The 121896-nt window shown below is 41.3% G+C and overlaps 5 protein-coding genes and 1 long non-coding RNA gene across 6 annotated transcripts; 5 read left to right on the top strand and 1 right to left on the bottom strand.

Annotated features, from left to right (window-relative positions):
- The first annotated feature begins 8092 nt into the window (after positions 1-8092).
- On the top strand, positions 8093-41316 carry TRPC3 (transient receptor potential cation channel subfamily C member 3). The gene is made up of 12 exons (XM_056489994.1): positions 8093-8724; positions 17718-18489; positions 26188-26373; positions 30844-31008; positions 33048-33264; positions 33781-34014; positions 35036-35300; positions 35834-36029; positions 37122-37331; positions 37843-37926; positions 38424-38499; positions 40755-41316. Exons 1-12 carry the CDS (start codon positions 8501-8503, stop codon positions 40895-40897), a joined length of 2772 nt encoding a protein of 923 aa, XP_056345969.1. The 5' UTR covers positions 8093-8500; the 3' UTR covers positions 40898-41316.
- A 116-nt stretch (positions 41317-41432) lies between these two features.
- BBS7 (Bardet-Biedl syndrome 7) lies at positions 41433-57596 on the top strand. Its single transcript, XM_056489995.1, has 19 exons — positions 41433-41778; positions 41943-42008; positions 42909-42971; positions 43802-43977; positions 44520-44706; positions 45387-45459; positions 46353-46469; positions 47275-47405; positions 47964-48048; positions 49468-49570; positions 50144-50336; positions 51300-51374; positions 52454-52519; positions 53411-53550; positions 54485-54649; positions 54726-54835; positions 54943-55046; positions 56474-56597; positions 56911-57596. The coding sequence occupies exons 1-19, from the start codon at positions 41743-41745 to the stop codon at positions 57042-57044; spliced, it is 2148 nt and encodes a 715-aa protein (XP_056345970.1). The 5' UTR covers positions 41433-41742; the 3' UTR covers positions 57045-57596.
- Positions 57597-58436: 840 nt separating this feature from the next.
- Positions 58437-65898, top strand: CCNA2 (cyclin A2). The gene is made up of 8 exons (XM_056489993.1): positions 58437-58679; positions 58801-59035; positions 59815-59930; positions 60262-60485; positions 61009-61213; positions 61964-62077; positions 62297-62430; positions 62844-65898. The coding sequence occupies exons 1-8, from the start codon at positions 58539-58541 to the stop codon at positions 62893-62895; spliced, it is 1221 nt and encodes a 406-aa protein (XP_056345968.1). The 5' UTR covers positions 58437-58538; the 3' UTR covers positions 62896-65898.
- Positions 65899-66033: 135 nt separating this feature from the next.
- EXOSC9 (exosome component 9) lies at positions 66034-70895 on the bottom strand. Its single transcript, XM_056489991.1, has 12 exons — positions 70736-70895; positions 70458-70552; positions 69738-69857; positions 69549-69651; positions 69015-69152; positions 68833-68915; positions 68556-68688; positions 68016-68104; positions 67687-67833; positions 67190-67380; positions 66811-66889; positions 66034-66314 (listed from the first exon to the last, which is right to left on the bottom strand). Exons 1-12 carry the CDS (start codon positions 70799-70801, stop codon positions 66233-66235), a joined length of 1326 nt encoding a protein of 441 aa, XP_056345966.1. The 5' UTR covers positions 70802-70895; the 3' UTR covers positions 66034-66232.
- A 67-nt stretch (positions 70896-70962) lies between these two features.
- Positions 70963-89680, top strand: LOC130252446 (uncharacterized). Its single transcript, XR_008840360.1, has 4 exons — positions 70963-71281; positions 73543-73773; positions 74727-74893; positions 89600-89680. It is a non-coding gene; the product is annotated as an uncharacterized LOC130252446 (long non-coding RNA).
- Positions 89681-92588: 2908 nt separating this feature from the next.
- Positions 92589-111712, top strand: ANXA5 (annexin A5). The gene is made up of 13 exons (XM_056489990.1): positions 92589-92827; positions 92905-92947; positions 99355-99439; positions 100341-100435; positions 100800-100913; positions 103121-103211; positions 104084-104163; positions 104571-104627; positions 106980-107073; positions 107444-107539; positions 107985-108043; positions 110043-110165; positions 111187-111712. The coding sequence occupies exons 2-13, from the start codon at positions 92939-92941 to the stop codon at positions 111247-111249; spliced, it is 966 nt and encodes a 321-aa protein (XP_056345965.1). The 5' UTR covers positions 92589-92827; positions 92905-92938; the 3' UTR covers positions 111250-111712.
- Positions 111713-121896: the final 10184 nt, after the last annotated feature.

The raw sequence follows: 121896 nt of genomic DNA, 5'->3' as shown, positions 1-121896 counted from the left end.
CTGAAGATGGCAGAAACAAGCTCTTGCCTCCTCCTCAAAATATTTCAGTCATTTCCTATGCATCTCACTGGTTTAGGTCCAAGTCAGTGTATAATTCTTGGCCTTTTTTATAACTTCACAGTAATTTTCACACTCTCCTTTTACCATGCAAATGTCAGAAAGTTTATGAGGCTCTTGAAGTTTTCTTAATCTAATACTGCAGGTTAGTTATTTTTTGTTGATTACATGTGTAAAAGGGATTTTATTCATTTGAGAACCCAATTTTAGCCACAATGCAACTTTTTAAAATGCTTCTCTAAGTCTTTAACATCCTTTCACACACAGGATGTATACTTAATGTATATTTACTCATCTGATTTTAACAAGTCCTTGAATAACCTTTGGAGCTCTTCAAATGAATTCTGTACCCTCATCAAAGTCCACAATGGACCAATTTTCCAAAATCTCTGACTTGCCAGGCACATATTTCTGTCAACAGCTCTTCCATCTGATAAGGAAATGTTTGTATCACTTTTCCCTTATGGACAAATTTTGATGCTTAGGATTTCAATTTTTCAGAGCTTACTCTACCTCTGGTTATTCAGATGAATTTCCTTTGACCTCTCTATTGGTAAGAAATCCCTGTTAGCTGAACCTGGAAGCTAAGGGGGTGGGATTCCTAGACAAAGTCCTCATTGTTGCATGCAGTTTCCACACAGCAGCTCTGATAATGTAATGAAGAATACTGAGGGAGATGGAAATACCTCTATTAGAGGCATATAAATGCTTTCTGCATGAAAGACACATCCTTGTGTCTGTCTGTCATGTTATCACAAAATACTTGGCCTTCTGCTGAAGCTCTTCTGCTGAATAAGCACCTCAGGTCTCATCGTCTGAGTTTTAATGGGAGCTGTAGTTGCAGTTTACTCCTAAAAACCAGGACATGGATGTTTTAAAAATTAATGCAACATGCGAGAGTCTCCTGAGTTCTACCTTTCCTCCTTAATTTGTCAGAGGTACCAGTCCAGCTGGACTTGGCTCTGCTCTGAAACCCTAGGAAAATTTCCCCCAGCTTTTTTCATGGGTTACTGTTTCTACTGAAAGCCAAATATGAATCTCAAACTTCACTGCAAGTGATTGCAATGGCATTGATGGAATTGACCTGAACTCACAAAAAAACCCCAACAAAAAACAGAGACAAGATCCTTAAAGGTTTTTTTGCTTTCCTTAATTTGGAGAGAGAAGTAAGAAATGTGATGCCCATATCTCTGTGTCAGCACCTGGTCACAGATGCTGGGGTACCACGGGGACCAGTGATAAGACAGGAGTATTGAAGTTTTCCTTTTCCTTATTTTTACCTCTACAAACATCTTCTTTCCCAAAACACATATTAATTCAATGGGGCATTACCTGTTATTGACAACAGAAGAATTATTCTAATTTTCACAGCAGAAGATTTTGTATCTTCAATATATTCTAAATTGCCTGCAGGGAATTATAATAATGTCATATCTCCCTTTTCCCACACTTTCTCATCTTCTCTGCTTCGAAGTTGCTTTGAAGATTGTTACCTGCAAGTGTAACAGGGTTTGTCTTTTTCCAAATATCCTGTTTGCTTGGTGTTTTCTTCTTTTTGTTATTGAGCATCTCTCAATTGCTAGCAATGTTGAAATTTCCTCAACTCCTTTTTATGAAAAGTGGCTTTTCTTACATACAAGGCAGGAAAACTCTGACAGAAGTATATATAGGATTTTTGTTTCCATTTCATAACACAGAATATGGGATCCCCAACCTTATAGAACATCTGAGCTTGCCATGAGTTAAACATGTTCTATGCTATGGAAAAGCAGGGTGTTGGCATCTGTGGCTGCTTTAATCAGACTTCAGGCTTCGCCATGCCTCTGATATCAATTGTGATTAATTTCTAATTAATGTCTCTGCATCTTAGTTCAGAGGTGAAATGTGGCCTCTTTTTAAGAAGTTTATTACCAGGAGGTCTAAGACTAACCCACCAGTTGCCAATATAATCTCCTGCTCCCCTGAGAATGATGATACTCAGAGTGCTCAGCCCTGGACAGCATTTCAAGGGTAGGAATTATTTGTTAGAGCTGGAAACATGATTTTTGCTGTGCCAGATAATGAGGCTTTTTTTCTCTTGGCCCCAAATGACTCCGGAGCTGCACAGGAGGATGTGCTCCCACTCCCAGCATAGCTACAGTGCTCAGCAGGATCTTCCTTTGATCTCCTTTCCCTCGTAGCTGTCCATCCCTCTGATGCAGGATTTGGGAATGACCCCCTGAGTTTCTGTCACTCAAACAGAGAGCACCTCTGGTGGAGTGTTATCACCTATTCCACAGCAGCCCGTGGAAGGAGAGATTACATTTTCAATCAACACTGTGCACTGTGGTATTTACTCCTTTCCCAAGCAGAGGAGTTTAATGCTCTGAGGTACAGCAAGTAGTTAGGAGCAGATGGTATTTATCTAATGATGAGATTTAAGGGAAGTAGGCTCTGAACTATGACAGAATCAGGCAATCTTTCAGTCAAAACTGCCAGATATCCTGGACAAGGGAGCTTAGAATGGTGCAAACCTGGATGAAGGATTTTTTCCTCCTCAGGGAGCCACGCTTGTCATTCAGATTTGTCTTTCATACCAGTGAGCTGCTGTTTAAAGTTCTTTCTGCTGAGGAGTCACAAGTGAGAATGCCTCTACAGATTAAAATATATTACAAAACAAAACAGCATGAAAAAGCCACTTGTTTCTGGGTTTAAAAATCACTGTGAACTGTTTTAATTCATCACTTGACCTTTTTGCCTCTTGCTATTATTTTTATTATGTCCTGCTTCCCCTGTTCTCATCCCTATAGTGACTCAAATCCCCCAATTAGAGAAAGATCAAACTGTGTTCAAAAATACTCAGACTTAATTACTTGCACAGGATGGAAATCATTGATAACTTGCTAAAATAAGAGCTACTCTGCACTCCACACACCCATTGCAACCCTCATTAGTTGAAACACTGGAAATATCCATGCAATAACTTTTGCTATCAACCAGCAAGGAGACAGGAGGGCACATTGCACTCACTCACCCATATTTGAATCACTGTCAAAAAGAAAAATTATTTGTTAAAGATTTGGCTTGTGACAATAAATTTATTTACTTCTCCCATGGTTTCCAGCACTCACCTGTAGGCTAAAGTTCATGTTTACATTTTCAAGGAATATTGGCTGACACAGGGACAGAGAAACCAATCTAAGGAAAAAAATCCAGCCTTTATTTATAAACGATAAGCAAATCTTAGGAAAGTAAACTTTATAGAGGTTGTAAGCCACATACAGTCCCCAGGGCAATGCAGAGATAAGGAAATTGATTCTGCAGTCCCTTTCCAAGTGGCACTTCTGCTAACTTCTAATTTCTACCAGTAGGACTGAAAAGAGAGGAATAAAACTTAATTGGCACCGGCTCAGGATCCTGTGGATTTGTTCAAAAGTGGATTGGATTTGTCTAAAGACATACCTTAGGAAAAAAGGAACTAATAGGTGCAAATATGTAAATGTACATATAGTTGCCACTTAATGCCAAAAAAAAGAAAGAGTATTTGTCCATATTCTCTTTGAAAATGTAGCCAGTGTCTATCTAATGGTGCCACTGGCACTTCAGTAGCCTTATATTATTATAAAGTAGACCACATAACACCACTGCAATGCACAGCTCTGAGGGCCTGGTTTGCAGTAGGTGATTTGAGAGCATTTTATACCCACTCAGTTCACATGGGCCTGAATGGCTGCACAGGGTGCCTGAAATTACAGGCTCAAGTCTCAGGAATGTGTCTTTTCATCTCATGTAAAAAGCCTTAAACCATAATATTAGTTCTGAGGCTGAGATCTGCTTACAGATCAGTGACATCACATCACTCCTTCTTTTTCCTTCATGCTGATTTAACCTGTTTAGACTTTCATAGAAGTCCTTGATGTAGGAGCTAAATGTCCTTGAAAACACTGGGTTCTTGGCAAGTAGGCAAATTCCCAGTATGAGGCAAAGAAGGCCAATTTTGCTTTCATTACACTGTTGCTATTCCCACCAACTTTCCCAATTTTTGTGAAAGTAGTACACACACGTTAGAGAAGGGTTCAATGTACTGCACGACCTGGATTCTATTTCTAGCATTACCATGAGTGTCTTTTTGCTTCTCTTCACCCGTCACTTCAAGCAAATAAAACCCAGTTTTGTCTCTTGAGGGAAGGTATTCCTTTTTTTATTTTTTAATAAAGCTGGAAAATAATAATGTGGCATGTAGCATAAAAGTTGTTCCACAAGGGAAATTGTTACTAGAAGTTTCTTGTGTGTTGCTGGTTCTTAAATCTAAATCACTTGGTTTCAACAAGGAAGTCTTATTATCTAGAATACAATTTTCAACAAACAAGTTAAATTTACTTTCAAATTAACAGTGTTAATGTACCTGTCAGATAAGTTCTGGTAAGGTATAAACCCAGGACATAATTCCTTAAATTATCTTTTTCCCCATCACTTTTCCCAATCTTACTTCAGTGCATATCTATCATTTAGGTGCCTCATAGTATTGCTATGGTAGTTTTGTCTAAGAACCTGAATATATTTCCTGATATTTTATTATAATAAATGCTAACTGTGCTACGTTTTCATATTTCAGATCTTTACTTCATTCATTCAGCTCCAAGAAGCTGAAAAGGAATGGGAGAGAGAAATACAGAACTCATGGTTCTGACAATATTTCAAGGAAATGTATTGCTGTGGGTTCTTCAGAGACACTTTGTCTCAATGTAGAAAAACTATTCCTTGATAATTCCCTTCCAGTTGAAGAACACTACTAAGGGAAATTTTGAAATCTGAATTGTGTATATCTCATAATTTTGAGGTGGACACAAAAATTCTGCCAGAGAGTAATTGATCCATATAAACAAAGCCCTATCCCACTCCAGTTCCACCCTGCCTTGATCAAGTCAGTCTGGTGAAAAGAATGAGGGATTGTATTTTGACTGCAATTCTAAATCAAACACGAAACAGCTATGGCATTAAACTCATGTTCTAAAAGAAAATTATGAATAATCTAGCACCTTGAGTAATAAAATACCACACATGTTATACTTCCCTGTTAGCTGTAACTCTTTGGAGTTTTTCTGCTCCTGCTCTGTCCTCAGGGTAGTATTCCTTCCATTATTTCACTCCTGTCTAAGCAACTTCCAGGAAGCATTTTTCTAGATTAAAATGACATCACTTCCAAACCCTGTAAATTCAAGTCAGCACTCACAAAATGTACTGGATTGGCAGCCTTAGACTGTAAAGTCTTTACCCAGCTGAATCTCCAGCCAGCACAAGCTTGCCTGCCTTGCTCTGCCTGGCATTTCAAATGTATTCATCTCTTCTCTCACTCTCTTCAACTTAGCTATGTTGACATCTATTTGATACTATGATAACATATAATATTTTTAAGAGAAAGTATTTAGAACCATGAACAGAAATAAGTTTTCTGTCACATACAGCCCTGACCAGGATTTTTTAGGTCCAATTTCAGGACTCTTAGATTTCTCACTTTTTCTGCTGTTTCAAAAGTGCAGCTTCATGCAATTTATTTGTCTAAATCTGGCACTTCAAAGCCTCAATCATACCACCAAGGCACAGCAATGATTATTAAATTCTTACTGTCAGGTAAGGCAGTGATGGCTGAAGTTTAATCATACGAGGATTCTCACATCCCTGCTCCAATGGTAGCAGCCTGGTACTTCAAACTGTGGTAAATTTTCTATAAACCATTTCACTGTGACCAAGATAATTATCCTGCACATTCCAGTTAAAAATAAATATTCATTATTTCTAATACTATAGCCATACAAAGTACATTTGAGATTTGCAATGGATTCTTTTGTTGCCATGCTGGCTGGTTTAAGGTTGGATCTTATGGAAAGAAACAAAGGGGAATATTACACTTAATCTAAACACATATTAGGATCCATGTATTTCAGCTTGGTGGCTCTGTAAGAGTATAGGGAGAAAGAAAAAAGGATTGGGTAAATTCTTTTTACATTCCCCTTGTCCTTCAGTACTAAGATTACTCGAGGAATTATCATCTTACCCCTTGTAATGGAGAGATGTATCCTGAAGGCTTCTGCAAGGATGACTTCCAAGTCATCCTGCCAAGGATGAATTCCAAGGTATTATCAGTGACCTGGATAACAAAATAGTGGACATTACCTTTCATTACATGAACAGAAAACCAATCTCTATTACACAATACTCAAACTATGAAAAAACATGGCCCACAGAACACAATTCAAATTAGTGAGGTACAATAGAGAAAGCAAGAATAAGACTTTCTTAAAACCAAGAACTCATATTAAAAACATTTTCTATCTATTTCTGAAAAGAAAAAAAACCTAACAAACCTTGGTATGTGAAAGCCTTGCTCTGAGCATACATTTCTGAGGCAAGAGCATTTCTCATTGACTTTCAGCTGTACTTTCATGTTTTGTTCTCAAGGGAAATATTCAAGGCAATTGAAAGTCCATTCCTGTAGCCCCCTGTAATAACAGAGGACTTTTTTTATAAAAGGAACACAATATGGGTGGTACCATTTTTTGAGTCAAAGGATCCCTGCAAGAATACAAGGTTTGATGCAGACAGATTGCTGCATGGCTGTGCTCTAAAATGTATAACACTGATACAGATGTATAATTAGGTTAGATACCTAGACTGACTTAAATTAATAACCCCAAGCACTCCACAGTTACAGTAGCTACACAATATATTAGTTTCTTAGAGAGCAAAATTTGCTCTATTGTGCACATAATTCCAGTGAAGCTCAAAGGGCTTTTGCATGTGATGAAAGACATAAAAAACACACTTCTCTAAACAGTTCAAGATGCAAGTTAATTAAAGTGATGAAAACAAAGCCCAATTCTCCCTTCAAAGCCGTAGCTGAGTAAATTATCTCTGTGAAACTCTTGTTTGGCTTTTCCTGTGCTTCATGAGGACAAACTTGGTACATACGGAAAACAACAAAGACAAAACCAGGGATGGTACTGAAAACAGTGTGAGCTAATAAGGATTTTACACTAAGACTACCTGATGATGCTCACAAATAAGACTTTCATCTTAGTGGTGATATGTGGATTGAAAGTTCACTTTCTCTGAAGTATTTGGAAAGCTTAGATAAATTTCAATTTCAGCAGCACCTGAATGCAGATTTGGAATGCAGCTTCATGGAAATTTATACCGATACTTTTCAAAAAAAGTTTAAAGTAAGAGAAAAATGGCATCTCAGCAGCATGTAGACAAAGTAGTGGCTTTATTACATATAAATTAACACATGTACTGTATATGTACCTACCATTCTGAAAGTTCTGCATACAAAAGCACACAGCCTCTGCCTTGATTTTAAAGGGGTTGCCCTCCAATCACGAAATAATTTTCCCTGTGAAATAACGCACCAAAAAAAAAAAAAAAATTAAAAAAATCTCATAATAATGGAAGTGGTAATGCGTCTCTGTGCGGCAGGAATCTTTGTGGCTGGGCTCTATAGAGCATAATTAGTTCTGATTATATGCCATGGGCGCCTCAGCATCCTCCCACTGTTTTTCAGCTTGGCACCACACAGAACTAAAGCAGTCAAGCCTAAGGCAGAGACATCTGGAACACTTTGGGGAACCTCGGCTCGCTCGGTAAGTCACTCAGAAGCGCCTCTTTTCCACCTGAAAATTTCGACTTCAACTTGTTCCCAACGTGGGGCTGGGTATATCTCTAAGTACCTGCCGAGCTTTGTGCAGGTTTGGCAGGACTTTTGGGCCATTTTAGCGAGAATTACCGTGCTGCTGGCTCACGTTGTTACCGCGGGCCAGCGAGCCCGGGCTCCCTCAGGGCTCGGCGCCGGCTTTGCGGGCGCCTCCCGAGGGCTCCCCTCACGCCCGGCTCGGCGGGAACAGGATTTCCCTCAGGCCGGCGGCACCGGCGGGCGGCTGAGGGACATTTGTAGCGCTCCTGCGGTGGCAGCGCGCCTCCCCCTCACGTCCCCCCCTCTCCCGGGCCGTGAGGGGCGGAGGTGGGACGGGAGCGTCCCCTCCTCTCCGGAGCGCCCGCTGCGGGAGGCGGGTGCGCTGTCCATGGCCCCGCTGCCTCCGTGACGATGCCGTCCTAGCGAGGGATGATGACAGGCAGAGAAGGAGGAGGAGGAGGAGGAGGAGGAGGAGGGGGGCAGAGCCGCTGCCGCCGCCGCCGGGAGCCCTGTCTCTTGCTCGCCTCCTCGGCACTTCCCGGCTCCCGCTGCCGGGCTGCGCATCGCATCGCCTTCCCGACGGGCGGCGGGGTGACCGTGGTTTTGTGGTGAGGGGTTTGTCCTCTCCAGGTGCTCTGTGCCCCGCCGGGCTGGGCTGGTGTCTCCCTCCTCCTCCTCCTGCTGCCTCCTTCCCCGCCGCACACGCTGCCGGACGAGGCCGGCCGGGAGCGGGAGCAGCGGCCGCAGCCGCCGCCGCCTGAGGGGACCCTGACCATGTCGAGCAAGAGCAGGAAGAGCAAGGAGCAGGGGAGAGTGACCTTCCCCCCGCAGCAGGAGGAGGAGGAGGAGGGTGCAGAGGAAGAGGAGCAGCAGCGCCGGCGCCGCGGCTGGAGAGGCGTCAATGGGGGGCCGGAGCCCCCTCCGCCGCCGCAAAGAGCTGTCAAAACCCTCCGGGAGCCCTACGGATACTACCCGCCCCCCCCTTTTGCCAGCACCATGTAAGTGTGGGGGCCGGGGAGGGTGTTCGGAGGGGGCAACTTCCCCGGAGCGGGGATGCGGCTCCCGGCGAGTTTTGGGCCCGGGGGCGCGTCCGGCCCCGTCCAGGCAGCGCGGGCGGGAGCGAGCGCGGCCGCTTCGCGCGGAGCGCTCTGAGGGCACCGGCCGGCCCCTGCCTGCCCTCGGCCCCTGCCTGCCCTCGGCTCCTGCCTGCCCTCGGCCCCTGCCTGCCCTCGGTCCCTGCCTGCCCTCGGTCCCTGCCTGCCCTCGGCTCCTGCCTGCCCTCGGCTCCTGCCTGCCCTCGGCCCCTGCCTGCCCTCGGCTCCTGCCTGCCCTCGGCTCCTGTCTGCCCTCGGTCCCTGCCTGCCCTCGGTCCCTGCCTGCCCTCGGCTCCTGCCTGCCCTCAGTCCCTGCCTGCCCTCGGCTCCTGCCTGCCCTCGGCTCCTGCCTGCCCTCGGTCCCTGCCTGCCCTCGGTCCCTGCCTGCCCTCGGCCCCTGCCTGCCCTCGGCCCCTGCCTGCCCTCGGTCCCTGCCTGCCCTCGGCCCCTGCCTGCCCTCGGCTCCTGCCTGCCCTCGGTCCCTGCCTGCCCTCAGTCCCTGCCTGCCCTCAGTCCCTGCCTGCCCTCGGTCCCTGCCTGCCCTCGGCCCCTGCCTGCCCTCAGTCCCTGCCTGCCCTCGGCCCCTGCCTGCCCTCGGCCCCTGCCTGCCCTCGGCCCCGCTCCCCGCCTTTGCTTCTTCACGCGTGTGCCGGGGCACCGACGATTCCATCCCTTCCTTTTCACCCCCCCACGCCTCTTTTTTTTCCCCTTGGGTACCAGCGTAGCTGCCGAGAAATTGCCCAATTATTGTCTCAGCTAAGGTTTAGAGAGCCCATTGCTAATGCATCAGCTTTATCCTTGTATATTTTTAAATCTATGCTGTGATGAAAGCATATTCTCCACAGAAATCTGAGACACCTGTGCGGAAAAGCCTTAGTTCTGGAGATGCACCTTATCCTGTTTCGATGTGCTCTTCCAAAATTTCTGTCTATTTTCAAAGATGCAATCATAAACATCTGTCTCTGTAGATACATAAAGAGGTGCTGCCCCTGCAACTAGACTTACTGCAAGATAAATGCATTCAGTTTTACTAGTAAGGATGTTAACTTTCTTCTCCCCGACTTGCAAAATGTAGGTTGTCCATGAATTATTCACTAATTTTTATAACACGTTGCAGTTTAGGTAGACTTAACCTCAGAGGATTGCTTGACTATTTTATATTTTCAGAACAACGTTTAGTTCTTTATTAAATATTTTAATTACCAGCTAGCAAACACTGAGTTTTAAGATAAGATATTCAGCATTTGTAGAAGCTGTAATTAAAATCACCCCAGAGACAACTGTAAAATACAGAAATAATTAGGGTAGTGCTTACAATGGGATAAGCACAAATAAAAGTGGGGTTTACCATCCCTGTACAGAAATCCTTCACAAATACCCTGTGCCCAGCAATTTGCACTTTAAATGAATTGGTCATTCACATGTCTTCAGCTGTCAGAAAGTTAGTTGTGCTTGAGTTACTTGTCTAGACTCCCATGTAGATGATGGAATGGGAGAGGAAATAGCAGTGGGAAAGGCAGCATAGTCATTTATCTTCTTTTTCGAGGTGCCTGTCTTTATCTGCCATAAAAAGAGACTTGGACACATTATTTTTAGATAGTTCGTGCTGGCTCAGATGAATTATAAGCTATGAGTTCTCAGTTTCTGGGTCCCAAGTGTCCTTCCAGAAAGGTTGGCATATTCCCATGTTTAAGAAATGGCTACACCATGGGGGGATCAAACTGGAGTTCAGTTTGCACACATATCAGTGTTTGAGCCTGGAGTGAGCTCTGCCTCCTGGAATTGCTCCCTGGTAGATAATTCTTAATATCCTGGGAATCTGTGAGCCCAGTGGACTGACAGAAGGGCTGACATGGATTAATATAGTAGAAGTGTATTGAACTATTGGGGCATGGAGGCAAAGACACAGAACTATATTTTTTCTGTTATATTCCTGTGGTCATCCTTGGCATAGCAGTAGGATTTTTCTCCTGGAGTAAAACTCTGTGTTTGGTGCTAATGCCTAAAATCATTGTGCATGTTAACAAGATGAGCATCAGCTTACTCCTGATGTGCTCAGATTGACACATGTCAGGTTTTAGCAGGCACAGAGTGAGAATCCTTGGCTGGAAGGATTTGTAGTCTGAATATTCAGCACAAGGTGTGACGGGAAAGAGGCAGGAAAATGTGAAGTAGGCAAGAAGATTTTGAAATCTCTGAAAGCAGAAGCCTGTGCAAGGTGCCTGTCAGTGTACAGCTGTCTCCCTCCTGTGCCAAATATTGCTGGAAAATAAAGTAATTAACCTCAGATTCCAACTAAGGTTGCAGACTGGATATAATACTTGTTTCAGTACTAGCCCCAGTGGGAAAAAGGTGGACAAACCCTGTAAATTAAATGTAGTAGGCATCAGATACCTGGCTTCTCTGAAAATCACAGTGTGGTTTTCTGACTGAGGAGACAGAACACAAAGAAAGGACTAAATTTCAAAGGAGCTTTAAAATTCTTTGTTGGTACAGCCCTGTTAACTTGGTTCTTTCCTGGTGAGATGTTGGCCTTGTTCTGTGTGTGTATGGATGCCCTCCTGCCATCAATATATAGTTCTTTTTTTTCCCACAGGAATTCAGATGGTTGGTATTTTCCTTTGAGGAGTTAGTGAAGAGTAACGGTGAGAAAAATCTCTGCATAGTTTTATGGGGCAGGAGTTTGTTCCATCCTCTAAGTGCATGTACACCTCCTCCTGATATCTCTCTGTAATTTTTTTTCCATTTTTTTTGGACTAAATCTTTCCAGTTTGGAGCCAGAACTTCTGTGAGATGACATGAGGGCATTTTGGATGATGGATTATGTCGTTTCAGACCAGTGGGAGAGTATAGACCTCAGTCAGATCTTGCAGCTGCCCTGATTTATGTTCTGCTGTTCAGCTGAATTAGCCTCCCTCTTCTGGAAAGCCCAGGCAGTAGCTCACAGAAGGGAAAAGGAAGCTCTCATTTAATGCATTTTGGATTTGGTGCAGGGACTCCCAATTTTTTTGGAACAAGAGCGAACATGCATGAAGGAGACGCTGGTTTTAGTGGTGAAGAAACAAATTTACCACTGGCCCATTCTGACACATGGCTTGGAGAGATGGGAAAGCCTTCCTTTGGGAGAGGCAGTAAGGATGGGGGATTGCCCCTCCAGCACTGCTTGAGGCTGTGCTCAGAGCCAGGAGCAGCTTCCTCACATGGAAGAGCTGTTTTTTTCTGTGACAGGAACAAATAAAACACTTGAGGTCACTTAGTTTGAGAGGTCTCAGGAGTCATTAGCTACAACATTGTGCTGTTATGTGTGTGCATGTTTGAGCACTTCTGTGAGGCAATTACCAGTCTTTAATTTTAAAACTGGGACCTCAGAGGTGACTTTTGGCAGAACAAGAGGCACAATCTGCATCTCCTGCTCAGATGTCTCCGGTGTTGTTGCTTTTAAATGCTGTGGGCATGATGTACTTATCAGATCTGTCTGTTACCACTAGACTGCATTTCCTTTTCAGGGCTAGAATGGAATCAGGATCACTAATGTATTGTAGTTCAGCAGAGGGGTAAACTGCTTGTAAATTGTTGATGCCATCTTTTATTGCATGTGATAATTCAGGGAGAGCAACAGCCTGTTCTTCAGCACAAATTGCTCTATGGATCTGGGAAGGCCCACGATGGAATCTCTGTTTCTCCAGCTACTCTCCTTTCTTTTAAAATTACTTCTGCTGCTTGCAGTGTTAAAAAGTAGACTCAGAAACAAGACTATAAATCCTTTGGATTACTGTAGATAATGAGCGGGATAAGGAAAAAGGAATTCTCAGGTCAACTCTTCATCCTACATTTCTTTTCTGCTGCAGTTCCAGATTGAGCATGAACAGGTATAGGTAGAGTAACAGAGTAGAAATCTGTAATTGAAACAGCCCGTGGTAGAAGCAGAGGGATTGTTGTACTTTTTCCAGCCCTTTGCAGTTGCTGTGCTGCTCAAATGTCTTGCCTTGTACATTCCTTGTAGGAATAACTCTGACCAGGCAAGGATATGATGCAATGTAAGGTCATAGTAAATGCGATGTGTGCAGAAAACAGGAGACAAGTGGGCATTGATTGTTTGATAGAAAATAATTTTTTAAACAATTTTTTTATTTCTCATATGAAGGTCCTACATTTTAGATGAAAATATTTGAGGTAAGCACAAGCATGTTGTAATGTAGGATAGGTTTTTGTGTCTTATTTACCAGGTCTGTAATGAACCAATTAATTGTTCAGAGTGCACATAACATTGCTTTGTCTGAGAGCTTGTGATACTTAATATTAGGTAAAGGTCTTGAAAGGTGATGTGCTCCTTTAGGAGCCTTGGCCTCCCTCGTGTGGGAGTTCTGCTGCAAGGCAGAGCTGATGAGTGAGTGATTCTGAAGGTTGGTGTGCAGTTCCTGAAGTTCTTCCTTCTTTCCAGTGAAGTTTTTCAGTTCCTCAAAACAGCTGCTGCAGGCTCAGGGCCAAGTGAAATGTATCCAGATGTGGTGGGACAGATGTGCTTCAGTTAACATGGCTGATCTCCAATTCCATCCTTCTTTATCTCTACTGACTAGTTAATACAGAATAATTGGGCATTTTTATTGCTTGGTTCTGTTGCAGGTTTTTTGTCAAGCATTCTACAGATATTTTTATATTTTTTTGTGTGTGTTCTTTCAACTATTTGGAACAGTTGGGAAGAGGACCATTATGATTCCCATCTCTCCTTCCCTCTTTTTTAAATGTAGGTTGTCAGCACCCTACAGAGACAAGGCTGAGTATCTGAACTTTAAAGGCTTTGGAAATAGAACACAAGTAATTAATGCACATTTAGTTCTATTTTAATCATATTTTTAAGCCAGTCTAATGATGTTGAGAGATGCAACTTGAGATTTTTCTGGTTTGGTTATTTCACATGGCAAATAATACATATAAAGTACGTATTATTTGAAAATGGTCAAACACTAAAACTAAAATTCTAACTCTTTTATTCATACTTTGGGATAGCTAAAAATGTTAGATGTAAGAAAAGGAAAGCAGAAAATGGAATAGGAGACCTTGTACCTGATTCTTGCAGGCATTACTCTGACCAGAGCTATGCTGGCTTCAAGGTCTTTGTATTTGCTGAGGGAAAAGTGGAAGAGAGGAGAAGTGTGAATGAACACAACAGCCTCACGGCCCTGTGGTGCTGCACAAGGTTTTTTGCTACTCATTTTTTTGGAGCATGCCTTGACAATATTTTAGTCATTAAAATACCAAGCATTGTGCATCTTTATTTTGAGAAGGTATTGCAGTCACTTCAGATCCATCATTTCTGTCACAAGTTTTACAGTTAAGGATATCTTCCTTATTAGGAAACCTCTCTTGAAAGACAATTTTGAGAGGATATGTGCCTCTCTGCAGAAGTCAGATGAATCACCTCAGTGATCACCCAGATAGTGGGGTTTGAAAGGAAGGCAGATAAAATGAAAATAAATGTCGTATTTCAAAATATGCTGAAAAATTAAATGGAATGTATAAGGACAAATGTATTGTGTATTTCACATAAGATAAATGAGATTCAAAGTGCCAGTTCAGAGTCTTTTTAAAGCAAGAAGTCAGCATTAGTCAATTTGTTTTGTCTTTGTTACATGTTTAATAGCTATAATTTTTTTTCTTCATAACATTACAATAAACACTGCATTTCTATACCTGTGTGATTTTGGACGTGGAGGAAGAGTGGAAGTGTAACAGCATAAAAGACAATAGGGTCTTGTTTAAAAAGAAACCATGAGAAGACAATGTATCTGGTTTTACTTCTGATTTTGTTGGGGAGTAAGATAGCAGCACACTGTGGCTGTTCACAATGTGCACTCTGGGCTCAAGTCTTTACTTCTGAGTACTCTTAAGTGGGAAATATTAAGTGGGAAAAATTAAATTCTGTGTTTAACAGAGTTACAAATCCTCTCTGTTATGCAGCCTTTTTTATAGATTTAAAGAAAGTGGTGCAGAAGAAAAAAAAAAAAATTAGAAAGAATGGATCATGTCATGTTTGCCAGAGCAGTTTTGCTACACCTTTCAAAAAGTAAATAGTAGTTATAGCATTGCTTGTACTGCAGTGCCACTCAGGCTGTTTCAGATAGTCCAGAAATGCCAGCCACAGATAAAAAGATCAAATGCTTCATCCCAGGAGAGACCTGCCCTTGCTAATGAGTTTCACAGGCTCTTTGCTTGATGTGCAACTGAGCTGCCCATTTGTGTTCACTGAAATGCTCCGGGCTTGGACTGTTTTTTTTTTAGGATGTTTGTAGCTGCTATAAAGTGATTAAGATTTTACATTTTCATGTAGATAGCTGGAAGGGCAGGCCTATCCTTACAGCCTGAATGGAATTAGTTATGCCCAATGAAAACTCCAGTGCTGCATCCAGTGATGGCAGCGGGTGTATTTTGTGCAGTGTCAACAGAGCAAAGCTCATCTTTGAAAGATCACAGCCACAAAAAACAGCCCCTCAGCAGCACTTAGGAGGCTGTTTCTCTGTTTGTGGATTTGAGCCTGTATCAGTTTGGATATTTACCTTTCAAAGCTGCCCATGCAGGTGCTGCTGTGTCCACTTTAATGCAGAGCCCTTGCGTGCCCAAAGGTGTGTGTGGCATTTTTCCCTTTGTTTTGTCCTTTTTGCAGACTGGCAGGGTTTGCTTAAAAAAGGCTGTTTCATATTTTGGTTTGCCCTTGGCATTCATTACATGAACTCTTTTAATGCACTGAAGGTTGATGTTGCATACAGATAGAGATATTATAAAAGAAAGACCTTAGAAAATGTGGTTTAGGTTTAGGTTAAAGTTAAGAGTTAGCTTGTAACTTTCCATGTGAAAAATCATAATAATGAAAGCAGTTAGCACAGCAAACTGTTCTGCTAAGAGAACCGTTTGCACCTGTAATAAACAAGAAATCTGTCCCATGGGAATCAGTGAACAAAATATGTAAACTAACCAAAAATAGAGAAATTTGACAGACATACACCGTGGCCATTTACAGACCAATAAACTGGGTGTTAGTGTATTGTTAACCAATTAGGTGCCTTCTGATATTTCCTATAAATATGAGCTTTATGAATAAAGAATTGGCTTTTTCTGCATGATGAAACTGAGTCCTGTCTGCTTATTACTGCAACATGTAGGATTAATTTCCTTTTCAGTTTTTCTGTCTGGCCTTTTACTCCTGTGTCTGAGTTTTTCAGGAAAGTGAAAAAAATTAATTTTCACAATGCTCCCGTAAGATGGGAGCCAACTGTTCTTTTTCTAATGATGAAGAACAGAGGCATGTAGGACCTAAGAAACAGATTTGGAACTTAAAAGATTTCTTATCCCTATGTAGTGTGTGTATATATATATATATAACACTATATATATATATAGTGTGTTATATGTATTCAAAGCACACCCTCCATTAAGTCATATTGTTTATCAGCAGCTCTTGCTGTCGCTATGCCCATCAAATCATCTCAAGTGATCTCTATCCCTTGAGCTACTGGATTAACTGATAGCAGCTGGAGGCTGCCTTTCTCACTACTGAGCTGGAAAAGGCAAGGGAGATTGCTGACTGGTTTCATATTTATGTGCAGATGGTGGTGAAGGAAGGTTGGGGTATTCTGAGTACATTTGCAGGCCTTTGTCCTCTGCTCTAGCAGGCACAAATGCTTCTGTTCTTCTCCCAGCTGTGACCACTTCAGCCTGATCCTGTCCATTCTGTTGTTTCAGACCTTGCCAGGCAGTTGTCTCCTGCTTCTGTTTTCTCCAGCTAGTCAGTGTCTGCACCTCAGCCTCTCATTCCTTTTCTTTGCAATTTCTATCCAGTCTCACTGCTCTGAACCTCCCTACCCCTCTCATTTCCTTGCCTTGCTAGATGCAGCTCAGACCCAATATGCCTGTTCTCTCAGCCAGTACCTTCACTGGTTCATGATTCCAGTTTCTGTGTTTGCCAAATTAGCTTGCTCATCCATTCTTTTCACCTGTTACCCTTCTCTTTCCTCACTTTTTCTTTTGGTTTCTGTGGAGAGTTCATGGGTTCCCTGGTTATCATTTTCCTTTAGAACATCTCACTTTCCTACACCCAGGTTTCCTCTTTCTAGTGCAGCAGTTATCCCAATTTTCATTCATTAACTCTGACTTTCCCATTTTTTTGATTATGGTACAAGAACGTACACACAGACCCTCTCAGCTCCTAAAATGGGTGATGTAGAAACAGGCCAAACACAATCCACAGCACTGCAGGAGTCCAGTGGAGTGAGAGCTGATCCCAGTCTGTACAGGAAGACTCAGACAGGTGTCTGCAACCTGTGAGCAATTTAGTTGCAGAAAGTCTGCTGAATGTGTATGCACTATTGCTTTCCAAAAAATTGTAATTTGGCCAAAGTGACTTGTGAGGAGAAGCTTCCAGGTTAAACATTTCTAGTAGTAGCACAAGAAGCTGTGATCAGGCTTTATCATGTGTTGCTTGGCAAGACATCTTGAAGAAAATGTATTTTCACCTCACTTTTATGTGATCTACAACATGGTAAGCTTTAAGTATTGCCTTATATACCATCAGCTTGAAAGGCTGTGACGGATAATATTAATTACTACTGAAAGCAGTATAGTAGGTCTGTTTTCATTCTATGTATGGGAGGGATTTCTGAAGAGGAGCGACGTCTTTAAAGAGATGAAAAATGTTGACAAATCTTGACCATGCTAAGAGAACAGCAATGACCCAAGGCACTGAGTGCCTTTAGATTGCAGACAAGCAAGAGCTGTCTCAATAGAGGATACTGCTTGTCAGCAAATGGGCAAAGGACAAAATAAGTTGTTTTAGCCACAGGATTGGAAGTTACAAATTGCCACCGTAGTGAAAATTTGTTACTTTTTCCTTGTTTTCTGCTTAGGTACATCGAAGAGAGCCCATCCCTGAGGCGTATGACCATGATGAGGGAGAAGGGAAGGCGACAGGCCATCAGGGGCCCAGCCTTCATGTTCAACAACAGGGGCACGAGCCTGACGGCCGAGGAGGAGCGCTTCCTGGACGCCGCCGAGTACGGGAACATCCCCGTGGTGCGCAAAATGCTGGAGGAGTCAAAGACACTGAATGTCAACTGCGTCGACTACATGGGCCAAAACGCCTTGCAGCTCGCTGTGGGGAACGAGCATTTGGAAGTGACAGAACTCCTGTTAAAAAAAGAGAACTTGGCACGGATTGGAGATGCCCTGCTGCTCGCAATCAGCAAGGGTTACATTAGGATAGTGGAAGCAATTTTGAATCATCCTGGGTTTTCAGTAAATAAGCGACTGACTCTGAGCCCTTGTGAGCAGGAGCTCCAGGATGATGATTTTTATTCCTACGATGAAGACGGTACCCGCTTTTCTCCAGACATCACTCCCATAATTTTAGCTGCCCACTGCCAAAAATACGAAGTCGTGCACATGTTGTTGATGAAGGGAGCGAGGATAGAAAGACCTCATGATTATTTCTGCAAATGTAATGACTGTACAGAGAAGCAAAAACATGATTCTTTCAGTCACTCTAGGTCAAGAATAAATGCGTACAAAGGACTGGCAAGTCCGGCTTATCTGTCCCTGTCCAGTGAAGATCCAGTGCTCACTGCTCTAGAACTCAGCAATGAACTTGCCAAGTTGGCCAACATTGAAAAAGAATTCAAGGTAAAGGTGTTTTTGTGTTTCTCTGTCTTTGTTATTGTTTTAAAGTTGCTGCTACTTCATGTTGTCCTTAGATGCTGAAATGATTCCCTGTGCTTTTTATTTTTCAATTATAAACACTCTCATCCCATTGTCTCTTTTATTCTTCATACATAAGCCTCTAAAAGGATTTTTTAATGAAATGAAATTGCTTTTGCACCTGCTGTGTTTGGAGAAAATCGGTAAAATTGGAAACTGGAAAAAGTGCGTGTTCTGATAACCTTGCAGCAGATGGAAAACAATTCTGGTTGCTGCAGCACACAAGGATTGTTCTCAGTTACAAATGCTGAGTAATATAAGGGCAAAAAGCAGAAACATTTTGCTTTCCTTGAGGGTACTGCAGCACTGACCTTATTCCCTCTTTGTAAATTGTACTGATTTTAACTGATCTCTCCAAATTGTTAAAAATACCCAAAGTGGATTTTTTTGAATGCACCTTTTAGGAATGTCACGAGTTCCAAACCAGCTGTTAGACAGCTTACAGATGTTGGTCCTCTTACCTGGTTTTCAGCTGTATCTGGTTTTGTAGGTCAGTGCTCTGACTTCTTTATCTGTTTCAGCTTCTCCCTCAGGCAATTAATGGCTTAGTTAACTGTTGCCCAGTGCTTTTTTAAACAATTTTTCAGTTCAGTTTGATACCTTGAAAAAGGACCATAACAGCCACCTTTCCTCTTGTCCCCCATTCTTCCCCTGCAGCCAAACCCCACAAGAAATCAGACCCCAGTAGACTGCTTGTAATGAGAAAAGCTTGGCTTAGGGAATAACAGATTGCTCTCAGTGAGTAAAGATATCCACAGCATTGTCTCTGGGTTTAACAGCAAATTTATTTTTATTTTAATTATTCATTTTATTTATTGGGGTTCTACAAGGGCAATGTTGGATACCACTTGCTTGTTTAATATCTTCAAAAATGATCTGAGAGAGACAAAAGATGCATTAACCTCTCCAAACAGCAGCAAGCACTGCTTACCCTGTGGAGTACACACAAGGATTATACAACAACCTGGAGAAAGACAGGCAGAAATTGATAAAGTGAAATTTAACAGAAGAAGAAGAAAACTCCTGAAGAAGAATAAGTCCATATTCAGCTGAGTGAGTTAAAATAGAATTTAAAAATAGATTTTAAGTAGTGAGAAGGATTAATGTATTATAACACACACTGATGAAGTGTAAAATTCATCTTAAACCCTTTTTCCCCTTTCTCTGCTGAAGGAACTCATTCATACTGTGCTGTGTATTGTGTAACCTGGCAAATTAATTGAATACTTCCTCAATGTATTTATTCAGGAAAAAATGTCAGATTTTTCTTTTTCCTCAGAAGAAAAGGTACTCTGCCATCAAAAGCTAAATTAGGGCAAGCTGCATTGTGTTTTTGTTAGGCAAGGATGTAGATGATTAGAACTGCATAGAAAAATTACAGTGGAAATAGAAATTCATGGGAGACTCCCATCTTACAGATGCTAATACCATGCATACAAATTTCATCAGAAAAAAAAGTAGCTTGAAATTTTGGAGGAGAAAAGGTGAAGTTTTTTGATTGAGCTTCTCATTTCAAACCAGAACTTAAAAAAATTATTTCAGTTTTCAAAATGGTAATTCCCTGCTAGTTTGGGATGCCTAAGACCCCAAGAAATTATATTTTCTACTATTTTCACAGATTTCAGCATTTTTGGATAGCACTTACATGGCTACTAACCTTGCCAGGTGTATCAGTTTTGGCACCTACAGTAAAAATTGTTCCTGACTCCTTGCTGGCATGGAAATTCCAGCTTCTCATCAACAAAACATTCCAGTGAAATAATTACTCTCCTCATTGGCATCACATCTCTTTTCTTCCTTCTGTTTCCATCAAGCCTGATAGAGCTGAGTGTTTTCCTGGGGTCCCTCCCATCTGTAACTGCCTTTTCAGTGCTTTCTTCCCTATAGATGTGTCATCTGAATCTGTTTGGCTAATAACTTTGTGTGCTTTGTCACATCCCAGAGGAGAAAGCTTCTAATCCAGCATTTGCATTCCTGCAGACTTCTGATGCACTCTTGTCTAGGATCATCACTGGAAATGCTCAAGTATTCCACTCAAATTCAGTCTGTAGCACAGTACTGAGCAGAATTGTTTCAGGGTGGAAAAAAATGGGCAAAACACTTCATCTCTCTCGCAACAAAATAGTGGACAACTCAGTTTAAATCATGATTTATTCTCAGTACCTATGGAATATTGAGAGCCCACAACGTTTCCTCTGCATGCTCCTCTTCCAGGATACAGAGCACTCCTACAGAAAATACTGTTGTGGGTGGTTTTCCCACAGAGAAAGAACATAGGTTGAACCTGTTTGAAAACACTTGAGGGCCAGGTTTCCTGGTAAATGCTTGTTCAATTGAACCTAATACCATTGCATATGCAAAATCCAGTCTGCCTTTCTTGCTTATCATTTACACTAAGAAATTCTAATGCACAAACAGGGTTTGCACAAGTGAATTAGAAATGTGGGAAGGTGACTTAGGCCATTCATTCATGGCAGTCAGTTCCTCAAGAAAACCTGATTAATTACACTGATTTTTAGGATTTTGTTTTATTTTCCTTTTGGATGTAAGAAGAAAGGATTCAAAGAAACATGGAGCCCTGATTTTTCTTGGAAGATGCAAGACACATAGCCAAAAAAAAAAGTACTGAAAATTACTAAAAATAGATGAGGAAACTGGAGTCCTAAAGACTATTTCATTCTACTTTCATCTCCAAGCTTCCTTAATTCCATTTGTAAAATCCTTGTTTCAACCTGCTGTTTGTCCTTTTGCTCTTCTTCGCCTATTGTATTTATTTCTTCTTGACACTTTTACTCTTTTTTGATATTTGCATGCACTTGTCTTCTTCTCATGTATTCTTCTATTCAATTCTCTCATGGCCAGGGCAGGGAGTACAATATTTCTCTGACTTTACTTTGTATTTCTAGTCCCCCTAGTATCCTAATTCCAGGGATTGACTGCAGGATTTCAGATGACATCAGGAATTTCAGTTTGATCTCAGTCAAGAATGTTACCAAATCATAAAAACTGTAACTATATCTTGTCTTAATGTAAATAAGTGACCATTAACAGAGCTGGAGAATTATCTTTTCCTGCCCACAAAATACTCTGCAATACAAATATTCCAAATTTTTGAGTTTTCCTGTTCTCCTATTTTTAGCAGACCATGGCCAACCACGGCTTGGCTTGGGGAATGGCAGGGCTGGGTTACTAAAGTTAATTGACATTAACCCTCCTGCCTGAGAACTTTAAAGCTGTTACTGCCCAGGGAAGGGAGGATTTCTGACAGTCAGAAGAGCTGATTTAACTTTCCTTTGGAGTCACCATAGGAAGAGAGGACAAGGTGGCTAAAAAGCCCCGTGGATATCTCTTTATACCAGCTTTCAACTAAATGCTGTCCTGTGTAAGCAAGCTCTGTTCTCCCAGCTGAAATTGCTCTGGCAAGGATCCAAAAGGTTGTAGTCCTGCTTTCTATAGGATAAATCCCTGTTCCCAGTTTTGCTAAAAGCTCCTACTGAACCAACGGAAGATGTGGACGTGCATCTAAAAGCAGAATCTGTCAGAGTTCCAAGTAAATTTACATAGTGTTATCTCAGCTGAACTAACAAAGAGTGTTCAAGCTTGATCTAGGTTTAGGCCCAGCTTTTGAAAAGACAGGGCCCAGATCCATAGCCATTAGTGCAATTATATGCTTGATTTGCATATACAGTTACATGTGCAAACTCACCATATATGTGATTTCAATCTGGCCATTTACCAGATAATAACATAAATTTATGATTCAGTAAAATGACTGCAAATTAGTTATGCATTACTTGTGAACCTTGGTGCTTGTGAACCTTGGGCTCCTGTAACAGAACACAGATCCCTTCATTTTGTTTGACTGCATGTGGTAGCTCAGTATAAATTTCCTTTGCAGTGGTTACAAATCTTGTGTGAAATCAGCTGAAGGTTTTCTGTTCATGTGCTTCATTCTGTGCACAGACTGATCGATCCGTTCTTTGTCAGGACTCCAGATGAATTCACAGGGCAGTGCTCGATGTTATGAGTGAGAACAGAACATAGATTTGGGCAGGCTGAGATGCAGCTTTTGATGTGTGTCAGAGTCCTCTGAAACTGCTTATGAGACACAGCTTTGCCATTCCAGTTGCCATCAGTTGTCCTGTATGTGCTGGAGTCACCTGCGGAACCTGGGAAATGCAGCGTGTACGCTGATATTTTTTAGTGCTACAAAGGTGTTTGTGCAACTGTTAGTGTTGATCTTGTGGCTTCATTTGTATGTTCTCAGGAGTGAGCAGAGGTGATTTGGATAACTGGGACCATAGATTAGAATTTGATATTCACACAACACCCTAGAGGTAGAAAGTTGTTTGAGAATCAGGTACTGTTTGTCTATTTAATTCTGTAAAGCAATCAGATAGAGTGGGACAAATTTGATTTGCTAATACATAGGTAAATAAAGACCTGGAGAGGGAAATCTGACAAATTTTCCTGCTATAAGATTCGAAGCAAGAGTGAGATATTAAGAATGCACATACTGGTTTTCAGTTCTCATAACAGCATTTTTGAGTAATGTAGGCTGTATTTAATCCTTAAATTTGACAGAATAAAACCTCCTCCATTGTATTGTTAATCTTATCTGGCAATAAGCATAACTGTTATAAGCAACTGGTGTATCTACTAATGAAGAAACATGTAATTCATGTTTTTACTGTTACTCTACTGCTACTAGAAGAAATGTGGGTAAATCTCAGGGTAAGCAAACGTGCATAGCATGGAAATAACACTTGTTACTTCCTAACTATTAGAAATCCACTATTTCTTCTTCTATTTCTTCACAATTAGCAAATGAATGAGAAAACACTTTGTAATTGAAACCTTTCCCTGCAACTGGACAGGCCATGTTTATTCATACAAGGAAAAATTTGGGTTGTGTTATGTCATAAAGCACTTAAATAATACAAAAGCATCTTAACTAAACTTTATTAAACCTTAATAAGATGCCACTTTAGACTGTAGGTTAGATACAAATAATAGTAAAACAAATACTTATTTTTGAAAGTTAAAAGTGTCTGCAAATTCAGGTGAAAAAGAATGTAGTTTCTCTTTTAGTTATGATGTATTATTACTGAAGTCACTGCAGGAAGTGTATTGTCCCATGCACTTTGAAAGCAGATTTGCAGCTATTTTAAAGTGTTAGAAAAAGGTTGATTATCAGTCTTATTGCTCTTGAATTCATGTTAAGCTGTGTCTGATGATTTTCATGGTTTTTGCTCTGCTACCTCCTTTAGTGAATACTTCCTTTAGCTGTAGTGAAATCTGTAAGCAGCCCTTACTTGAAATTAAATGCTTAAGGAAGAGTGTTCAAGTTCTCACTGATATTTAGGAATTCTTTTGTGGAAACAATATAAACAACATAGGACTTCAATAAACTGAAGGCATGGTATTGGTTTTAGCTTTATTAGATTGTTTTTAGTCACTCCTTTTTCTTCAGTGAATAAAATCCCCATCTTCTTTTTACATTGTGTCTCCTCCTGGTGCTTTGCCTAATATTCTCCATAACCTGAATTCTAGCAGTTTATACTTAGAGGTTTGGCCTCTGTGATGAAGCTTTTTCTTGACTAGGCTGTCGTGAAAAACTGTTCCTCTTTGTTGGTTTGTTTTTTGTTTGGTTTTGTTTTTTTTTTACTGCTGCTATTTTCTAGCCACCATCCTGGAGTCTTCTTTTGCAAGGATTTTATCTTTGTAGTGTCTGAAATCTAACCACATTTCATGTAAAAGCTCTAGCTGCATGCAGTCTTCCATGCTAGCAAATATATTTCACTCCCTTGATTAATATGAGACTTTGCCTTTTTCAAAGTCCTAATTCTTGTTCATACATAAGCTTGCTTATCCCTTCACTGAATTTAATCACACATCCCAGTATTATTTTTATAATTGGCTCTTCTGTCCTGTTCTCCTTGGTTACCAAAAACAAATCTAAAATAACCTTACATCCTGTTGTTTCAGTGACAACTGAATTAATTTGTCCTCTATGACCAAAGGAAATAACAGGATCCTGTTTAAGGTCTGTGATTAGGACTGGTTGTTTCCAAGTCTGTATCGGGGATGTCAGTCTTGTGTAATAACACAACTTCTAGGAGTATCTGTTTGTCTCCAGTAATGTTTCATTTTGATTCATATCTGAATCTGACCTATGGGACTGATGGCTGATTCTTGCTCTTAGCCTATGCAGTCTTTTCCCATCATTTCCCAAAATAATTTGAAGCTGCTGAGAGCACATTAGTTTCTCTGTCCCATTAGATGCTAAGTTGAAAATCTAGCAAAACTACCAGTGCAAGGAGGTAAAATTACTTAGGAAAGGAGGAAAAAGTGAGGGTTTCAGAAAAAAAGAAATATATATATATATTAAGTGAGAAGATTGTGAGGGCAGAAGCAGTAAGGAAATGTTTTTGAGAAGACAGGCACCTCTAAGGAAAAATCTGCACTCTCAAAAAGTGATTTTGAAAAGGCAGTGTCTGGAAATGAACAGTAAAACACAACAAATGGAGAGGCAGAGGGCTCAAATTAGTATTTTGGTGGCCTGGTGAGGAAAAAAAAACTGAAGAAAAGCTATGTATTAATTGAAAAAGTTGGTTGTGCTGTTTCTCCTGCAGGTAAATTACTACAGGTAAAACTGGCAGATTCAGTCAAGTTTCCTCCTCCAGCTGTAGCCTCATCTGAAAAAATCAGAGGCCACATCTCAGATGTGGAATTTTTAGAAATCTGTCTGACAGGACATGGACACAAAAATGAAGACTGAGGTTTCTGCTGAAGCAGAGACCAAGATAAGAGTTTATGGGTAATGTCACAGAGGTGGTAGGAGACATTTACAAATATGAACAAAAGTACAAGCAAAATTTCAGATGTGCAAAGTTACAAAGTTATCTAAAAATCCTGAAATGCAGCCACAAATATTTTGTCAGAGGAAGAAGGAGATTAGAGAGAGGCAAATATTTGATGTTGATATGATAGTCCTTGGAAAGACTGAACAGGTATGGAAGATGAATTCTCTTGTTCTTTCCAGAGCACTCTTACAGGAAATTTGGGATCTTTTGCCCTGAATGTTGGTGTCCAAGTTTGTCCTGCAGTTACTCTATGCAGTTACTTTGTAACCCACTGTGACAGTTGTTGAGTGCGAGAAGTTCCAAGGAAGGGAGAGGGCGGAAAAGGAAAAAAGGGGAGATGTACCTGGTGTACATCAGAGTAATGAGTAATCAGCCACTTCAGCAGTGTAGAAAGAGCTAAAAGATATTTGTAACCTCAGAGGCAATTACTTCATTAGTTGTCAGCAAAGTTTTTGCAAGAGTGAGGGTACTTCTTCAATAGTCCTGATCCTGCTTTGTTTGTGTAATGCTTATATTTTCAGCTGCCCCTTGTTGCCCATCCAGGTTATTTTCATCACACTCCTATGTCGGTGTTTACCTCGTTTCAGAGAACAAATTCTGCTGTACAAAAATTCTGCAATATCTGACACACTCCAAACTCGACACAGTAAAAATCAAACCCTTCATTTTTAGCAGCTCGTGCAGGTCCTTTTTTCCTCGCCATTGCCTCTTCAAGCACGTTTGTCACAGGCCGTCTTCTGTCCCCCTCCTGTTGCAGAACGACTACCGCAAGCTGTCCATGCAGTGCAAGGACTTCGTGGTGGGTGTCCTGGATCTGTGCCGGGACTCGGAGGAGGTGGAGGCCATTCTGAACGGGGACCTGAGCGCCGAGCCCGTGGAAGCGCAGCGGCACCGCGCGTCCCTGAGCCGCGTCAAGCTGGCCATCAAGTACGAGGTCAAAAAGGTAACTCCTCCCAGCTCTCAGGAGGGCAGGGCCACCTCCTCCTGCTGCAGGGGATGTGAACCCGTGGTCAGATGTGCAACTGAGACGTGGTGTGAGTAATCAAGGCTCTCACAAGGCAGGAGGGGGCTGTAATGAAGGAGTTTCGTTTAATCTACTTCCCACTGCTGAGAAGTGGCAGGAGACTGTGATGACATAAATGAGGTGTGCAACAAGGCTTTGCACAGTTGGTCAGATCCTTCTCCTGATTAACTCAAAAGGTGTTTCAGTACAGCCAGATTTTCACTCAGTGACACTCAGGCTGTCTTCCTGTCAGTCAATGCAATAATACCTAATCCAAAGAGAAGGCTGTGTTGGTGAAAGTGTTGGTTTCAACCCGTAAACAGCTCATCTGCAACTGTTGTAAGAAATTCCACATGATTTACCATGTTTGTTCCTTCAAAAAGTATTTTAAAACTCAGCCCTGGAAATGCATGGAATATGTCTATGTCTTCTTGATCACTTAATTCCTGTTCTTCACCTTTGTACCTATGTTTATTGGTGTTATGGTGAGCATTTTCAGTAGATGCCTCTATCAAAATAGTTTGTATTTTGTGAATGAATGTTATGTGTTGAAAAACGGAGCTGTGCAGCACATATTTGACATAAATACATATCCTTTCATTGTAGTTTTTATTGTATTGCTATGTTGTTCTCCTCAAGATCCCACATTAGGCTAGCACAGAAAATAGCTACAACTGTGTCCTGTTGTGAGAGGAGCAGGAAATACAGCAGTGCCTATGTATTATTTACAGCTACCTATTTATGTGATTAGCATCACTTCCATTCCTTACAGCCATTATAGTTTCATCATCTCCACAAGAAGCCTTGTGTCTCTCAGAATAAATAACTCTCTGTTCTGTGGCCACCTCTTGAGCCAATCTGCCATATAAAATGAATTGTAAGGACCCTGCCGGAACAACTGGGGATTGCTGGTGTTTATGAAGGCCCCAAAAGATTGATAACAGAAATTGTAAGCACAGATCCCAAGCAGCAAATCATCATTTCCAGTATAGGATTGGTCTACAGCAAATAAATGCATATTAATTACCAAAAATCAAGGTAAATATATACAAGCATTAAATTAATTTAAGTCTGGAATGGGGGAAAAAAAATCAAAGTGCATAAGCATGTAGTAGTGTCTAAATATATACATTCTTTATGGTATTGCAGCTTAATGTGTACCAAAACTTTGTTGAGACTCATGTCTCAGCTTTCACACTGAAGGCTGTGGTTTTCTTTTATGAGTTTGTTGTCATGGATAAAATTCACTGCTGAGCAAAGGGCCACACAGATCTGTTAAGAATAACAGATATCTAAATAGTGAAAAAAAAAAGAGGAGAGAATTCCTCATAGCAAACTAGTTCTCTTGCAAGAGAGAAACTCGGAGTGCTGGCTGCAGTTCATGACAAATACAGTTCAGAACTTACAAGAGGAATGATCTTGGTGGGAGGAAATAGATGGTGCAGAGTTGTTACCATATTCATACATGTGCAGTTCCCTGTAAGTGGCCATTACACAGGGCATGGGAAGGATGGAAAGGTGGTCATTTGATGCTGGGATTTGCTCCATCAGAGCTGTGACAGATTCTAGTGATATCCTGATTGGAAGAGATTTAGATGTGGGAACTCCACATGGGATTATTTCAACCCTCTCACCATAGGAAGGAGACAAGGACGTGGCCTATTTCCTTAGCTTTCCATATTTCTAGATGTGCTTCCAGGTCAGGTCCATCAAGGTCAGTAACCTGTTGCCAGCAGTGCAGGCAAACAGAGCAGCAGGTCCATGAAATAGTTAATAAGCCTAGGCCCTGTCCAGAGGGAGGAGAGGCAGGAAAAAACATATGACAAGTAGCAAATGTGCTCAGAACTTCACTGCTAGGGAAAAGTAGTTTTTAATTCTATTAGTAATGAAACTCTTGCACTTAATGCCCTAGGTACTGCACCAAAGTGGAGCCCATCTTTTAAACATGATGTGGGTTTGAAGCAAAGGTTCAGACTGAAACTGCAGCCCCGATAGAGAAGGACTAAGGGAATTAGGGGAGGGCGAAAAAAAATCCGAAAACAAATTAGTCTTGCTCTGTATGCTGAATTACTGCTGTAGTAGTGCTTTTAGTTTTGTGTCTCAACTCTGTCTTTAGATTGCAAACAAAATTCCAGAGAAGAGCTGACACAGGCCCAACTAATCTGCAGTTCTTGCCAAGACAAAAGTCAAGATGGAATTTCTAAGTGAAATCAATAAGAGCTGGAATAAAATCACAGGAGTTAATTTTCAAACCCTGAAGTGTTCAACTGATGGATAAGAAGAAAGAAGATGCAAAATTCTCTTTGTATTTTGTGTGTTAATGTGTCAGAGAGTGCCAGGATTTGTTCTTGCTCTAAGCCCAGCCATTATGATGGTAGAAATAAATAACATAATCACTCTGAGTCATACAGAAAAATATTTACATACTGATGACTTGGTTCATGGTCGTGAAACTGAAAACATCAGAAGTGTTACTGTCAATTATGCTTGGAAAAGCAGCTGCATTAAAATTTGGATATTTTTTCTTTTAGTGACCAGATACTGTTCTCATGAATCATTTTTGTTCACTGGGGTTCTGCTTGGAGCTGAAAGTATTAGATACATGTGATAATGAGTTCAACATATGTAATGAAAAGTGAGAAACTGCATGGAAAATAGAATGAGAGGAGAAATGCAGGAAGAACAAGGTTTTAGGATGATGTGAGCAGTAGGTAAAACGTGATGTCAGCCTACTGTCCTTGGAGGAGATGAAGCTGCAGGCAAATACAGGTAATACAGACACACATGCAGCAGAGATGGGCACAGTTTAAAGCTGCTGAAAATAAACCAAACACAATCATAAGTTGAAGTATTTCAGTAAAGACTGAGAGAGGAGGGATGAATTTCAGAGCTTTTATGGATGAGAAGTGACACAACTCGCTCCGAGGGCTTGGAAGTGGTGCACAGTGTGCAGCTGCCAGCAGTTAAATAAGTTGCTAAGATCTTCTCAAGAGCCTTTAGACTCACTGCCAGAGAAGAACTTGCCCATAACCCTTGGCATCTTATTCACTAAATCTTCCTTTTTTTTTTTTTTTCTGAAAATTATAGCAGATCTCCTTTTAGTGTCAGATCAAAATGTTGATAGATCAGGAGAACAAACCAGCACAGAGCTCTGGATGAGGTGCCACAGGGCCCATGGGCTGATTCCCAGCCCAGAGTAAACTTCCTTAAAGCTCCTTTACTGTTTCTTCCCATTCCCTGTGGTAACAGAAGGAATGATGTGCGTGTTTCTTCCCTCCTCTTCCCCACAGTTTTAAGCCTGATTTTAAAAATGTCTTTGTAATTTGAAATAATTATTTACTTTCCTGCCTTTGTCCACAGTTAATCTGCTGTGGGATTTGTCCCTTTGATGTCCTGAGTTGACAATGAAATTTATCTTAGCAAAAGAAGAGGCTGGGGGCATATGTCAGAATGCACAAACACACAAAAACCCAATCTCTTCTTCTCAAATGGGCCAGGCTGGCAGTTTTTATGGTGCATAAGCTTCAAAGGTGACAGCCTAATAAAAAGAACAGAATCAGTTTGAGTTGACATTAATTTCTTAAAGGACTTTTTTACAATCTCTTTATTTATTTCTCTTGGCCACTCCACTTTATGTACAAACTGCATTAATATGTGAAGTAACTGCTTAATGCATCACACACCAAAATGCTTAGGGACTTTAATTTTACAGCAAAGTAGATTAAAGTATGAAGATTGCCTTCCTTTTTAAGGTTCATGCAGCAGTTGCAGAAATACTCTTCCTGAGAGGTTTAAGGTTCCCTGTTTCCATTGCCAATGATTTAATTTGATTTTCTTTAAGAAGTCTGTCCTGCTGTACTACTCTATGCACTTTTTAATGAGATTTGGAATATTAATAGAGTTTTGCAAGCAAGACCTGGCAAACAACAGTGTATGTAGTACATAATGATCTCTGCAGAGTACAAGGGATAATAAAATGGGTATCCAAGGTTTACAGTATTTTAATTTTTCTAGAGTATATGACATGAAATCTCAGTCTTAGCCCAACACAAATTATCAGTTATCAGATTTATTTTCAAACTCTTTTTTGTGATACACCTCACCTTCTTTATTCTGACTCACCAGTTTTTGATAAGTATATTACCAGATTTCTTCAAACTGCTGTGAAAACCAGGCTGCCCTTGTGCTTAACTCTGGTGTCCCACATGCTCTTGTGATCTGGCAGTTGCTTCTTTATTTATTAACCTTTGTTTTAAAGGAAATGAGAAAAGAAAAAAAGCCATGGTTCTGAAATGTCTAGTATTAATTTAGACCTTAAGGTGATCACAATTGTGCTTGTAGCAGTTATGTAACTCTTCTTATTAATGACAGCATGTCTTGGTGTTTCTTTCCTTTTCTTTTTCTTTGCAGTTTGTGGCCCATCCAAACTGTCAGCAACAGCTACTGACAATCTGGTATGAAAACCTCTCAGGATTACGGGAGCAGACCATAGCTATCAAGTGTCTGGTGGTGCTGGTTGTGGCATTGGGCCTTCCCTTTCTAGCCATTGGTTACTGGATTGCACCATGTAGCAGGGTACTGAATTTTATAAATTATGTGTCTTGTGCTGTTCTCAGAGCTGCTTTTCCTTTTCTGGCAGTCAACATGCAATTCTGCTGCTTCCAAATTTTAACTAATTAATTATATTTTTAGCAATTTTTCTCTAACCTTGAGCCAAAAGATGTTTAGGGGTTTTATTGTTACTTGCACTGTAAAGAGGGGACCACAATGATGGAGTATGAATATAAATTAGTATTAAGCTGAAGGAAAGAAGAATAACCTTCTCTGCGAGCTTTTTTCTTTTTTAAATTTCCCTAGGTTGTGCTCACCTCACAGTCTCTGCTGTGTAATTTCTTTGTATTAGTGACATGGATTTTTTGAAAGTCACCACTCAGATTCTTTATTAAGTCTCCTCTGGTGGCATCCTGAGGTCTCATGCTGTTTCCATATAAACCATTAGCAGAACATCTGTTGACTTTACTGATGCAGAACTTAATCTTAAGTAAAATATTTGTTATCCCAGCGCTAGGAGGTCTGTTTGCCAGCTGAACCATAGAGCAGAAATTAAATTAAATGCATCATTCTGACCATGTAGTGCGGTTTATTCATAAAAGAGTTTAGCTGTAAACTCTTACCTTTCTAAAAATATGTGAAAGTGTCAGGGTGCTCCCACCTTTCCTGCTGATCTCACAAAGAAAGAAACAGCAGTTTCTTTGAAATGGTTTGTAACACATGAATTGTTTACAAATCTGATGTATTGTTAGATTTTTGGTAAATCAGATGAAGATTTCTCTAGTGCATTAACATTTTTAAAAAATTTAAGTACATTTACTCCAGTGCTGAATGTGGCCTTTCAATTCTATTTCCTTAGCAAGTGTAAAGCAAAGAAATGTGAGTTTCTTTTCTATTTCATTCTTTTAGTTCATCTCACAGAGGATAAGGTTTTTCTCATCCACATATTTGAAAGGAACCTGATTTTTTCTCTGGGTTAAATATTTATTAACTTTAAAGATAAACTTTTATGAAAATAGTGTAATTGTTACTCTCCATTAATATCTTTAGTAAGTATATTCCTCACAGCTCCATATAATAGGAACATATTAATATATTTTTAGCTGGTCTGTAATATGGAAGAGTGACATTTGTCCTTGAGCTCTAATTCCCAGTAGCAGAAACATCTGATGTTTTTCCTCAGTGCTCATGTCAAATAAAAGTGCTATACATTCAGGTCAGTTGTTTGATATTGCAATTACAAAATGCTTTCTGAAGGTCAAGAGCAGGAAGTGAACCTGAGATTGTTTGCCCAGGTAGTGAATGCAGTTTAATGTGCTCTGGTTTGCTTAGTTCATAGTAGCTGGCCCAAATTTCAAGGAAAACAATTCATTGAAATAAGAAAGCTCATGTGGTCTTCTGGAAGCAGCTGGTTCCCTCTTCAGGTGCAGACAGACTGCCCCTACTGCTGCTGTTTTGTTCTTTTACCAGGTGCAGATGTGAATTAAACCTGACGAATTTCTTTTAAAAATCACTAATATTTCTGATCTTATTTTTCTTAGTCTATTTTGTGGAACAGTTGTTAGTTTTAATAGACACAGGTACTTATTTGGCACTTAGAGCTCTGAACATGGATGGAATACAGTAACCAGAGATAAGCAAACAACTAATTTTTCCTAGAGCTGTAGTTGTAGAAAAGCTAATAGTACACTTGTTATTAAGGAAAATATTTTGTGGAATTGGAGATTTTAATAATTTATCTTCCCCTGGTCTTGCTTTATAAACTCTTCCTGGTCACTGCCATTGTGCATTTGCAATTCCTTGGAGTGTTTCCACTAAACATTGCCATCTAGAGTTTATGGAATAACATGAGCACTCACTAACAGGACAGCATACTCTGTGAGGCTCCCTGTGGGAGCATTTTGTCTGAAATGGCAAGGCATCACAGCTGAGTGCTCTTGGAGCAATATCTTTTAAGAATGAGGTCTCTGGCTGTCTTGAGCTCTGAGTGCCCATTTATGCTTCTGTAATGCCTGGTGTTTCTTTGAGAAAACTGAGTGACTGCTTTCATTCTGCCTTTGCAGCTTGGAAGAATTCTTCGAAGCCCATTTATGAAATTTGTGGCACATGCAGCATCCTTCATTATTTTCTTAGGCCTGCTGGTGTTCAATGCTTCAGACAGATTTGAGGGCATAACAACGCTGCCGAATGTCACTGTTACTGATTACCCCAAGCAGATCTTTAGGGTGAAGACCACCCAGTTCACCTGGACAGAAATGCTGATCATGGTGTGGGTTCTTGGTAGGTATATTGCCCCTTCATCTTCCTGTTTTCTTGCAAATAGAAAGTCTAAAAGGGAGGAGAGAAGCCCAGGTCCTAAACCTTTGATCCAGCTGCTGTGTGCTCTTGTGGAAAAATTAAACCCTCTGATTCAGAAGTGGCTTGGGAATGTAAATGGTAAGAAAATAAGGGGACATTTTTTTTCTCCACACTTTATTTTTTCTCCTTTGGAGTTATAGAGGTTTTGTTGTTAGGCCACAATACTTTCACTGAAAAGTCAAGGCTCTACTCTCTGTGGGGTGATGTCTGAACTATATTTCCATTAATTAATTTCAATTAACACCTTGCTATTTGATCAACCCTGTTGAAACCAAGAGAAAATAACCTTAGTGAAGGGGGTGAGGATGCTGTGATATTGCAAATAAGTAAATCTCTACTCCACTGGTATCACTCACTTCCATGAAATAGGAGAATGCAAGGAATTTAAATGACAGCAATTTGGCAAACATTGCTGTGCTTTTTCATTTCTTGTTGCAGGTATGATGTGGTCAGAATGCAAGGAGCTGTGGCTGGAAGGACCCAGGGAATACATCTTGCAGTTATGGAATGTTCTGGATTTTGGGATGCTGTCCATTTTCATTGCCGCTTTCACAGCCAGGCTCCTGGCATTCCTTCAGGCCACAAAAGCACAACAGTATGTGGACAACTACATTGAGGAGAACGACCTCTCAGAGGTCACACTTCCTCCAGAAATTGAATATTTTACTTATGGTGAGCTTAGTTTTTCTGCCAAACACATCTGAACATAGGAAAGCTTCAAGGATGCATTTAGAAGCCTCTCTTTACCCTACAGCTAAATTTGACCCCCTTGATTTTAAACATTTGGTGGTTATATTTTACTCTTGGCTAATTGCACAACAGATAAAATGTTGGTGTGATTCCCTTTTCTTTTTTTTTTGGTTCAGTTTTTTGATAGTTATTCATGCTTACAAACATCTATCACCATTTGTCAATAAAAGTGTGATTAATCTGTATTTGCAACACAAGAAAATGCTGCTGACTGTATTTTAGGATGGACTTCAATATATTGTAACAGCAGACTTAGTTTTGTTACTTACCTTAATTGCAATATAACCAATCTAAACTTGTGCCTATGTAAATACACATTTAGAAACATGAGGTATTTTGATATGACACACATTTTAATTCAGTGTTGCTCTGCTAAGATGGTGCATGAATTCACATAGTAATTTATGAATTAATGTATAACTCAATTGTTTCTGTGCACATTGTGTGTAAAACCCACAATCCTATTTCTTTTGAGGTAATTGGCAAAACTCTTTATGGTCACTATGGGAACTAGGTTATATCATGCAAAAAGCAAAAGCTCAGTGTGACTAATAAACGAAATTGTTCATCAGGCAACACTTAACTTCCCATCAATAAAACACCAAATAGGAATAAATTTCCCAGCTTTAGCATAGTGCCTGTTAAGATAGCTAATACAGACATGTTAAAAAAGGCAGTAAGGAATTAGTTATTAGTTATAGGTTAAAATGGAAACTGCAGAAGAAAATGTCATGTTTCTTCAAGTCACTTTTCTTCTAACAGAAGGTAATGTAATTCATATTCATAATTTGTGACTTAAATGAAATAGGAATAGAGCAACAACTATTAGACTCTTCAAATATTTGTCTCAACTAAATTCAGACATGGTAATGGAAAAGTCTTATCAGGGTTTATTCCTCAAGATTGTGATAAATGAGTAACCCCTGTATTTCGTATCTTCCAGCTAGAGATAAATGGCTCCCATCTGATCCTCAGATAATATCTGAAGGCCTTTATGCAATTGCTGTTGTTCTCAGCTTTTCTCGGATCGCATATATCCTACCTGCAAATGAGAGTTTTGGGCCCTTGCAGATCTCACTTGGAAGGACTGTTAAGGACATCTTCAAGTTTATGGTCCTTTTTATTATGGTATTTCTTGCATTTATGATTGGAATGTTCATACTGTACTCCTACTACCTTGGAGCTAAACTAAACCCGGCCTTTACAACGTAAGTATGAGGTTTGATTGTAAGTATAAAGCCAATCAAAACTTTCAGGTTTTTCTCTAAGATAACAAAGTCTGTGAGATACTGTGTGCTCTCTCTTAGCCTTAAAATAAAACTGCAGACCTCAGAAAGCAGAACACAAAAGACCAGTTGTTCCCTGTTTGTATAATGGAAGCTTTCATTTCAGCCTGAAATAATTTCACCTGCATATATTTCAATCACGCAGACTTATGGACAACCAATTGGAAGAGAATATTACTTGGTATAAAATACCTTTCTAGTTCTTGTTGTTCTGCATCTATTGTTACAGCTCTATTAGCTGTGATGGATAGGTGGAGCACAGAGGAAAAATGGAAAGTGCTGTGAAAAATGTTTCCTTGCATGTTTGTTGTTTTGATCAGTGCTCTGATTCACAGACAAATTAATTGAGTTTGTTTATCAGTCATTGTAAACACAACTTACATATTTCTTCATGCAGTTACTACAGTTACTAATAATGCCTTCCTTTTTTTTTTTTTTTTTTTTTTCCCCTACAGAGTGGAAGAAAGTTTCAAGACCTTATTTTGGTCAATATTTGGCTTGTCTGAAGTAACCTCTGTTGTCCTCAAATACGATCACAAGTTCATTGAGAACATTGGTTATGTTCTTTATGGCATATACAATGTCACAATGGTGGTGGTTCTGCTCAACATGCTGATTGCTATGATCAACAGTTCATATCAAGAAATTGAGGTGGGCTCTGTTCTCAAGTTGTTCTCTTCTGTTATGCTGAAAAAAGGGCAGAGTTAACAGGAATTATTTCAGTGATATGCAAAAAGTATAAAGAAGAGATTACCATAGGAAAGGGTAACACAAAATGTATAAAATAAAGCTGGCTTTATCTAACAGCTCAGCCAAGCTGCAGAAACTCACAGGATCTAAACAAGTTTATCTTGTGCCATGTACAGACTATATTTGGCATCCAACTCCAATTCTAAAAAAAATCAGAAAATAAAGAGTATTGGGTTTCAAAAATAAATCTCAGGTTGATGAAACGAAAGTAAAAGTATATTTATAGTGCCAGCTTTCCAGACCATGAGTTCAAAGTGTACTACATTCACACAGATGCAGGCACACACCCACACAAACAGAAGGAAGGATTATCTAAGGCATAGTGTACAAATGGATATGTCACTCCCTATCTTTTCAATGAGTTCTGGGAAACGTTAGGCAATTCAGCAGGAGAAAACTAGTTATAATCCAACCTTGGAATAATTCATAAAGAATATATTAAGACAAAATAAGTTTGTCAGTATTTAACACAATTTCTTGAGGACCACAAAATTTGTATTTTCTATACTCCATTATAAATCAGAGTTGCTTATCCTGGTTATGTAAAAAGCTGTGAGCCACTACCATTTTAAGCCTTGAGTCTAATACTTCAACACTTGTGCAAGTACATAGGAAACAAACTCATTTGACCACTTTAAAGAGAAAAACAAGACTTGTAAAACCCCTGAAAGCTCCACTTTAAATAGCAGGGAGTTTATATGTTGGCTTTCACTTGATGCAAAAATTATCCTTGTTTAAATGCTTCATGTGCTTGACCTAAGTATTCTCAATGAAATGTTGCCATTAAGAGACAACTGAAATTTGGTTAAAATAGACTAATAAAGTGGTTGCATATTTGCAGAACTGCTGGAAGTCTTACTAGCAAGAAAATAACATTTTATCTAAAGATATTTCAAAGCAGTTTCAATTGAAAGAAGCTTTATTTTTTATTTGGAAGCTCTTTGGTTTTTCCATAAAAACCAAGAGCATCATCTGTTTTATTTCCTAACACAGGATGACAGTGACGTAGAGTGGAAGTTTGCTCGTTCTAAACTTTGGCTGTCATATTTTGATGATGGAAAAACATTACCTCCACCCTTCAGTCTTGTACCAAGCCCCAAATCTTTTTTCTATTTCATCATGAGGATCATTAACTTTTCTAAGTGCAGGAGGAGACGGCTACAGAAGGACATTGAAATGGGAATGGGCAACTCCAAATCAAGGGTAGGTTCTGAGATCTTTTCATTGCAGTGAAGAATTTTGTGTCCATTTCAACAGTCTTCTTTTCTTTTTAGTTTTAGCCTATAATCCATGCTTCTGATGATAGTAATTAATAATTTATATAGATAAATCTCTATTTCAGACTGCCTATACTGCATAAAAAAAAAAATAGACATAAATTTTGTTAGAACAACCAAATCTGGGGAAACACAATTAAAACAAAAATTGATGAGTGTTCGAAGACGCAAATAATTCCCACAAGGAGTTATTAGAATATTAATTAAAGATACTTTAAGCCTATTTCCTCAGAACAGGATGGCTAAAATTATCAGCATTAAAAAAAAACCAAAATAACAAAATCAACATATAATTCAAGGCAATCTCATATTTTGGAAAAATAATACTCTGATATAGTAAAAGATGGAAAGGTCCCCAATATGTCTAAAGAAAAAGAATAATGGAGCTGAATCCTAACTGTGAATTCCATAATTTATTTTGTCTTATTTCTTCCTAGTTAAACCTTTTCACTCAGTCAAACTCCAGAGTTTTTGAATCCCACAGTTTTAACAGCATTCTCAATCAGCCAACACGCTATCAGGTAAGTACATCCATGTTCACTGTCCTGAGTAATAGAACTGTGAGAAGGTTCTAGCAGAGTTTTGTGTTTCAAATAAATTTTGTCTTCACCAGATAAAGAAAACCTCCTGTAGAAATTAAACTCTAGGATGCTCCTTGAAAAAAAAAAAGACAGTTGTTGTCTAAGCCCATTATTTGAAGCGTTTCAAAACTAGCAGGTGCAGTACTTAAAATTGGTGTTTGATGTCCCAGTTGGGAAAGTGTGATGAGTAAACATCTGAAACTGGGGAAGGAATATCTAGAATGAGTTTCTGGGTAAGGGATGTGAAAGATGACTCAAATGGCTGTTCCCTTCCTTTCTCAGCATGCCCCTAGAAAAGCCCATTTGAGACAAGTGTTTCATCTGGGGCTGTTCATTCTTTCTCTTAGGCAGATGTGACAGAGAGAGCTAAGAAAGAAAAATGAACAATGCTTAATTATATAATCTCACTTTATTATATAACTGTTTTAATCTGGCAGCAAATAATGAAGAGACTGATAAAACGTTATGTTCTGAAAGCACAAGTGGACAAAGAAAATGATGAAGTCAATGAAGGTAAGAAAGAGACTGCAATATTCAGAAGCAAATTGTTTCATGTTGTATTAGGAACCAGTATTACAGTGATGCATGGGGGTTTTGAGTGAAAAGAGGGATTATTTCTATTTCTCATGCACTGAGGCTCAGATAGTAATGGAAGTATGCCCATGTCATCCAAAAAATGGAAAAGTAGGACTAAAGAAGTAGAACTGAGAAATATTATGGGTCCCATTTTACTGATAGAAAACGAGAGCACAGACATAATGCACAGAGAAAATCTGTGAAGAAGCCATTAACTGTATTCACACTTCCAGAGTCCTAATCAAAGCTTCAGGATCTTCCTCTCTGTTTCATTTAACTGAACACACAATTACACACAATCTGCCACTTTGCACCATGAGCTACTTTGTCCTTCCTTCCTTCATAAAGCTGTGAGGGATAATCACCTGTGAAGCTGCCCATCATTAAACAAAGATCCACAGTCAGCTGCCTGGTGATAAAAAATGACAAATGTAACCTCTGTTTTAGTGGGAGACCTTTTGAGAAACAGTGGATCTGAGTTCCTTGGCTGATGTGAGAGGTGCATGCTCCAGGTGCACACCCTAACTCACCACTGAGATGAGATTATGGCAAAGCTTGTCGTCTTTCCCCCAACTTTCCAGGAAGGAAACACAGGCTGCAGTCCAACAAGCAAACTCTTGTGCTCTGGACAGATCTCCAAACAAAAACTCAGGCTAGAATGTTATCAAGCAATAGAGTGATGGACAGCCTGGGGTCAGAAGATGCTTTACTGGCATGGCAGCATCAGGCAGCTGTGTGCATGTGTGATGAGGGGCCTGACAGGGCTGCTCAGCTCTCAGCTAAGGCAGCAAAGCTTCTGTTTTGCTCCTTAGTTGCTGTCTGCTTACCTGTAACTCTGCAGCAAGAAGCAGGGAGCAAAAAAAGATTAAATTGAATCCCTCTCAGTGCCTTCAAAAGGCAGCATCTTGCACTGTTATCCTGACAGTTCCTCATCCTGTGTGGCTGTACAGACCTGTGACTGTCAGTGACAACAGCAGAAAGGCTCCTAAAAGTGAATCCTCTGAGTGTGCTGCTCTCCTGAATTCCCACTGTTTTCCTCCTGTTCCTGCTTTGTGATGTAGGAAAATCATCTATCTAGTGAGTGATGAAAAGCCCTCTCCAGGTCCCTGATGCTACTTTGACATTGGCAGACGTGGGTTTAAATTAGCAAGACAGTGCAGAAGAATCAGGGTTTCCTGACATCATGGTTCTGGCTTTGTTTTACTGGGTAGAGGAAATCCACTTTGGGCAGGGCAAGTAACCTTTGAGTTTCACTCTTCAGCTGCACAGCCAAGTGCTCTGTGTCCTGAGCATCTTGTTGGTACCCAAAGCACAGACCCAGCCTCTGAAGACACAATTCTTGACGTCTGCTATACCCTAAACAGAAAAGATTGGCATTTCTATGTACTACAACTACTTTAACAAAAGTCTAGAGATTTTCCCTATTCTGCATCACTAGAGAATTTAGGTGTCTCTTCATACTCTTTGATTTCCTATGTGACAAATCATTTCCAGAGGCAGATACTCTGTAAGAATTTACATCGCTCACACTTGCTGGAAGAACAGTATTTGAAGATTTTTAAAAGCTTTTGCTCTTGAATTGAATATCCTACAAGGGAAAACATGCTGCTGCTTATTACAAGCCTGGCCTTCACATCTGTCTTTGTTTAAATTATTACTTAAATTTTAATTATTATTTAAATTTTTTATATTTGTGTCAAATTATAATATCATGTTAAATGGGTTGACTTTTTCTAATTCCAAGGGTATTGGTAAAGAAGAGGAGAAAGGCTCAGAAGCTGTGAGTTTTACTGCCAGCTCTGCCACACTTTTCCTTTGTGATTTTGGCACATCCCTTCAGAAAAAAACTCTTTTCCTTTTCTCTCTAAAAAGGGGATACTAATATTTACCAGCTGTTCAGCAGTGTTGGTGTGATTAATTCATTAACCTTTGTCCAGCCCTTTGGGAATCTTTGGTGTTCTGTGTACACGTGGAGCACAATGGACTGATAAAATTCCTTCAGTATTATTTAGAGATGGAGACACATCTCTCTGAGAATGAAGGAGAGGTAAATCCTCCTGACCCATCCTGTACCTGCTCTCATGAACATTTTAGGATGATAAATGGAAATAGACACTGATGTGACTTAACAGAAGAGTATTGACTGAATGTTAAATTTTGCTAACAAGTTTTTCTTTCCATTATTAATGCAGGTGAATTAAAGGAAATCAAACAGGACATCTCCAGTCTTCGCTATGAACTGTTGGAGGACAAATCCCAAGCAACAGAAGAGTTGGCAATTTTAATACATAAACTCAGTGAGAAACTAAATCCTAATATGCTGAGATGTGAATAATTGGACAAGGAACCGTGGCTTCGTCTACAGCACAACTATTTATTGGCAATAATATTTCAGTATCTTATACTTGAAAAAAATGTATTGTAGATTTTTAGCACTAAATAACTTTATGTACAGCTTCTCTGGAATTTAGTCTTAGAAACTTTTATTAACTCACCACAAAAAGATTGCTCTCTTCATTTTAATTGTCTAAAAGCAAGAACTATCATAACATTTTTTTTTTGCATTTATGCATTAAAAAGGTATAATGGTATCGATTGCTGATATTTTAACAGGTTTATGATTACATACGGAGAATTCTTTGCACTAAATTTGCAAGACAAAAAAAGTAACAGATACAGCGTAATACTCTGTTCCTTGCAGTGTCCAGGTACAAAATAGGATTTTTCATACTACAATAAACCAACTAGAGATGAGTGGAGGATTACTTGAAATCTTGTTCTTTATTAGTGGTGCTAGTAACGCGTGTAAACCCATGACTCATGGTTATGACTACAAGGAGTTGCTGAGAACCAGCAGGTAAGTGGTAGTGGATTTTTTTTAAACTCAGATTCTGTGCAGGGCTGGTATTTTTGGCTTCGTTGTTAAATAAACCACTCCTCCCGTACGGTTCGGCACCCATCCCGGGATTCCTGTAGGAGCCGCCCCGGGGCGCTCCCGGCTCTGCCCGCCTCTGGCCCCGCCCCCGCGAGCATTCCGACCAATCGCAGCGCCCGCCTGGCCGAGGCCCCGCCCCCGCCCTCCTGCCCAGCCAATGGGAGGCGGGCTCGGCGCCGAGGTTGCCGCGGTGACGGCGGCGGGCGCGCCGTGCCCGCGGGAGGGACGCGGGTCCCGCGGCAGCGATGGAGCCGAGCCTGGCACGCGTGGATTACCTGCAGGTGGGCACGGCAGCGCCCCGGCAGCGCCCCGGCAGCGGGACGAGACGTCCCGGCGGCACGGCCCGCCTGGCGCCGAGGGGCGGCCGCGCGGCGGGGCCTGCGAGCGGCCCGAGGCGCGTCCCGGCGCTCCGGGCCCCTCTCAGCAGCGACTTTTCCATCCCCAGGTGGGAGTCACGGCGCAGAAGACGATGAGGCTGCTGCCCGCCTCCGGGAAGAAGGCCACGCAGAAGGTACCGACCGCCCGCTGCTTCGCTGCCTCTCCTGTCCTATGCCTCATCCAATCGTTAATCATCTCCAGAGTTTCCTTGGATATAGGACGTCACAGGGTTACCCCCATTCTGGGGGTTTGGAAGAGCTTTTTTGGGAAAAAAAAAAAAATAGAAAAAAAATTGAATTTGGGATTGGAAAACTTAAGAAAATTCAGGAAAGGAATTTATGTAGTTTGCAGCGTTGCTGAAATCGCAAGGGAGTTCCTCCATATTTCTCTATTTTGGTTTTACTAACACTTAGGACTAGAGGAAATGGCCCGAAGCTGAGACAAGGGACATTCAGATTAGATATTAAAAAATATGTTTTACTATTAGAATGGTCAAGCATTGGAATAGGCTGCCCGGGGAGCTGGTGGAGTCTCCATCCCTGGAGGTGTTGAAGAAGTTCTGGATGTGGCACTGGGTGCCATGGTTTACGGGTTACAGTAATACTGACAACTTGATATTTGGACTTGATGACCTTAAAGGCCTTTTCCAACCTTGATGATTCTATGAAATACTTCTTTTTAAGTTTTTCTTAATGTAAGTTTTAATTAAGGAAACCTTGTTAGGGAAACTCAATAAAAATAGCTGCTTTTTTTTTCCTTCTTTCAATAATAAAGTCTTAGTGTGAAAACATAACTCTTCCCAAATGCACCAGTGTTTACAAGTAGAAACAAGAAAAAGATTATAAATGCCTGTACTTGAACTGCTGTTCAATGTCCTATCTATAGCATTTTATATAGATCTTTAAAGTGTACTCCTATATATTACTCCTGTAATTAAGTACTCTAGAATTTTGAGTATCAATACAGGAAGAGCATTATTTAAAATCACAGCTGTGTGTGTAATAAAAAATAACAATGTATTATACTTTTGAAGGTGGTTGTTGGAGATCAGGATGGGGTCGTTACATGTTTTGGCATAAAAAAGGGGGAAGCTGTGGTAAGTGGAAATGTTCCATTTAAAATTTTGTTTTTAAAATGTTCTTCCCAGTGAACTTTGAAGGTCCATTTTTTATTGAGATGGCAAATCAGATGCCTATGGAAGGTGTCTAGGTAGAGCTGTGGACTGATGCCTTACTGTGGTGATGGCATGCTGATCTCATACTGGTCAGGCACAGGATCCTCCACAGTTATAGAGTCAAAAACTAATGTGGATCATCACCAAAAAAAGTAATGTCCACACATTTTGCACTTCAGTTAAGTTGGGCTTAAGCCTGGGCACATACACAGTTATTGTAATGGGACAAAAACCTGCAGAGATTCATTAAATCACCTTAGAGGTTTGGACAAACTGATTGCTTTTTATGCCCAGCTCAATAAAAAATTTCTTTCTTTCATGGGTTTTCTTCTCCAGGAAGTTCATGGTTAGATCATAAGTATTCTATAGCAATACAAATAAATCAATGTAGACTTCTGGAATAAGAATGTAACGTGAGAGGGAGGGAGTGTGTGTGTTGTTCTTTAAAATAAAAAACTAACCACAAACAAAACTGTTGATAGTAGTGCTGAATTTTCCCCATTAATTAATAAATAACACTGAAGTAATGAAGTCTTAATTTATAATGTTTTAAAGCTTTTTTGTATTTATTTACGGATAAAATGCTTGGTTGCTCTGTGATTCTGAAGATAAGTATACAGATTTTTTTTTGTCTGTGTACAACATACTGCATCTTAGTTTGCTAGAAATTGTAAAGAAATTTCTTATCTTTTTGTTAAAAGATTACCATAAATATCATATTGTGGGGATGAAAATTGCTTTTCTGTTGACAGCCAGTGTTCAAGACACTGCCAGGACAAAAGATCTCCAGACTGGAGCTGGGAGGAGCTCTTAATACACCACAGGAGAAAATTTTTGTGGCTACTGGATCCGATGTCAGAGGTTTCACAAAAAGAGGGAAGCAGTTTCTTTCCTTTGAAACTAACCTTGCTGAAAGTATCAAAGCTATGTATGTATGATATTTTGCATTTTTTTGAGAGCTGTAGCAGATTGTTAGTGTATGGCTTTATGCAATGATTCTGAGCAAATTGTGTAGGTGACACCAGGTGCCAGTCTTGCTGCAACCTGTAGGAGGAATTTGGAATATCATGGAGAAGTCTTGGAAGTGTAGGGGGAATTGGGAGTGGTCTGGAGGCACTCACAGTGGTACAAAATCTGTGTGAGCAGAGCTGGGGTTATTGCCACAAGGTGTCCTGCCCACAGAGCTCCTGGAGCAAAATCTGTTTTGGATTGTGTTGTGAGATGCTGCCATTGACAAATCAGCATAAAAAATATAGTAATGAAATTTCTATAAAGATATTCTTAGATATTTACCTGAAGACAAAGTAGAGATATGAGAGCTATAGAAACCACATGGGTTTAATATTTATACAGAACTCTAAAAGCTGGAACAGCTTTCAAGGCCCGTAATACCTTGGAGCTGCAAGCATAGTAAGGCATAAAAACTCTTGCTGCAGCAAGGTGCTACAGGAAGTGTTTTCTTTTCCTCAGGTACATTTCAGGAGCAGATCTCTTTCTCTGTGCAAGCTACATCTATAACCATTACTGTGACTGCAAGGACCAGCACTACTTCCTATCAGGAGATAAAATCAATGATGTTCTCTGCCTTCCTGTAGACAAAGTGAACTGCATCACACCGGTGCTTGCGTGTCAGGACAGAATCCTCAGGGTGCTACAGGTTAAAATGCTTCCTTCTTTATGTTTTATGTATGGATGCTATGGAATTGGGCTAATTATTAAGGGAATGTATATCAGCATGACTTAAACATCCTAAGGATCAGTGTACTGTGGCTTACTTGGCAGCATTGGTGCTGGTGCACTCCCTTTCTGTTGTTTTTCTTAAAGGAAAATCGTTACCGTAAACTTGCAAAAAATGAGGATTAATGAAACCACTATAAACAGGCTTTGGAATTCATAGGTGGAAGTCAATGACAGATTGGTCCCTTCTAACTAAAAGTGCTCAGATACACACTTAATTTCCTGAAGTCTTTATCACTTTGGGAATTCTTGCTCTCATAAATTACTGTTGCGACAAGTCTTGAGTGATACTAAGCGGTTTAACATATTAATTTTCCAGATGAGTTCCTGGATCATTTTTAATGATAACAACATATTTCAAGAGTCCTGTGTTTTATTTCTACAGACTTCACCCTGTTTTTGGCTTAGAAATGGTTCTCCCATAGGAGTTTGAATAAGTAAATCTTACCTTTTAGTATGATCCATAATAATTTTGTCATTGTGGGGCTTTGGTTTAGTATATAGCTGGTGGTTTGGGGTTGTTCCTTTTTTTGTTGTTTTGGTTGTGGGATTTTTGTTTTTTTTAACAAAGTCATTTAAGATTGTTCTCTTTGTCTTTAGGGATCTGATTTGCTGTATGAAGTAGAACTTCCTGGACCACCTACTGTTCTTGCTCTGAGCAATGGCAATGGGGGTAACAAGATTTTGAATATACATATAATTAATAATACTATTTTACTATATTTTTAAGATTTTGTAGCTCATCTTTGTTAATTATTTTGTCTTGATTTTTAAGCTGATGCTAAAAATACAGTAGGAAAGTGAGGTAAATTTTTTTACATATAAATAGACAGAAAGATGTGACAGTTTTAGACAGTTCTAAATTATATTCACATTTAATTGAAGGCCTCTTATAACACTAGGGGTCTCATTATGTAAAAACAACCCGGACTTTTGGGGACCATGTCCAGGTTTTGGGTTTGTGTTTCTCTTACACATGGATTTCCATAACTGTAATGCATGGATGGACGAGAGTATTGAGTAGAGCTAATATAAGCTAAGACTGGAAGGTTCAAACTTAAAATAGTTTGATCATCCTTCTTGCTAATCTGCTCTCACCTCATAGAAATCGCTTTAGGATGTTAATCTGGTGCTTAATTTAGTTTCAGTTCGTTCGTGTGACAAACATCCAGAGCTGGTTTGGAAAAGTAGTTCTTAATTGCTGAAATTTTGGCGCAACATTCACTGCTGGGTGTGTGTTCTGGAAGGATTTCTCCTTTTTTCTTCTGTAAAGTCCATTGAATCACCTTTATACCTCAGCCTAGCTTTGCTGAAATATGTAGTAGTAGATTTTGACTGGTTTTTAGGCAGAACTCCAGTGCAGGGGTGCAGCCAAACACAGAATTGCTATAGCCACAAGGAAATGATCAGGATGGGTGCAGTTTTTGTGGATTTGGTTTTGGTTTTGAAGCCTGACAGTTCTGTTGCACATCACCCTTTTCCCATGGGCTGCAGGGTATAACTACACAACATTTTGAAGCTGGTGTGCTTGATTTTATCAATTCTAAATTCAGTTTCTGTGTTTAGGTGATTCTGGGGAAGAGATTGTGTACGGGACTTCTGATGGGAAATTGGGTCTCACCCAGATTACTGGTACCAAGGCAATACCAAGGTGGGAAATTGGAAATGAAAAGAAGAGAGGAGGTATGTGTTTCAATTTGTCACTCTTTAGCTTCACAGCATACCTGAGGCTTTGTTAAGAGTAGGGTAATCAGGAAATCTTATTCATAGATAACTTTGGAGGCATATTGTGATTATGTCAGTATGTGATATCAATACGACTAATGTCTCTTTAATTCTTCTGATTTTCTGACAAATAATTTTAATCAGTTTGTCTAGTTTTGGATTTTGAGTTCATATTATTTCCAGTATTTTAGCAAGATGTTGTTTTTACACTATTTTTAAAGTGGTGTTTGTAAAACAGTGTTGATTTAAATACGATTGATTGAGATATTTATAATTTTTCTATTTCTAAGTGTGCATATATTTGGTAAATACACCTGCCAAACTTATAAAATGTTCAGTGGTTTTATAATCTCTAAAGAGTAGTAAAGGGTTTTGTCTGAAGGTGGAATATGTCTCCCAAATAACTGATCAAAACTTTCCCAGTTTTAGCCTTGGTGTGCTGCTTCTGGAACATCTATTTGCCCATACTGCTTTGTAAAGGACATCAGGAATGGGATGTATAAATACATTTTTATTTAATTATAAGAATTATCACCACATTATTTTCTTAAAATGCTTCCTAGTATTAGTCTTTCTATTAAATATGGAGCCATAAAAGTTAACCTTGAACCTGAAGCACAGAACCTCAAGGACTTATCGAGAAATCTCATTATTATCTTAAAAGCTGGCCAGGAGTCTCCTTCTGTGTAACTGAGTGTGGCCTGTGTATTATTGTATTATAAGCTAATAAAGATGAAGCAAATGGCTTTGTTTTCTTCACTAGGTATTCTGTGTATTGATAGTTTTGACATCCTGGGAGATGGAGTTAAGGAATTACTTGTTGGACGAGATGATGGAATGATAGAGATTTATAATTTTGAGAGTGCTGATGATCCTGTCCTTCGACATGATTATGTAAGTCCTCATTCTTCATACTCTGCTGGAAAAAAAATTAAAAATAAAAATCTGCATTTCAAAACTTATATGATCATTACTGCTAAAATATGTGGTTTGAAGGTTCGTAACCTTGACAATATGAACTTAAATCAGTATGGATTAATATAAATAAATAAATAAACACATAAGAACCAGAACTAGTTGTGTGTTGAACAAAAATCAAAACAATGTAGAAAGTGTGTTAAACTTTTGGCTTAGTTGACTGCTGGGTGAAATCTAATACAGAGTAGCTCTCAGTGGAAGAACTAAAGGTGTTGTGTGTAGTCTGTGATTTACAGGTTAATAAATGGAAACTGCCAGGGCTTCACTGAGCATAATTACTTTGGTTGCCAATTGATTAAAATAGTAATTGGATCCAGAGGGATCATTTCACTTCAGTCAGATTGCTAATTTCTGCTGGAAAAACACTGTCTATCAGTGTTCTACTTTCAACTTTTCAGTGTGTTTGCTATGTGGAGTAGAATCTTCTAAAATCTTCTAAAATGAGTGCAGTGATTTTTTCCTTCTGCTTTGAAGGCTTTATCAGAGAGCATTGCATCAATCCAGGGCGGCTGTGTGGGAAAAGATGGCTATGATGAAATTTTAGCAGCAACATACTCAGGTAAGCTTCATATAATTGGCACAATAAATGCCATGTGTGGTGAGGTAATAAAATGAAGCAGGTTGTGTTTGTAGTGCAACTCAGATCTCTTAAAATTTTGTGTTGAAAAGATCTCTTCTGGTTTAATATTTACACTTTAAAAAAAAGTTTTCTCCACTTAAACTGTGGGGATTTTATATTTTAAGATATTCATCATGTGTAACACAGTGACTGGCTATATTTTGGTGTAAACTGCTGCCTTATTGTGGTGAATTAATGAGTATGTCTGAAGGAATTATGTCTGAAGTTTTGATTTTTTAATATATATGAAAAATGCTGATATACAAGCATGTTTTTCTTTTATTTTTCTGTCTTTTACATAATTTCTTTCCTTTTCAGTGTCACAATGATTTAAATGGGGTTGATTTTGATTTTAGTAGAAAAGTTCCCCCATGAGAGGCATCTCAGCAGCTCCTCTATAAGTCTTGAGCTATTGGCCTGTCTGTGACAGAGGCCATGATAAACACGCTGCATATGTCAGCTGCTGGGAGCTAAAATATTGCTAATTCTCTCTCTTTAGTTACCTTCAGTGCTAAAATTTAACCTGTTGAAACTTCTTGTGATGAAAATCATGTCATTTGGCAAGATACAATCCTCAGTCAGTTACTGAGAAACAGTGGTGTTCCAAGTAACTCCTTTAAACATTTCTGAGTGATCAAAAGACTCTTACACCTGACCTCATATGAATTGTTTTGGTATGATTTGCCATGGTACTGTTGCATGGTACTGTGGCTTCTTTTAGTGGGAATGTTGTAAAGATCCATGGATCATAGAAGAAGGGGAAAAAGTGAAAGCCTGTGTTCCCCTGTGAGCTTTTCAAAGGTGAATTCTGCTAGGATGTGCACTAACTGATTTTGGCAGGGAACCAGAGCTATAAACACCCATTCATGTCTGCAGATCATGCCTGAGGTATCAATATAATCAGTTAGTATTTGCTTTTATAAATAAATGTAATTTTGCAAGCAAAAGTATATTTTTTTTCAAGCAGCATCATCCAACCTCTTAAGTCCACTGAGCAGCATCTGGTTTGCTATGAACACATTGCGCAGCTTTTCTTTTGTTTTCAGTACTGCCAGTAATTCAAGGTTTTGTCAGAAAAAGAGGTGAGAAGAAATCAAACTGCTCAATTAAAAACTGTTAAAGAGGAATTTATTGCTCAAATTACTTGATAGAAAGAAAAAAAAAAAGTAATGTTTTCCAATTTAAGAATTAAACCCATAAAAATGATGCTCAGTGTCTAGGATTAATCCTACAAAAAAGGATTAAATTGGGCTCAATTCTCTCAGTGTGTGGAGCAAACATCACTCCATACATAAAATAGCTGAGTGTAGAATTTTCTTTTTAGCTTATAAGGAATATAAACTTCATATATTGGTTTAGGCTGGCTGACAGGACTGACTACAGAACCTGTCCATAGAGAAGGTGGATCAGGTGAAGAACTAAAATTAAGCCAAGAAATGCAGAGCAAGATTTCATCCTTAAGGTAATTGCGCTAGAAAGAAATTTAAATGGAAGAATGGAAATGTTAAAAGCTGAAATGTCATCTCTCCTTCCTATCTCACTGGATTTTCTTTATCATTAATATATGTAGAAGTGGAATCAAACCTTTTCAAAGTAGAAATGAATAGCAGGGTCATTTCACAGTCTTTTTATGTCTTGCCTTCACATGATGATGTCCTCTTTGCTTTCTGCCTCAATATCAGCAAGATAAGATTCCTTTCTTCCTTGCTGCTCTTTAGCTTCTAAATGATGGCAGGAAAGAAGTCACTGCCATATCATTCAAAATGCATTGTACTCTTGAAGGAAAAAGAGTGTCCATTCCTGTGTCTCAAATACCTCTTTTGGCAAGGAATACATAAAATCCATGTGTCCATGTGACAGAGTTTCTATTTTATCTTTGCTAAGTACATCGAAGGGGAATCATCAGCCACTTCTGGCTGGAAAATTAAGCACAGGAGATAAATAGGATTACTTTGCAAGTTTAAACTAATTAATTTCCAGGGTAGCTCTATACATGCCTTTTTTAAAGACATGATGAGTGGTTTCACTTTTTTAGGAATGAATTGGAACAATTGCAGATAAAAGTACTTCACGAACGGGAGAAATACCAGCAGTCCTCTCAATCCAGCACTGCAGTTTCCTCAGTACCTGCCTTCAGTGTGAATGACAAGTTCACACTGAACAAGGATGATGCCAGCTACAGCCTCATCTTGGAGGTGCAGACAGCCATAGATAATGTCCTGGTGCAGGTCAGTGGGGCTTGTTCTTGTTGGCTGTCTTGATGCATCAATAAAACACTCAGAGACTTTCTCATTCAAAAAACCAAATTACAGCATCTTAAGGACATGCTTGTTAGGGAACAAATTTGTATTGAGCAGAGCAATATTACATTACCAAAATAGACCAAAATACCAGCTGTAACAGGTGATTTTTTTGTAACTTTGTGTTTGCTTTTGCATGTCCTTATTTAAACACCAGTTAAATGAGGTGCACATCCTCACTCATCAGTTAAGTGCCCTCTGTAGCGGAAAATTAATTTCAGAATGTTATGGGCCACCTGTTCACTTTCAGTGTGGAACAGCGTCTGATTTGTGTGCAGTTGGGGAGAAATACTCCTGCCCATCACAGCAGCCTTAATTAATTATTCCTCCTACTTTATCAGCTGAAATGAATACCATCTTTGGTAGCCAGAAAGAGTAACAGTACTGAATTACCTTCCTTTGGGAAATGCATGTGACAAGGAGGAATTTATGAGGCGAGTTTTCTATAATAAATGGGAAGAAGTATTGTAGGATTTTATTTCTCACTTCTTAATAAAAATCCTGTTTTTATTAAGGATGTTACAGAACAATGCTAAGCTACAGCTAATTTGCCACTGTATACTATCAGGTGTTTCCATAGGTAAATGAGAAATAATGAAATTGTTTAATCTACCTTTCCTGTCTGAAAGACAGTTACAGATTTTACACTGAGGTTGTGGTAAGCCATCCCCCCCAGGAGTTCAGGACACTGTAAGGGAATGAGAAAAAGACCATCATGTTACTCCAGGATTAAGTAGTAAGCTGCATGTCTATTAGGCTTTTGCCTCTGAGATGAAGCAATCTGCTTGCCTCTCCCTTATTACCAAGATTGATGACAGTCAGAGGATAAATGCACTTGGAGCTACTCAGGAACATAAGCTCTTTATTTTTCCTTCCTCCTGTGTTCTGCAGAGTGATGTCCCACTAGACCTGCTGGATGTGGATAAAAATTCTGCTGTTGTCAGTTTTAGCAGCTGTGATTCTGAGGTGAGTGAAGCAGGGGATGTCTGTAGAGATGGCACGATGGAAACTCTTAACATTGTGTAGTTAAAATAGAACTTGGATTTATATATCCCTGATTTAAAATACATTCAGTTAAAGTACTCATTTGGTAATTGTGGAGAGCACAGCTTCATTAGAGATGCTGCAGAATTAGCAGTTAAATGCAGGTCCTGATATAAGGCAAACCTAAATATGTACAAAAATACCTGCTCTCTTCCTTTATTTTCATTCCTGAGGAGGATTATGAGAGTATTCAGTATTGCTTCTTCTTTGGATTTCATAGACTCATGTACATTTGCTTTCAGTTAGTTTAGGTGAAGAGTGTTATATTTCTTACATAGTTAATTTCTAAGCAATATCTTTAGAATGTGACAATTCTGCTGTGTGGGGAGTCAAATGCTTGCATGGCCTTTTTTTATGTATAATAACTACAGACTTAAATAGTTACAGAATGACTATTGACACTGAGGGCCGGGGAGAAAATCCAGAAACTACCTTAGGATTTATGAAAATCTTCTGTAAAATATTTTCCCTTCTAACAGTCCTTTATTTTTGTTTTAAGAACTGAATTTGCATTTGTTCTGCCCTGGAGCTCCCAGAAATCAGCTTTTTATTTTAGGTTTTGTGCCATTTATGATGATTAACTTAGCACTCTTTGGGATGTATTTTCTTACTGATCCTCTTTTAGTTTTTGAATGTTGAACTAATTTTGCAGATTAGTGGGGCAGGCTGATATACATTTTTCAGATGAAAAGTAGGTATCTATGTAATCTTCATAGAGATATTAAAGAGTATAAGAAGCTTTGGTTGTATTCTCCTTATAGAGAGATTTTTTTTTTTTAATTCTATCATAATTAAAATTAATTGGAACATTCAGAAGAACCAAGGATTGCTTTTTTGTATTTAAATTTTGTAAATTAATGTACATGCATAGCAAAAACTTCACTGTAACACACCTATAGTTAAAACAGACCTGTAGAAATTTTGTGAATCCACAGACCTATTTAGTATTATTTTCCTGTTGAAGTTTGTTTTGGTTTTGGTTTGTTTTGTTTTTTTTTCAGCCAAATAGCAACTTTCTTCTTGCAACTTACAGATGCCAAGCAAATACTACAAGACTTGAACTTAAGGTAAAATGCTCAAAAATATGTTCCATAAAATTAATGGTTAGTCCTGCTTTGGAATGCAAAGTTCTTTATGTGGATCAGTCCAGTTTCTACTCCTGTTTTTTTCCTGAAACCTTCCAATCTGGGGTTTGTGTTCCTTTTTATTTGTCTTTAGGATTTCTAAGGGCTTCTAAAAATATACTTGAGGAGAGCCTGGGGTGTTTTTGAGTGTCCCTGAGATGAAAGCAGTGGAAGACATCACAGATTGGGAAAATACAGGATTCTGAGGGCACTTGAAGCTGAGGGGAGGTGTGGGAAAGAAAGTTCTGGCACTGTTTATCCTGTGAACTGTTTGAAGGAAGTTACATTGGGAACTAACAAGGGAACAGAGACTCAATTTGTATTTTGGAGAAGAAGAAAATCCTGATATCCCATGCTTATTATACTTAAAGGCATGTGGGTATTTTGGAGTTTATTTTTAAGGATCCACCAAATTCACACATTTTATGGTAACCACCACAGGAAATAATGAAGGAAATCCTGATTAGAAAAATGCTCAGCATGCACACAGGCATGAGGTTTTCTTTTTTCCTGCAGCCTCCTAATGTGATACATGTTTACATAAAACTTTCAATTTTGAGGCTTTTTAACAGATCAGAAATGTAGTTAGAGGGTGTTATTTTATTAATATTTAATTCATCTAATACAGCAGCACTTCACTGGACTATGTTCCATTTCGTTTTAAACCTCACCTTCTTTATTTATAGTGGTACTATCAAGTAAATATAGTACTATAAATGTTCTTGAAATACTAGAGGCTTTCTTTAACATACTCTGAATATTCACTAGATTTCCCAAGAGTGGTAAAATAATTTTTTCCCTTTTTCTCTGTGGGTCCTTCTTTCCTCTGTGCAGGTTCGCTCGATTGAAGGACAGTACGGGACACTCCAGGCATATGTAACTCCCAGAATTCAACCAAAAACCTGTCAAGTTCATCAATATCAAATTAAGCCACTTTCACTTCACCAAAGAACTCATTCTATTGATGAGGACAGGTATGTGCAAAGAAAAATCAATGCTTTTTCACTTGGAAAAAGTGACACAAGCCAGCTGAAACATTTGCTCTGTAAAGTTAAGCGTGGAATTTCTAACCCCTGACCTACACTTTTGAGCCTGTAGTTCCATTTCATGGATTTCTTAATAAAAGTTATGGATTAAAAGGGTTGCCATTCTTGTTTTGGGGCTATTTTTCATTTTACTGCCCTGGGTTATAGCTCAGCCCCATGTGTTAGTAGAGCTGAGGGTGTGGTAGAGAGAGGGAACCTTCCTCTGTAGGTAATTGTGTCTTTTCGGTTTCAGCCTCATTCTCTGCTCCACCCTTTTCCCCAGTTTTTTTTCTCACAGCTAACTTAGCCTCAAAACTGAGCCAAGACTTTCTTTACCTTTATCTCTCTGTTACTGGAGTTTAGCATTTTACACAATTTCTGTTGGATTTTGTCTACCTTCAGCTAACATCTTGTATTTCCTCCAAGGATCTGCTTGTTCAAACCAAAACTGAAAGACTGAAGGGAGGATATCAAAGGCTTCAGAGTGCAAATGAGCTCCACTATGCCTTGTTCTTGATAAAAATGCTACATCTGGGCTTTACAGCACTGTCTTAGTCATATTTGCTCTTGTCAGTTATTTACCTTTGTCCTAAATTTCAGGTTTAACAACTTGAAGTGGGACATCAAAAACTTCCAACTTGTTTTTGTCTAGATTTGACATGCCTAGTGGGAGGTAAAATTTGAATGTGCATGTAGCTTTGCATTTTAAAGTACAGGAAACTAGCTGTAATCTGCAATATGTATCTGTACTTAGGGAGAGCCCTGATTTTTTACAGGGTGCTGATTAAATGAAACCACCTCGTGGAACTGGTGGTAATTTGTTTTTTTACAGTATCCTTCCTTCTTAAGTATTAACTGTTCTTTTTCTCTTCTAATGTCACAGGCCCATGAATACACTGATACTCAAAGGCCAGTTCAGTTTTGCTGAAATTCACTCCTGGGTTGTGTTTTGCTTGCCTGAGGTGCCTGAAAAGACTCCTGCTGGAGAGTGCATCACCTTCTATTTTCAGAACACTTTCCTGGGAACACAGCTTGAAAGTACCTACAGGTAAAATACAATTACTAAACCTAATGCATGCATGTGTGTTCAAGGTTATTTATTTAAAATTGTTCTTCTTTTATAGAAAAGGTGAGGGATATTTTAAATCTGACAACATCTCTACAATATCCATCCTCAAAGATGTGCTTTCCAAAGAGGCTACTAAAAGGAAGATTAATCTCAACATATCATATGGTAAAAATTCTTCTCTCTTTTGTTGTCCTTGAGTTCATTCGCTATTCCCATAAATGAAATATGTAGTACTCATTTGATTGTTGGGGTTCTTTTTAACTCCCTTCTAGATGTAAATGAAGAATCTGTGAGGCACACATTAAAGCTTATCCACCCTAAATTAGAGTATCAGCAGCTTCTGGCCAAGAAGGTTCACTTAATAGATGCTTTGAGAGTAAGTATTTGAACTCCTGGGGTTTGATTTTTCATGGGGGCATAAAAACTGACAGCATAAAATACCAGACCATGGCTCAAGTGAGGTGTGTGTCGTGTGGGATCTGTTCCCCTTCTGTTCCCTTAAATTAAATTAAATGTATTTGAAGAGTCTAGGAGACAAACTTCTTCAAGGAAAATTCTCTTTTTTGCTATATAACTAGTGAACAACATGTGGGATTACTGATGCTTTAATTGGATGGTAGAAGGGCAGCCAGCTTTATCATCTAACATTCTCTCCTAGCCTGCTGTTATTTTCCAGCTCCTTCTGTCCCTCTTTCCACTAACATTTATGGTTTTTTAGGTCATCTAGGCCACATGCAACTTCTTTGCTTTGGAACTTCATCCCAGTGTCTCTTAATTTCTGAATAATGTCCTTTTGAATATTTTGCTTAATACCCTCCTCAGTAGCCTTGGGAGGTACCAGTTAGGCAGCTTGTCTCAGTTCTTGGATTTTTTTTCCAACAACCAGGATTTTTCTGTCAAAAGCTCACCATCATCAAGTTGGTATTTTTTATTTAATGGGAGGGGAGGTGCAAACATTGAACCAGTTCTCTCTTGTGCTTTTGGGAGAATCAAATATTTGTTAGAGCTCTTTAGATAGTGGAAAAGCTGGATACCAGTGAGAATCTATTATCACTTAAAGGTTTTTACTTGGGCTTGATTTGGCAAACCAGGGGTGTAAACAATAATAGAGAATTTATTCTTAATGCATATTGTGTTTGTGCAATAATAGTGGTGTTGTACATCTTGCTTGTTTTAGATGGGAAATCTTGGACAAATTTTTTTTCACTCAGTTTTTGGATGATAACTTACTGACAGGCAGTAAAATAATCTAATGTTTGATGAAAGCTGTTATCCCAGCAGACTCACAGTGCACAACATAATTACCTCTTGTCTAGAACAGAAGTGCCTTTCTCTGGAAGATAAAAAGATCTATATTATCAACCATCCCAAACTGGTCTGCTGATAGACTGAGGCTTTTTAGAAGAGGCCTTCAAAACTTTTTGCTGTCACAAATTGAGTCATACTTTCAGAGTTTTACTTTTACCTTTGGACTTTACTGTGTGCTACACTTTTTTAGGAATTCCCTTATTCTAAAAATGAAGGTGTGGTCAAGCCTTGAGTCTGTATGGTGTGATCCTGTTCTGGCTCAGTGCTGGAAGCAGTAATATACAGGATTTTGAGAATCCAGTCTGTGAAGTGACATCTGGCATTTCATTAGAAGACTAGAAAATGAGGCACTCTGAAAATAACACTTGCTAGTTTAGAAGAGGATTGTCTTCCCTCTGAAGTACTTCCTTCTGACATAGCTAAGCTTATTTCATTTTACTTGCTCTTATGATACTTACCTGCTGTTAGCTCTGACCATTCTAAACTGTCTTTGAGGAATTACAAGTTCATGAAGGCAACGTGGACTTCCTGCTCCCAAAATACCGCAGCATTTTGGAAGAGGCAGATCAGCTGCTCGAGGAATACAAGAGACAGCCTGCACATCTCGAGAGACTTTATGGTTTGTTGAGAATTCAGCTTTATTTAAATGGGGCTTCTTGTCCAGAGACATGGCTCAAATAGCTGCTTGTATTTAGATGATTCTTGTCTTTATGGACATGGTTCAAATTCAAATTATGGACTGTGTTCAAATTCAGGATGGCATTTAAGAATGTATAAAAGTTAAGTGTCTTGGACTTGTTCACAATTAAAGCACTGTTTAAAATGTGAAGTTAAAAAAATCTTCTAACAACTGGAATACGTAATAATGAGTTAAAAGTAGAGATACCTCCTATTGAAAATAAATAGTAATTCCTGGAATTTTACCTTTACAGGTATGATCACAGATCTCTTCATAGATAAATTTAAATTTAAAGGCACCAATGTGAAAACCAAAGTTCCTCTCCTTCTGGAAATTCTGGATGGCTGTGATCAAGATGGATTGATTGCTTTTTTTGATGCTGCCTGACAAGGAAAAAGATATTTTTCTGGTTTTAACCAGGGCATTTCAGTATCAAGTTAAAAACACTTACTCTTTCGTTGTATTGTCAGCTCTTAGGTTTCATTCATATTTATTATCATATTGGATACAGTAGTAAACTTTATATAAACTGTTGTGTATATTAACTCTTCAGAGGTTTTATGTACAGTGTTAATAGCTCAAGAAAAATCAGATGTAAATACCAAATATCCTTTTGGCAAAAATGTTTTCACTGCTCTTAAAGATGACAGTAGCCTGTCCCCAAGCTGCAAGAATGGATGAAGATATTTCCTAGGGACTTGGATGGATTTGGAAGAAATCAGTGTGTTTAAGCTGTACCTAACTTAGTTTATCCTGTTGTGTTGAGAATGTGGTGTGAGAATCTCACCAGACTTGATGTAGCTGGTGTGTGCAGAGGGGGAAGAACTCTCAGTTTTAGACTGACAGCTCCATTTAAAGCCACGTTTATTTAGGAATGGATGGCATTAAACTTCCTCAGTGCTTCTTCAGCCTCCCTGTGCTTCATTTCAAAACTCCATCTACTTTCTCACTTGGTTTTATTTAAAATTTAGAAGAGATGAAGCAGCCAGTGGAGACAGAGATCTGTTTGCAAGTGAAAAAAGATCACCTCTGTTGAAGTGACATAGAATCATCAAGGGTGGAAGAGACCATTGAGATCATCAAGTTCAACCACCAACTTGTCATTAGCACTGCAACCCCTAAACCACATCCCCCAGCGCCATATCCAGACACTTCTTAAAACACCTCCAGGGATGGTGTGATAATTAACAGTGGTAGTTTTTTTTTTTTCTAATTGTCTCTTCGGAGGGTGGGGGGCCCTGGCACAGGTTGCCGGGAGAAGCTGTGGATGCCCTAAGACAGGTTGGATGGGGCTCTGAGCAGCCTGGGATAGTGAAAGGTGTCCCTGCCCACAGCGGGATGGTTGGAACAAGAGCGCCTTTGTGGTCTGCGATTCTTTGATACTCGGAATCTGCCCTGTCTCAGCCTGAAGCCATTTCCTCTTGTCCCCTCGCTGCGGCACCTCACTACCGCTCCTTTCAGAGCGCTGTACAGTGATGAGTTCTCCCCGCACCCCGAGCCTCCATTTCTCCCAGTTAACCCCCCATTTCTTGGGACACGTTTACGAGCCCGCCTGGGCGAGCCGCAGCACCTTTCCCACACTCATTTCCCGGCGGGAACGCCCGGGGCTCTCCTCTCTCCTTTCCCTCCCTCGGGCGGGCGCGGGGCCGGCTCTCCCCGGCAGCTGCACCCCGCCCTCGGTGTCCGCCCGTGTCTGTCTGTCCGTCCGTGCCTCTGTCCGCCCCATCCGGCGCGGCCGTGACGCCGCGCTCGCCCATTGGGCGGTTCAAGAGTCGCGGGCTACTTGAACGGCGCGGGCGGCTCCAGGCGCGCCCGTCCCCGGCCCCGCCGCTCCGGGCCCGCCGTCGCCTCGGCCGTGCCCTCGCCGCTCCTGCCGCGGCCATGCTGGCGGAGCAGGAGAACCAGGAGAACGTGCCCCCGCCGGCGGGCGGCAAAGCCGCGGCCGTGCCGCCCGCCGCCGGCACCCGCGTGGCGCTGGGGCTGCTGCGGGGAGCGCAGCAGCGCGCCGGGGTCCCGCTGCAGGTGAGGGGGAGCGGCGGGGCTGTGGGAGCTGTGGAAGGGGTGGAAGGTGTGGAAAGGGCAGCGCGGCTCCGGCGCGGCGGGAGCTGTCAGGGCCGGGCGCTGACGGCCGCTCTCCCCACAGGCGGCGCGGGGCGGCTGCGAGGGCCATGGAGCGGCGGCGGGGCTGCAGCAGCAGCAACACCAGCCCTTCTCCATCCATGTGGACGAGCCCGATGGCGAGCGGGAGCCGCGGCGGCAGCGGGGAGTCCCGGCGGGGCAGAAGGAGGAGGCGGCGCTGGCGCTGCGTGCGGCCGTGTGTGCCCTGGGCGAGCGGCGGCCCCTGGCCCCGCTGGGCAACGCCATGGAGCTGAGCGTCGGTACGTGACACCCCGGCCATGCCGGCCGCGCAGGCCGCGTCCCGCCTGCTGCCCTCCTCAGGGCAGGGCCTGCCCCCGAGCGATCCCCAGGGACAGCTGTGCCTGGGGACTGGGCTGGCCGCTGTGAGCCGGCCACCAGCATGCAGCAGCTGCTCAATGCAGCTGAGCCTCTGTTCTTACCCTCTGCTATTGTAGGCCGTTTTATACTTTATAACTTTAACTTTCAGTGCCTCATGAGAGAAGCCAGGTTACAGACAAGATCAACCCATAAAGCCTCGCCCTTTGCCACCATTATAGGGTTAGCAGGGGACTTTACCCAGGCAGATCCCAAGATGTAAAAGGTTTTTCTCCCAGGTGCAAGTGTTTTGAGCTCTTCCCAGTATGTGAAAAATGGGACCTGCCAGATCCATCTTCTGTAGCACATGCCTGAATGTCTGAAGGCTGATTTTCCTGTGATCCACTCCTGCAGGCCACAAAAAGATCTGGCACTCCTGCCCTGTTTTAAACCACAATCTAAGCTCGCAGGATCCACATCCATGTAACAAGGTAACACAAGGTGCACTAAGCACTACATAATTGCCAGAGAGTTCTCCATTTCTCCATCTTTAGCGGGAAGAGGAGAAAGGGGAAGGGGAAATTTCACTGTTGCCGTAACATTTGACTTCCACAGAGCCTCCTCAACTGCTAGTCCTGCTGAGTGAGCCTGCACAAGGCTCCCTGTACTGTGAGAGAGTGATGTGATGGTGCCCATTTTAACATGGCTGTCATCCTCTGCTTAGATTCTCCAAGTATTATGGATATTTCAATAACCTCAGAACCAGAAGAGAACGCACCAAACGTTAATAACGTGCCAGACTATATCGACGAAATCCATACATACCTGAGGGAAATGGAGGTGAGCTGCTGTCCCTTTTCTTATTTGCATACAGCCCCTGAGGGAAGAGTTTGGGGTGGAGAAATGTATCTGAACACGAGTTAGCAAGATAGTGACTAAATTAGAACTTGCTAGAAAGGGAGAAATGAGAGCACGGGACTCTTTTATTGTGATAAAGCTGATTGTGCCGTGCACAAGCTGGAAAGCAAGATTACAGAAATAGAACTCACTGATCCTAAGCTCACCACTGTTTACTTCTGATTTGCTAAACTGTGATAAATGGAGTTTAAACAGTTGCTTCCCTACCAGCACGTGGTCTAGCCTCAACTTTATCTGTCATCTAAACCTACAGGTGAAATGCAAGCCCAAAATAGGTTACATGAAGAAGCAGCCTGATATCACAAACAACATGCGGGCTATTCTTGTGGACTGGCTGGTGGAAGTTGGAGAAGAATACAAATTACAGAACGAAACCCTGCACTTAGCTGTAAATTACATTGATAGGTTTCTTTCTTCCATGTCTGTTTTGAGAGGAAAACTTCAGCTTGTGGGTACTGCAGCTATGCTGCTCGCATCGTAAGTGAAATTGCTTCATTTCAAGTTCCACCTCCTGGTTTCATACAGATGAAAATCTTGTGGCTGTTCTGTTGTCTAGAGCAGGACTGACTTGGGAGGGCTTCACACTAGGATAAAAGTCAGGAGTTATCCACCTAAAAGCTTGGCAGTTACCTTTGAAGTTTGCCTCTAAAGTGAGGATCCGTTATTTCCAGCTGCAGCAGCTGGCATCTAAACAGTATTTGAAGGAATATGCATAAGACATGTGAAAAGCAAGTTGTGCTTTCCCCAATTACTAATTTAGTGGGTTATTCTGGAGTTTCAGTGACTCCAAGTCCCAAATTCCTTAGTCCTAAATTATCATGCTGTTGTAGCTCTCCACTTTTAAATCGTGCTGATTCAAGAGCTACTGAACCAACTGCAGCAAACTTGTTTGGCACCAATGCCCAGCTCCTTCCCAAGTCAGGATTTAAATGAGCATTTCATTAAGTGTTGGTGGTTTCCTGGTACTCAGTTATTTACTCATAAACCTTTCTCCTGGCAGGAAGTTTGAAGAGATCTACCCTCCTGAAGTGGCTGAGTTCGTCTACATCACAGATGACACCTACACCAAGAAGCAGGTCCTAAGGATGGAGCACTTAATTCTGAAGGTTTTGTCATTTGACTTGGCGGCTCCAACGATCAACCAGTTCCTCACCCAGTACTTCCTACACCAGCAGACAGATGCTAAAGTGGAGAGCCTGTCAATGGTAAGTAAGAATTACTAGCTCAGCCTATATAATTAGGGAGTTTTATTGCTGATATTTACTGCATATATATGTATAACATATATGCACCTTATGAATTGTGCTCCTCCAGAAGTGGTGCCCCACTGCTGGAAACTAATACTCCTATTGCCACTTTCTGTTTAGGATACTCTATTCTTATCAGAGGCTGGCACTTGGCCTGGCTCAGGCATGCACCCTCACTCAGAGCAGGCAGAGATTAATGAACTTTAAATTGAGGCTTGTTGCACTGCTAGATAGATGTTTCCCTCTCTTATCTACAGCTGCCACACCTACTCCCACACACCCTTTGGCAAAAAAAGGACTTTTTGGTTTTGTTTTCTCCTCAACCAGCAGCAAGCTCTAAATCCAGAGGTTAATTTCTAGAGCAGAGCACAGATAACACTTCAGATGAAGTTATAGTAAATCCTAGCTGTATGGTTGGTACCAGAGGTCCTAAACACAAGCCTTTGTCTCACTGTGCAAAGGTCAGACCTTACTGCACTTTTCGCTCTAGTTCTTTTATATCCCTAAATATAAAATGTCCTGGGAAAGCATATGTTTGGAATGCTGTTTGACAGTAGCTAGCAGGAGATGGTTAAAGAGAAAGTAAGTGGAAACTAATAAAAGATGTCCTTCCAACTGATGGCAGAATTGGAAGCTCAGGTTAGGGCTGAGCTAAAGCAACTGCTAACTCTTGGAAGCAGATGATTCCCTTTTTTGTTTCCCTTGCAGTACCTGGGAGAGCTGAGTCTAATTGATGCTGATCCTTACCTGAAATACTTGCCATCAGTTATTGCTGCTGCAGCATTTCATCTGGCAGACTACACCCTCACTGGACAAACCTGGGTACGTAGCACTCCAACATGAGCCTTCATGGGCTTGGTGTGTGTGTTCAGTGCCTTTGCACACAGTTCTGAGTGCTGGGCCTGGGCTGCAGGAATTGCACCCCTCTGTGCTTCTAGGCTGTTAATTAGGGATTGCTCCCTGTGGCATGTGAAAAAATGGGAGCAGCATAAGTGAACAGCAACATTCAAATGTCCCTCTCCCTTTCTTTTTCCCCCTCAGCCTGAATCCCTGTGCAAAGTAACTGGTTACACCCTTGAAGACATCAAGCCTTGCCTCATAGACCTACACAACACCTACCTCAAAGCAGCCCAGCACACACAACAGTCCATAAGGGAAAAGTACAAGAGTACCAAGTGAGTATCTGTGGAGGTGTTAACATCTGAGTTGACTGAACATTTAACTGCCTAGCAGAGTGTGGGTGTGGGATGTATCTTTTGAGTCTTCAGGCAGACTCAACTAGCCCAATTCACCTCTTCAGTGAGATGGTGACAAGACTCATTGGGGTTTTTGCATGGTGGTTTGTCAAGCAGTACTTGGTGTTCTGTTGCTGCCTGGACTGTCAGGTAGAAACTGGAGGAATTTTGTTGACATTCCTACAGTTAGTGATACCTAATGCTCCTAAAAATTTGTATGGGGCATGGCAGCCAACAAAGCCTCAGAATGTTTCCTGCTTGGTGGGAAATGTGCTTTGCTGCAATTATGCTGCTCTTTGTGGCAAAGAGCACTTGAGCAAGATGACATCCTGCCTCTTTTGTTCCCTCTCTAGGTACCATGGAGTATCGCTCATTGACCCACCAGACACACTAAACTTATTGTAATAATCAAGAGACTGATCTTTTTAAGAAATGTATATTGCTAGGAAATGATGTACAGTTTTAAACATGGTTCAAGATTCTAGATATGATCACTCAGAATATGAACACAACCTTTGACTTCAGTTATGAAGTTTAGTTTCATGTGGTTTTAATGTAAATCTTTTGTACATGCAATCTTGTTAAGAGTTTTAGCTGTGTTTTTATAAAAATGTTCTCTTCAGGCACAGAATTAACCATGCAGGCCACGTGAAATCTGAGACTGCTTATCTAATTAGAGACTAAATGTTAATATTAGCAGTGCATTATTTTAGTAGGACTTTTTCTCCTTCTGGGTAAGAAAGACTTGATCTCCACAGAGTATTGGTAGCATTTTTATACTGTCTAGTTTAAACTGAGACTTAGCATAGATCCAAAACATGCCTAATGGCTACAAAACTGGAAGAAACTCTATGCCCACAAGGAGAATTCCTTGCTGGAACCAACTCATGAGGCTCTTTAGGACGTGCCCCAGTTGCTGTATAATGTAGTGCCAGATCTTCATCAGGGGAGAGGCTGAATGCTCTGCTGCAGGGGCTGCACAGTTAAAACTCCTGCACCAGTTCATACCTCACACTTCTGCTACGCAGAAAATGATCTTGCTCTCAGTATTTGCTAGTCCAAGTGTAAAACTGATATTCTAAACCCATGGAGTTCCCACTGATATGTTGGCTGTCCTAAAAGCCCATTGAGGCCTACTGAGAAAATTAGTCCTCAGTCTGCTTGCCTTGTACCTCTTCAGGGGTGGTGGAGGCATTAAACTGCAGTGAGTGAACTGCTGCTCTGTGCCCTCGAGGACAGGCAATGTCTTCTGGCAAGAGTTGTGTACGCCCCTCAGGCTTGGGAGGAGCTCCTTTGTGGCACACAGCAAAAATGTGCTGTATTTTACCTCACTTCAGGAGCTGTTACATGAGCAAACTGGCATTCAATCAGCATTAGATCAAGTGGATGTTTACCTTCAGCCTGTGTAAATGGAGTGGTGCTGCCCTGTCCCTGCTGTTGTTTGCATGTAAAGCAGCAAGTGCTCGGAAATGGGCTGAATTGAGCCATTTCCAGGTTGGCTAATAAACAGTTTTTGTATCTGATGTTAGTGGTCTTGCCAATAGCTTAAAATCACTGAGGGGTAGTCATCTTAAACTGGCATTCATTTCTAAATCCTCTTGGCAAGGGCTGCCCTGTGAAACCTGTGCCTCTTTGACTTGAAGTTGAGTTAGCACTGTCTCTCTGGTTATCTGGGCACCCAGCAGCATAAACTCCTCCTCTCACACATGTCCAACAGCTGTAAGGGTGTGGCATATTTGAAATATATATATATTTTTTTTTTACATCATCCTATCTCTGTCAGGCTGAGCAGCAAGTATTAATGAGGAAGAACTCTGTCTCTCACCTCAGCAACTACCAAGTTAGTACTCTGCCCCCACCCTTGTGCTCCTGCCTGAGCCTTCCCTGAACCACCTCAATTACAAAACCAATGGAGTCGAGTGTTGGTCAAAAAAGTAGAAATAGGCAGTGGGAGTGGCCTTTTTGGCCAGTGTGAGCTTCTTAAGATGCACTTGGACTCTTATGCATGTTAATGGTTAATGAAGAACCGTATTTCATTAGCCAACATCCTTTCTTTAAATTAATTTCAGTGGGCTGCTATTGAAATGCTAGAACGACTTGGGGACAGCCTGTGCAGTGTATCATGTCTGGTGCTTGGGGCTGGAAACACTTTAACCTTGCAGGAGAGGAGTTTATATAGGCAGGAATGTGTTTTTCACTGTTTGACCTTGGAAGGGTAACTGGCAAGGCTGACTGCAAGCAATTGCTTGAAGGTAACAGGCCACAGTGCTCTTCCTGGGAAACTGTTCTGCCTTCCCCTTCCTTTCTGTGGTGTATTCTAAGACCACTGAGAAATATGAACACTGGAGGGGTAATTTAAAGGAAGCTCATTAGTTATTTTCTCCAGAAAAAGAGCAAGTAGCATTACCTAAGTGAAAAGACTTCAGTTGGTTGTAGTATTATTTTAGTGCTTAATCAAAGAGCTGTGCTTGAGTTTCAATGGAACTTGTTCCGTTGCTGTTCCCATAGCACAGAGAAAAATTCTTCCATGTTCCCTGAGCTTTATCTTCACCATTATCAACATGACTTCCACTGCAGCCTAAGAAAAAATCTCTGGTCAGGGGCTGGCATTTCTGCCCAGCATGACAAATGTTACTCCTTCCTCAGGGCAGCTCTTGCTTTTGCTGTTAAGTGCTATCTTTTTTCACCTTCTCATTTTCTGAAGTTAATATGGGATAATTCCTAATTTGCTTTCAAGCTTTGAAAAAAATATCCCAGGTTGTATTGTACTACTGTTAAGCCTATCCAGGTTAACTTCTAATCCTTTCCAGCTGAAGGCTCTAAGGAATATAGGGATGTTATGTGTGGAGAAGAGAGAAACAGCAGTGCAAAAAATACTGTTCTTCTTTCTGAAGAAGTTTACAGTCTTGTGGTACTGCAGAACTAAGAAGGAGCTGCATCTTCACCCATTTTTGTATTCAGGACAGTAACTTTGGCTTGGAAGAACTGACACTAAGAAAATGCACTGGTTTAGCTCCTGGAGAAAAGAAGTTTTGTGTGTTGGTCCCTTCCTGAAAGAGCACAACTTGATTCAAGCTTTGCCTGGCTGGGAGGAATTTTATATATATATGGCTTTTGGTTTTTTACATAAGTTCTGAACCTGATTTGGGGAACATAAGATCTGCAACAGCAACTTCTCTTGTTCACAGCCCATGTAACACTGAGGTCACCTGTAAAATAGCTCTGTAAATATGTGTGTGTTTCCAGTGTCACTTGTTTGCAAACAAAGCGCCCAGATCAGGTATTTTGGAATCCTCGTCTCTTTGTTTTGCCTGATCCAAAATTCAGAGCATAACTCTTTGCCTATAGTTCAAGAAGCATTCCTGTCTGTTGCATGTAATATTTAATTAAACTTTTTAAAAAACTCCACTGCTGAAGTTGTGTGCTAGTTTGTTAAGTCCATGGATTTCTGGTGATTTTCACACAAAGCAGTCTGAGTACAAGGTAAGGTGTGGGGTAACAGGGGCAAAAAGGTTTTAATCACAGCACACTGATTTTCCTAGGTGAGTTTTGCAGCAGCTGGATGCCAAAGAGGATTTCAGTTACAGGCACCTTTTTTTTTATTTAAATCTGTGTACAATAGTTTTAACGTATACATAAGAGCAGAATCAGATATTGGGAGGGGAAGAAATAAAATTATCTACAAAAATAAGCTCAGTAATAATCCATATTATACAGCATTCCTGCAGGAGGGATGAGAGCTTTAACGAGAAGTTCTCTTCTTTCTTCTCCTTTTGTTAAATGCTTTCTTACTTGGATTTTCTTGTTTGGAGCTGGTCTGTGTTCTGTGAGCAAACAGCAGTTGTATCAGAGAAACAGACTGAATAGTTTTTCCAAATAACACAGGCATGATTATCCATAACTTGGCAACTACTCAGCATGCCTGGGGCCAACTGGTAAGTTGGTAACTGGTAAGTTAATCTTTTGCAAGTGCAAAAGGGGTTTCCATGGATACAGCAGCAAATCTCACTTCTTGGAGGTAAAACTCAACATCAGCTCCAGTGCAGAATCTCTGCAGCAGCTCTTAAGGAGCCACTGACTGAGATCCACTTTTATGCTCTCATGGCCTCGGGCAGGACTAAAATGAGTCAAATAGCCAAAACCATCTCATACAGCTGCAGGCCAGCCAAGCACTAGGCTAGATTGAAATTCCTTACACTCAGCTATATCTGTATTCCCTTTGATCAACTGAAACCTTTCTTGGCCTTGGCCGAAATCCTATCCTTCCTACACATACTCCTTACAACTTCCTTTCCCCTCCTAATTCCACATGCGGGATACCTTGTTTTCCTTGGCAGTTCCTGTGGCTCCAGAATGACAACTTCTTCCTCCTCACTGTCAGACAGTACAATGGGTTCATCTAAAAAACACACGAATCCCACCAACCCCAAAATGCTGATCAGTTTTGTACAAACAACCCCTGTAAATAATAACCACAGGATTTTTAAATAAACATTCAAAGGGGCTACTGATTCATTTAGAGCCCTCCCTATACTACAGAAATCAAGTTTCGAAAAGAACCTGACCAGGTCAATGGAATTAGCAAATGTGCAAAGTGGCTACAGTGGTTCTTTTTTTCTAAGGACCTTTCACATTTTAATTCTGAACTGTTGATAAAGTGATATAATAAGATCTGATATTAAGAAAAATAAATACTTACCACTCTTAGTTTTCCTCACTGTACTTGTATCCTCAGTTTCCACTTTCTCACATTCAAATGCAGCTGCCTCACTTTCACCTTCCTCTTCCACTGCTTCTTCCTTCTCAGACTCTTCAAGGTCTCCCCAGGAGCTCTCAATCCCTTCCCCAATTTGGGCTGTCCCAGGAGTGTGCAATACTGGATTGGCAATACTGCAGAAGTTAAGAAAAACCTTGGTGTTTGCTGGTAAAATTCTCTGTATTCTGAGAGCAAACCCAGGTGGGGAGAACAGCCCTGAAGGGGAGTTCAGAGTAAAGGGGACTTCTCCAGTCACTGTAATAATCACAGCTCTGAGCTCAGTTTGCACTTTGGGCAAGGAATTAAAAGCCGACTGAACTAAAACCAGGATCATCATGATGATGCTTCCTCTCAAGCTTCTATGGCAACCTAAGCTATGAGGAATCTTAGATGTTTGTTTAACCTGGTTTCCCCCTTTTCCAATACCCTGGAAAAGATACACTTCTGAAGGAGGGTCAGCTTTAGCAATGATTTCTCCAGCCTGTTCTTCCACGTCGTTGGTGTCCACAGTAGCACTCTCCATTTTGAAGGCAGTGATCCTTTGGTTGGGGATGGATTCCGCAAAGCCGAACTTCCCACCTTCTTTCCTGGGCATTCAGTGACAGACATTATTTCAGGGTAACCAAAACACTGCTTCTCTTTCCAAGTTCAAATATACAAATGCTTGCTATTTAAAACAAGTACAAGTGCTGCTGAAACCACAAGATGATATTAATTTTTGCTACATTTCTTAAAAATCCCCATTTCTGTCCCTTCCCAAAACGCTCACCTGGCTTTTTGGTCATTTTCCAAGGCTTTCTGAATCAGTTCTGTTATTTCTGCAACCTTAACAGCTGCTATTTTACTGCATCTCAGAATCTGTTACACATACAAAAAAATAGCTTACAATCAGGAAAGCAGGAAGTTTTTAACTGAAACTATAGAGAATCACAAGAATCAAAAACATTTAAATCACAGGAATTACAAACACCTAAAATGTGGCACCTTAGCATGAGGGACTGGATTCACTGAGACATGCAAAAAGTTAACAGTCTCCAGAGTGCAACTGGAAATAATTTGCAGGCTTTTTCAGCCAAATCACAGGGAAAATAAAATTATGTATATCTGACCAAAACTTATGCATTTTCTATATCCCTTCTGCAGCATGGTACACAGTACTGTGCTCTTCCACTAACACAAAAGATATTATTTTCCAATAAAATCAGACACTTAATTGATTTCTTAGGTCCCATGGATATTTCCACTTTAAGACTGCAGCACAGGAACCAGTTTATACACCCCAGAAGGACTGGTCAAGGCAAAGGTTTACCTGATCCTGCAGCAGCATGACCACTCCACTGGACTGGATGGTACAAATTTCATGGTGTTTATTCATGGCAATTACAAGGAGCCCATCCATCACCCGCTCCTCACGTTCAGTTGGATCCACCAACAAATAGGTCCTAGAATCAAGGTTTGAAATATGAGGAAACAGTAGAAATTCTCACTAGGATAGTAGAGGCATCTTACTACCCTTAAAGGCAATTAAATAAAGGAGCAGGTTTGCATATTAATAACTATGGGTACATAAGATCTCAAAATCTTACCCTTGATGGAAGAAGGCAAAACTGACACAAATGGGCATGTGGTGGATACTCAAGGGGACAGGATCACGTTCCTCAGGAGTGTACTTTGAAAGGAATTGGCCCAGAACACAGTTATTTATGAAACTAGTTTGAATTCAAATGACAGAAATTTAAGGAAATTTTTAAAAACCCCCAAAACTTACCACAGTTACTTCCTCTCCTTGCACAGACACATCTGGCCTGCAAAAATGACACAGAGCTACAATCCCTGCTATGCTGGCAGCATCAGTGATGTTGCCATCATGGTTCAACAGGTGCATGTCCAGCCGAATCTGCCAAACCTGAGAAAAATACAAAACGGCATGATTTACAGAAGTTAATTTTTTTTCAGAACTAGTTCATTTTTTTTTTTTTTTAACCAGAAAAAGAACCAGCATATATTCCTCAAGTCTTTGATTAAGAAGATGAGAGATATTGGTATATTTTAAGATAACCACTGTGCCAGATTTAATTATGACAAAATATGTAGCACTACAGCACAATTTTAACATCATTCTGTAGGGTTCCAGCTACTTCAGAAAGCCTATGTAAACAAGCAAGTTAAAGATACATCTCAAATCAGATGAATGGAGCTTTACATTAACCTAAAATCAGTACTTCTACTATCCAACACAAGACAGAGAACAGCTTAAAACTGGACTTTATGTCTTTTAGCAGGAATGAGGAGGTTTTCCTACCTTTTCACCAGCAACAACGCAGAGAGATTCAGTGTCAATGCATTTGGAATCCCTGAGGCATCGCTCCAGTAGTCTGTTCAGTGACACCAGTAACTCGGATTGTCTGTTGGAACAAAATTAACCCAAACCCATTATGATTACAGAGGCTTCCATGCCACCCCAGCTCAGTCCTTTTAAGACATTCCCTACCTGCCAGGCTCCAGCCCAGGTGCAGCCATGGGTGAGAGCTCCAGATTAAAGAAGAGCACGCCTTCCGTGGGCCGACTGGGCTTAGGGGGCACGAGCTCACACGAGACCTGGGCAAGAACCCTGCCAAGGCAAACAAAGCACCGAGTCACAGAACATACCAGGGAAAATCTATAAACAAAACACACACTTGGGGAAAAAAGCACGTGGTTAGGGTTTGAGTTTGGAATTCTCGCTTCCTGACAGTTTCTTGTTCAATGCCTGTCATACATATTTAAACTGTGGTCACCAAATAAAAGAATGAAATATAAGAACTAAAACATACTCCTGTCTCTCAAGACATAGAACATACTTCTGTCTTTTAAGACTAAAAATTGACTCGAAATTGACACATGAGAAACTGTAATGAAATATTTATATAAGTGCAGGTATTTCGCTTTTACACAGGCAGAAAAGGGTCATTTGGTTTGGGGAAGGATGCAAAATGTGAAACCAGCGAATAAAGGAATGAAGACTTGGGAACAATTTTGCATTTTATGCATCACTTGCAACTATAATCACCATGGAAACCCCATCCCTTTCCCGCTACCTTCCTTTCCACCTTCCCCTCTTTGCTCCTACCCCTGAAACAGTACGACTTTAAGGCTTGAAAGGCAAAAATCTGTTCACAGAGATCTCTGCGGGCCTGCGTTCCTCGGGCTCTCTTTAAGCCCCGGCGCCCACCTGGTCCTGCCCAGCTCCACGATGCAGCAGCCGCGGTCGGCGCCGAAGGAGACGCGGATGTTCCGGTAGTCGTAGCATTGCCTCCCGTCCAGGCGCTGCGAGTGGGAACACACGGACACACGGACACGCACATGGAGAGAGAGAGGGTTAGTGCGCCATGCCCGGCACGCGGCGGGACCGCAGAGAGAGCGGATCCCGAGTACAGCCGGCGGGGAAGGGGATGGGGAAAGGCACGGGGAGAAGGGGCAGGGAGAGGGGGACGGATGCCGGCGCCGCACCTTCTTCTCCTGGACGGCGCGCAGGAGGAAGCGGCGCTCGCAGTTGGAGAGCGGCGTCGCCTTCATGGCCGCGCCGTGAGGGGGCGGCGCGCGCGGGCCGCGGGGTGGGGGCGGTCGGGGGGCGCGCGCGTCATCGCCGCGCGCCGCGCGTGCCCAGCCCGCGCGCGCCGCCGTCCCGCCCTCGAGCGCGTCCCCTCACGGAGGGCGCTGCCCTCAGCGTCCTGCCCCTCTGCCCAAACGCGCTCTGTTCGGAGAGACTTTTCCTGCTATCCCAGCTGAACCTGCCCCGGCTCAGCTTCGTGCTGTTGGCTGGAGTCCTCAGGTCTCTCCTGGGGTCTCCCCTCACCTCCTCCAGCTGGACAGACCGAGTGCCCTCAGCCGGCCCGCACGCGCGTTCCCCTCCAGGCCCCTCAGTGCCCTCCAAAGCTCAGTGTTTTTTCCGTTCTGTGGTGCCCAAAACCGAGCACAGCACCCGAGGAGAAACTGCACCAGGGACGGGTGTGCACCTCAGCGGTGAGGCGAACAAAAGGGACAAAGGCAGCGTGAGTGAGTGTCGGGAAAGCCATCTGGAATTTGAAACAGAAACTCCACAGAACATGCATGCCGGACATTTCGAGTGGTTAAGGCTATTGTGGTGCCCAGCCCTGAAGGTGCGGATGCCCCGCAGCCCTCACGGCGGTCAGGGCTGCAGGCAAAAATGCAGCCAAGACATCCATTCTGCCAGGACATCCTTTCCTGCTGCTCTGAAGTGCTGCCCATGAGTAAAAAGGCCTTTACATGCTTAGTTTGAGCTAAAACACAGTAGGCGATTATCTTCTCATCAGCATTAAACCCAGACAGTGGCATTTTCCGCACAGAAGTGTTGAAATATCCCAGTTCCGCTGTCTTTTCAAGCCTTGGTAACACACTACCGCTCTAGCAGAAACCAAAATGTAAGTCGTGTTTCTGAAACTCATAAGTTTGTGTTAGTGAGGACACGTGCTGCTTGATTTTCCCATGTTGGTTTTTATATTTTCAGTTTAGGATAAATTAATATCGTCACAAATATTAGTTGTAAAGCAATATTGAAAGAAAGACACCCTCCCAAGGATAAAAATAAGCAAATAGCCCTTGGCGTTTTACTGGCAATCTTTATGTGGAAATTCTGTCTGATTTTACTTTTTTATTATGTGAATTTGGTGACAATATTCATTAGTGAAGGCCTGGGGTTAAATTTTCACATTTCAAGTTTACTAGCAGAAATTTGGAAGGGTTTTTATTGTTTGTGGGAGTCGTCAAAATTTTGTTACTCTTCATCAATGACAAAAAAAAAGTTAACTTCAGCATATGTTGAGATTTCTGCTTGAGGTGGAGTGGGAATAATTCCTACTCTCTCAGTGAACTATTAGACACCTCGATCGATCAGGCTGGTGGCAAAGCACCCTTTTCCAAACAGAGAAGATGGTGCTGATGGTGAACTTCAGGGGGAGTTGGATGTAATTCCAGGGGAAATAAGTCATGTACTGGGACTGTGTCCCCTTATGCCATCTTCTTCACACAAAGGCTACTTTGCAGCTTTTGTGCTAGGAAGGGTAAAGAACTTCGTGAACAAATTAAGGAGGCATAAAACCACAGCACTGGAAATTTGTAGGAGAAGAGTACACAGAAAATAAGGTCAGTAGTAAATGGTTAATGAAATAGATGCTGAGTAATTTTTTCTGTTTCTGAACAGTGAAGGGACAGAGTTACAATGGTAATGAAATAATGGAAATACTCTGGGTGTTCAGAAGGAGTGAGTGTCACACCCTGCAGAGTGAATAAATGAGTGAATAAATCACAGGCACTTAGGCTAAAGCAGGAGTTTTTAGAAGGAAGATCCTGATGATCTCCTGTGCCCACATGGAAGCATTTCTTCATTTGAGCTGAATGCTCGGTGGGCTGCAATGCTTGATTTGGTTTATTTTACTGAACCGAGCCTGGAGGAAAAATCACATTTGAGGACTGGAGAGGAAAACCAAGCTGCATCAGAATCTCAGCATCTTGACTGATGCAAGCAAGCTGCCAGCAATTTTTATGGCCTAATCAAAACAAATAAGAAATTGACCTTCTCTTCCCATGGCAGCTTTAACTGGCAATGTGGTTTCGGTGCTTGGCTGCAAGTCCTGCTCATTTACACATCCATGCACGACATGATGTATGCAGTATTCCAGCTGATAAGGTTATTTGGGAAGAAAGGCTCTGCCTAAATGTAATAATGTAATTTGTAATTTGGTTTTATGATGAACAGTTCCACGGGGGGTGGGAGGATGGGCAATCCTTGCAAGCAGCGCTGCTGGCAGAACTGAGGCATGAACAGCACCTCCTGCTGAGCTGAGGAACAGGATATTCTGGCCAGGATCCAGGGAAGCACTCAAACAAGCTCTTTATCTGAAGCACAGATTAGCACTTTTTGTCCCTTAGGTATTAGAAGGAATGTGTCACAGCTTCCAAGACTAACATTTGGGAAAGGAGTTGCTTGGTATACATGCTCAAATAATTTTGTTTTTTAATAAATAAATAAGTAAATAAATAAATAAATAAATAAATAAATAAATAAATAAATAAATAAATAAATAAACCCAGAACTGCCAGGAAATCATCCAAACACCAACTTAAGGCAAGTTAGTAATAACATCTTCATCTGCTTTGCTGGATGCTTGCTTGATCATCTTTCATAGGCTCGATTTCAGAGTAAACTCCAAAATATTCTTGCTGTTTCCACCTGTACTTACCCTTCACATCATCTCTTGGGGTTTACTGCTCTTGTGGAAGTTTTTTTTGTTCCAAAGGGTCTTGCCAGAAATTCTGATCCTGTAGACAATGCTGCACTGAACACTTCCCAGCTCTCAGCAATCCCTTTGGGAAAAGTGGGAAGTGTTCCCAAGGCTGGATGCCAGGTAAGCAATAAAGTCAGAGGAAAAGAAGTTACACCCCTCCTTTTTCATCTCCATACCCTATGATTTCCCTGTCACCAGGCAAACTATTTCCATGATTTCTATGGATTCAAGTGAAACCAGTTGGTGAGTTAAGTTCTTCTGCTAAGCCAGAATTGTTACATCTTGAGTTGAAGGCTCTGGACATACAAAACCAATATCTGAGTTCAGATTTTAGTGTGGTTTAAGATTTTCAAATGTTTAGAAGCATCTTCAACTTCTCTTAAGAAGCAACAAATATCTGTATTCCAGTAGAAACTGTAATTTCTTTTCATGGGGAATAGGCAAAAATAAACCAGAATTGTTGCCAGGCAAAAATAAACCAGAATTGTTGCCAGAAAAAAAGCACTTTGTCATATCCTAATCTTAAATATTACTTGACAGATAGGTTAAATACTGGCTTGATGCCAGAACTTAGGAGTGTGAAAATGAAGTGAATATCTATTTGGAAACTGGGGGGTTTTTCTATTGGGAAAGGTGTCAGAAAATGTTTGCTGATACCACATATTGATAGTCCTACAATACATTGGAAATCCAGAGTACTGACAAGCTCATGAGTCACATCTGCTCCCTAAGAGATGATAGCACATTTAATAAAATTGGGGAATAATCAGATAATCAGGTTAAACCATTAAATCAAAATGGCTTTTTTTTATCAATTATTTCTCCTGCTTATTCAGCTTCCAAATATCTGTTACAGACCAGAAATTAATCTTAACTGCCTTGAAATGCTGAAAGTCATAATCTTTCTCAATCAAGTATTTTTGTTGTTCTGCATGGACAACCTCTCTTAAAATCTTGATACTAAAATGCTCCTTTCAAAAGAGGGGATGCATATTTTTGTTGATTCAGCTGATTTTAAATGAAATTTCACTTTTACAGTTTTATCTTAGAATGCAGGTGTTGTTAAAAGATAGAAGTGTGGTTGAGAATGCCTCTTGTTGTGTAGAACAACTGCTCACCAGTGTCTCATGCACAAGAGCAGGCTGTCACACATGAAGTATTCTGTGTACCACATCTAAGTGTGTTTATCTCCCCAGATTTTCCAAAGATCCCAATTCTTCATTCCCTGCCAAGAAATGCTTACAAGGAAACAGCCGTGAGTAGTTGAATTCCTCGTAGCAGCACAAGCAAAATGGGAAAGTGCCAATTATTGTGTCAGAGACCCTGGAGAATGATGGATGCTGGCCTTGCCTTTTTCCACCAGGTAATGTTTTTTACAGTATGGATGAAGTTGTCCCAATGACGTTTTGTTACTTCAGGAAAAGGTAAATGATCATTTTCCCAAATTGCCTCAAATTGTTATATTGAGCTTTATTGTGAAGTATTATTCGGAGGTCCAACAAAGATAGAAGATTTAAAGATGGTGTAAAATCAAAACTCATTACGTATTTTTCTCCTTAACTCAGAATTGGGGTGATGCTATACCTATGTTAAGAATTTGGGAGGCTTGATGAAGTAGAATTTATGAGCTTCTTTCAAATATATATTTTTTTCAGAAAACAACACACTTTCTCTGTCCCTCACAAAATTTGCAGTATATGCTGCAGTTCTCTCTGTGAAATTCCACTTCCCTGGCTTATGAATCGATGGAAGGTTTGGGAATATGACTTGAGTCAAGACAAAGTGGAAAAACAGAACTCATGGTGGGTCCATCACAATCGTATCATTCACCAAAATCTGAGTCAAGCGGCCAAAACTCAGAATAACTTCCCTACTGCCACGGCAATCCCTGGCGAGTGTTTGTGCTTCGGGCCAAGGGCAGGGTTCTCGGATGTCTTCAAGGAGAGAGACGTTTTCTGGTACTGCTGGAGCTGGGACCTGTTTGGCATGTGCTGCTGTACGGTGACACGGGCTGGGGAGGCAGGCAGGATGGGTGCACATGTGGCCATTTTAGACCGGATGGGAGGCTCCGACTCCAAGTGAGCCACCCCAGGAGCTTCTCCTGCCGGTGACAGGTGCTCTGGGAGCATCGTGTCTGTGCCAGGGGAGCTGTGCCCAAGGAGCAGGAACAACCCCCTGTCCCGGGGCTGCCCCGGCGGGAGGTGCCGCAGCGGCGGGGGGTGAAGGCAGGACGGGCTCTGCGGCCCCTCCGCCCGGTGCCCCTCTCCTGCCGCAGGGGCGAGGCTCGGCCGCCTCCGGCACCGGCACCGAGCGGTCCGCGGGGAGCCGAGCCGCGCCGCGCCGCGAGCGGCATGGACTGGGAGCTCAACCTGCTCCTCTACCTGGCGCTGTTCGTGCTGCTGCTGCTCCTGCTGCTGCTCCTACTGTGCCTGCTCCTCCGGCAGCTGCGGGGCTCGGCGGGAGCAGCCCCGCGCCGCCTCCCGCCGCCCCGGCAGCCCTGGGCTGAGTGCCGGGAGCCGGGAGCTGGGAGCCGCCCGCCGCCGCCTCCGCCTCGGGCCGCCCCCAGGTGAGTCCGCGACACGCTGGGAGGGCTGGGGGCCGTCCCCGGGGCCGCCCCCGCCTCTCCGCGTCCCCCGGGGTGGCACGGGCTGGGTGCTGCTCCGCCAGCATCCCCTGTCCGCGACCGCCCTCCGGTCCGCTCTCGCTAGGGTACCTACGTTTGCCATGTAAAATTCAGGGGAAATTTGAAGGTACGCTCACCCTGCAGCTTTTAATCTGTAAGAAAGTATTATAAAACTCCCCTCAGGCTCTCTTTGTGGAGGAGGTTATCTTGGCTTTCTTTTGGCATATAGAGATCCGAATTTGACCCGATATTAGAGAATTTTTAAATGTAGCATTTTCCGGTGCAGAAGAGCTTTTGAAAGAACTTCCCCCACACCCCCTCAACTTTAACCACATCTAACTGAGTTTTCCTCCTTTTACTCCACAGGAGCTATTCCGTCATATAGCTCAAATACCAGTGCCAAGTAGGCTTCTCTCCCTGTAGGGTGGGAACAGACCGGGCAACAGCCCATGGCTGACCCTACCCCGTCTCTGGTCCCAGCACAGCAGCTGGGCTGGTGTCAATGTAGTGTGGCTGAGCAGCCACCTCCTGCTGGCTGCCCCCATCCTGTGCAGGGCATCAGGGGTGGCATGGACAAAGCAACTCGGCCACGGGGCCTTGAGGAAATTCCTGCTTGAGGCCTTTAGGAAATCTGTGCAGACCTTTGGCTGAAGACCTTTCACAGCATGGTTTTGGATAGCTCTCTGGAACTAGGGTGTCTTCAGAAACAGTGAGCTTAAGTGAACCTGAGTTCTGACCTGTGCTCACTCTGCTGAGTTTCTGCACCAAGGCAAAAGATGGACAGACACCAATTTGTCCCTACAGGAAGGATCTGTGGAGAAGCTAAGATCAGGTGCTAACAGCTCTGCAGTGAGCTTGGCAAAAATAAATTATTTTAGTGCTACAGAGCTGGTGTTCTTGTTTAAAAGCATGGTATTTAGGGATTCTTCTTTAGGCCACATTTAGATGGCAGGTGTTGGAGCAGTGTGGCTGCAGGCAGCCAGGTCTCCAACATTCCTGTGGGGTGTATTTTTACAGGGCAGGTTGCTGCTAATTCAACAAGTGCCTCTCAGTACACGATTTGCCTTTTTCACTCCTGCTGTGCATTGCTTTGTTACAATGCAGCCTGCTGCTAGCACAAGGACACTGTTAGAGGGAACATGGGATATTCCAGCTCTCCAGCCCTTGCTGCAGTGATCTGAGCTCTCTTCTCCTGCTTGCTGCTGGGTAACTTGGCATGGGGGAAGAATTTGTTAATGGTAATGGAGTAGTTAAAATCAAGTAGGAGAAGCTCTCCTCCAGACCGTGTTGGCACTGCTCTGGTCCTTCTTCCATCTGGCTCACTATGGGTTTTTACTTCAAGCTTTTGAAATTGTTGCGCACTCTGTGATTTAGGTCAGGTCTTTGAGTTGCATCATTACAGATCCATCATCTCTTACACAGACTGTCCCCATGTGCAATCCCACTTGGCAGGGGCTTTGCAAGACATAGGACATTCTGCTTGGGGTACTAGTCCTGGAGCTGGTGCCATGCTGCCTCGCACACCTCGGGCCATGAGGATTTGCCATCTGTAGCCCCTCCTAGTGCAGCCCCTGCTGCCCTTCTCCACTCTTGGCTGGTTTTTTCAGTCATGGGAAAATGATGAGAGAGCAATCCGGTGTAGGTTTCCCTGCCAATGACCCATCAGCCTCTTATCTCTATGGTTTTCTTGTTCTTCCTCTGTGAAAGTGGTGGGAATGATTTTGGCCTCACATCAGTGATTAGAAAGAAGATGACTAATGATTTTGCTCAATTAATATGAGTAGCCCATAAAACTGCGACACACATTCTGCATGAGCACCAAGAGATTATCTTCAGAAGGTGACTTCACAGATAAGTAGCCCTGGAGTGTTTAAAATATTGGGAATTGTTGGGGCACTTCTAACAACTTGTGTTGCAGAAGTCCTTCGTACTTATTGTATTGCATGGAGCAGAGAGAATCTGATTTTTTTGATAACTCTTTACAAGCATGACTGACAGGGCACAGTCACCTTTCTCGGGAAAATGAAAACTAGTACATGATTTTCTCTAACATATAACCATTTTATAGCAACAGTGAAGGAGAAAAATTTGCTACTCAGTGAAACATCTCCAGGTCAGAGGATTATAATCTCTCTGCTTTGTCTTGTTTTGGTACTAGTACTGCATCTCAAATGTTGTCATTTCACAAATACATGCAGTGTAGGAATAAATACCCCAAATTCACAAGATGAGTACTCCTTTTAAGTAAGTTCCATGTTTCAGCACTGTCATCTGCAGTGTAATTTGGAAGGACAAGCAGGGGAGTTGTTTGGCATCACACATTCAAGTGGCATCAAACATCTGCTCCATTCAAATGATTTCCCATTTCTTGATGCATGTTTTAGGGCACAGCTGTGGAGGCAGCACCTTCCCCTCTGCTGGTATGGTCACAGGGCAAGAAGGTGGGTGGATATTCAGCTCTTCTGGGCTGTAATTATAGGTGCTTTGTGTTCCCAAAGATTGATGTTGCCAATCCTTTGATTGATCCTTTTGCTCAGGAGGGAGGGCAGGCTACCTCTTGTGCAAAGAGCTATCCCAGTGTCCAGAGATCTTCTAGGAAGTTTCTAAATTGTCCAGTGTCCAACTTCTGGACAGAAGGTGTACACCCTTTTGTTTAGTCAGTTATGAGAGGCAGAAGTAAGCCAAAGGCTCTAAAAGATTAGCCAGATGAATCATCGCGGGGAGATGTAAACAAGCTGCAGGGTGAGTGAAATACAAGATGGAATCATTAGTAGGGAAATGACTCCTGAGCCCTGCGTGTTGCTGAAGTGCACAGGCACAGGTATCCTGTCTTGGGAGGGGGCTAGGTCTCCCTTCTGTTCAGCACTGAGGTTTTGGGACACCTCATTACTGTGCCATTGAGGGCAACACCAGAGGCAAGTCAGATAAGAGCCCTGAAAAGCCTTTGGGGAATCCAGAAGGAAAGAATAAAAGAGTTAAATATGTATGCTTTTGTTAGCTGGCAGTTACAGGGTAATGAAATCATCTGCAAATATTTGAAAGATACACACTCTGAGGAAGATTTATTTAGCATGGTCTGTAACTGGGCATAAGAGAGTACAGACAGGGACCAGTAACACTAAAGGCAGGAGAAAGTACTTAACAGCAAGGTATGTTAACTCAAGAAATGTCCCAGGGAAGACACACAAAGCTCGATGTTTGCCCGTGTAAAATTAGACTGTCACTAGAGGGAACAATGCTGTGCTCTTATGAGGAGCTCAGTACCTTTAATTTTTTTGCATTCCTGAGAACCTCTCTACTGTGTTGCTTCCCTTCAAACGTTGTTACATCTTTCAATTTCCTCTTTGAAAATCCACCTCTGTGAAGGGCTGTCAAAATTCTGGCAGTCACTTAAGATATATTTTGAGATGCCTTGGAGGGACTTCATCCAAAGCAGGTTTTCTGTTCAGGTGTATGGACACATCTGAGCTGAGAAAGCTTTCAGTACAGAATATGATGGTTCATCTTATTTGGACTTATAGAATAAATTTATTATTATTATTATTATTATTATTATTATTATTATTATTATTATTATTATTATTATTATTATTATTATTATTATTATTATTATTATTCCTACTACTGCTACTTTGATATTTTACCACATCGTAATGACTGCAAGTTTACAGAATGGGGAATATAATGCTTCATGTAGTTACAAAAATTTATGTATTAATACTCGAGGAAATTTATGGAAAGCCTCACAAATCTGAATGTTACATGTCTTCAGTGTGACTTTCAGTGAAATTCAGCAGCATGTGCTTCAGGTGACTTCTCTCTGAAAATGCATATCCTATTTTTGATTTCAGAAAAATGGACATCTTCAGAACTGATCTTGTCAATAGCAATTATCTTAAAGTGGTATTTGCATTTCCTGGATCATTTATTTTTATAATTAGGGATAAAATGTACATTCTCAGTCTGCTTAGTTTATTATTTCTGTCTTTATGGGTGTTTTTTTTTTTAGAATTTAATTTTGTACTTTTACTGGATCTGTGTTAACAGAAACAGCACTCTGCAAAAATGGTTAAAAGACAAGTCTCTGCTTGCTGAAGAAAGCAGTTGATAGAGAAAAACAAATTAATTTTCATTCCAGCCTTTGTGCACAAGGCTTTATTTAATCTCTGTGTTAACAAATGGTCTTTCTGCTTCTTCAGTAAGATTTAATATCTTTAAAAGCTAAGTTCACTGGGAGTCTGCTGTGATCACCCGGGCACGCTCGCACCTATTTAACACCTGGGAAGTGCTGTGTGCTGATTTATTAAAATTTATGCCGCATTAAGGAGCCTGTCAAGAGGCAACTCTCTGTCTTCACGCATGGTAATGAAGTTTTCAGAGGAATCTGTTCTTTCGCAAAAGATCCCTTGACTTTGGTAGAACAGGTTTTGCTGGAGCCTTGATTGATTGCTGCAGACAAGTTTAACTGCTGTGCTTGGAGAAAGGATCGCTGGTGTATACTTTGTATACTTTCCCTGCATTTTCTCTTAGTTTGGGCTGATGGATGTATTCTAACCAGTCCTTTCTACACGACGTGAATGCCAGGTAACATCAGACGTGGCATGAAAACTTGATGTTTCCATCCTGAAAATGAGAGAAGCCTCCCAAAACCTCTCAGATCTTCACGTTATGACAGTGTCGCTGACTCTGGGATAGCCTAGGGCTGTGTCTGTGAGCCCTGGGGGATTCTGCTGGCCAGGGGGAGCCATGGGGGGAGTGAGGATTGGCAGAAGGTGGAGGAGGAACAGAGCAAAACACAAGTGCGGCCGATAGAGAGGGCATCAGGCTGGTTTACTCGCAGGTGAGAGTGGAAACAGAGGGGTTAAAGCACTGGGACAGGGACCTGTGGGTTTTCTGGAGGGAGGAGTGATGGATGTGATGTCCCAGGTCTTGCCTTCTGGCCTGGGCAGAGTGATGCCCTCTGGGGCAGCTTGGTGGGTGTCTGTCAAGAGAAGCTGGTGAGGATGGAGGGGCCCAGGGCAGAGGAGATCCAGGAACAGCAGGCGATGCATTTATGTGTTTTGCTATACTTGGGTTATTGTGTGGGAAAGAGCAGAGCATGGCCCTCCTTAGAGGGTGAAGGGAAATGTGTATGTCGGGCCTTTTTTGTCTTCTTCAGCCAAATAGCTCTCAGGAAAACAGTGAGGTCAAACAAAGCAGGAGGTGATGAGATCTCTCCTGCTTTGTCAAGTCTCCCCAGCAATTCCATCGGAGTTTTGGTGTCTGCAGAGAGGTTTTTCTGTCTGTCCTGTGAACACAGCTTAGCACCCTGTTCCTAGACAGAGGGCTACCATGTCTTGGGTTGATGTGCCCTCCTTTACTTCAAAATTGTGGAAATTAGACAGTATATCTTCATGGTCTTCTCATAAGCTCCTGATGAAATAATTTTGTTAAGAGTGCCAGTAGTTGAAGTGATGTAAACCACTTCTTTGTTAAAATGCACAGTTTGGTTAAAGTATAAGTCTATGGTTTGGTTGTAGTAGAAGTCTATAAATTTTATAACTCTGCTTTAGTGAAGTCTGCTTTAATAGACTTGTCTGTCTGTTGCCTTGATTCACATATGAACCCCCAGAGACTTGTCAGCTGTCAGAAAATTATGGATGCTTAGCAGAGGAATTAGAGGTCTGCAATATGTTGTGCAAAGAGTAAGCATGGAGGAAAAGATGATTCACTGCTGCTTTGCCCCAGCTTTGTATTCACACCTCATTCAAATCTGACTGAATTCAATCACCTTATCCATGGCTCAAAAAGACTAGGGGGTAAATGTGCTGCACCTGGCCTGTGTGCGCTGTTTGTCCTCTCATGGCTATTGTTTTTTGGCAGAGCCCTGTTACCCTGATTCCTCAGGAGCGGAAACAGGGGCATAAAGTGGTTCTGAGCAGGGATACAATGCAAGCCTCTGGTGGGGATCACCTGTGGGGAGTTTGTGTGCCTCTCAAAACCTGAGTGTGGGCAGTGACCCACCTGCCTCAGAGCCCCTGGTGGCTGAAGCCAAAATTTTGTGTTGCTGGAGCTGAATACAAATGAGCTCAGAGCTACTCCTGCACGCACTGTTACCTGCCACTTCAGTGCAGGTCAGAAACCCAAAACACTGCTGAAAGTGTGTTGTAATGCCAGCTAATAAAGCTTCCAATTTGGCCTTCAGGGAAAACAGCACATTTCCCTTGGTTGTTTTGTGGTATGGAAGGCAGGTGAATCTGCTTATGGAAGAAGAGCTTGTTTTGCCCCGTGGGTGGCTGTTTACTGGGAGTGCATTGAGGAAACTTGTTTAATGAACCCACAGAGGTCTCCTCCACTCTGTGATAGCAACTTGGTGGCCTTTACTTGTGGCCCTAAGCCCCCAAACAAATTTCCTTTTCAACCTCCTGTTTCTCCCACCAGTTCTGTAAGTAACTGCATGGAAAACACCAAGGTTGACAACACTTTAGGAATAAAAGACCTCAAGCATCAGCAAATGCTCGTGACAGGGCAGAGCTGTGAGATGTGTAGCAAACTCATTTGTCTGTTTGTCTCAGCCTGCAGCTCTGAGAAACCAAGTATCACCTGGGAGCTTCTCTAGAAATAATTTAACTTTTAAAGGAAATGCATAGTCATGGAACTGTGCAATATTAATTTAAACAGAAATTTAATTTAAAAGTAATTTTTTTTTCTTGTTTTTCCACTTTAGTCTGGTCCTTTGAGCATAGTCAAGGCATGGCTGGATTTCTCATTCACCATTTGAAAGCTGTTTGCTTGATGTAATTTATGAGTATCAAGTTAAAAAAAAAAAAGTAGTTTGCTTGTCTGCAATCTGCCTTGACTGTAGAGACATCTCACTGTTGTAAAATCTTTCCCCTTCAGCTTTCCTTTGAGGGAAATTATTTGAATGCTAGAAAGAATTGAAATGCTATTCCGTGCTAGTACAGAGGAAGGCATGAAATGCTTTTATGAATTGTGATGGTTTGCAGTCTCCACTGAAGTAGCCTGACTAATCAAGAGGTTTTACTGTTTTCTCCTTCGTTCATCACAGCTGTAGGGTTAGTATGCTGTCTTTTGGGCATGAACTATTTCCTCAATGTGTAACATATAATCCAAAAATAAATGCAAAGTCTTAATAAGGATTGATGACAAAAAATTTTTAAAAACCCAAACCAGGACCTTTTTTTTTTCCTCCTATTGATCCTACTGCATCTGCACTGGATTCATTTCCAGCTGATCACTGACCTTTCCTGTGTTAAAGACAAACTCTTGGCATGAGATTATCTATTTTTATAGAAAATTTGGCTTACAGAAGCCTTCTCACAGTTTGATATTGCAGAGAGCAGAGCTGGTGGGGGACCTGCCTAGAGCTGGTGGGAATGCTTAGTAAGCAAAAATATTATGGGATCAAATATTAGGCTGTGTAGGTAAAGAAAGCCTTCCTTTTTTTTCTCCAGTAGTGGAGCTCTCCTCTTTAACTTATTACAAAGAATGGCAAACCCATGTTTTTTCCAACTTTGAATCCGTAATTGAGATGCAGCAGAATGCATAATGTAAACTTTTTGACTACTTTTGAGAGAGAAAGGGAAGCAAAGGGCAAGAGTGTTATAAAAGAAAATCCCCATCAAGTGGAACACCTGTCTTATCACTTGGTAGTATTGTACTTTTAGTTATGTAGAGAGGGAAATCGTTGAATGTTATCCCGTGTCAGGATTTTGGAGGACTCGTACAGTTACTTGTTATTCCTCTAATTTGTCCCGGTCCTCACGGGGGAGTGTCTGGGGAGCCGCAATTCCCGAGCGTGCCACTGGATGGAGCACTTTCTGTAAGGTTCATCCCTCTTTCAGAACCCCTGGGGCTGTTGGAACTGTAGGAAGGGATTTCAGCGAGTCAGCCTTTACATTACTCATTTTTTCACTTCCGCTTTGACTAGTACCGTACCTACTTTTGAAAAATTTGCTACTGAGCGTGGTTTAACTGAAGTTCCTACAGTGACTGAGACGGGGAGCCTGACAAAATGCAGGCATCCATGCTCTCTACCACTGTGTTCAGCAGAATAATTGTGGTCAGTTGGTATTAAGCTGCTGTATAGCAATTGCATATATCCCCACTATATTGGGATATAGATCCTGGTGCAGATGGAGGCTGGGGTTGCTGGGAAGTCTGGGTGTTTCCTAGTTTCTCCCTCTGCTTAGAGACACGGCAGCTGTTCACTGTTCCTGGGACCTATGGCATTGCCTCTTGTTCAGCAGGTGAATGCTCCCAGTGCTGACAGGAAAGTCTTAATTAGCCATAAATATTTGTTTGTTTTGGCTGAAAGCAAAAAGGTAATTTATGTTCACAGCTGTCTTAAGCAAATAATAGAACACCAGGAAGGAAATAAGTTAGCCATTAAAATAATAAAATGCGTCTGTTCCTGCTTGGTAGTTTGGATGCAAAGTTTAAATGTGACCGGGTGCCATGGCACAGATGGGATTGCACCACCTTTTCTGCAGCTCACGGCCTTATGCTGCAAGTCTTGCTCTGTTGTGCCTAAGGGCTTTGAAGGTGTTGGAAGGATCAGGGCAGGAATTTCTCCCCTTTTCTTCCCTCTTACCAGTCCACAGCTAGGAGTTGTGCATTGAGAGAGAAGCGAGATTTGCTGTGGTTGGAAAAGTTGGTGACAAAACTTTAATGTTGTCTAACCTCAACTTCACCCATGCCAGAGGATAGTGAGCTCTGGAGATTTCTTTTCTCCATCTGGGAAGGTTATTTGACTGCCTCAGTTGTGACATCTCATTCCTTCTTAACTCCACTCTTGGATCTGGGCATTGGCTTTTTTGAGCAACAGCCTTCAGACCTGGAATGGGACAGCAATTTTATTTTTGGGGTTTTGTTTACCTGGGGTATGGTCAAGCAGGTGATGTTGCAGACAGCTCATGAGAAGTCAGCCAAACCACTGACTTGAAATAGATACAACAAAATGAGGAGCTCAGGGCATAGGAGGAGGAGGCAGGGAATGACATTTAACATCAGGCAGTCTGTGGTTCCTCTTGCAAATGGGATTATCCTGTAGCATCTGAATGCCAAAAATCACTCTGGTTTTCAGTCTGGTGAGGGGTCGGAATACGTGGCAGGAGTTACACAAACACAGCAAAACCAATTCTAATCTATAGTTTAAGGTTTAGTGCTTGTTAGTAGTTCTTGGGTAGGGATTTGCATCAAGGTGCTTTTATTAAAAATAAACACTGTTTTAACAGTGTTTTATCACTTCTGGAAAAGAGGCTTGAGCTTTTATAGTAGCCTAACAGTGGATCTTGAAAGGACTTGCAGCCCTTGACTTTGAATTCATCCTCTAATCTGAAGAAAAATAGCATTAAAAATGCTATCAATAGAGTAAAGAAAACCAGGTTTTGCTTTGTGAATACCTGAATAATAACTACATAAAAGTTGTTGCTGGGAATGGGAGGGGGAACCCCTTTCAGTAAGCAGAAGTGCAGTTTGCATCAGGATGTCACTGTTCCTGTGTTCCTGTACTTTAACCTGGCTCTGGTTTATCTACAGCTCTGCTGTCATTAACAGTACTGGAAGTTGTTGGTTTGCTATATTAATTGTTTTAAGCTTGAAAATGTGAATTAAAGTAACAAAAAAATCCAAAAAGGACCAAAAGAGGATATGCAGAGGCACTGAGGTTTTTTTAGAGGTACAATACCACAGACATTTCTACTGAACTTATAGTTTATTCCCAGCCAAACAGCTAGTTCAGGTGAAAAAAAAAAATTCTGTCATACAGCCAACTCTTCAAAAATATGATGGAGGTGAGAAATTTAAGCTACCAGCAGTGTGGCATTTCTTGACTGTAGGGCTAGTAATCCAATGAGGAAACCCCCCACTTTGTGCCTGGAAATAATTAGGGTGGGATTAGTAGAATGCTAAGAAATGCTCTTTTAAAATGTCTTTGAATATTTTCTTGAGGTAAAGGTTAGGGTTTAGACAGTGGCAGACCCTTCAACCTTGGTCTTTGTGGGTCCCTTCCAATTCAGAGTATTGTATTTGATTGATTGTGCATGACAGCGAGCAAGAGAAGGTTTATGGAATTATGTGTCCTATCCACAGTTGTGCCCAAAGCCTCATGTTTGAATGGCTTTGTTCAGGCATAAACATTTGAGTGGGCTGCTCACCCTTTAAAGCTTAAAAATTAAGAAACGGAGCATTTGACTCTAGAGTGTCTGTCTGGATGTGTGTTGGCAATGAGCAATTAAAATACACATGCAGTTTAGGTAGGTTTGTCTTAATTCAGGTATCAAAATATATTGTGGAAACCAGGAAAGTGGCTTTAGAGGTCTTGAACCAAGTGGTAAAAATATTTATTGTGTTTTAGAGTAGTAAACATCCAGTGTTGATGGTTTATGGAAAGTTATAGACAGAAAGAATGGAATTAAGTTCCAAAGAAATCATTAAAGCTCTGTAGGACACAAGTACCTCCTCATAAAACTGTTGGGTTATCTGGGTTTGATGTGGGCTCCATGCAGTTTGAAATCAAATCAGACTGTTAGTCAGGGTTTTGATGAATAGTCACTTGGAAGGTTAAGACCAGCATGAAATGAAAGGCTGAAGAGAGAAGAAGTTGATGTAGGCTGCTTTTGTCTCCAGGCTTGCTTCCTCATAATCAAAGCAGAATTTTGTGCGCCTGGTTCTGCTCTTCCTTATGAGAGCCAAGGCTTTTGCTGTGTCAGGTGAGAGCAGCTGCAGGAGGTGGGAGGGTGCTGCTTATCCTGGCACCTTCAGAATAATTGATGGATACTTTTCTTCTTCATGAGTCAATAGGTAAACCAAGGAGACAGTTCTCAGTGACACTGAGGGCCTCTGGCAAGGTAGAGAGAGGAAGAACAAAGCAGTGCAAAGTCAGTAACTTGTGACTTGAAACCTGGGCTCCGTTATCAGTCCCTCAGCTTGCCTTTATTCTCCATTTGAAAATGAAGATAATGCTGTTCCTGTATCCCAGGACTCCTGTGTGGCTTCTAATGAGAGGCCCCTTGCTGAGAAAAAGGTCTTGTTACAGGACCTCATTTAGAAGTGTTCTAGGGAATAGTATATGCAAAGCCCACACTTGTTTAGTGACCTTATGCCAGGTCATTTCAGCTAACCTATTTCTCTTCTCTGCAGAGAGGGAAACAGCCGCTCATGGGTGATTTTTATTTTTGTGCCTCAGATTTTTTGAATTTCCATTAAGCTTACAGAACTTGATCCTTTTTCTCTCTGCTACTCTCCTCTAAGTAGAACTAATGGCCTTTATGGTTAAGGGAAACTTCTTTCTGAAGATTTCTTGATTTTTTCTTGATTTTGTTGCTATGGCTAGTGATTTAGGGCTATCCCGAAGGTTTGAAGTGGCTCTTAAGTTCTTCACACAGTGCTTCAAGTTCCTGGATGAGGGTCAAGACAAGTATTTGCTGTTATAGATGAGCTGTGCCCTCATACACCATCCCTGTGTGTAAGTGTAGAGCACAAAACCCAAGTGGTCTGCTCAAGGTACACTGTAGTTTGGAACAGCTGGAAATGCAGGAATACATCCTGAGCACCTGGCTCCTTTTCTCTCCTTTCCTCAGAGGAGTCCATATCATTGGTCATAAGGGATATTAATTATATTTCTCAGGAGGAATTAGATAGCCTGGAGCTCAAGCTGTGCCTTAGCAGAGTGCTGCAGGGCTGTCCTAGTAACCAAGAGTAGCATCAAGGATTAGAATTTGGCTCAAGTAATTTGTCTTTGCTTAAATTGAGATTATTGCATTGGTGGCATCCTTGTGATATATCTTACTCTAAAGACAATTTCAAAGAAACCTGCACCTCCTGTGTGTAAATGAAAATAACATAGTTTTCCAGTAAGAGGAATTGAGCTGCCTGCTGCTGTAATTGGTATGAATGCCTGTACCTCCCATTAACCTTTTCACTTTGTGCTGGTGTCCCCAGAGAAATCAAGAATCTGACAGAGTGCTGCTCTATAATGGGTTGCGGATTAGAAGTAATGAATCACTTACAGGAAGTTGTCTTTGCTGGAAGACAACATTTTGTCTCCAAAACAACTCTCAAAGTGCTTTAAGAAACAACACAACCTTCTGCTTCGTACTCTTAGCCTGTCCTTCAGCAGCCCCCTGATGCCAGCATGTGCAGCAGGGAAAGATTTTTATAAACTTTCTGTTCATGTTAAACTCTGAAGTTTCTTCCCTACCTGTAAGCCAGTAAAACTCTCCTCTCTCATCTGTTATTTTAATAGTGTCACTGCTTAGTGTTTGCCTCACACCTTCCACCCACAAAGTGCTGGAGTGCAGCACAAAGCTCTCTCCATTTGTGCTGAGCTGTCCTCGAGTAGCAGCTCAAGGCACTGAGAAATTTCTATCCTCTGGCACTAAGTCTGGAACAAAAAAGATTCTTCTCTGTCAGTGTTAATCAAACCATGCACTTTAAACTGCTCTATCTTTCCCACCTTCACCTTTGCTTCTGACTGTGGCTCATCAAGGAGTCTGGACTGTTTCACTTCCAAAGAGACTTTAACGTGTGGAAAAGCATTAAGGTCTTATCTTCAGTTATAATTCCATAAGGAAAAGGTCTGCTCCATGAAATTTCCCAATTCTTCAGTTATAATTCCATAAGGAAAAGGTCTGCTCCATGAAATTTCCCAAGCCTGAAAATCTCTCTTGGTAAGCCTAGTGCCCTTCAGTGCCTCTACAATAGGCTTTTAAATTATCTTGAAATGGGATTTTACTTTTAGAAGGAAATATTTTAACTAGGACAATAACAGGCCTTGGCCTTTCTATCTTGTGTGAGAAGTGCTTTAACGTGATTCCTGTGCTCCAACTCTGATAAATTGAAGGACCTTTCCATTTTCAGCAGCTTCTGGGTACATAGCAGAGCAAACTTGGCTTTGAGGAGGGCCTTCTCTTCTGTGATGCATTTAAAGGTAGTTCTGTAGGGTCACATAACAGCTCATAAATAGCACTGGCAGCAAAATGAGGCACGATGCTTTTGGGCAGGAGGTGAGGACCTGCCTTAATACAGCAAACCATCCATCTTCCTTATTTATTTTTTACAAACTCCTCAAAGCAACTGCAAGGGGCTGTGCTTCTGAAATTAATTGCTTTTGTGTCAACTTTTCATCCCCCTAGACTTCTCCACTGTTCCCAGAAAAACACACAGGTGTTTTAGTGCTGCAACCAGACTCTGAAAACATTTTCAAGACCCTTATTAGAAACCCCATATCAATTTAATTATTTCACTTATCTGATGATTCCTGCATGCACTCTTTGCCTTTCTGTGCAGCTACAACCTGAGGATTTCAGTCTGTATGGACAAGTCTTGTGCCTGGAAGTGGATTGGGAACTGACAGGGCTCTGCTTGCAAAGTTTCCAGAGCTAAATATACTATTAAGGCAATGCCACTCCTTTTCTGATATTTTTCTGCTGTTTTTCATTACAGGTGTTTGCAACTCTGTGTTAAGGAAGAATTGGAAGTGCACTGTGCCAGCAGCAGCCCTGGGAAGCAGACTGTTACATCCTGGTATGATTTTACTAGGGATTGAAGATGCAAAGAACAGGGAGGGACTTGGAAGGTGAAATGACTGCTATGACCTCATGTGGATTTTTAACTTGTGTGAAAATTCATCTTCATTTTTAAAAAATGAGAAAAAGAAGTATACTAAATCTAGAAGGCTTATTTGTGACTTGTGGGTGGGCAGTATTGACTGTTAGAAATGCTGTCAGGTGAACTACCTGCCCTCTGTGACCATGAAAGTCCTGCAGCTGGTGCTCGTGAGTCACCATCTCCCAACTGTTTTAGCCTGACTTGAATTGTGTCTGCTGAAGGCAATCAGTGCAAAATGCATTTCTCTCCAGGAACTTGTTCATGTCTTCAGGTTCATCCTGGATTTGCTCATAGAGCTATTCCTCCTTATTCCTTTTGTGTTCAAATTGATGCAAAGGCTGAAATTCTCTGATAATCAGATTTATTTTCTTTTCCAACACTTGCTCTTGCCAAATGCCCTGGTGAGTCTTTCCCATGGCTTTACTCTAACATTTCTCCCAGCTTCCCCCAGGCCTCTTTGCTTGATGAAGTTATGTAAATATTCCCTTGCTTAAACACACATTGATAACATTTTAGTTTGACTGGAGTGGGTTTTACTCCCAACGTCACCTCTTGGCAAGAAGGTCCTTCTTGTCTCTGTTTAACCTTTTCCTACCATTGCAATTCATCTTGGATCATGCATTTCAGACCCCTTTCAGAGCAGAAAAATATTATGTTCTCACTCCCAAGATTCTTGTTCTTGACTGATTAGAAATCCAGAGGTAGCCTCCCAGTGACTGAATGTTACCTCATGTTTGTTCACAAATAATAGAATAATAAGCTGGTTGAAGGTAGTAGAGTGAAAAGCCATTTAAAATAATACCATTTTGAATAAAATAGACTTCTGCCACTGGAAATGAGAAGCAAAGTGTACACAGAGACACTTACTGCAGAACTAAAGACATGTGTTAATTTGATCCCCAGCACAAAGTTTGAAGGGCAAAATGGAATTCAATACATCTGTTGGATCATTTACTTGAATCTGAGAGTTGCTATAAAGTAGCAAGGATACCAAATAAGGCATAAGAAACAAAAATCCTATAATTCAGAAAAATCCATTCTCCTAAATTGAAAGATAAAAAGCCAAGATGTTCCCCCTTGCCTCTTAATGTGCTCTTTTCCCCTCAGAACAGATTCTTTAGGATTGCAGGAATTGTGTGTCACTGGGATAAGCTATACCCAGCATTTCAGGCAGCCAAGGATTCAGACCTTGGATTTCTGGGATGCCTGGGTTAAGCTATATCCAGCATTTCTGGAAGCTGGGGTGGGCTTGCTGCAGCAAGGAGATGGAGGTAGAGCAGATGCATTCCAGGTGGTCCCATGCTAACTGCTAAATAATTTATCAGACAGACACCTTTTTCCAAATTATGCAAGGCTGTGTTTTATTTGTGAAGTTTAATAGATATTTTTGTGTCAAGGAAAGTGTCTTACTGACCCTTGTGTGATGTTTACTGTAGTAGAGATTCTATTAATGTATTTCCAAGTGATGATTATTACATATTTTTTAATTCCTAGAGCTTAATGAATTGTTCATGTGATATTGATACAGCTTTTTAAAAATCTCCACATCACCCAATAATTTTATCACACATCTGATTCACTAATGAGGTTTGACTTCCATGTGGCACTTAAGGAGCCTTTACTGCAGTGTTCGTGTGCCTCATTTTAATTGACAGAATTTTGGAGCGTGTTAAACAGAGTGGATTTGGCTCCCACTTCATTTATTTACTTATGTCTGCACTCTCTAGATGGTACAGCCTCAAACATGATCCAGTGTGGCCTGTTTCTCCTCTGGGTATGATGTGTAAAGAGAAAAAGACTTTATTTTGCAGAAGGGAGTGGATGTCTAAGCAAGATTGTGCTTAAATTGAAAGTAACCAATTTGAATATCAACTGCTCTTTTTTTAAACTATAATCTATAATGTTCTCTTTAATATTGTGATTCTATATCTAATTCATATGTGCATTTCCACATGCATGCTATGAGCAGCTCTCTATTCTCTTCATGCATCTTTGGGCTTATGTGGAATGCAACTTCAATGGATTAGATTCAAATCAGAGTTTAATAAGTAAATCAGGATATTTTAGCAAACAGTTTGTTCCTCGGTCCTGCAGAGGAAGCCAGATGGGTGGATCCCATGTTTTTGCTGAACTACATGTGCATTGCTGGGGCAACAAGAAATGCTGGACAAAATATTTAAATTTACATCCTGATCTGTGTATTTCTTGCTGTTTGTAAGGCAAATGCAACTGCTTTCAGACAGCAGTGACTGTTACATGTTAAAACGCTCACACAGCGGGATTATGTTCATGTTTTATTTTTGGCAGAGACACTGAATTCCATTCGCATTGCAGTCACTTTCCCCCCTTCCATCTGACTCAAGGCTGTGTGGCTGGTGGAGTGAGTCTGTCTGCAGCTTGGATGGAGCAGCTCCTTGAGTAGCCATGCAGGCTCCATCCTCCTTGCTCTCCCAAAGTGGATCTATCTTCCTTATTCCTGGGGCAGCAAAAAAGCAGTCCTGCTGGAAGACATGAAGTAAAAAGTGTCAAAATTGAAAAAGTGTTGAAATTTCTGATAGTCAAAAATTACAGCCTTGGCATTGCATTCAACACTGTGCTGGTTGTGCTAACCTGGCTTACTTGGAAGCCATCCTAGGCCAGCTAATGAAACGTCTGCTTTTTACCGAATTCAGTTCAGTCTTGCCCTACATGTAGTGCTGGGACAGGATCCCTTCAGATTCGTGGGAACCGATTTTACTACAGACCTGTGCTATTGAGCACCTGTCTGTCGGCAAATGCAACTTTTCTTTTAAAAACTCACGACCGCTAAGAAACCAAGCGCTAATGCCGCCCTTCAGCGCATCCCAGGAATGGAGGAGGAGAAAGCCGGGAGGCAGCGGGCGGTGCCCGGCCTGCAGGCGGCCCCGGGAGGCGGCCGAGGCTCGCTGCCCGCCCGGGGTGGGGCTGGCCCGGCCTCCGACTGAGGCAAGAGCGGCGGGGCAAGCGGGATCTCCTCCCTGTCGGATCTCTTCCCTGTGCGCTCCTCCCTGTCCGCTCCTGCCTCGCTCGGCGCTCCCGCTGGAGGTGAGGGGTGGGCGCTGTCACTCGCTGTCCGCTCCTGCCTCCCTCGCTGTCCCTCACTGTCGCATCTCTCTTTGCAGACTCGGACTCGGCCCCACCCGGAGGATCCCCGAGATGGCGAAGGTGAGGAAGGCGGCGGCTCCGGGAGGACACGGCCCGTGCCCGGCCACTCCCGGGGACATCCTCGTATTCTCGCTTTCCTGCTCACTTTGGCTCCTCACCGATTTCTTTTCGGGCTCCTTTAAACCGGCGGACGGGAGGGGAACGGGGATCATGTGAGGGACGAGTCAGGCGCAACTTTTTTCTTTTTTTTTTTTTTCCCACCAGTTTCCACTAATTTGGCCAAGTTTTCGGTACCCTGTGTTTATATTGCGCATGGGTGGAGGCTCCTTCCACTGAAAGGAAGCAGAAAAAAAAATATCGGCGTGGCAGTGCCTAGTGGGGGCTCGGAGCTCGGTATTTCCATTCCCAGTTTTCTCATAGCTAACATGATTTTTTCTGGGAGCCTTGGAGCTATCGTGCAGTTCTTGGTTTGGGGACTTTTTCTTTTCAGCCCTTTGGTTGCTGTGGTTTGAGCCGGGATGAAGGCGTGGAAAATGGGGCGGACTCCAGCATTTGTTTCTATAGTTGCATCAAATGCATACACTCTGAAAAGTAAAATAGGCGTTTAATGGCTCATTAGTAGGGTTTGTAATGGCTTTATGGGGTTTGTACTGCTGTAGGAAGGGAAAGCAATCAAGGTCTATTAGGGCTTTCACAAAGGTCAGAGTAATTGCACTTAATGAGTGATTAGTAGTGTTTTAATACCCTTGTGAATATTTACTCATATTATGTCTGGATTTCGTTTTGAAAGAAAGAAAGAGAACTTCTTTTAAAGAAAAGTTTTTAATACTATTTTTCTAAATTCTTGAAGTTGTGTTTTGTTTTGGGGTTTCTTTTGAGTGACAAAGAAGGGATTTTTCTTTCTCTAAACATCAGGCCTGGATTGTGGGATGCATGTTAGGAGAACAGGAGCCCTTAGCCATGTCAATGCAGGGCACCTGGCCAGAGAGATATACTTGGACAGTAAGACTTCTGCTATAGTATATGTAGCTTTATTTATAGGCTTAAGGGTAACTTTCTTTTAGTAAAAGCATGGAGATTTACAATACTCTTGTCTGTTCCACAGAGACAAACTTTAATTCATCTTCTTAGCAGGAATATTCCATTCTTCACTAGGGCAAACCAGTTACTCTTGGCTTCAGATAGTAAATTTTCTACTGCCTGTGGTGACACTTGGGGATGTTTTTTTATCTATGGTGAGTGGAGGTAGATTGGAACAATGAGGGTTTTTATTAGAGAGGCCTTGTTCTCAAATTTCCACATTCAGAGGACTGCTTTCCATGTAAGCAGTATTCTTTGCCTGTGCAGTTAGGCAGCAACAAAACACTGTGAGTGTTAAAGTATTGTAACCTGTAAGTCCTTTTATGAAAATAAAAAAGCAAATTGAAGAAGAAACTCTACTTCTCATGACAGCTGTCTGTTCTATATGTTGCATTATGAAATGGAGGTAAGAGTGAAAATCCCCATGAAATGCTGACAGAAACTCCTTGTGTACAACTAAAGCTTCACAGTTCACAAAGGCTGCACAGCAGAGTGTACTGGAGTCCAATTTAGTCTGGCTATATCACTGAAGAATAAAATCTTTGAAGAAGGTAAGTTATATTTGGAGTCTTGGTCACTGAAGTACCTGTCCTTGCCTAGCTGGGAAAATTTTTTTTTCTTTGCCCAAAGGCTTGAGGAAATGTGTGTGTTCACTGTCCAGAACAGAGGTTCATTCATTTTGTAGGAAAACTACAGCATGCTGTGATGTGCTGCACAGGCTGGTCCCTCCCTGCCCATGTTTATCTGCTTTCTTTGAGGGAGCCCTGCTGCCCTGACAAGCTGCTCTTTCTCTCCCAGCTGTGTGTGCAGTGGTCTTTGTTACTGCAGCGATCCACAGGGCACCATCTCCTGCTCAGTGAACAGGCTGGGAACTCCTGCCCTGTGCTTGCTGGCTCAGAAATCTGGTAAGAAAGCAGCAAGTGCCAGGGACTGATCTGGTTTGGTCTGCTACTCCCAATTTTTTTTCCTGAGTAAAACTTTGGGAGTATTTGAGTCCATTTTTAAACTGCCAGGAAAGGATCACTTGCTGCTGGTTAAGGTGTGGCCGCTCTGTGCTATATCTGGAGTTCCTGTTCTGCCATTGTGCACCTGTGACTTGGAGCACAGGGATAGCATTGCCAGCTCCATAGTGCTCCAGAGGATTGTCTCACATTCCAAAGTACAAACACTTCTTCAGAGCTGGGTTCTGGGCGGCCCCCCTCTGCCTCTGTTGAGGTTATTCGTGAGGATGGGTTTCTCAAATGTCTCTGTGTTGGTTCCTATGTGGCTGCTGCTTGCTCTTCTCCTTCTCTCCCACCCCCTCTCTTCCTTTTTTTTTCCATCCGTCCTCTCTGTCTTTGATATCTCCATGGTCTACTGACTCAGAGTTCACCACAGATATTGTGTAATTGTTTTTTCTCAAGAGTTTAAATTTAGTGGGGCAGATGTGAGAGAGCCTGCTGACCTGAGCTCACGCCTGCTGTTTAAGCAGACGGTCTGAAGTCCTGTTAAACTTGGAGAAGTGTTTTGCAGACATGTCTTTATAGTTCTGCATTTTCATCAGCTCTGCACCTGTATCCATCCAATCACATTTGCACTTTACTGCCCTTGAAATGTCAGGAAGTAATTGCTTATTTCTTGTGTCATGTTGGTTTTAGAGCACAGTTTGAACTGGCATCTCTGTGTGGGCTTCGATGACTGTGAAGTCTTTCAGGTCAGCAGTGAACACTGTTGTGTTTATCTGCAAGATGGTTCTTGTGTAAGACATCTTACAGCGGTCTATCATTTATTCTAGCACATGACCTGAGCTCTCTTCTATATGCTGGAAATAGCATACCTTCTCTCTTTGCTGGTAAATATTCTCTGTTTCCATTTCCAATCTTACCACTCCACAGTTTTCCTGTGTCATATTGTAAACAAATGGCTGCTTAAAAAAAGTCTCAGCACCTTGTCTGCACTAAATACAGAGTTTTCCAGCAGCAAATTTTTGAGACACTGCTTCAGTTGCTGCAGAGAAAGGAGGTGGCTCTTCATCTGTGGAACTCTGAGAAGAAGTTGCTGTAAGTGCTGCAGAGCCATGGTAGTGGGGAAGGAGCCTCAATCAGTTCAATCAGTTCAAAACAGTGGTCTGTTGTTTGCTGATACCACTGCTCTGTATTTAACAGTGGCTAAACACGGGCTTTGGGGCAGGAAATATTTTGTGTCTCGGTGAGGAAAATGAAAAGGAACCTTGCTAAGTGGCTATTGTTACTGTTGCCAGGATATGTTGTGGTGTTAATTTGTGATGCTAAATTATCTCTTGGGAGATACTCACTTTGAGGTGCTGGCTAGAAACATTTCACCTGATGAGGTTTTATCTTCTACTTCTGGAAACCTTTGCTAGCATAGAATTGGACAAAAGTACCAGGGAATGTCAATTTCCTCATTTGGAGAGGCATAAATTCTAAAGCAGTATTATCTCTTGCTTTGTAGTATTTTTTTTTTCCACCTCTGCCTTTTCATGCTGATTTTGTGTTTCTAGGAGCTTCATTGGTCTCATTGGAAAGTGTCTGGAGAAAATGAAAGGCACTGTTTATTTCTAGTGGGTAATCATAAATTTCCCTTGCACTACACATGACTCCTTAACAACAATCACTGTATTGGGAATGTGGACAGAAAAGAATGTGTGTAGGTTTGGGGTGTTGTAATCTTATAATACACTTTGTGTTGAGGTTTTTGTGTTGTGCTTCTCTTTATTATTTTACTGCCTGGTGTAAGGTGTGGTGATTGAGTAAAGGATAACTCCAGATTACCAAACGATTTATAGCAAAGACTATTTGTCTTTTTCATTGATGTGCTTTGGGTGCTACTGGGTGGGAAGTTCACTATCCAAAGAAAAAAGGACCTATGGGACTTTAGTGTTATTGTGTATCTGCTTACTTAAACGGCAAGGAATGTTTGTAGTGATACTAAAGATAAGTTATCTTTCATAGAGGTAAATAAATAATGAAGTTTGTCGGGTTCATAGCTCCTGTTTCAGATTTGCTGTGACAGCAAGTGTGGTTCAAGCTGTGATGGTGGTTCAGAAGAGGTGTTACTCTCTCTTTGTATGGCCAAACTGTTCCATGCTTAGGAAGGAGGAGACAGCTCTTCCCTCCATGGACCGAGGGTCTTACTGCTGCAGAGTTTTCTGCTCTTGTCTTTGTATTTCAAATGACAAATCTGAACTAGAGTAACTGGAAGGGCACTTGTGAATAGTAGGGTGTTTTAGATGGATTTGTGGGTGTTGAACAGTGTGCCTGAGAATTCCTTGCTGTACCCCCGTTGTCAGGCCACACTGCAGTGCTCTAAAAAGCACTAGGTTGAGTAGGGCTCTGATGTGGAAGTCAGGGATGGCTTCACCCTTTCCCAGTACTGGGCCAACTATTGGGAGTGTCACATCTGCCCACATGTGGCTCCTAAAGGCAGGTGCAGCTCAGGTTCTGATGCAGGGTGCTTGTGGCAGGTGGGGAGCCAAAATCCACTGGGTGCTGTGTCCCACAAGGGAATGCCTGGAAATGCAAACGGTGCTCAGTCATCAAGAAAAGTCTTTTAAGCTCCAGCTGAACCAGGAGACTTTCAGAAATTGTTCATCAAGCTTAGTGCATGTTCAGGCTTTCTATGCAGTGCTTTGGAATAGAGAGTTTTGAAGGATTCTTGCCAGTTAACAAAAATGAGGAGGGCGATGCAGAGATTTCATCTGGCATTTAGTGTTCCCACATGCTTTGTCTAGAATGGCCACATAGGAATGTTGGGCTGTTGTCACAAGACTTAGGAATTGTGAAGGGGAATTCCTCTTGCTTATAACAAGATAAGCAAAAGAAAGCAGAAGATCAATATCTGCTTCCTCTGAGATTTGTTGGCATTGGTCATTTCCAAAGGAAAAGTACTTCTGTAATATTATGTTGAGATGATATGGAACAAAAATAAAATAACCTTACTCTGGGTGGAGTGGTAGTAAGGGAGGAGGAGGAGGGAAAGGCTTTTCAGTCTTTATCTGTCTTACCAAATTAAATTCAGTTTGTAAAAGTGAGTCCCAAATCCTTGAGGTTTTTTTCATGGTAACCTTTGAAATACATTTGAAGTACTACCCAAAAAAACTGCATATAATGGGGCAAGCAGAGTGTTCCAGTGGGATTGTCATGCCTCTGAGTTATTCTGGCTATTGGAAACCATCTCCCAAAAAGAAATTTGTTGTTGCCATTAAACCCTGTGATGCTTTTGTTCTGCTCTGTCAGAATATGTGAGAAATGAACCTGACTCCTGGCTGCTGCTGCTGTGGGAGCCTGGGGAGTGTCTGCTGGCAGGAGCACACGGGAGCCCTGGGGCAGTTTCTGGTTACTGCTCTTTTCTCCCTGCCCTTCTGGCTGACCTGTCTCTGATGAGGGCATTGACTGGAGACCAAGGCATGGACTGGCTGGAATTCCTAACTCCAGGGAAGGCCAGATGGCTGTGCTGCCTCTGGAGTAATCTGCTGCCAGTCTCAGTAGGTGTCTTGGTACTTGCTGTCATGCTCTTTCTTGAGAGTGGAAAAATGTTCTGATTGCTACTTTTTACAATAGTACTTACAGGAAATTTCCCCTCTTCAGCTATTGGAAACTTCTTCCTGTTCCCCAAACCCAGCGTTTCCCCTTTTGGCCACTTCCATAGTTAATAAATTAACTACTGTGCTAAACACATATAGGTTCTTGAACTATCCTGTTTAAATAAAGGCAAAACTTTTCCACAAGGATGATGAATGTCCTTTTGTGTTTAATCCAAAGAGAAATTCCCTCAAGAGCCATGTTCCATGGAAACCTAGCAGAATTATTTTTGTGTTTGGACAAGGTGATCTCTTATCCTTATGTTTGAACTGTTTGTTTTTTTTTTTTTTTTTAGCTGCAAACTAATGTAGCTGAATCACTTTTTAAGAGGTTGCTCATGTCAAAAGCACTATGATAAAAATTGAAAAGTTCAGAGGGTCTCATTTGCAGGGTGGTGGAAAAAATTGGTGTGATACTGCTTGAGAGGTCCAGTAGGGTTTTCTTGAGGAGAAGTTCCTATTTCCATATGTGTCTTTGTGCCATTTGCCTAGCATACATGATTTGTGCAATTAATTTTTCAAATTACTTTAGCAAATGATAAATTCTTAGTCATTTCCCTGCATTCAGGAGATAACAGTAGTTTGCAGAATTGGTATGTAAATATACCCAAATTTAGCTAGTGCTCTGCTAAGGAAAACCATAGTAGTGCCTCTGGAGTGAGCTGTGTTTAAACACCCACAGACTGCTCTTGCAGACACTTGCAAGAAAAATACAGTCAGCTTTTGAACTGTGAGTTCAAATGTAGCCTGAGCTCCTGTATGAACTGGAAGATGCAATATTCTATTCCATGTCTTTTTCCCCCCTCAGTACACGAGAGGTACCGTGACAGCCTTTGTTCCTTTTGATGCCAGAGCTGATGCAGAAGCCCTTCGTAAGGCCATGAAGGGAATAGGTAAGGATAATTTTTATTTTCTTCCTCCTTTGCAGATATCCTTTTTGACCTACTTTGTCTCAGTAGATGAGAGTAGGGCGTGTGTCTACAAGCCAAGGAATGACAGCCCCAGGCCCGCACCAGTCTGGGTGTGTCCTGGTTGTGACTGTGCAGCTCTCAAGGATGTTTATTTTTGGATTAGCATGAAGGAAAAAAAGAAGAAATTAAGAAATGGATGCTCCACACTCTCTTCTGGGAGCACAAAATTTTACAGTGCCTGGAAATGTGTGAGCACAGTACAGTTACTGGGACAAGGAATGTGGGCACACAGTGTGAATGCAGACTAAGAAGTGCTCTGTAAACCCACACTGTAGCTTTCTGCCCCAAAACTCCCCTGGGAGAACAAACCACGGGTTACTGCTTTCTCTGAAGCCACCTGTGGAAGGAAGCAGAAGGAAGGGAAGGAGGGATGTGTGATACACCTGAGCGTACAGGCAAACTCAGTGGGGCTGGGAAGATGCTGTGCTGGGAGGACCTACCTTGCAAACTTTGCCTATTAGATGGATAACAGCTCCATGCTGCTGTCCTCTGGGGTGTTTGGAATTGTTGGACTGAGTTTTGCTGGGAGTTGGCAGTTTGTTGATGAGCCCAACTGACTAAATGTTACCGCTGATGCTTGGAGAGCAGAGTCTGGGTCACCGGAACACTGATGGACAACAAACAACATGTTAAGCCCTCCAGTCATGTTTTTGCACCAAACTTGGTGGCTCAGCTTGGGGTTTGGTGACATTTGTTATTTTAAATGCTCCTGCTGTTTGCCAGTAGGCTGTTGTTGTCAAAGCATCTTTCACTGCCTTTTGAATTTGTGCCAATGCAGTTTGTTTTTTAGAGTGTGTTTGTAACTTGTTCTTTCTAACTTCAGGGACTGATGAAGAAACTGTGCTGACTATCCTCGCCACCAGAAACAATGCTCAGCGTCAAGAAATAGCTTCTGCCTTTAAAACCTTATTTGGCAGGGTAAGAAGAAGAAACACCTCTGGAAACGAGCTGATTCTGTCTTACAATGATGACTTTAAAATATGAGACACATTCACCATATTCCCTGAAAAACATTCCTTGCAGGGAAATCTACCTTTGCTTTTTTCTCTCCCTCTCCTCCACTCTGCCTTATCCAAAAAAAGATCAGTGTGTTTAAGGTTTTCCAAATGCCTGTTTATCCTTTTCTCCTGCCTTGTTTCAGTTGAGGACCAATTAAAACAAAAAGAGAGGTGGCCTTTGTGTTTTTTGCTGTGTCTTCAGAGTCAGTCAGCTTGCAGACTTGTGTGCCTCCTTTTGAAATGCTTAGTCCTTGCTCATTGCAGCTCTGTTTGTCCTGCACTAGGATCTCGTGGATGACCTGAAATCAGAACTTACTGGCAAGTTTGAAACCTTGATGGTATCTCTGATGAGACCAGCGTATATTTTTGATGCTCATGCATTGAAGCATGCCATCAAGGTAAGAGGAATTCATGTGTTACATGAAATGATTGGTGCTTTTGGTTGATTTAAAAGAAAAAAAAAAATCAGCAAAGTTGTGCTAACCCCTGCCAATGTCATAGTTTTGCATTTTTTAAAAAATCATAATGATTCAGAGGTAGTTTAGAAATCCACACAGCATAAGAATTGTTCCTTCTGGTTTAAATACAATGAGTATATATGCAGTTGCTTTCACATTCCTTTTGCTGTCCAAGTGCAGTGCTGAAGTCCAGAGGGGCTTTGGATTTTTCTGCTTGAGCAGCTAAAGTTTTATAGCTATACAGCTGTATGAAAATTAGTTGAGAGCATTTAATGGAAGTGTGGTGCTCTTTGTTTCTTCTTGACTGTTATTTAAGCTACAGAGTGTGTTACCCATGATGGACTGCAGTTCAAGTCCAAAACTGATGAGCTTGTGTAAACTGGTCTCCACCGAAATGATGAGCACGTATTGTCTGTAGTATTAAATGTGCTCTAAAAACTGCCTTCAGTAACACAGAGGAAATAATAGATGGCCCTGTCAGTGTTACCTTTCTATATTTTCTCTTTAGTGAGTGCATTTAGTGCCTTTCTGGGCAGGCCAGGTAAATAAACAATTTACAATGTGGATGTGTAGAAATTTCTCTTCCATGTGCTCTTTTTTTCCACCCGTCACACCCATGGAATTTCAGGAATTCAATGTCCCCAAACTATTTACAGTATTGATCAAATAGAGGACATTGAACTTGACTCAAGTGTGAGGTAGTGCTTTGTGGAATGACACTTCCATGTAAATTTCCAAGATCCTGGATGAGCAGCTGGTTAATACGTAGGCTTTAGCCAACTGTGTAAGCAAGTGCTCATGCACCTGTGACCCAGCAAATAGTCCCTCAGATAGAAATTTCATTCCTGGAGGTTTTCTGTAACGCCTTTATGTGCATTGGGGGAAGGGGAGATGATACCTGACTGAGAAACTGATAAAGGCCTTGTTGATTAATAAAAAAATTGTATTTGTAAACTCCTTTTATTGATTTAGGAGTCAAAGACTGACAGGGAAATGACAGAATAAACAGGTGTAGGAGGGAATGTAGAGATAGTGAAACAAGAGTGGTTTTGTTTTTGTCACTTACAAAAAAAATGTATTAAACCCAAAAGCCTAGAATTTCAGAGAATATCTGCATGGGAAAAGATGTCAGTACTGGCTGCAGTTCAACCAAGGGGGGTAACAATAAAGCAGATGTGATGGCAGAGACTTGAGTGCAAGATAACTCAGCTAAGAGCACTAACTCTGTGCTAAAGGCTGTCCCATCCATTTTCACTGCTGCTGCTTGGATTAGAGTGAGTGTAGTTCTACCTGCCTCCCTTGTTGAGTGGGCATGTTCATGAAACAATCTGCATTTTGGAAATGATTGCCTGTAACCTGGCAGATTTGTGTTCTGAATACTTTTGTGTGCAGTTGCATATCTTGGTATGCATTTAGTATTCAGTGTTTCCCTCACAGGAAAGGTTGTAAATAACATGCTGAAGCAAAAACTGCTCAGTATTGCATTTCAGTGTTGCTTTTGTGAAATGACTCCTTTTTTTGTGTGAAGAGAGTGGATTATTCTTGCAAACAAAGTAGGCTTAGATTTGTGGATACAAGATATTGGCCTGGCTTTTGTAGGTTTTATCCTTGTAAAAGTGAAAGAGTGGCTGTTGCTTCTGGTGTCACTGGGAACTGCAGAATTGCTGAATCTATCTGGGTTAACAATTCTCTTGTCAAGTGTGTTTGCAGCAGAAGAAGGAGTTTGTTTAACAGCACAGTTGACAGCAGGGTGCAGATCTGTGCTGAGTGGCTCTGTGCTTATCTGTGTCCTGACTGGTGACAGACACCATATGTATTAAAGCTAAGATGCAAACTCTGTTCACTGCTCTTGATGTCCTAGATTGTCACAGCAAAGAACTGAGGAACACCTGGCTGTGCTTGGGCATGGAAGGGCCCGTCTGAATCCTGCAGCACTGGGCTTTTATAAATTTTTGGGTTGGTTTTGGAAACAATTAAGACAGAACTGGGAGAAATTATCTTCAAAACCTCCAGAGTATACCAGAAAGAAGAAAATATTTTTTTGTTTGGTCCAAATGTATAAGTTTATGCTTGGTTTTGATTGTCGAAGGGAATTCTTGTTTTGCTTTTGTTATTCCATCAACTGATTCATACTTGCACCCCTGCAGGGAGCAGGAACCAATGAGAAAGTGTTGACTGAAATTCTTGCCTCCAGAACACCTGCAGAAGTGCAGAATATTAAACAAGTTTATCAGCAAGGTAATTTTCTGTATAAAAGAAGAGTCTCTGTTCAGTTCCCTTCATATGATTTTAACTCATCTTTCAGATAAGGTCTATCTTGCATCTGATGGATGTGTCCAATAAGAGAGCTCTTTCTGCTGTGTTGCAGAACTTCCTATTGAAAGGACCAAGAATTTGAATTGTAAATTGGAATAGTTTTTATTTCAAGGCTGTGACTGCAACTTATGGTTCTTTGTGCCGTACTAGTTAGAATTCTTTCAAAAGCATTTCTTTCCTCCACCCATTATTTTCATCCCTTTGACTAAAAGGCAATTTTCAGTAATTGGAAACAAGAAAACTGATATCACATAAAACAGAAGTGATTTTTTCCCCCTGCTTTTTGTTCTATGCTGTATTCAAGTGCACTTATGCTAAAGCAGGTGCAGGTTTTGGCTGGCCACAGGAGTAGATTTCTTTTAACTCTATGCAGATTCCTGCCCCACAAGAAATTCTCATGTTTTAACAAATTTTGAGCCCAAACACAGAGTCTTCAGGGGCAAAATTTACTAGTAGCAGACTTTTCTGGGCTCATGGTTTTTGTACAGTGAGACTGCCATATTTTAGCATTACTTCATGTCTGTATCCCCTTTAGTTCCTTAAGGAGCTGAATCCAGGCATGTCACCTGTACTTCAAAATAATTGTGAGTAATCAGTTCCTGACATGAGGTGTGAGGTGCTGTATTTTTTTAAAATAGTGTTATGTTGTAAGTGAAAGCAGAATATGTCCTGAGTGTTAAAGATGTTTCTGAGAGATGATTTTACAAATTGTGAGTCTTTTTGCCTTTCCTTGCCTTCCCCTCAAAATAGCGAGGGAACCTGTAAGGTGGTGAGTGGATGTTGCTCTTTTGCAGAGTATGAAGCCAGCCTAGAGGATAAGATCACAGGGGAAACATCAGGCCATTTCCAGAGGCTGCTGGTGGTGCTGCTGCAGGTCTGTGTCCTGTTGTGGGATGACTTTGACTTCTAGGTGCACTCATCACTTTCTGCTTGCTAAGCTGGGTTCTGGATGGGCCCAGTGCTAGGCAGGGTTGGCTCTGGAGCTGAGTCACTTCCTCTGACATGCAGGGTCAGCCTTGGGATCTCTTCTGAGTCATTGCCATATCACTGAAGCAGAAAACTTCTGTGATAGCCATGGGTGTAGCAGGTGCTGCTGTGTAGGATTTTGAGGGCAAAATGGGAAGAGGATACTTATTTCATACTGGCACATGCAATGAAAAAGGAAAAACAGGGTGGTTTTGGAGAAGATGCATTAGGGGTGACTTCTTAACTTACAGTTAAGAGATAAATGTTTTTTGACTTCTGATTCTTCAGTTTATCAGCTTGTGAATTTCTGTTTAGGCCAACAGAGATCCTGACGTTGGAGTTGATGAGGCTCTTGTTGAGCAGGATGCTCAGGTGGGTGACTGACTTAGGGTTATCTCATGAAGATGGTGTACAGCTAGAACTCAAATCTGAAAGAATGATAATTAAGGTTCTGTGTGTTTTTAAATATGTTTTCATGTACTTTTGTATGTTCTGGACAAAATAACTGTCAAAACCTGAAATAATGGGATCAAAGTATTTGGCATTTTCACATCTCAGTTTTGCTTATTACTGAATGTGGGGCCTGAATGAAACAGTGAGTAGATCATCAGAAGAGAGGCTGAAACTTGATGATACTGAGAGACTCACTGCTGGAAAACTCAGATGTTAATAGTTCATTCCTTAATACCTGACTTGGACTTCTCTCTGAATTTAATCCCTTATCCATAACTGCTCCCTAACCCTGTGCTCTGGATGGAAAGGAATGGCAGCAGTTAATTCATGTCCTTGCCAGCCTTTTGCTGGGTGCTATTCACTTTGTTGGACTGATGGTCAATATTTCAGCAATTGGATTACAACTCATTTAACACATGTTTCTTCTCAGTTATTTCAGACAACTCTGCATGAGACATTATTCTTTCATAAATTGTCTGTTGAGATGAAAGAAATACAGGGATTTTTCAACATGACATAGAGTAGAAATAGAATATCAGATCAATAAAACGTTTCTGACAGCAAGATGGAGAGACAGACTGGCAAAATATATTTAGCTGGCACAGGCTTATCCTTTGTCCTTTCAATTCAGTTGTTCTGCTGTTAAAGTTAATTTCCTGTGAAAATTACAGCTGGAAAATTAGAGGGGCAAGCTTTTTTATTGTGAACTAGATTGTTCCATGGAATTTTCAGTTATGCTTTTAGCTGGGCCTGTGTAATTGAGGTAATACATGAAGCACTGGCCCTGGTAGGTAGATAGATTCCTTTTGGTCCCTTTAATTGGGAAGCAGCTAAATATAGGAGGCACCAAACCCAGCTGTTGAAGAGGTCCTGCTTTCCCAACTGTCCCTGTGGTTTGCTGCATACATTTAGCTTGAGCTGGGACTTCGAGTCAATGGACTTTCCATTCACCACCCAACACAGCTGGAACAGATTCAGTCATTTTCTAATTGCTATTGCCAGGTACAGATGGTCAGAACTGAGGTACATGACTGTGCAAATGTAGGAGTATTTTTGGCTTCCCAATGTTCTTCTCAAGTCGTATATTCTGGAAAGAACTTGATACATTAGAAGGTAAACTTTTTGCTCAGAGATTTGTAAATTTTTTGGGCCTACGATTACTACATATTCAAAGCAATTGTGAGATTTTTATGAGAATGCCTGACAGAGAAAGTGTAACTTTCTGGAAAAGATTTTGTGAATATCACTTCTTTAAAGTTGTGTAGTTGAGGTCATTTTGTGTATTGCCCAGTGGCAAGGCAGGTAAGAACTTCAAGCTGACAAAAAGTGCTGTTAACAACTTCTCATGTTCTAAACAAATCTTTTGCTGGTGTTTCTAAATGCTGTACTGGGACTCATTTGCTACTGAATGGAGAATACTGTATTCATTTGGAGGGCTTAGCATATGTTATTTGTAATAAATATCCTTGCAGTGAGTACCTTGAAAGCATTTTCCTCTCCACCTTTTTTTATTCTGTACCATTAATATTAAAAAGATCACATACTACAATATATACAACCTTTCTCCTTACAGAGTGTTTAGCACACAATTTGGAAAAAGGCAAAGTTTTCCGACTGTCAGAAGAACTTGTTTCATTTTCCAAGTTTCTTTCTCTTTTTCTCCTGGCTCTTGGTCATTCCAACTTTTTGAAGTGCTTTACCCTCCTGGTGCTGAAAATGCACCCGTGCCTTTGTCCCCATTAAAGACAGACTTGCCTGAAAAGCCACAAATGTACTAAAACCGTGATTAAAATCTGATTTCAAACAACTAACAATTTATCAGCCCACAAATCCTCTTTCTGAGAGCTTCTAGATCCATCTTCTCCTCCTTCCTGGAAAACTTCCTCCTGGGCCAAGTTGGCATGGTTCTTCTGATGAAGAGCCATCATGTAACAAATTTTTGCTACTCTGAAAAAGGGAAGGGAAAAAGGGCAGAAAATGCAGTACTGTCAATAGATTTTATCTGCTGTATTATCACAGTTTCAGGGAACTTCAGGCTTATGAAGAGGACTCTGCACAGTCAGTTACTCATGGAAATGCCTTCACAGTCAATTTCAGATTTTTTCATTTATTTCTAAGATGAGTTCAGTACTTGGCAATTTTCTTTTTTTTTCCCTCCAGCTAGCTTGTTAGTAAATTTAATGCTCCTTAGAGTAAGACAAGTAGAGCTTTTCAACAGGATCTGTGGGTACAAAGCAAATGCTGATGTTTGGCACTCTTGAATTCTAACAGGTTTTGTTCAGAGCTGGGGAGCTGAAATGGGGAACAGATGAAGAAAAGTTCATCACTATCTTGGGAACTCGCAGCGTTTCCCACTTGAGGAGGGGTAAGTGGCATGGTTAATGAGGGCCTGAAAGCTTCTGCCTCAAATCTAGCCTGGAAAAGTTCAGCCCATACCAGGTGCCTATTTTATGAGCTGATCAAAGAGGGACAACACCTTTCCCCCTGCTCCTTGTCCATCCATAAATCTCTTCTCAATCTATTCAGGCTATTGGGAATAATGCATGGGGCTGTCCCAGGTGCAGAGAGGGGTTGTACAGGGGGAATCTGAGGGGAAATTGGTGCTCAGAACTGGGCAGTGAGTGGCCAGCAGCACCTGAACTGTGGATAGTGACACACAGGTGGCATTGTCCTGAACTGAGGGGCACTGGCAGGAATGTTGGCTGTTCCTTGATGGAGCACTCTTTGTTTTGCAGTGTTTGACAAGTACATGACCATTTCTGGCTTCCAGATTGAGGAGACCATCGACCGGGAGACCTCTGGTGATTTGGAGAAGCTGCTGCTGGCAGTGGGTAATTGAGTCCTAACATGTCTGGCACTACGCTGCCTTTGCTTACTCCTAGGCCTCCTTAAATTGGTACATGTTGTCACAGAGACTGGCATGAAAACAAGGTTCCTTTAGTAAGGTAATTGATCACCTGGGATCCGTTTTTATATCTAGAGAAGAGGTGGTGAAGCTGCATTCTGTGCTCTTCTGCTGGAGCTGAGACCAAGTTCTGCCTTCACCTTATTCCTGGCAGCTTATCTAGGACAGTGCTCTTGAATTTGACTAGTAAACTCTCTCTGCTATCAGAAATAAATGCTTGTTCTAAATCCCAGAACCCAAAGAGCAACAGAGGAACAGACCAGGTGATACCACTGGAGAGAATAACTCAGTGACACACACCTTGTCTTGGCAATCAGAGAGTGCCCTGCATTTAATAGCAGTCCATAATTCAATCATTTGGCTTTCTGCAGTGAAATGCATCCGAAGTGTGCCTGCCTATTTTGCTGAGACCCTCTATTATTCCATGAAGGTATGTAAATGTTTTCCCTACGTCACTTTCCATCTCCTCCAGCTACAATTCCTCCCCTTTTAACTTGTTCTTAATTTCTTCTGCCACTGTAAATGCTGACAGGTTACTGTATCACTAAGTATCTGCTGAAGGTTCAGGGAGTGCAGGGCTGGAGAGGATGCAAGCAATTTCTTTTGAGTTTCCTTGAATTCCTCCTGGGTTTGTCAGACCATAGACTTTTTACAGTCATCAGCTGTTTTGTGACTTGGTGTTATTACCCTGGAAAATGTCTGGCAAGATCCTCTGGGTCCTTCCAGCTGATTAAACTAGAGTATCTTTAGCTGGTGGATGTACTGAGAAAGGAAAGAATTGTAAATTGTGCAAATTCTAGTGCTGTTTGATTTGGAAGCAAGTATTTACAGACTGAGGGCTTTAGGTAGCTTTGAAACACATTTTGATTACTGTCCATCCTGTTTTGAGAAGCAAAAGAAGCTCAGTAGAGTGAAGGAAAGGCTTAAACAGCTGCAAAAGATTACACACAGGAATTGCATTAGCAGTGCATCCATGTTTCTGTTGGCTTCACATTGTCTTGGAAGGGAAGAGGTAAGCAGGGAAAGTTGTAATTTTTAACTCCCAGTGGGTAATATTAATTAAACCAGAGGCAAGTAGTCTGTTGTTTTCAGGCAAGTTATCAGCTTCCCTGAGGCATTCCTCCCTTCCTCTTTCTGGAGAGACCTGAAGTGTGTTTGTCAGAAGATGAGGTGACAATTTGAGAGTTAGTGATGAGGCACAAAATGATAGCTTAATTTTTAGAAGTCCTTTACTGCTTTTATAAACACCAATGTAGAATGAGGTTCAGGTGAAAAATACAAAATATTGTACCAGTGGGCTGAGCTGTCTGAGACGATTAATTTTTTTCTTAATTATTTTTTTTTTTCAAGAATGTAATTTTCCTGTAGGCTTTAGATTCTTATACACTTCTGAGATTCCCAATTTTAATTTTTAATTCAAACAAGAATCATTAAACATTCAGATAAGAAAGCTTTTTGTCAATTATTACTTTACCAGAGGAGTTTGCGCTCCTAATGTATCAGTTTGGCATGGCAAGGTTCTGCACTGAGCAGAATCTTTCATGATTAGATGGGGAAGACCTTGGCTTTTATTCCTCAGAAACCACCGGACTCATGGCATAACTTTTGAGCAGCTTTAGGGCGTTTTTAGGTGTAATCCAAGACTATTGCACCCAGAAGGATTGAGTGGCCCTGGACGGTAGGCTGAAGATGACCGTGGGGGCTCTGCCAAGTCCTTCCCTGAGCTGCATCCGCAGGTCAGCACGTGCAAGTTTGTATGGCTTCAGCTTGTGTGGAGTCTGCCTTGTCTGAGCAGAGGGGCAGGGCCTTGGTCTGCGCAGGAACATGGAATGTGTCAAGCACTGAAGATGACAGAGTGGGACACGTTTGTGTGGTTGGAAACAGTTTGTGAAGTTTGCCCCCACAAGAAACAGCCAGAGTTCATGGGATGAGTTGCTCTGCTGTGTCCTGCTGTGTGATGTTCCTTTGTACTGATCACCACTGGGACTGAGGTAGCCAGGTCCAGAACTGACTGTGGTTCTGCAGCCTCAGGTGCACTGCAGGGTGGATTTATATGTGATTGTGATTGTGGTGAGCAGCTGTGCTACTGGGCAAGCTTGGAACTGGGGTCTTTCAAATTTATGTGGGCATTCACAGTTGAAGCCTGAGATGAAACATGAAATAAGAGACCTGAGCATCTGGCACTTGATAGAGGTCCAGGGATTAGATCACCCTGCATGGTGAGTCCTCTGTTCTCCACATTTCAGAGTGAATGTCTCCTGATACTGTCCCACATATTCTGTTCTGGAGCTGAGCTGTAATGCAGGAGTGGTTTGAGATGCCACTTGTTGCTTTCATGTTGTACCATACTTGTTTGTTTTTTATGTTTTGTTATGACAGGTGTCCAGAATGAGCTCACATTTGAAAGTTACTTGGTCTTTTCTCTTTAGGGAGCTGGCACTGATGATGACACCCTGATCAGAGTCATGGTTTCAAGAAGTGAAGTTGATCTGCTGGATATTAGACGAGAATTCAGAAAGAATTTTGCTAAATCATTGTATCAAATGATTCAGGTAAAATTACTGTTCTCAGGGAACACGGGGGTGATTGAGATGTCACTGTTGTCACTGTTTTTTTTTGGCAGAGGGAGAGTGTGGGTAGAACTGGGTCACCTGGGCTCTGAGACTGATGAGTTCCTCTGCAGTTTTGACATGGCATTGTTTAAGTGGGGGACACTTCCTATGGAAAAATGTTTCCTTCCAGTGTTCACTAGGTTTTCTGAAATTGCAATTACTCATACACTATTTTTAGCTACTACATCATTTCCTTGTTCATGTCTGGGTTCCTTATTGTGCAGCGCTTCAGAGAGGGTGCTGGCTCCAGAGAAATAACATGGGTGGGAGTCTGAATTATCACGAGGTTGAAGTTTAGATCTTGGGTTGTAGTGTGGAACTCTTTGCAACATTTCCAAGTGGAAAGGGTTTCACTGTGGAACCACTCTGAGTCATAATTTCCTTAGAGTGGATGGGAAGGAACAGGAAGGGAAGGAGCCAGCAAGGAATCTGGAGCCAGCTGTTACTGCAAAGCTAAGCCAAAAGGCGCTTTTTATTCCCCTTTGTTTTATTTTGAAAGTCCTGCATTTTATGATTTTTTTCTACTGTCATTCCTGACATTATGCTGCCTTAATTAGGCTGCGTGGAGTTGCTTTTTGGCACTGCCTGTCAGGCCCATATGGGTTTTGTATCAGAGCTCCCATTGCTTACAGGGAGCAGAGCTGGCGCCTTTCTAGGCAGTGGCAGGTGCACTTTGCCCGTGTGCTGCTTTTGGTGCTGCTCTGCGCTTCTCCTTTGGACTTTCCCCTGCAGACAGATGCATCGAATGTGTGACAGGCAGCTCTGTTTTCTAGTAAAGCTTTTAGAGATTTTTTGTCTCTGGCAGTCCTTCTGTGTAAGAGGCAGAGAATTTCCTTGTGTCATTCCTGGGCAGAGAGTCATCCATGTGGATTTCCTGTGGGTGGGATGACTGTGTAGCCATGCTGGGGCTCTCCTGGCAGCTGCTCTGGTGACTCACAGTGCTGCTGTGCTGCATTGACAGAAAGACACCTCCGGGGACTACAGGAAAGCGCTGCTGCTCCTCTGTGGCGGAGACGATGACTGAGGACACGCAGCACTCATCGTGCTCCAGCTTTGCAGCCCTTCATTAGCATGTCTGCCTGCGGTTTTGTATCTTAATGCTTTGTGGCTGCTTGAATTTATACTAGGATTGCACTTAGTAAAAAGGAGCGCATTGTTATCCCTCCTCTTCCCCACATCCCAAATTCCAGGAATTTCAAGTGCCTTTTGTGATCTGCAAGAGTCACCTTTGTGGAAGGTGGGTGCTGAGCACAGAACTCAGTTCTTTACAGGTGTTTTGCTGAAATAGGAAAAAATAATCATGTATTTCACAATAAATTCAAGATAATCCTTTTTTGCTTTTATTCCTTACATTTCCACTGAGCATTAAGCTAGTTCTAACATGGCAAACAAGGAAATCCTTTGTATGTAATATTGGAATGGATTTGCTGAGCATATTACAACTCATCATTGAAAACCTAAAAGACTAATAAATTTTTCCCCTCTCATCACAGTTGTATGGGGTTTTAATCTAATTTAATGTTTTTGATATATTTTCACTGTGATACGATTTCACTGCCTCAGATTGTGAGTATATATTTCCTCCCATTATTGAGGTTTTGAAGTATCTGGTGTTTTGCAGCACTCCATCTTCATGTCTAGTCTAGGATACAGGTGCTGTGGGGATGATACTGTTCAGTATGGTTGGAAAACCAAAGTTTTGGTGTTTGCTGGGCATTGCATTCTCATTTTGTGCTGCTTTGTGTTTTTCTTCTCTAAAGCTGGGGCTGGGAAGGAAGGAGAGTTGCTGTGCTGGGCCAAGGTAGAGCAGATGTGCTGCACTCTAGGATCAGTCAAGGAGGTCTGGGATGGAAACAGGTGAAGAAGAGATAGGATCTGTTCTTCAGGGATCTTGGGAGAAAAGAGGATGGTTGCAACTTCCCTCCCCTCCCCTCAGGTTATCAGGCAGCAAAGCACAGGGTGAGAGAAGCACCAGCCTGTTTTGTGGGCTGCCTTGAATTCTCTGCTTTGGTACAACATTTGACTGGATCTGAAAATCAAATTGACATGTGTGAAGGAGAATAAAGAGGCTTCTCTATCATGCCTTGGTAAGATTGAACACCGTGGCTCTAAACCTGGCTTATCAGTCAGTCACATACATCAGCTGCAGAAACTGCACATTTTAATAGTCCTTCTGAAACTGATTCTTCACAGGCTATTAAGAGCTTTAAAACTTTCAAGTTGAATAAATGTAAAGTTTTCATTTTTTACATTGTAATTCTGAATTAATTCTGTCATGATCTCTTGCTACTAAGTGCAATTATATTGTTTTCAGATTGTTTTCTTCCCTTTCCTGAAATGAATTGTCAGTGTTTGCCAGTTTTTGTTTTTATGGAGCCTTTACAAATGTGTTAGCAAGGAATATTAAATTACAGCTACTTATCCTGGAATGATGTGGCCAGCTACACACACTGCAAGCTTGGCATAACCACTGGCCTGAAAATACCTTAGGATAGCAGGAGGGTTTTCGTGGTTTTGGTTTTTATCTTTTTTTTTAATGATATCATATTTGCCAAGGCAAAATCATGCACAAAAATCTTTAAGGCACTGCTTTCTACTGCTTTAGAGATGAGACATTGCATTTAATTTTTCAGCTTCCTTCAGTTTCTTTAGGATTTTTAGGAAAGTACCATCTGATCTTCATGATTTGTTTTCAGTTCTTTGGTGGATTTTTGGTTCACATGTAATGCTATTCCACCAGAGTCTGACCCTTGTGAAAAACCTGATGCTTATGATTTAAATGAAATGATCTAAATTATGTGCAGGTTTTGTAAGTAGTGACTGATCAGGAGTTGTTAGGGATCAGTCATCTGCAGAAAGTTTTAAAATGCTAATGGGCAAAAGCATTTGAATTTCCCTTTTGAAGTAATTGAACAGAGCAAACAAAGTCTGAGAACCTTTCTTACTCTAAGAAGTCTAATTAACATGTAAAGACGTTAATTGAACTGCAATATTTGTTGTAGTTATTGTAACATTCCTTTAAGAATGCAAGATTTGGAATCTTCAGTACAGTGCATTCCTAAGAGGGCTTTAAATTACAGCTGCTAATGAATTAATTGCTTCCTCTGTGGCAATAGTTAATCATAGGTGTGTTTAGCTTTTTTTCTCTCCATCTTCTGATTTTGAGTAATGAAAATGTGTGTTATATTTATTTTTTCACTAGAAGTGTTGAAAAATTCTATCCATCTCTTTGCAAAGTCAATTTGCAAAGATTTAAGCATGAGCACTAAAATCAGCCCTCTTTACCTATGAAGAATCTGTTTTAAAGCAAACTTCATTAAGTACAATATTGTTGCTTTTCCCTGAAGAGTTACTGTCCCTTCCTGCTTTGTTTCTCTTCCCCCTACAGGAAAGTTTTTGGGGGCTCCTGTTTTACTGCTAGAAGTATGATATTCTTTATTTGGTTTCATCACAGTGAGTTTATCTTTGCAGTATTGAACACACTGTGTGGGGGGGAAAGAAAATTATTAGTTTTTTGACTTGATTTCCCTTAATTTTGTGATGCATATCAAGTTATGACTCTGCTGGGTTTAGATTCATGGTAAGTGCTATTCATATTGTTTCTTTATTCCACCTCAGCTGCCTGACAGCTGAAATTGCTACGGGCATCCAATTACTCAAATATGTGCTGAAAGCAGTAATTTATGAACAAGGCAATGTTATGCATGAAAAGCCTAAGCAATAACTCTGATTTAGTGTAGAATTAATCTAGAAGTCAGAACGGGTAAGTCATTACAGAGAGGAGTGGTGGGTCACAGCTTTTGTGGTTTGGGGCTATTTCTGGTGTCCTCTGGAAATGCCACTTGGTAGCTTAGTAACTCACCTGCCCAGCATCTGTAGTTCATCCTTACATTGCATTTCTGACTTGAAAATGAAAAGGCTTCATCTCTTTGTCTCAGTAAAGCTTTTAGCATGTGGGCATTTTGTCCCTGTCCCAACAAAGCATCTGCAGAAATATTGAAACCTCATGAAGTGGCTGTACATAACCCACACAAGGCTTTTTCTAGCTATACCTTCAGGAAGTGTTGCTATCATCAGCAAGCAGAGCTAAACAGAAAGCCTTCCTTCATCATTTAGTGCCTGTAGTTACAGCTCCAGTTCCTCTGGGTGTCGGTGGAGTGAGCTGAATTCCCGTTTTCCTGAATGGGACAGGAGTATAATTTTCTCCATTTTTTCTGTGCTGTTTGCCATGTGGGCAGGGGATGGTGCTGTTGTTCCAAGTAATCTCATTCAGGCCATGGTGGTGCTCAAATTCTCTCATTCTCTCTCAATCACTTCCTGAATTGTTTGGGTTGTTATTTTTTTTGTACCTATTTCAGGTTGCTTTATCTGGTTTCCTTGACCTAAAGCATGAGTCAGACAATTGAATTTTTTGTCATGTTTTCAGATTGTTTTAATGTCGTCTTGTGTCCGATATGAAATGAGAGAGCAGTGAACAAAATACTTCATAGGAAATAGAAGCTGGGTTTATGCACATGACATTTTTATTAATGTTAAGCATTCGCCTGCTGCAGTCTGAGCATCTGCTCTTACTCCCCAGTTATGGGAAAGGAGAAAATGTTTTTGTTCAACTCATGCATTTACAATTGGGGAATTTAGCAGAAGAGATTTTGCTGTACAGTATTATTTGATTTACAGATATTTCTGACCTACAGTCCCTGAATTACTGCCTGGTCTTAGTAAGCTTGGGGTATTATTTAATATTATTCAAGCACCAGCCTAACTGCCCTGCACTCTCCAAAGAAATTGGAAGCTTGTGGAGGGCCTGATATTTTAAAAAGTAACTGTGTAATTAGCAGGAAAAACTCGTGGGATGGAAAGGACAGGAAAGATGATGTTTTGAATTTTTTCACTTTCAAACAGCTGTGGTTACAGAGGTGGCATTTATAGGATGTCATGACAGGTTCTTATAGCAGGAGAGGGGAAGGATGTTGTAAGACACAAACCGATCTGGGCTGCTACCAAAAGAAAAGTCATCTTCCACTGAAATCTGTGGGAAATGGGCTCATAAATCCTCCTGGATCTAGAGCATACGTGACTAGAATTTCATCCACAGAATAATCTGATAATAACTTTAACTTTTTGGCTACTTCTAGCCTTAATTTCAATAGGTAGCAGAATGGCATAACAAAAGATCCAAGTCTTGGTCATTCTTACGCACATTTATGAAATGTCATGACCGTGAGGGAATGTGAAGGAAGGAAATAGAGGTAAAAGCCAGCTTGTGTAGGTGATTATTTCCACACACTTCAAGTAAATGTGCTTTCCTCTTACCCTTCCTGTTCTCAAAGCCTCTTCAAGAGTAGGCTGCAGGTTGCATATAATGAGGTACAGTAGTATCTCTGAAATCCAGTGAAAATGCCATTACAAGTCTTGCTCTGTATCGGTTGCTGAGTATTCATCACACATTCTGTTCTTTCACATTGACTGCTTTGTTTTTGTATGCAGAAATATTCAGTATACTGTGGATGCCTCTATAGCTTCGTTAACTACTTTACCTATTTCTTGCTACTCACCCTTCTGCCACTTTATGTTTATTTCCAGAAAATCTAGTGATAAGGATGACTGGAGGAAATTAAAAGTTGATAGATTCTGACTGTGCTGGCACTACAGAGTGAATATGAATGATAAAATAAGGGAAAAAAAAGGCCCATTTATTTTTTTATGAGTTTCAGCAGTGGCAGCCTAGCAAAAGAACTGACTTTCCACCATGGCCATCCACTACTCCTAACAAATAAATTCAGTAGGCAGTGTTTTGTCACTGCTTGCAGTTTATCATAATTCACCATCTCAGCAGCTCTGCTTGCAGCACAGGCAGTCCCACATGTGGGCTTCACTTGAAATGGTCTGATGTTGTTCCTTAGCGGACACAGTCAAAATTTTCCATAGCAATGATACAGATATGGCTGACATAACCTGTGAATGGAAGAATGAGACTGGAGTGTTCTGGTTTTTTTCCCCTACACCCCCTCCCCTTTTCCTGCTTTATGCTTAGATGTTATAACATTTTATAGATGCTGTTATCTGCAGGTAATCTGACTTGCTGCTTCATGAGGAGAATACACGGTGATTCTCCTATGCAGCTGGGTATAAAGCATCTGTTAACCTTAAGGGCATAACAGAGCAACCACCTCTTAATACCATTTACAGTGAGTAAAAATACACTGTGATCCATCAAAGGCATCCCCTGGCTAGAGGAAACAAAAACCCAGTCTAAATGATTGCCTAATTATTTAACCTGTTTAAGTTGTGTTTAGCCCTGGCTCAGCACCTACTGTGTCACCTTCACTCCAGACTGATGTATCATCATGTGCATTTATTCGGAGCCTCTTTCTGTTTGTTTCATCTGTCTTATCAGGCTCTTGTGTTGCAGATGAGGATCCAAGCAGGTGTGGCTCGAGTGAACACTGAATTTGAGCAAAAGATCACTTGTCACACTTTGCTTCAGTCCATGTGCAGGTAGAGCCTTGATGTTATGGTGACCCGTAGACTGTCTGTGTTGCCTGGAGTCTGAAAATGATTGATGGGGAGAAAGGATGAGAGAAGACTACAAACTGAATGACCAGGAAAAGAGGAGTTGTCACTATTTACTGTTCTCAGACTAGAAGAACCAGAGAACCCCAGCAATATTGCCAGGTAGGAAGTTAGAAACAAAATGAAAGGAAAAAAATTATTAATTTACAGAACTCACTGTTACATGGCACTGTTACATGGCTACAAATTACACTTAGAAACTAAGAAGACAAGTTCGTGCAGAGGTCCATGGATAAGTTTTAAACCAGGTGCAGAGTGTAGCTCACACCATTCCCAGCTGCTCTTCCTGGGAGCCAGCAGGGACCCCTGTTTTGTGACTGTGACTGCTGGCAGCCAATTATTGGATTAAATTGCCCATCCTCTACCTGGGTGCCAGGTTTTATTTCCTCCAGCAGGGTAATATGTCTTCCCCATGGCTGCCTGCTGAGTCACAGCAGGCAGCTGCAAACTATTTAAAACTGCAGACTATTCCTGTAAGACATTCTCTACACAAGTAAGTGCTGATTTAGTTGGGAGGCTGTTAATTAATGATTTCTTGGGACTGACCTTGATCAGTTAGACCTCAGCCAAGATAAGCTGAAGCCATTCAGTGGAGAACAGTCTGTCAGGAGTGTTGTAGATGTGGCTGGTCTTCCCTTGGGGAGAGGAGAAGATGGGGCAGTGATTTTCAGCCTGTTTTGGTTGAAGACTCCCCTTAAACATTTTTGAAAAACAAATCTAGAATCAATGCAAATGTACTGGTTTGGTTTAGTACCTAGAAAACAGAACCTCACAGAACCTTTTGCACTGAGAGCCTTTTATCATGGTAAAAGTGCTTAGTTAACAAAACTTTTGATTGCTGTGGTCATACCTGCTTTGAGATTCAGTGCCAACTTCAGAATGTGATGCCACTGAAGATGTTGTTGCAAATTCCATTTGGGACAGCTGACTAAGTTCCCATAAGATTAGTGCATTTCTGGGCATGCTCCAAACCAGACATTAAACATTTAAACTGTAGCTTTGCAGTACTTATGTTTTTTCTGGGTCTGCCTAAGGATGACTGACTGGTGTTTTCTGAACTTTAATCTCTATCTCCCACCGACACCCAAAGGGAATTGTCAACAAAGATATTCTTTATCCATCTGCTTAACCCATGAGAGAGCCTTTCAAAAGGCTGAATTTTGTTCTTTTTGGGGTGGTGAAAATGGAAGCAAAAACAAAAATATTTGTCCAGGTTGAACACAGCAAGTCTGGGATCAGTGTTGTTAAATCAACAGAATGCTCAGAAAGCTGCAGAAATGTTAATTGATGACTCTCGGGGTGCTGATGGTTGCATGCCATGTGGGAACTCTGATTGGATGTACAAGAAATTTAAAGTTTTATCATCTTATCCATCATTTTAATGGCACCAGAATTATGCATAGATGAGGAGAAAAATATCTACTGAGCTGGAAAATATACTGAACTGATACTTTTTCTGCATGAAGCCAAATTGAGCTGTTGACTCACTTTTGTTATCAGTTCATCTGGCTTTATGAAGGTAGGTAATTTAGTTCCCTCCATGTAATATACTTGATAGAACTTGATAAAGCAAAATGGATATTCTGTTTTATGGATCTCTGCTGAGTAGAACTGGAAAAGCTTTTAGTTAAGTGTTGAATAAACTCATAAATCCCCTAACAGAGAATCCTGTAAATGCTCACATTTTGTCATGCTTTTCCCAGCAGAGAGGGGTATTGAATACAGGGCACCGGCATAACATTTCCTTAGGAAATTGCTTGTAGAAGTCACTCTGATCTTAATGTGGAAAAATAGCAGAGAGGCAGAGAAGAGCTTTCATTATCCATCTCTGCCAGAGACCTGCACTTTTGCAGATTCACATCACTGAGGGTAAAAATCTCTTGGGTGTGGCATTGATGGCGAGCTCTGAAGCTGTGAAGACAGATGTGCTCTACCAAGAAATGATGAACCTTAATGTCTTCAGGCTTCAGAAACTGCCAGAATATCTTATGTGGGGGATTTCAATAACACTGATAGCTGGAAATCAGACCTTAACAGAGTACCAGACGCCTCATGTATTACACAGGTACATGTTCAGGTGTAGGTCGTGGTAGATCACATCTAGCAAGACTATGCAGCCTTTTAATGCTATAGAGATTACTGAGATTCTGGGGTAAATGTGGGGCTTTTAACATGTTTGAGAAGGCCACTTCACTAAAGCCTTTTTGCAAGTGGTCTTAGAATTACTGTGTCATTAGATATTGTTACCTTTGGACATCAGTTTTTTACACAACTCAAACTACCTACTGCTTTCCTTCCACTTGAGCTCCTGCTTCTTGGCTCCTTCCTTAGGGCTGCACTGAGTTTTCAAGCCTTGTCCTTCCCATCTCTGCTCTACAGGGATACCTGTGATCTTCCTCTCTGCTCAGACTTGTATTTTACTTTGCTTACTGTGAGTTCAGGGACAGCTCTTTTTGCCTCGTGTTTTTTTGGCATCAGAGCACTCAACAGCTCGACAAAATGATCTCAAAAATGATCATGGCTCTAAGAATCTGTGGGAATCTGTCTGGAACAGTGGACTTCTCACAGTAATTGATGGCAGAACTTTAGCCTGAGAGACCCCCATCAAAGGGAATTCACACTTAAAGAGTGACTTGAAGTACAGAGGTGGCTTTCCGTGAAAGGTAAGTGCAGATAGTCAATAAGGCCTTTCCTGGCTGATGGTTGAATTCACCATCTTTTCTATGATTTCTAATATGCAGTCACAAATTATATAGGCTGTAAAAAAATCATCTTGTTCAAATATATAACTATTTCCAGGACGTGCAGAAAGGAAAGAGGGAAGGGAATGAGAGATAGGAAATCATCAAAATGGTGAAAGAGGGGGGAACCTGGAACGCCTTCAATTTTGCATGGGGTTGGCAGTAATGTAAGAAAAAAATGTGTCCCCCTCGGGAGGCTGGTGAGCAGCCAGAGGGACAGAAGTGCCAGGGAAGAGCTCTGCCTTCCCAAAGCAGGAAGAAGGGAGCTTGCCATGACAATCCACATTATTTTATGGCAGTCTCACTCTCAAAATGTATTTCCAATACCAGCATTGAACAGCTGCTTTATTTTCAGAAGTGAACTGTTTTCTGGGCAGAGGATAGAAAAAACTTAATGCATACATTTACAAAAAGTCTGAAAAATGTGGCTGAGTTATAAATCAGAATTGTCTTTTTTGTTTTGATGCACGTGATGTGTTTTCCACGCTGGTAACCTCTACTAGTTCCTGTGAAATACATGAGGCTGTCTGGTGGTACCACAAGAGACTTACATTCTTTAGCTTACAACCTACTGGAACTCTGAAAAGAGAAGTTATTTAAAGGGTGACAGATCTTTAGCCTGCTCTGTGAAGCCTGGCTCAATAAATACGTAGAGAGAAAAATGAGAGGAGAGATTTCAGTGGGGACTAGAGAAAATGCATTGTTGTTTTGAATGAAAAGTGTTAGACAAATATTAGGAGATATTGGTTTTTGTAGATGGTTATATAAATCTGGCTGAAACAAATTCTCAGAAAATGAAATGCTAATGTGCTGGTACAAGAAGTAAGATTAAATTACTTTTTGTGATTAAACTTACATGAATTAAAACAGTGTATATTAACAAAGCCATTGAAAATCAAGGACTGAAATTTTTTCATAACATTGAGAAAAGACAGAGCATGATACCCTTGGGCTATTTAATTTCTTGTATCTACTGAGGTTTGAGAAAACATGACTTTGTTGTTGTTGTTGCTGACATTTTTTGGGTCTGTCTGAATTTATATTTCTGAAAAACAAGTGTAGGAGTTTTTATGGTGGTTTTTTTTTTTGGTTTTTTTTTTTTTTGTTTTGTTTTGTTTGTTTGTTTGTTTGTTTGTGTTTGTTTTTTTTTTTTTTGTGAGGGGAGGAGTGTATATTGGGAGGTGTTGTTTTTTTCTTACAACGATTTAGATGGGACAAATAATGGAAATAAAACCAGAATGCTGAGAGGTGTTTGTCACTGGCTCAAATTGGTTTCAGCCAGAATCTCACTGGTGAATTAGGCACTCAGTAGACCAGAGCAAATGAATTTGGCTTGATTATATCTTAATTTTAGATTAGGTTTTTTCTTTTTTTGACCTAGCTATATGGTAAGCTAATGCAGATTGATTAATTAATTGTTAACACTTACTGAAGAGTGTGCTCAGGATCTAAGAAAGGATTTGAAGCAATGATTTTTACACAGCAACAACTTGCTTGTAGCAATGGCATAAATACAAAATGACTTTATGACCTTTAGCAGAGTTACTCAGGGCCAGCTCGTTCACAAGATTACAATTTAAGGGTCCAAAAGGCTGAAAATAGAATAATTAAACAGAAAAGCTATGAGGAAACACATCTAAAATTTCTTGAGTCACATCTTACCACTGCCACACCTAAATTGGGACCCTCTCTTTCAAGTGGGGACTCCAGGCACTGCTTTGTTGAAAACCAGACAAATCCCCATTGGAAAGAAGATATCCCACTTAGGTGACCTTGAAGTGCTTAAAAATTGTGTGCAGCAGAAGGAAAACCTTCATTCAGTTTCTTCTTTGTGTGGATGGATTTGCCTGTGATGTGCAAGCCCCGAAGCTCTTCTCAAGTGATGAAATGGGTCTTGCTATTTGATTTATAGGGGACTTTGCAGTGGAAGATGCTTCCTGCAGGTACACTGGGGCTGACAGCTCTCAGAGCTTTTGCATTTTGCCACTATGTTGTGTGAAATATTGTTTGTTGGACACAAGAAAACTTGAGATTTGGAAGCCTTTAAAGGAAAGGCAGCATGGTAAGTGCCTGTTCTCTGTGCTTCTGGCTTTTCTAATGTGCTTCTTATCTGTTTCTCCATTACTTTTTCAGTGATTTGGATTGTGGCCCCTTTATCAATGAAGGAGTTTCTCATGAAGGAGCAGGAGCCTTGAAGATTTCCTCTTGGATGTCTTGCTTGAAATAGCATTTCTGTCTCCAGTGTGGGCCACACAGAAAATCAGCAGAAGCTGTGTACCAGCCTAGTGTGTTTGGTGCTGCTGTGACCTTCCTGGTGACAGGGTGGACTTGTCCTGTTGACAGGTTGACAGTCTCTT

This window comes from Oenanthe melanoleuca, chromosome 4 (genome assembly GCF_029582105.1).
Source record: "Oenanthe melanoleuca isolate GR-GAL-2019-014 chromosome 4, OMel1.0, whole genome shotgun sequence".
Lineage (NCBI taxonomy): Eukaryota > Metazoa > Chordata > Aves > Passeriformes > Muscicapidae > Oenanthe > Oenanthe melanoleuca.
The sequence above is the reverse complement of the archived record's forward strand: the minus strand, read 5'-3'. Positions and strand labels throughout refer to the sequence as shown.

What these genes read in the sequence shown, in the direction of transcription:
- CCNA2 (XM_056489993.1), top strand. Translation starts at nt 58,539, where the DNA reads ATGCTGGCGGAGCAGGAGAACCAGGAGAACGTGCCCCCGCCGGCGGGC. An exon ending in CATACCTGAGGGAAATGGAG is followed by an intron (nt 59,931 to 60,261) that starts GTGAGCTGCTGT and finishes CTAAACCTACAG; the next exon opens with GTGAAATGCAAGCCCAAAAT. An exon ending in CCCTCACTGGACAAACCTGG is followed by an intron (nt 62,078 to 62,296) that starts GTACGTAGCACT and finishes TTTCCCCCTCAG; the next exon opens with CCTGAATCCCTGTGCAAAGT.
- TRPC3 (XM_056489994.1), top strand. Translation starts at nt 8,501, where the DNA reads ATGTCGAGCAAGAGCAGGAAGAGCAAGGAGCAGGGGAGAGTGACCTTC. An exon ending in GTTCATATCAAGAAATTGAG is followed by an intron (nt 36,030 to 37,121) that starts GTGGGCTCTGTT and finishes TTCCTAACACAG; the next exon opens with GATGACAGTGACGTAGAGTG. An exon ending in AAATGATGAAGTCAATGAAG is followed by an intron (nt 38,500 to 40,754) that starts GTAAGAAAGAGA and finishes TTATTAATGCAG; the next exon opens with GTGAATTAAAGGAAATCAAA.
- BBS7 (XM_056489995.1), top strand. Translation starts at nt 41,743, where the DNA reads ATGGAGCCGAGCCTGGCACGCGTGGATTACCTGCAG. An exon ending in TAAAAAAGGGGGAAGCTGTG is followed by an intron (nt 42,972 to 43,801) that starts GTAAGTGGAAAT and finishes TTCTGTTGACAG; the next exon opens with CCAGTGTTCAAGACACTGCC. An exon ending in GCTGAAAGTATCAAAGCTAT is followed by an intron (nt 43,978 to 44,519) that starts GTATGTATGATA and finishes TCTTTTCCTCAG; the next exon opens with GTACATTTCAGGAGCAGATC.
- EXOSC9 (XM_056489991.1), bottom strand. Translation starts at nt 70,801, where the DNA reads ATGAAGGCGACGCCGCTCTCCAACTGCGAGCGCCGCTTCCTCCTGCGC. An exon ending in GCTGACCCTCCTTCAGAAGT is followed by an intron (nt 67,381 to 67,686) that starts GTATCTTTTCCA and finishes TAACTTCTGCAG; the next exon opens with TATTGCCAATCCAGTATTGC. An exon ending in GAACTGCCAAGGAAAACAAG is followed by an intron (nt 66,315 to 66,810) that starts GTATCCCGCATG and finishes GTTTGCTCACAG; the next exon opens with AACACAGACCAGCTCCAAAC.
- ANXA5 (XM_056489990.1), top strand. An exon ending in CCCTCTATTATTCCATGAAG is followed by an intron (nt 108,044 to 110,042) that starts GTATGTAAATGT and finishes TTTTCTCTTTAG; the next exon opens with GGAGCTGGCACTGATGATGA. An exon ending in CATTGTATCAAATGATTCAG is followed by an intron (nt 110,166 to 111,186) that starts GTAAAATTACTG and finishes CTGCATTGACAG; the next exon opens with AAAGACACCTCCGGGGACTA.